At 49.6% G+C, this 142055-nt stretch overlaps 6 protein-coding genes across 7 annotated transcripts in view; 3 read left to right on the plus strand and 3 right to left on the minus strand.

Annotated features, from left to right (window-relative positions):
- Nucleotides 1-3961: 3961 nt before the first annotated feature.
- On the plus strand, nt 3962-17962 carry OLFML2B (olfactomedin like 2B). Its single transcript, XM_086617708.1, is given in 9 exon segments — nt 3962-4099; nt 5163-5426; nt 8893-9000; nt 12706-12882; nt 14708-14945; nt 15846-16394; nt 16850-17026; nt 17362-17598; nt 17601-17962. Coding segments are annotated over 9 exon segments (2250 nt in total).
- Nucleotides 17963-20748: 2786 nt separating this feature from the next.
- Nucleotides 20749-99874, minus strand: ATF6 (activating transcription factor 6). The gene is given in 19 exon segments (XM_086617374.1): nt 20749-21554; nt 38913-38997; nt 67641-67755; nt 71425-71461; nt 71464-71488; nt 72635-72737; nt 73607-73726; nt 75571-75714; nt 87625-87715; nt 87863; nt 88124-88309; nt 92865-93085; nt 95580-95774; nt 95777-95785; nt 96033-96162; nt 96658-96752; nt 97080-97167; nt 99623-99699; nt 99805-99874. Coding segments are annotated over 19 exon segments (2001 nt in total). The 3' UTR covers nt 20749-21345.
- A 482-nt stretch (nt 99875-100356) lies between these two features.
- On the minus strand, nt 100357-110406 carry LOC104378867 (P-selectin). Its single transcript, XM_086617378.1, is given in 25 exon segments — nt 100357-100413; nt 100643-100698; nt 100903-100933; nt 101347-101469; nt 101617-101802; nt 101965-102150; nt 102273-102304; nt 102306-102456; nt 102592-102720; nt 102723-102776; nt 102911-103096; nt 103230-103415; nt 103547-103556; nt 103559-103752; nt 103888-104071; nt 104192-104388; nt 106650-106709; nt 106712-106796; nt 106799-106836; nt 106939-107043; nt 107142-107192; nt 107195-107531; nt 109736-109777; nt 109779-109838; nt 110380-110406. Coding segments are annotated over 24 exon segments (2685 nt in total). The 5' UTR covers nt 110383-110406; the 3' UTR covers nt 100357-100413; nt 100643.
- A 7759-nt stretch (nt 110407-118165) lies between these two features.
- On the plus strand, nt 118166-120443 carry HTATIP2 (HIV-1 Tat interactive protein 2). Its single transcript, XM_086617062.1, is given in 7 exon segments — nt 118166-118223; nt 118226-118341; nt 118417-118455; nt 118457-118525; nt 118607-118744; nt 119488-119549; nt 120137-120443. Coding segments are annotated over 7 exon segments (708 nt in total). The 3' UTR covers nt 120363-120443.
- LOC104374527 (regulator of G protein signaling 5) lies at nt 119515-136305 on the plus strand. Of its 2 annotated transcripts, XM_086617061.1 has the most exons (5): nt 119515-119549; nt 132168-132277; nt 135036-135097; nt 135213-135379; nt 135885-136305. In XM_086617061.1, exons 4-5 carry the CDS (start codon nt 135320-135322, stop codon nt 136044-136046), a joined length of 222 nt encoding a protein of 73 aa, XP_086473187.1. In that variant the 5' UTR covers nt 119515-119549; nt 132168-132277; nt 135036-135097; nt 135213-135319; the 3' UTR covers nt 136047-136305. The 2 variants fall into 2 exon arrangements, with proteins under 2 accessions (XP_086473187.1, XP_086473186.1); XM_086617060.1 differs by lacking the exon at nt 119515-119549 and having other exon boundaries at nt 135213-135394.
- Nucleotides 136306-141997: 5692 nt separating this feature from the next.
- RGS4 (regulator of G protein signaling 4) overlaps nt 141998-142055 on the minus strand; it is a 5730-nt gene continuing 5672 nt past the window's right edge. Inside the window, 1 exon segment of the mRNA XM_086617238.1 lies at nt 141998-142055. This exon segment is cut by the window's right edge and continues 484 nt beyond it. The gene's annotated coding sequence lies outside the window, so the exon portion shown is untranslated.

The following is a 142055-nucleotide window of genomic DNA, read 5'->3' on the forward strand; positions in this document are numbered from 1 at the left end:
AGGCACTGAGCAGTAGAGCCCAGGGACACCGTGGCATACTCCACCAGCCTCTTTCTATGTGTGACCTCTGGAAGGCACAACTGGACTGGCTTATAGTGCCTTGCAAAATCCAGCATGGGAATGCTAACAAGGAGATCCGTCTCCTGCAACTTTGGTCTCTCTCAACTGGATGTGGTGCTGGCACCCAAGGCCATGGGACCAAAGCTGCAGGAGCTAAGGCCACTGGGGGATGCTGGGAAGAGCTGTAGCATTTACCAGGAGTGTGCAAGGATTAACCACAGCCTCTAGCTCACCCTGCTCACCCCCGGGCCAGACAACAAGGAAGATGACGTGTCCCACTGGGGATGCTGGGTATCTCTCAGCTTTTGGCCCTAAGTTAGCCAGGGTGAGTCCTGTGCAGGTGTGTTTCCTTCCCACCCCCACCACTGATACGAGACTGGCGGGAGTGGCTGACACGCCAGAGAGTTGTGGCTGCCATCAGAGACAGGCTGAAGAAATGGGCTTACAGAGACCTCGTGCAGTTCAAGACAGGGAGGTGCAAAGTCCCGCACCTGGGGAGGAAAGACCCCGTACACCAGTACACACTGGGGACCACCCAGCTGGGAAGCAGCTCAGCAGAAAAGGCCCCGAGGGTGCTGGTGGGCACCATGTTGAACGTGAGCCAGGAACATGCTGTTGCGGCAAAGCAGGTGAATGGTGTCCTAGGCTGTCAGGAGCATTGCTGCCAGCAAGTCAAGGGCTGTGATCCTTCCCCTCTGCTCAGCACCAGTGAAGCCACACCTGGAGTGCTGCATCCAGTTCTGGGCTCCCCAGTACAAGGGAGACACGGACGTACTGGAGAGAGCCCTGCTGAGGGCCGCTGGGGTGGTGGTGGGACCGGAGCATCCCGCCTGCCAGGGAAGAGGCTGAGGGCGCTGGGGCTGTTCAGCCCGGAGGAGGCTCGCGAAGCGGGCTGGCTGGCCTCCCGTTTTAATTGCAAAGCATTCTAATGAGCGACAGCCGCAGGCACCCGGTTCGCCCCAGCCGGTGCCGCGCGGTGGTGCTAAGCCCCCGCGGAGCGGCACGGCCGCCGCCGACGGGCACAGACCGGCCGCGGCGGCGCCGGGGGCGCGGGGGGTCTTGCCCGGGGCCACCCGCGCTCGGCACTGAGCGTGCCCCGGGGAACGGTGCCCGGGCGAGGGGAGCGGCCGGCCGCCCCGGTGCTGGGGGTGGCGGTGGTTTGTCCTCAAAGGGCACGATGTGTCGCTGCCTCCCTCGGTCCTGCCGAGCTCGGCATCCCCTGAAATCCAAACGGCTGACTCCCCACACCTCGCGTCGCGGCCAGCCCAGGGCTAAAGCCTCCCACCGTCATGGCTGTGGCCCGACTCGGCCCGTAACGTCACAGCGTCCCTGCTGCTGGTGCCTCTCACAGAGCGCTGCCCAGACCTCACAAGGGGCTCAGATCAGCACAGGGGGTGGCAGATGCACAAGTGCACACTTTCCAGGGGGTTTTGGGGACCAGGCTTTTTGGACCCACAGCCCCAGGGCACAGAGATGCTCTGTTGCCTGTCATGGGGCTGTTAGAGTCCCTTTTTCCCCGACCTCGTGATGTTTTCAGTCGTGGCACTTGAAGAGCCTTGTCTACCTGCTTCCTTGGTCAACCCCAGCTTTGCCCAAGTCCAGCCACACAGAATGGGGTCAGGCGTGGGGACACTGGGCCCTCAGGATCTAGGCCAGCCTTCTTCAGCAAAACTAGGGCCGTGCTTGCTTACTCTGGTGTCCTCTGTCTGTGGGTTCATCTTTTTCTTGAATGCTCAGACTTTAGAGATGACCACAGTGAACCCAAAACGCCTATTGCTGTCTCCTCTTGTCCCCAAAGGACAGGCTTAAACTTGTCTTTAACCCAAGCTAAATACCACCTGAAAGGCTATCTTCCCCTTGTAAAGAAAATAAATCAACACAGGATGCCAGTAATATGTGAAAATGCTTTTTGTTTTGAAATACTGTCATTGATTTTTCTTCCTTCTTTTTTCCAGTCTTTGAAAGTGACCATTTAGGAAAAGGCTTAGAAAGCTTTAGGTGTTGCTTGTCATGGGACCTCTCAGGGCTGCTCTCAGCTGCAAGCCCTGACAGTGACACATCTGCTTGGGGTCCAGCACTCTGAGCCAGCTGAGATCTCCTGGAGGGCCTGCAGGATGTGAGCTGGGGGCTCCAGAAGCCCAGGTCTTTCAGCCTCAGGGCAGTCTGTGCTGACAGATGGAGAAGCTGTCCCCCCTCGGGGAAGCTCAGCTGTTGTCAGCACTGAGCGATGGAAATGGAAGTGAAGGAGCTGGTGCCTGAGGGACATTTATCCTTGAGAGAGGCTGGTGGGGGGAGGCTTTCAGAAATGCCTTTCCCCTCCTAGTGTTCTCCCTTTGCCCAAAGGTTGGTTGTCCTTGTCCTCCATCCTCCCCGGCTGCTTTGCCTCCTGCTCTGTTCTGCTCACCCGTGCATCCCTGCCCCCTTCTCCACAAGCTTTGCTTCCCAAGGAGGACGGAGGAGAGGGGGGCACGGTGCCATGCCACATGGAGTCTGCGGTCCTGGCCCCAGAGTCAGCAGCTTCTGCTGTCCCCTGTGCCACAGCTGCTTCCTCTCTCACACAAGATGTTTTCTTTGTGTCTGGCAGCCCCATCCCTGCAGTCTGTCCCTGGGAGAGAGCAATGGGATGGGAGAGCCAGAGCTCCCCTAGAGAGGTGCCCATCCCAGGGCTACAGGGACCAGGTTTGGGGTGGTGTTGGGACGCGAGCATTAAGGACTGGGAGTACTTCTCTGGTGCATGGCCTTGCTTCAGAGAGAGCTTCACATGGCCTCTCGTGCCATCCACTGCGCATGTGGCTTCTCCCTCAGACCTGTGGGCAGGCTTTGAGGCAAATGTGAGCCTGTGCCATACCTGGGATGCGGTGCTGGTGTGTGTTTGATTGCCACCGGTACATTTACAAGGGAATCTCAGGTTTCATCACAAATTACGAGGCCAGACACCGCTACCGCAGTGCAGACACCTACGCAGCGGAGGATGCTGTGCCTGTGCTTTCTCCAGGAACAGCATGTCCAGGACGTTTCCGTTTGGCAGGAGGCACACAAGGATATAGGACTGCCAGAGTGTGGCCGCTTCCCGACGGCATTGGCCTAATATTTCAGGAAGCACATGGAGATTGGCAGTCGTGGCTAGGAGCCTGTCTTCGAAACACAGACTCCTTGCATGACCCCAGCAATGTGGTGTGCCATGGCAGTGCTACCAGGGCGACTTCCCTGTGACCCAAAGCACCTGGAGCAGAGCCAGGCTGTTATGGGAGATGGCAAAGGAGCCAGAGAGGCCCTAAGTATGGCTTTCTGTCCTGCACCCGCTCCCTGGCAAACCACAGGAGTGGGATGCGAAGGTTTGCTTGGTGCAGGCAAGCAGTGTGGGTGGGTGTTTTGGGAAGATGGGTTGCAGCCCTGCAGAGAAGCCTCAGGTGCGGGAGCTCACTGCAAACTGCTTCGGGATGCCCAAGTTCCCCCTTGGCCCCCGCCTTCCCCCGGGACAGGGCCCGCCCTATCCCACGGAGGCAGCCTGAGCACCGGGCCCACGTCCCGCCGCCACCCCGGGGGTGGGCTGCGGGGAGCCCCCGCCGCAGGTGGGAAGCGCCGCCCGGGGCGGCCCCGGTCCCGCCCCGCCGCCCGCTCAGCCCCCCGGGGGCCCGTCCCGCAGCAGAGGGAGGGGAGGCAGGACCGGGGGGGGGAGGCAGGACCGGGGCGGGGGGAGGCAGGACCGGGGCGGGAGGCAGGATCGAGGGGGAGGCAGGACCAGGGCGGGAGGCAGGATCGGGGGGGAGGCAGGACCGGGGCGGGAGCCCGGCCCGGCCCCGCCCGCCCGCGCCCGCCGCGCCGCACCTGAGCGAGCAGCGGCGGCTCCGCGCCGGCCCCGGCCCCGGCCCCCTCCGCCGCCCGCCTCCGCCGCCCGCCCATGGCTCTGCCGCTGCTGCTCTGCCTGGCCGCGCTGGGTGCCGGCTGCCGGGCGGGGTACCCCCCCGGCGGCACGGCCGGGCCCTCCGCCGAGCCGCTGCAGGACGAGGCGGACAACCAGGAGAACATCCTCTCCCAGGTACCTGCCGGGGAGCGCGGGGACGCGGGGCACCTCGGGGGTGCGGGGCACTTGGAGGGGTGCCGGGTACCCGCGCCGTAGAGCTGGGCTGTGCCCGGGGGATGCTGCGCACACTCAAGGTGGTGCTGGGCGCTGCTGAGGACCTCCTGGGTGATGCTGGAGGTGGGTGCTCGGCGGTGCTGGGCGATGCTGTGCACCCGCCTGGTGCTCGCCGGTGGTGCTGGGTGGGTGCAGCTGCAGGGGGTTTTGTTGCCCGGGGTACAGTGGAGCCCACCGGGGAGCAAGTCACAGCCTCCATCCTGTCGTTTCCCTGGGGGGACTCAGAAAACGGGGAGCTCCTTGGGAGGACCGTTGGTGGAGCCTCTTTGTGTGCAGAGGGGAGGGATCCGGGATCCAGGCTGTTTCCCTGCCAGTGGGATGCGGTGGAGGTTTCTGTTAGATTTGGCTGATCAGACTGTGTGCTATTATCTACCCTCGGAAATGGCTAACGTGGAGACTATTGGAAACATACCGTCGAAGTTATTTTTGTGCTTGGGCTCTCAGAAGCGCTGTCTGCAAATCTCCGTAAGGAAATTCCTGACATTGTATGGGGCTAATCAGAAATACTGCTTCACCACCAGGTTACGCTGCTCATAGGGTGGCTTTCAGTCGCCCTCCCAGTGCGCTCTTACCCTGTTTGCCCACGTAAAGAAATACTGCTCAGGGCAGCAGGTGACTTACTGGGTCTACTGGACACGGAGCGTTAAAAGACACTGGGGTGGAGTTCGTATCTAAAATTCTCATATTTAAAATTCAAAGCGGCTGGGTCTGTTTTACACAAATAGAATAAAAAAATACCCTGTTGGAAGAAGCCAGTTTTTATTCCCCATATAGGTAGGGATCAGAAAGCTGCACTCTCTAGAAAACTTCTTGGTCAGCAGATTTTGGAAGAGCCAGCCAGTTTCCTCGAGGTTCAGGGCATCCAAAGTGTCCTTGATTGGACCTCGAGGCCCGAGGTGTCCTTGTCCCTTGCTGGGCAAGCAGAGGACGAGATGTTTGCTGACTGCTGGTGACCTGTGCCCAGCTGTTAGGTGACTACGACAAGGTGAAGGCGGTGTCCGAAGGCTCCGACTGTCGGTGCAAATGCCTGGTTAGACCCCTGGGCCGTGGTGCCTGCCAAAGGATTAACGAAGGTGCGTTCAAAGCGGAGGACTTTTACACGGTGGAAACCATCACGTCAGGACCCAGCTGCAAGTGTGCGTGTGTGGCCCCCCCCTCGGCACTCAACCCTTGTGAGGGGGACTTCAGGCTGAAGAAGCTGCGGGAGGCAGAGAGCAGCGACCTGAAGGTAGGAGAGCAGCTTGAATTCGGGGCTCTTTTGGGAGGGGGAACATCTGCCGAAGCCTTTTCTTTTGGAGCTTTTTCTAAAAAACCTTTTTCCTAAACTGTTTCTCTAAAACACCTCCTAGCTACTCTTATATCTGTGTGTTTGATATAAAAACCAAGCTCAGCTGAAAGGATTGATTCAAGCAGCTGCAGGCGATGACTCAGGGAGCAGCATGCTGCCCGAGCTCTCCCGTGCTGCCTGGGCTCCGCCGTGGCTGCCTGCGCTGGAAGCCCAGGAGGGACGGGGCTGTTCTCTGCCCTTTGTCCAGTGCTTGGTGTCCCTGAGGGGCATGGGGATGGCTCCACTCCACAGCTGCCAAGTCTTGTTCCCGTCAGAGAGAGGGGCTTCTGAGGATCCATGCAAAAAGCTTGTTTGGCTTCCATGGGCCAAAAGCTGCTGATGCATCAGCATGAGGGTGTGTTGCACAGCTGGCTGATAGCAGAATGGGTTTTCTTGTTTTTAATGCCGACACTTCTATACCATTCAGTATTTTATCCCTTTAGTAGCACGAACTTCTTTTGCTACGTGAGAGTGTTTGTTCAAAGTACTCGTGACTTTTCTGGGATGCTTACTTTCACTGGGTTAGCAGCTGCTGTCAGACCCTACCGACTGCTCCAGCTTGTTACCTGCACAGGGCAACAGGAATTCTCCCCAAAGGGCCTCTGGCTTGGTCCAGCCCTGAGGAGTCCCCAGAGCAGAAGGTTGGTGCTGGTGGCACTTGTGGGGGTGATGATGGGACGTACTCTGTGGCAGTGCCGCTAGTCCCAGCTCAGGTGGGAAGGTGGGCAGTGTGCAAGGTGCTGCGAGGCAGCCTGCACCGTGGCCACCACGATGGGTTTGCTCTAATTAATTTGGAGCTTGAGGATGTGTTTGATCTTGTCCGGCTGCAGAGAGTTAGCAGCGTCTTGTCCAAGCTCCCCTGCGGCTAGGAAGGTAAACAGGCATGGACAGATAATCCACCGTTTCAGGGAAGGAGGAGTCCCAGTCTGGAGTCGTTTGGTGGTCCCTCACCTGCAGGAGAAGCCAAGATGTCCTACTTGGCCTTAGATGAGGAGCTGTGTGAGCTGTTAGAGGAGGGGACGGGCTCCGGGGTGGCAGAGCCACCCCTGCAGTCCCTTGCCCGGAGGCTGGCAGAGCTCCTCCACCAGCAGCTCGCACCTCTCTGCCCGTCCTCTCTGGAGCCAGTCAGCCTCCAGGAGCAGCGGAGCGGCGTGGCTGGCTGCGCCCCTGGCTCCAGCTGCCTCTTCCCACCAGGGAGCTGCTCACAGCCAGCTGTGGTGTGAAAGCTTGTCCTCTAGGAACTGGCCCAGGCTCCTCTGCTCATTTCGCAAGGATCTGTGGCCAAACCATTTCACAAGGTTTATCCAAATATACACACATGGGATTTTTTTTTGCTGCGAAAGTCAAACCCCAGGAGCTGTGAAAACAGGCTTGCTTTCTCGCCAAGCTCGGAGTCCCTCCTGGGGTCGGATGTGCTGGGAATGGCCACCTCTCATAGAAGCCGGTAGGCAGGGGAGGACACAGCTCCAGCTCTTATGTGACTCATGAGGAGCAGCTCCCACGCTCATCGGCGGGGGGGGCCGGGCCAGGCCATCCCATGACTCCTAACAGCCCTGGGGGTTCCACACTCCTTGCTGGTCTGAAGAGCATCATTCTTGCCTGGACCAGCAGTGAGACACATGTAGAGTCAGTGGTGCTCTATGTCTATTGAGTTTTACTGGGCTTTCTTATGCTCTGACTCAAAAGCCCTGAGTACTCCACGTGTGGGAGAGCCATGGAAGTTCCCCAAAACAAGAGCCCTCCCTTATGACGAGTGGGCTGGAAGATGTGTCCCCGAGGGAACGGCGAAGAAGGGAGTATATAAGTGTGGGCAGCAGGAACACACCGCTGAGGCACCCCACGCGGTGTCGAATGGCTGCCCTGGGTGTCCCAGCTGAAGGTTTCAGTCCCATCTGTGCCTTTAATAAGGTTCTGTGGGAACGTGTGGACCCTCAGAGAGCGGGAGCCAAAGCCCGCAGTGAGTGAAGGGAAGGAAGCGGAGTGAGTTGGTTTATGGTCCTTTGGGGAGGGTCAGCTCAGTGGTGGCAGGAGTAGCTGATGGTAAGATCTGTTTTTGCAGAATTTTTTCCTGCCTGTAGGCGCAGCGTGCGTCTGGGGCGCTCGGGTACCGAGTCTGTGTCCAGAAAGATTTGGAAGGTGGTTAAAAAAATCTGCAACCTTTGTGCATTGATGGAAATTATCCAGCCTGGAGGGAAAGCGCATGTCTCCAGTGGCTGTCTGGCAGGTTGTGTGCATTGTATTGGTCGTCTCCGTCCAGTTCTTGGTGGAAAGTGGATGCGTAGCCATAAAACAGTCCTTGTCTCTGAATGCTGCCATTTTATCTGGCCCAAAATATCTTTCCTTTGCTGTCGGCTCCGCAGGGAGACTGCAGAGGCTGGGGTGGAAACTCCGAGTGCTGCCAGCAGCACTGCCTGTGCTTCTCCCATGTTTATGGAGCTCTGTTGACCAGTTTGTAGCTGCTGGGAGAAAAATGTCACCACCTCCTAGTGATTCCCATGCACTGGAAACACTTCTCAGCTGTAGGGTCTGCAGTACTGCGCTGGACATGTGGGGACACATGGGACTGGAGGGAGCAGGCGCGTGTGGGAGCGGAGGCAGGGGATGGCCTGGGAGCTCTCCCCACAAGTCCGTGCCTGGCTCGGCACTGTCCTCTGCACAGTGAGCAGCAGGAACAGTATGAAATGCAGAACGAGGGTATTGCTGTGTGGACCCCCAGGATCGATGAGCAGGGGCTGGTGCTGGGTGGGAGGCGGGGACACAACCCTTCCTGCTGCAGGAAGGAGGTGAATTAAATACAGGGCATCTCTGAAACGGGTGACTGAAGGAGAAGGCAGCATCCCTCTGATAAAGTTGTTCTCCAGGGAAGCAAACTGTTAGAGGGCTGGCACTGAATGTCAGTTGCTTTGCTCTTGCAGTTGTGAACATCTTAAAATATTTTAACAAGTTTCTTCTTGTTCCAGGAAAAACAGCGCAGGATGGCACGAACTCAGAGTCTGATGTCAAACTCACTTTTATTTGAGCTGCCGTTTGCTTGTTGCCTATGTCGCTGCCAGTCACGTCACTGGTGGGGTCGCTAAGCCTTTGGCCTTGTGAGAGAGTTTGCCTAGAGCTGGCAAGGAGGGCAGCGCTCCTCCTTGCACTGCTTGCTAATCCCCAGCATCCAAAACATCTCCTGAACCCCTGAAGCTCTATGTGCTGTGATCCCGACTGCAGCACCAATGTGACAGGGCTGTGTAAGGAAGAACTCGAGTTTTAATGAACTTCTTGTGCTCAGATGCGTGCATCACCCTTGACTCTTCGGCGGTAGACACCATGCAGGGTACTTCATAGCAAGTGCCTCTGATGTTGTGCTCCCTTTGCCTTGCAGCTGTCCTCCATCGTTGAGATGCTGGAAAATGCCTTTTATGGCTTGGACCTTCTGAAGCTGCACTCGGTCACAACCAAGCTGGTGGGTCGAGTGGAAAAGCTCGAGGAGGTAAGATGAGTCTTGCTCTGCTTCAAGCTTGTTGCCTTCAGTGGGACTTGCCTCAAATCAAGTAATCGGTACCTTTGGTGCATTCAGGGCCTCGTTCCTTTTGGAAGAAATGTTAATTAACTATTTGACTGAAACTAAGCTAGACCAAACCAGACCAGATTAGACTCCTCAGACTAGATCTCCGCTGTTCCTCGCAGATGCCCAGGGTATCACTATCCCATCAGCCTCCCCTGACCCTCTCCACCCGCCCCTTGTGGCCCAAACTGGGTGAGGGATCCCAGCTGTGGCCTCACCAGAACCAGCATCTCCTTGGGGTCCAAAGGACCTGCTGTTCACTTTTTCCGCTTCTCAATTTTGTGTCCGTGCTGGCATGATAGTTGCTCTCAACCAGGTGCTCTTGTGCTGTTTGATGTGGGGGTGAGTGGTTGAGGGCTGGTGCGGGGACACGCTCACCGGGACAGCTGGTAGCCAAGGAGGTCAATTTCCTTAAGAACCAAGTTACATCTTGGCCTGTGTTTAAAAAGAGCTGAACCCTCAGCACGGCTAAAAGGACAGATAAAGTACCTTCCATTTTTTTAAAGCAGACTTCCAGTGAAATCATTTTCACTTCCATACGGTTTAATGTTTCTTTGGCTAGTACAATGTAGGGCTTGCAGTTTGTTGAGCTGCGCTCAGCTATGTAGCAACAGGTTGCCAGATTAAATACTGGAGTTTTCTCCCGTGGTCCATATCTAGGACAGTAATTCCACATTCTTGTCGGAGCAGAGCAGTCCCGTTCGTCTGCAGCCAGGAGCTGAGAGGCGATGATTTATAAAGCCAAAATTCCACTTGCAAAGTGTTTCGGGAAGGCACGGCGTGCTCCATCCTGGGGTCAGGAAGGAGACAGCCGAGAGGAGCGTGCTTGCCGGGCGGGGCTCTGGGTTTCTAAGCACGGTGATAGACCCAAAAGGGGGAAAAGGGGTTTTGAGGTCTAAAAATAACAAAGAATCTATGTTTTTGTTTGTAATCCCACCTTCTTCCTGTGGTTTAGTGTATTCTCCAGTTGTTACTTGGATTTGGTGTTGAGTCTTTGCTAATTAGGGAAGAGGAGTGAGGGAAGTGGGAGCTGTGCTGCCAGCCCTGTGCCATGCGTTCCCTTTGGGGACCTTCGCCACCACGGCGCCGGTAGCCACGTGTCTGGTGGAGGGGTGAGCCCTGTCCCATGGCACGGGGAGGTGGGCTTGCCTGGAGCAGGGAATGCTGCAGAGAACACAAAGGGCCCCATCGGGACAGATCGATGATCTATTGCTATTTGACATCCACAGTTAGCTGGATTAGGGATGATGGAGGGGACAACCCTTTTTTGTATCATTTACGGATCTATGTTCCATGAATTTCTCTCACTCTGAAACTACCTAACTGAAAACAGCGCTGTTAGACGTCGTCACCCTTAAACAGATCAGGCCAGAGTGACACAGCCCATCAGGTCAGTGGGGAGTGCACTCCTCACTTTGAATCCTCAAAGACCTTGCTGAAGGTTGAGTTGGAGGCTAAGGTAAGGTGAGCGTTAGGAGTTTGAGTATTGACAAATGACATAGGTGATTACTGCATGCTCCTCTTCGGTACAAAAGTGGCCCTGTCTACCAGGCTGTTCCTGCACAGGGGGTTCAGCACGAGCAGTGCTGGTGGCACTTGTCTGTCTGGGGTGATGGCAGCGTGGCTGCTCTGCTCAGAGCCCATCGCAGTGAGGCGGACAGGCAGAAGCAGTCTGGTCTGGCTGAAGTAGTCTGGTCAGAGATGGAGCAGTGAAAGTGTAGGAGGGGTGCATTGAGGTGTTTAATTTCCCAGAAGTGGGGCTGCAGGATCATGTAACAAGCGGCTAAAGCTGCCTGCAGGCACTCAGACGGGATGGAGAAGGACAGGAGAGGTCTGGGTTCGATGGAGATTCCTCAGCGCTGCTGGAGCAGGGCAGAGCTGGTGCAGGCAGCAGGTGTGAAACGCTTTCTGCTGCTGGCTTAGCACATAAATTCCTGTTGAGAGGAGGAGGAGGATCATCACACCCTACTTTGGCCACAGGATCTGATACAATGGACAGCTGAGATGCAGAACAAGAGCCTGGCATGGCTTCAAAGCATCGGCCTCCCAGGCGGGTGTGATTTGGCAGCTGCTCCCCGGCAAAGCAGCTGAGCGGCCTCGAGCAGCATCCCGGGCCGGGCTTTGGTGGTGCCTCCCCACGCAGGGGGAGCAGATTTTATCCCTAAGCAGGTCGTAAGCCAAGCATTACACAGAAGAAGTGATAAGGGCATAAGGCTGTCGGGATCAGCTGTCCTCCCAAAAGGAGGAGGGTGTCAAAGCTGCTTCTGCTCCTGCAGTGCTCCTAGGAGAGCATCACGAGACCCCCCGTTCCTTTTCTTACTACATCAAAATACTCATTGAACAGTCCCTGTGTTATTGGACTCAGCCTTAAAACTGCGTGATAAAGCTGTGACTCGCGATTCCTGGGTAAAGGCTGGGAGTTCGGATACCCATGGAGGGGGTTGGGGGTTAACTGAGCTCAGGGTGGTATTTTTGCGGAGAGGAGAAGGTGTCGTGAGTTGTTTCCAGCACAATAAGGTATTTTACACAAATGGTGGTGGTCAAGGGAACGAACTCCCAGATGCTTGATCCACAGAGCTAGTGCCTTGAGAAGACAGTTTCTCTGCTTTGTCTTTAGCTTGCAGCTGTCACATCAGCTGGTGATTTTGAGGTCACAGATGGAGGTCATGGTGGGTTTTAGGAGAAATTAATGTCAGGACAGATTGAAAACGAAGGATCGAGGGAACCGCCCCCAGCATCTGTGCGAAAATGCTTTGATTGATGCACCTTCTATTCAAAGCAGTTGCCATTGAAGATGTAAAAGACCAAGGAGTGATGAGCAACAACCCCTTGGAGACAAGGTGTGCCCATGACTGGAGGACTGAGAAGGACACAGGAGTTTGCCTGCTCTGGGCTGTCTGATGAGCCGCAGCCAGCCCCAGCTCCCACCAGGTCCCAGGACAGCTCTTGGAGGGTCACTGCCTCTCTTCCTCTCCCCAGATTCTCCCTCCCTTCTGCAGGAGTGGATGGTGTCGGGGAGGAACAGTCCCTGACTGTGGGTGCTGTGAGACAGGACCGGGAGCAGAGCCCAGTGCTGTGCCCCAAAACCCTGCCGGGTGTGGCTGTGTCTGGAGTTTGTGGGCAGCTGGGAAAGCTCATGCTTCACTTGCTCCAAACCAGACAAGTGGGATGCCAACCTCGAGGAGATGCCTTGGGGGTCAGGCAAGCAGCGGCCAGCCAGGGTGAGACCCTGCTAGGAAAGTGGGGTTAATAAATGGGAGATGAACTCACTAGAGCAGGCAAAGGATGTGAGGCTGTGACTTAAGATGTTTTAGCTTGTCTTCTCTTTGTTTATGAGCTGGTGAGCATGGCTGAAGACGGGTGTTGAAGAACCTCAAGGCTGCTCTCCCAGTCCATGGGGCCCCATGGCAAAGAGCGGATCTGGGATGTGCACACCAGGGATGGGGTTTCTGGATCCCACTGGAGTCAGGGGCACCTTCTTAGCAGCTGAAGTGCACAGCTCCACAGAGAAGCCCAACTGCAAGCCCAGGACGGGAGCACAGAGCTCGCTGGCTCCTGGGCTGTGGTTTGGGGGCCATGGAGCATCCCTTGTCTTTTCGTGGGGTAAAGTCTTCTCTCTTGCTTTCTTAGGGCATGTCCAGGAACTTCACGCAGGAAGGCCATCGGGCCAGAGCCAACGTGGAGGAGGGTCCACAGGATCCCCACCGCAGGGACAGGGAGAACTGCTCCAGCCTCATCACCAACAGCCTTGCCGACATCGAGAGCTCGCTGCAGCGGGATGCCGAGGCTGCCTACATGCACACCGAGGTACGGCCGCCCCGGCGGGCTGCACAGCCCGAGGTTGCTGCCGCCCAAGCTGGCCCAGAGGGTGTCTCCTGGACGGTGGCCCCTGGCAGGCCACCGGCCTGGGGTTGTTTTCTTCTCAACTTGACTGACCCCGTTTCCGTGCCTTGGATCCATCCTGCTTCCCTCGGTACAGCTCAGCTGCCGCCAGGCCGTAGGAGGGAGCGGGAGCAGGAGCAGGAGCGGGCTGTTCCTGGGGCCTCCCCCCTTCCTGCGGGGCCCTTGGTTTTCGAGGTCAGCGGCGGCTGTGCTGCTTGGAAAGAGTGATGTCATTGTGGGGCCGGCTGGGAAGCGCTGGGAAACTCGGAGCCTTTGATTAGCAGGGCTTGGGGGCTCGGTGCAGGGACAGCCTGTCGCCCTCCCTCCCAGGCAGTTACCCCTCCCCAGGCAGCTCCCGTGCCTGGCGGGCTCCCGGCCGAGATGCGGGCACCCCACTGGCTCCGGTGCCCAGCCCCAGCCTGCGAGGGTCCCTGCGGGGTCTGCCTGGCGTGGGGACGTCCTCTGCCTGGGGCAGCGCTTTCTGTGCAGCCCCAGGGAGGGATGAGAGGGGTGTTTTGGGAAAAGGCCCACCCAGGGTGTCCTAAGCCCCTTGCTGCTTTGGTGGTACAATCTGGGGTGGTCTCACGCTGCTCTGGTCCATACTGGGTGGCTCCTGGAGCGTCCTGCCTTTGCCCCAGGATCCCCTCTGCAGGGGCGAAGGAGGTGTCTGGGGAAAGGGGAGTGGCCGCTGCATCGTTTCCAGCTCTGAACAGGGGTGCTCAGCTCCAGGGGGTGAGGAGAGCCCCCACATTGGTCCCGAGCAGCTGAGGGCAGGCGTGTGGGTCCTAAACAGGACCAGGCTCCGGGCTTGCAGGTCCTACACAGGAGCGGGCTCCCTGAGCCCCGATGGGGAGAAGGGTGGGCTCCCACACATGTGCCAGAGGTCAGCAGATGGGAAAACGTCCCTGACCACGACGTGCCAGGGTGCTCTGCTTGAGGCGGGGGGCCGTGCCCCATGGCAGAGGGTGTCAAGCAGCACTCCCAGCCCCTCTTCCCCTGCTCCCTGGGCCGCAACCCGAGCAGGGCTCCGCTGCCCACTGGAGAGGATCCAGTCCCGGCCAGGCAGGAGAGCCAAGCGCAGGGCTTTTATTACCCCGAGTGACCTCATTTCCCAACGTTCCCCTTTTCTTGCTGTTAATTGCAGCAGGGCTGCGACGGAGCCCTGGTCCCGTCTTCTCAGCCAAATGGGCACCGCTTCAACCTTCAGGCTGTTTTTCCGATTTCCTTTAATGAGATGAAGTCCTTCAGGCATGAGACGCGGCAGCTGGTGGCTGCCGCTGCGCGGGGTTCCCGGTCCCAGTCCGTGTCCCAGGGGGGTTCCCAGTCCTGCTTGGGAAGGTGCTGCCAGGCTTTCTGTGCTACCCAAGCTTGGTGCCCATGGCACGCTCTCTGTGCATCCGGCACTGGTCACTGGCGTGTAAGGTGTCCGGCGGGTGGGCATGAGCGGTCGCAGTGAGGGGTGTACCTGGCTAATGCTGCCCCAGGGTATCCTAGCTCTACCCGTGTGTCCTGCATCCCACAGCCTGTGCCTTAGTCCCTGGCCCTGGCTTTGCAGAGTGGCACCAGGGTCGGGCCACCACTGCAGTCTCCTGGAGCATTTTTCCCACAGTGGAAGGGATAGAGAGTGACCCATGAAAGGAGAGAGTCAGAGCGTCCTCCCCAGTGCTCGGCTGGCCACCCTGACCTGCCTCGTCCCCCAAAACACAGCTGCCTTGACCCATCCCGTAACAACTTCCCACGTCTCTTATAGGGCAAATACGAAGAAAGATTCCTGAAAGATGAAACGATCTCCCAGCAGATCAACTCCGTCGAGTCCCTCCCGGAGTTGCACCTCTCTCTGGAGGACAAGAAGCCCGAACAGCTCTTGCAGAGGAAGCTGCGTGTGAGGAGCCGACCTCCTTCCAAGCCCACCATCGTGCGAGGGGTCACCTACTACAAAGCCCAGTCCACCGAGTCAGAGAACGACATCGAGGAGCAGCGTGAGTTGTGTTTGCAGCCGTGTCTGGTGGGATGGCTGGCTGCCTCCTGTAGCGAAGCCAACGTCTGCCCCCAAGTCCTGCCTTGCGCCCTGGGAATGTTTGGGCAAAGCACATGGGGTCAGCACGGAGAGGAGGGCTGGGAGGTGGGAGGGAGTAGGACGACTGGTACCTCCCTGCTGGAAGCAGCAAGGGGGCATCCAGCCTTTGAGCCCTGTGCCGGGGCAGCAGTGCTGTCTGGTTATTTAATGGAAAATCCCTGGTAGCTATGGGAATGGGCCACTGCTGTAGTTTAAAACACCCGGCGTCAACGCTTTTCCAGAACGTATGTGCGAATTTATTATGTGCATTAGTCCTGCCGGCTGGGAGAGGCCGGGGCCAAGCCTCCAGGCCTGGCAGCGCTGGCAAACGGGCACGTGCCCTTTCTCCGCAAAGGCGACCGAGGTGCGAGGTCGGCCAGTGCAGCCATGCGTGGGCTCGTGAGATCCCTGAGATGAGGAGGAGCAAAAGGCACCAGTGGTGGCCAGGGAGCCAGTAGTCCCTGTGCCCTGGGTGAAGGCACCTGCTTTGATACCTGGATTTGGCGGGTGCTGTGGCTGTGTCCCTATCCTGCCCCATCTCTGGGAGCTGGCAGGACGGAACTGCTCTGTCACCTTCTGCTCTACCAGGCCCAAGGTGGTGGACGTGGCTGTGTCAGGGTCTTGCTGACCTGTCTCCTAATGTGGGCACTGACAGCCCCTGTGGTTCACACGGCCCTTCTCCAGCTGGAAATTGAGAGGGAAGCCAGGGGCTTTAGTACCAGAAAGCCTGGAGAAGTGGGTGCAGGAGGCAGAGTGGTGGGGCAGGTGGAGGGGCCGGAGGGGCTCTGCTCGCGCTTGCGGTGGGGCTGATGCCTGTGCCGGTGTTTGGCAGCGGATGAGCTGTTCAGCGGAGACAACACAGTGGACCTCCTGATCGAGGACCAGCTCCTGAGGCCCAGCAGCAGGGCGGGCGAGGGTGTGAGGAAGCCCTCCCCGGTGGGATGGCCACCCGCCCCCAGCAGCGACCCCACCACCCCACCAGCTGCCGACACTGCCGCAACGGCCACAGAGCCCCTGTCCCCTGCCATGGCCACGGGGCCCACGCTGGACCCCACCACTGTGAGCCAGCTGACCCCCACCCCAGACACCACTACTGCCCAGGTGGGGCTGACGGAAGAGGGGACTCCACAGCTATCGGCAACCTTGGCCAGCACACTGGTGGCCACAGCCACTGAGAGCCTGCCCACAGCCACCACCCCTGTCCCCAGCCCTGCTGTGGTCGTCACCACCGAGACCTCGAGGGACATGGGGATGAGCCCTGCCCTGGAGAGCAGCCCGGGAGCTTGGGGACAGGTGAGCACCCCCACAACGCCAGTCAGCCCCACCATTCCCGCTACCCCGAAGCAGGCGCTGGAGGAGGAGGACATCAGGAACATCATTGGTGAGTGCCTGCAGGTCCTGCACCGATCCAGCTGTGCTCCTAGGGGCTGGCTTGTGCCCACAGTGTGTGTTTGGTCATGGGTGGGACGTGCCATGGAGATGGCATCCGGACGGTGCTTTGCTGGGGCGCCAGGTTTACTTGCTTGTTAACTCTGGAACCTACTGTAGTCTCCTCCCAGTTTGAGGGGCTGGACAGAGCAGAAAGAGGCCTCCCTGGAGATAGACCTGAGACAGGCAGCAGCCTCAGCCTGGGGCAGGGACATGACTGAGGCTGTGGGAAGCTGTTTGCAGGATCTGGCCAGCGCTGCTGAGCCTCGTGAGGCAGCGGGGGTACCTGCTGGGGGGGCAGGGAGGGAGCTGGTGGCAGGAGGGTGATGCCCACAGACCCCTGACAGGAGCAGGGGAGATCGTGGCCGCCCTACCTTGGGCTTCACGAGCCTCTCTCTGCCCGTGCAGGACGCTGCAAAGACACGCTGTCCACCATCTCGGGGCCCACCACCCAGAACACCTATGGGCGCAATGAGGGGGCCTGGATGAAGGACCCCCTGGCCCAGGAGGAGCGGATCTATGTCACCAACTACTACTACGGGAACACGCTGGTGGAGTTCAGGAACCTCGACAACTTCAAGCAAGGTGAGCTTGTGCCATCCTCGATGCTGCACTGGCTGTCGCTTGGCTGGTCCAAGTAGTGCCCTCGTTCCTTGGGATGCTGCACCATGGCGGGATGCTCTGCCTGGGGACCCTCCCCTCTTGGGCACCAGGACCTGGTGGGTGGGGTTCAGAGCACGGAGCAGGTCAGGTGGCCCATGGTGGCTTTGGACTTGCTTGTCACCATGCCTGGCTGCAGCTGGCGGCTGGGAGGGAGTGCAGGCAGGGTGGGGGGCAAAGGGTGCTGGGAGGTGCCACGGTGGGTCTACCAACCCCAAAGTAAAAGAGAGGGTCTCACCAGCAAGGTGTCTGCCCCGCAGGGCGCTGGAGCAACTCCTACAAGCTCCCGTACAGCTGGATCGGGACCGGGCACGTTGTCTACAATGGCTCCTTCTACTACAACCGGGCCTTCACGCGCAACATCATCAAGTACGACCTGAAGCAGCGGTATGTGGCTGCCTGGGCCATGCTGCATGATGTGGCCTACGAGGAGTCCACCCCGTGGCGGTGGCGGGGCCACTCGGACGTGGACTTCGCTGTGGATGAGAACGGCCTGTGGTCATCTACCCAGCCATCAGCTATGAAGGCTTCAACCAGGAGGTGATTGTGCTGAGCAAGCTGAACGCAGCTGACCTCAGCACCCAGAAGGAGACCACGTGGCGGACGGGACTGCGGAAGAACTTTTACGGGAACTGCTTTGTCATCTGCGGGGTCCTGTACGCGGTTGACAGCTACAACAAGAGGAACGCCAACATCTCCTACGCCTTCGACACGCACACCAACACGCAGATCATCCCCCGACTGCTCTTCGAGAACGAGTACGCCTACACCACGCAGATAGACTATAACCCCAAGGACCGCCTGCTCTACGCCTGGGACAATGGGCACCAAGTCACCTACCACGTCATCTTTGCCTACTGAGACCCCCCCCCCAGCGGGGCACTGCGAGCCAGGGGCCACCAGCACCTTTTATTTTTATTTTTATTGTTATTATTGTTATTTTGTACAAATCAAAGAGTAAATGATGGGTTTTGTTTCAAGCTGTTTTTTTATGGCGGATTGTAGATCGATCCCCAAGCCAGAACCGCCCCTTCGTCTTTGCTGTAATCCTGCTTCTGCTTTTTCTTCCCACGGGAGGAGGTCCTCCTTCAGGAGGGCAAACCTGGCTCTCCTGCCTGCAGAGGAGGAGGTGGCCCAGACGTGGTCCTCCTGATGAGGTTTTTAGCTAAAGATGAGTGCAAAGCTGGCCTTTCCGCTGCAGGCACCAGGTCCTAGTGGGACGCTGATGTCTGCCTGTCCTGGTGGAGGGGGCGGACGTTCCCTGGCAATGTCCCATCTTTCAGGACCATCTTCCTAGCCGACGGCCAGCAGGCCCTGCGGAGATCCTGCTGTACAATGGGGCTGTGAGCACAGCCTGGTGCTGGCACTTATGCCGAGGACTGTCCCCTCCGGCTGGGGCTCTGCCCTTTGCAACCCGCTCTGGGGGGGCCGGGCACACCCTGAGCCCTGACTCACGTCTGGAGCGAGCCCGCAACGGGAGGGGGACACTGTAAATATGTGTAGATGGCTTTTGTTCGTTCATTTTGTAACCCAAAATAGTTGCCTTTTGACATTTGCCAAGTGAAGGCTCTGTTCTGCCAGGCTGCCTGGGCGGGGGCTGGGGGAGCCCTTGCTCCCTGTCCCGCTGTCACTCCGTCTCCTGCAGGGTCTCAGCTCCTGTGCCCTCTCACTGCCACGCTTGCCCTGGTCCCGGCCGTTGGCCGTCAGGAGCCACTCGCGTTGGCACAGCCCCTGCCCTCCCAGCCCGGCAGCATCTTGTATTTACCTGCTGTTAATAATAAAAGACCGAGTACCTTTGCAGCTGTTCGGGGCCTTCTTGGGTGCATGGAAATGTTCAGAGGGGGTTTGCAGTGAGTTTTGGTTGGTTTGGGGCATGCCAGTTGTAGAAAGGCCTGGCTCAAGGGGCCTTCTGGGGGGGTGTTAGGCTGCCTGGTCCTGGCACTGGCACAGGACCGTGTGGCCCTGGCCAGCCCTGAGAAGAGCTGGGCTCTGTCATGCCTGCAGTTGTCCTCAGGTCACCAGGGGCTGTGGTGAGACCCCCTCAGGGCCTCCTCTTCCCCAGGCTCTAGGTGAGCAGCTCATGGAGGGGCTGGTACAGGGTGCCCTCTCCTCAGGAGCAGGGGGGGTGGGTGCATGTGCCTTGGGCAGGGCCAACGCTGGGCTGAGCAGAGCCATGCTGCAGCCCAAGAGACAGCAGAGACTGCACTGACCTTCTAGTCATTTGCTTAAGTAAAACAGTATTAACAAGCAAAATAATAACAATTAATAATAATAATAAATAAAAGAACCATTTATTGTCTTCAGTGCTAGGGACACAGAGAAGAGAACTACACAGGATGAGAAGTGCTCTCCACCACCAGAGCCCACGGGTGCTGGCTGAGGATGCGGTGCTGCAGCACTCCGGGCGCCAGCAGCAGCCCCTTCCAAGGTGCCCGGCTGTGCCAAGCTCAGCCATCACTGCCGGGTCCCATCCCCAGCAGCAAACACCCCCCAGAGCAGCTGGGGCTGCGGGGAGCTGCATGCCTCTGGCTGGGGCACTGCCGGGGTTTTTTATTTTTGACTATTGTGTGAGCTGGCCCTCAGTCAGGTGGGGCCGGGGCCAGGAAAACAGAACTGGTGCAAGGAGCAGAGCCAAACCCCTTGCCGAGCCCGGCTGCTTCCCAGCAGCGTGAGCGCCGAGGGGACGGGGGGCCTGTGCAGCTCGCGCTGACTACGTGGCAAAGGGCAAAGCTTTTCCATAGTGTTGCAAGGCACATACTTTACAGGGGTGTATTGCTCCTCGCTCTCCCCCTCGCCTCCCCCAAGCTGTTTGTCTTGCTGTAGGATCAACCTTTATTCCTAACAGCCACACGCACAAATAATAATAAAAAACCATCAGTCAGTTGGCGGTTCAGACAACGAAGGAAAGGCAGTTGTCTGGCAAACCGAAGCCCATCATCTTCTGTGCTAACTGCAAGGGGGAAAAAAAAAAAGTAACATGCTGAAGTCATTACGAAAGGCCAGCGCTCTGCTGGCGTCTCGTCCCAGCTGAGCCCCACAGTGCACGGCACTCTGGAGCCCCTCGGCCCCACTCCAGCCCAGGGATTGGCTGACAAACTCGGGACCAGCAAACACCCCTGCAGTGGGCTGTGTAACGGCAGCAGTGGCTGCGGCAAGAGCCATGTCCAGTAGGTTGGTGCTCGGAGACGACCGGCACGCTCCCTGGCTGCACCATGATGGGCGGCTGTCAGTGCTGGCAAGGCAGAGGGGGTGTGGGTGTGTACGTCTGTGTGTCCGGAGGAAGGTGCTGTGGCTGTGTGTCCTGCTGAACTGAAGCAGCAATTCTGCTCTGTAGGCTGTTAGCTGTGAAAAGCATTAAATATCACAAAAAAAAACCCCAAACAAACAAAAAAAACCCAACCACAAACCACCAAACTCACAAACAAAAAAAAAAAAAACGGGGTGGGGGAAAAAGTACAAATGGTGGTGGTGGGGGAAAGAACAGAGCTACAATCTTTAGAAATGTACGTGCTGCACCAAATCACCACTCCAGGCCAAGCCCCAGCCTTTCTCCATGTGGCTGCGTGGGCTGGGGCTGACAGCAGCAGTGTGCAGGTGAGTGCGTGCAGGTTGGGGGGGGTGCATGTACATGGGGGGGGGCCGGGGGGGGGGATGTGTAGCCCAGCCCCTGTACCACCCAGAGGCCCTGCTTGCAGTGGGGTGCATCTTTAGGACCCCCTCTCCCCAGCAGGGTGACCCCCTGGGAGCTGGGCCACACTCTGCGGCAGTGCAGGTCGCTCTGCTTGTAGTGCCCTGGCTGCAAGGGCGGGTTCCCACCACCTCGCTGTGTGGCTGAGGCTGGGCTGCACACAGGAGACGGTTTAGCAGGGACAAAACAAAAACCAAACCAATTTTGGACAGTGCATAAGTAGCAAGGATGGCCCATGTCCTCCCTTTGCCAGCTCTGGGCACCAGCTGCTGATGCCGACACCAGGACTGCGGCAGTGTGCATCACCTGGCACTGGGCATCGCACCCTGTGTGGGTCCCTCATGTCTGTCCCCAGCATGGTGCCATCTGAGCTGTATAATCCCTGCGCAGGATGTGGCCGTTGGGTAAGGTCAGGCGCAGGAATGGGCTAAGTGGGGTCTGCCCTTGCTATGCCGGTGTGCCAGGAGCCCCAGGGACCCGCCAGCAAGGGGGCTCAGTCTGGCAGCAGGACCTGCTGCATGCCGGGAGCACGGGCCGTGCCACTGCGCTGCAGGAGCTACTGCAGGGATTTGACAATAGCCCTCAGAGCATGGGGCATCTCTGGGACGGAGGGGGACGCGCTGTAGACGGTGTCAGTGTGATTTCTGAGCTGCTCTCGGAGGTACGGAGGGACAGATGAACTTTTGATGTGGAGGATCCTGGTGTCCATCACTTCGCAGTCGATCTGCATCATCACCTCGTAGTCCTGCCCGTTGATCACATTCTCTGCAAAAGCAAGAAATTAAAAAAAAAAAAAAAAGTCAGAGTTAGCCCTGCAAGCTAGCGATGCAATAGCAGCAAAAGAAGAGTTTTCTGGAGCAGAAGTTGGGGGGGGTGAGTGTGTGTGGGGGACACCCCCTCCCTTTTTGCAGCTCCACACATGGAGCTCCATCTCACACAGCACAGCCCCAGCCTGCTCATGACAACTCTAAGGGCTTGGGCCATGCTTACCATGTGCAGTCACACTGGAAATTAATGTAAAAGTCTTTTCTTTTCTCCTTCTTCATCTGCACATAATTACCACAGTTTGCATTCTATAGCATTTATTACCGAACTGTTGCTCGAGCCACATAAAGCGCAGAGGTGATTGGAGATGGGTTTGTTTAAGCAAGCTGAACGGTTCACTTTCTTTTATTGGTTTAAGAACACTGCAACCCTCTTGACACTGAGGATCTAGAAGAATTTCTTCACCAGATTATTAATTAAAAAAGTTAAAATGCAATCTCTCAATGAATTAACTGTGCCTCATTACTGTGCGGACCTGTTGTGTTTGCATTGTGTTGTGGTGACACTGGACAAGACCGTCACCCTGAGAGACCTCTGGACATGGGAGACCCAGGCCAGCACATGGGACCCCGGTGCAAGGGCATTGCTAGGCGGTGCGGCCCCAGGCTGGGCACGTCTGCTGCCACAGAAGCTCCTGGGCTCGCAGGCAGAGGCTGTGCACATGGCTACCATCTGTTGCCTGGATTTAAAGGTGGGAGACTATTCCCTGCATAGACGGTATGTCCAGGAATGCAAGAGCCAAGATCGGATTTCCAGGCACGACCAATCTTTGCCTTTCAGAGTCAGAAACGCTGACTGCCGTCGGCAGCGTTTTCTTTCTGTGCTAAGGAGGATGGAAGATCACCTAATGGAAAGCGTATGGATTGGAGGAATGCAATATACATTACTAATTTTTACTGTTTTCCTGGATTAACTCTGACTCTGGATGACAGCTGACAACCGTGGCTGGACCCTCTTGTACCCCATGCCACCTGTAGAAGCCATTAGATCAAGTATGTCTGGTATAGTAATGAAAAGCAGGAGCAAACCCTTGCTAAGAGGGCTGAGAGCCTGCAAGGGAATCAAAGCTCCCACCTGCAGAAATGAAATGGAAAAAGCTCCGTATGTGCCACCGAGTGACCGAGGCCAGGAGCAGCTGCGCATGTCTCTGTGCTGCTGACCCAAACACCCCCGACAGGCACCTCGTCCCTCCTGGTTGCAGTACTGCAGAAGCTGCCATAGCTTCGAGTGCTGTGTCCCCAGTTGGGGCCCTTTTAAGGCCATTCTCCCTGGTCTGTGTCACTCTTTCATCCTTTGGATGTACTCTTGGTTCCCACCTGACAGGCTCAGGACCAGATGGCGGAGGGGGCTGGGCTGGTGGTGTTGCTCAGGACAGGGTGCTGCACGGGGCAGCTAGAATCATAGAATATTGGCATGGTTTGGGCTGGAAGGGACCTTAAAGATCATCTAGTTTCAGCCCCCTCGCAATGGGCAGGGACACTTTCCACTAGACCAGGTTGCTCAAAGCCTCATCCAACCTGGCCTTGAACACTTTCAGGGATGGGCATCCACAGCTTCTCTAGGCAATCTGTTCCATGGCCTCACCACCCTCAGAGTGGCACAAGGAGAAGCTGAGTCTGGGGGGTGCAAAGAGCCTGGAGAGAGCAATCGGGAACAGATCGGCTCCCTGTGACACAGCAAGCTGAAAAACACAGCTCCTCAGCTCTCACGTTGCAGTCGACATCTTGATAGGACCACAGCTATGTGAGAAAATGTGCTCCAAAGCCACAAGTGGGTGAGGTGGGATGGGATAGTGGCCAGGGCCAGGAAAACCTTTTGGTAAGGCAGTGAGACTTTTCCGTGTCTGCCTGCATTCAGAAACCCCATATGATGTGGTTTCCTGGCACTGCACAACACGGAGGAGCCCAGCAATCCCAGTGCGCAGCCCATGTGAGGGAGGGAGCTGCGCTGCGTGGTGACAGTGGGGAGCATGGGGACCAGACCGGCTCTTCTCGGCCAGCCGGGATCCCGCTTCTTCCAGCCCTGGCACAGGCTCCCCTTGCGACTCAGTGGACGACAAGTAAGTTAGCCACAGCTCTGCTACACTGTGCGAGACATGTTGTGTCTTCTGAGGCCACCACAGCCGAGACAGTTGGGAGGAATCATGCTCACGACGAGCTTCTCCGGCCAGCGGGCATGGAGGAGACTCAAACACCAGCCTCAGACACTCGCAAAGTGCCCGAATCCCGCCCTGTGTGTGCGAATCAGCCCAGGAGCAACACTCAGGTTTAAAGACAGGTGTCTGATTCTTTCCCCTTCTGGGCTGAAGGCAATTGTCAATGAGAACTGCTGCAGGGAGCCTCTGCAAAGGGTCTCTTCTCACAAGGATAAGGACAGTAGCGGGAATGGCTCGATTCCCACTACAGACATTTCTAGCAGCCTTTCTTATTACCATCCACACCAAACTGACTCAGAAGAGGAGGTGGGATTTTCCGCAAAGACAGCAGTTACAGCTCAGTGATGCTGCTGGGCGCCTGGACCAGCTGCATTGAAAGGAGCGGTTCGAAAGCCGTGCCAGCCCTGGGACTCCGGGCCACCATCGGAGAGCCCTGCCCGGCCCACCCCAGCCCAGAGGGTGGAGGGGCTGATGCTCTGTGCAAGCCCACGTGATGTTCTCAGCAAAACAACAGGGAAACGTGACCTGAATGCAATCCGATGCTTGGAAAGACTAGCTCACTGTCAAAGGGGCAGGCATTGCAAAAATGATTCCACATGGCTCCATCCTGAGCTCGATGCCATTAAACTGTTTCATGATCTGGATGAGGAATAGAGAACATACTTATAAGGTTTCTGGAAGATGCTAAACCGGAGAGATTTCAGCCACCTTAGAATATTGGATTAGACAGCAGTTTCAATAAAAGAGAGAAGCTGTCCAAAAATCTTCAGGATGCATTTCAACCAAGGCCAGAGTGAAGTACATCGCTCAAGAGAACAGGAAAACATGAGTATACAAAATGGGGCTGGGCAGAAGCATTGCAAAATACGCTTGAGGACTGCAGAGGATCACTGTAGATAAGCCAAGAGCAAGACAGGACTAGAAATGATCAGCTCAATTTCAAGAGAAAGAGATTTATCTTTGACCAAGTTTCTAACGATAATGAAATACAAGCCCTGGATGAAGCTACCTCAGGAGATCAGAGGATCTCCATGACTGGCAGTCTTTAAGGAAAGGTTGGATGACCAACTGTCTCTCAGGCAAGACCCACACAGACACCCATGGCTCGTGGTCCCTCCAGCCCTGCCTTTCGGTGAGCTGCAGGTGCCTGTTCATGACTGGAGCCCCTTAGGGTAGAGTGCAACCCATCACTACAGAGCCCAGGTCCACAAAGAAGCCAACATACGTCAACCGAGCTGCGACGACTGTCTGTCTGCTCTTCACTCGTGACAAAGACAAGGCAGAGCAACTTGGGCAAAGCCCTGTAGTGAGATTTGAGCTGACGTTTGCCACAGGGTAGGGAGGCACACCATCCAGTGCCCATGATTCCGACGGCAGCGAGAACATTGCTGTGCCATGTTTCCTTCCTTGACGGTCAGATTAAATCCAATGGCTACGTAGGTGGACATGTTCAGTTGTGCTGTTCTTAATCCCTTGTCAGCAAGTGAGCAATATCTGGAGTAGAGCTGTAGGTTCTCCAGGGACCTTGTGGTCTGACCTCATCCACAGAACAGGCCAACAATTTTGCCTTGTTATTCCCACATCAGATCTTTTAAAAATCTTTCCTTCCCTTTCCATGGGGCCTTCCAGCAGTACCAACACCTGGGAGACACCAATGGAGTGCAAGGTGGGTTTTCTAGCGAGGCCCCAGCGAGCACTGAGCTCAAAGTTGCTGCCTGCTGCCGCTGCTTGTTTGTCGGCTGGAAGGTCAGTGCTGCCAACCTGTGTTACAGCAGGCTGCTTAATAGCCCAGAGCAACACCGACACTGACTTATTTCTAAAGTTATTGTGTTGAATTACCTACAACTGATGGTTTGTAGGATTACATAAGCGAAAATGCGGGAACGGATCTCCTGTAGGGGTGTCTGGATTTATAAATAGATTTATTGCTCCTCTTTGAAGTTCAGAACGTACAGCCACTCATACGGCCTCAGGCTTAAGAAGCTATCCTTCCCAGGCCAAAACACTGTGTTGCACTTAATTATTTGTTAACAGGTTTAAAAGTCGTGCTTCAGATGACAGACTATTTCAATTAACAGCAAAGGTAATCGTGTCAAGCATTGCTGTTCTCTGACTGCACCTTCTCAAAGAGGCTCTTGGGCTATCGCGGGCTGTACCAAACTCCCAGCACAAGCTTGGTCTAGGGAACAGAAATCTAATTCCCCAGTGCTAGTCTCTAGGATTTATGGCAGCTCCTCTTAAAAAAAATCATCTTGCAAGGTCCTGCTGATGAAAGCTGAAGTTAGCAAGTCCAAACCAAAAACGTTTAGCAAATAAGGCTGAGGGTAATAGCTACTGTTACGAATTACCGAAGATGAGAGAAGACTGTCTTCATATTTGAAGCACCAGATTTTCAAAACTGGCTTATTAGAAAGACCATAAACCCAAAGTCCTCCTTCTCCCCTTAGTAGTACTGACACATATCAGTCAGTTGAATGTTCAAATGTCCGTCTTTGACATCAGGCATCTCCTTGTACAAGAGATGCTGTCATAGAAGGAGGCAGAAGACAGGCAGAGGGCTTGAGAGTCAGGCAATGAAAATCTTATGTCTGTTCTGCAATGAGTCAGAACAAAAGTGATGTGAATTTTCTCTCTAGGCTCTAAACAGGTCAGTGGGCTGTTTGGCCTCATGGATGCAGTCACAGGCCAGGAACAAGTTATTCTGGTAATTTATCCTTTCCCACTTACATGAATCCTCCCCACAAAGCTTTGCTGCAGGAAAATGCTTGTCTTAAAAACAGCGCAACTCACAGAGAGGCTGAAACAGAGCTCTCCTGAAATGCCACCTGACTTTGCTGAAGTGTTTCAAGGCTGTAACCAACCACCACAGAAGAGCTTTGCAGCTTTCTGAAGATGCACTCATGCCTTAGGTATAATGATGGAGAATTGTTCTAGCAAATCAACTATGAATTTCACCTTACTCTTGGCAGTCCCACAGTGGACTATCCAAAAAATACTTTGTGAAACCAATACTGTACAATTCAGGGCCTGGGACACTCAGTTGGCATCCTCCTGGGCCACTCAGTTGGCATCCTCCTCAGAATCCTCAGACTCTTCTCTAAGCCTCCAATTGCCTTTGTAGTAGCTAACCCATGTACCTACTGGTTGTTTCCTTAGTAGGTGACTTGTAAAAGTGGTCAGAACCTGTCCAGCTCTACTCTCACTGTACAGACAGCTAAGTTAGTGTCGACCACATAGATCTAGAGCATATGTCCTCACTTCTGCTGGAAAGATACAGGGCGTGAAATCACTTACCCTCATTACTTTAATGACCTATCTTTGTCAGACATGTACAGTAAGGCTAGAGAACCATTCCCTCCTCATGGACAATAGCATAGAGTGAATTTGCTATCCACGGAACCAGTTTAGCTGATGTCAAATTAGGTGCCAGACAATTATCTCTGCATAAGGTAATATAAACTCACTAATTCTTTTAAAACCATCTTTGCTGAACAGCTACTCATGCCCTTTACACTTTCCACAGTTCTAACAAGGAACTTCGCTTTGCTACACCAGATTCCAAACAGCGTCTGTGCCAGGGTTAATTTACACTTACAGCCCCTTCTGCAGCTCCTTCTATCACACCAGCAGGAACCAAGGCAGCTTTCAAAGAGCCATCGCATGAGGTCCAGTACCTGGTTGCTTTGTGCTAGCTGCGCCAAGCTGACGATGCTAAAGTTTGGCTTAAAGAATGATTTAGAACCAAATTACCAACTAATTTATATTGCAACCTGCCCTGGCCCAAAACGGAGCTTATGCTCAGGGCAGCACAGAGCTCAGAGAGCGCAAGCTTCAGAAGATGAGGGCAGCAGCTGCACACAGCTCTGGGGCTGGCCTGTTGAAGGGCTGCAGCTGTCCCCAGGCATAACTCAGGGGGCCTTCTCCGCACCGTCACTTCTGCAATCTTCCATTTCATCTCTGCTGAGCAGCCCTGACTGTCCTACCCAGCACATCTGGACAACGTTTCCATCTGAAGGGTTGGTATACACTACCAAATAAGTATATAAACGAAGCAGTGTTACTGTAACAGCTACAAAGACTAAAAATACACTCACTGCAACAATGCAGCAGGGTTCCTAAAACATTTACAGATTTGCTTGTGAGACAGGATTATTTGAGGCAAGAGAGAAAGTTATATTGTGACCCAAATAACTTTTCTTTTTAACAGCAAATTCCTGCTTAGAACTACTTCCAAACAAACCAGTTGCAATGGTCTCATCTCTGTGGACTTGGCTGACATTAGTCTCTGACACAGGTTAAATGAGATCCTGGGCATTTCAGTTCTCCAGGTCTCCTAGCACCTCTCAAACAGTGAGCCCGGCTGCTGGGTCCATATGCATAAATAAACAGGGGCCACGGTCAGAAACAAGAAACACTGGATCCACATAACCCGCCACATTGACGAGCCACGAGCCGTCTCTCCCCTTGTCTAAGCTGTTGGAGCACTGGTGCCAGGGGCTATCCAAGCAGGATATACACAGGCATGGGGGGTAAGCAAGAAAACTGAGGAAACAACTCTCTGTGGCCTCTTAAGTAAATAATGGAGCTGCAGGAGAGATCAGCACTGGCTGTGGATGAGGAGAACAACATGCCCTCAGCTTACACCACAATGTGAGTTTTGGAAAAGGCCAGCACCTGCGGGCAGCGTGGTCAGCAGCAGATCTGTGCCAGATGTGCTCTGCAGTACCTGGTCAGACAGAGAGGTCTCAAGGAGAGGGAAAGAAAGTTGGCTCTTCCCAGGGATCGCTTTCCACCTGATCTCTCACCTCCCCTTCCAATCTTCTTTCATGCTGCACTGTCACTTGCCTTTAAGAGGAAGAGCATGAGCCAGAGGAGAGGGTCAGTGGAGAGGGCCCAGTGTGGATCTACTGTGATTGCTCTTGCTGCTTTGGACAGGGAGCTGATGGCCATTTCAAGAAGAGAAGATCAGAATCACCAATGCCGACCCTCCTAGGCACATCATTTAAAGCTCCCCTGGGTATTTCTTGGAACGACCAAGACATTTTTGACAGCATGTGCATGTTGTTGGCAGGGTATCATTGCTGCAGGATGGCCATATTTGAAACCTAACCAGCTGTGGCAATGCTAATGACAATGGAAAAAAAGAAGAGGAGAAAACAAAACAAGGGGCAAAGCAATTCTGCACAGAAACCTCTCTTTGGGAGTGAAGAAGAGGAAAAACACTGGAGAAAGAGCAACTGTTAGGCAGAACCATTCCATGCCTGCTTGGGAGGCACGAAAAGTATAAACAAAACTCCCCACACAGCTTGCAAACCCAGACGTACCCACTTAAAAGATAAATAACTGTACACAGGAGAGCGGCCTAGAAAGGCATTCCAGCAGAGGCTTCTTTCAAGAACAAGGGCTGGAGGGCTTGTCCCAAGTCAGCGCGTAGAGGACTGCTCCCTCTGGGTGCAGCAGGGTGGGACCACGAGGCATGGGCATGATCCCTTCAGTCCCCACCACGGGTCTAGCATCCTACAGATGCCGTGAGAGCTGGAAAACGTTTCTGGCCTAATGCCACTTTTGGTTTTAAATTCCAGCAAGCTCCATCTTTCCCCGCTGCACTGGCAGACTGACTGCTCTCCTCTTCTAGCTTTGGTACTGCCTAAGGATAGCAGTTCTGCACAGGCAGGGGAGCAAAGTCCTGGCAGCAAAGTTCCATCCAAGCTGTACTTCTGCCTCTGACAGCGACCAGTAGGAAAAGCAAAAGTCAGGGCAAGCATGTACTTTTGGTGATATATGAAATAGTAACTACATCGTTCATGGTTCTTCCGGTTCTGTTATAACCCTTCCTCAGCCTCTGCTGTCAAATTCAACAGTCACTGTGGCAGGAAAGCTGTTACACCTACTGTTCTTCTCTGTTGCTTTTTTCCCTGCGTCTTTCATTGTTTTGTAATATCTATAAACATCTATGACCAAAAATGCATAGTACTGGAAGACGAGGATTCAGTAAGGCTGTAAAGATGGTTCCTATTTTACTCCCTCTCTAACAAATTCTAGTGTTCTTTTTCCTCGGCTAAGCCAACACCTCAGGGAAGGATGCGCAGCGGCTCCCCTGAGCAGTAACAGCTTGGATAGAACCTGCTATTCTGTGCTTGGTCAGGAACATTTTTCCTACGCAAATTCTGTAGCGTTTTTTCACACTGAGTTTCACCTGCTGAACTGAGTTTCACTCCCTCCCAAGATCTTCCAGCCTGTGCCTGGAGATGCACAGCCATCTCCCCAGCACAGACCTGTGTGGGAGCCTACCTGTAACATCCCTTTCATTGCAAAATCTGACCATCTGTTTCCACCTTTCATTTCCACCTTTAGAGAGATATCAATCCACAAGTGACCCTTCTCTCTGTCTCACAAAAGCTTGCTTGCTTATAGCAGTCTCTGAAGAATTACCTTTTCCAAGATTTTTGAACACTTAAGTATGTTACTGTGCTGAGAGACCACTCTTATCCTTATACTCGCTACCCCTCTGAGGCCTCCGATGGAGGGCTGAGGTAGGACTTTCCTCTGCAGAAGCTGTGCTAGCTCTTCCAATCTATCATATGTACAGGGCATGCTCAACTCTTCCAGCTTGTGTAAAAGTGAGACTTGATTTTTTACAGTTCCTGAGGCCATTTTAAAAAAGTTTGCCTCATTTGTCACTTGCCATTCTCCTGATATTTATACAGCCTCAGTGGTTAACACCAGCACAAGAACTTTTTGCTCTTCCTTCAAACCGTGCTGACTCCGACTTTAAGTGCTCTTTTACACCTTGGTCCTCTACAGGCACTAGAGATTCCTTGGCAGGGTTCCTCTGAAAAATGTTTTTATTATTTTTTTATGCCTCAGGCACACTGTTCCTCAATATCTTTTTCTGGCTTGACTTCTTACGGTTTGACATTTAGTATGCCAGAAATCATGCTCTTTTTTCTATTCCCTCATTTAGCTACAATGTCTATTGTTTAAAAGAGATCTTCTTACTTCTATGAATCTACTTTAATGCGTTACTTAGCCTGCTGGGTTTTTTAGGGTCCTTTTAAAGACTTTTGCACTAAGCTTTTAATCTTTAATCAATCTTCATACCACTTGCCAGCATTTTACCCTATTGGGGTCTTTTTTAGTATGTTTTCCTATTCTTATTTAGCCCTCACCTTTGAAGTTGAACTGTACTTCATCAGTTGATTTGCAGGCACTTACTGAGAAAATTAATTTAACTATTTGGCTTAGGTTTTTTTTCAAGAGGCAGCATCACTTTTTCATTGACATGGGCCTCCTCTGTCACCCAGTATCATTTGTATCCTAGTGTTAAGGTGTCTCACTGATTTAAGTGCAAATGCTGGTGAGAGCCTGTATTCACTTACAGTTGAAATGTCTTTATAGGTTGGATGGTATCCAAAGAGTGAGCTGAATTTTCCACCTGTCTCACTTGGATACATAAAATTACCTCATTTATTTAGATACTGTGATCAGCTCTTGCTTGTAGAAGAGTATTTTTAATACCACCTCTGTGAAGCTTCTGTCTGCATGGGGTGAGCACTTTCCTCCACAGGAGCTTCTCTGATTCAATGTGTTTGCCAGTTAATTAAAAAAAATGGTACACGCATTCTGCAGAGTGCCTATCTGAACGTGGCATGCTAATAAAAGCGAGGCATCCATTTCAAAGATTTCTGTTTCCCAGCTACAGCAACTGGAGATTTACAGCTTTAACGTACGAGTCCTGCTCTGAAACAGAGGTGCCTCCTTTCTCATGGTGAGGGGCAGCTCGGGCTGGCCATCATTTCTTCATCCATGTTCACGCAGATGTATGTGTGCTGCACTGGGATATGCCATGGGTCTTTTCACCTGAGGCAACTACAGAACAAGACAGGGTGGAGGACATGATTTACAATGAAGTGGTGGATGTCTGAAAGTGAAAATGTTCTTCAGATGATCAGGACACGTTTTTCAAATGCTTTCCTACAGCAACCCTGCTACAAAGGATCATGCCTGGAGGATGCCCAGAAAGCACATCAGGAAGCACCGGAGGTCAGCTGGACTGTATGAAGAAGGTGAGGAAAGCTGCAGCGTGGAGGACTAGACCTGGGATATGAGAAGAAGGCAAAGGGCTCCTGGCCCTGCTGGCAGCAGTCTCCTTAGAGACTGCAACCCAAACACTGAAAGAGACTGTCTCAGACTGCTGTGTTTTTACTGATCTCTAGGTTTACTCCAGTGATGTTCTCAAGACAGAACTCATAAATGTGAACCTCCTCTACCAGCTCTGTTGCAGTTTTTCATGTTTTTACAGGGTGAGCTCATTATGGATAATTATGTTTCAGATCACTGTAGAAATAAAGAGCTACCAGTAATCAGAGTTGGCCTGTGTATCACAAACATAAAACTGAGTTTGCCACCTATAATTTAACACTAAGAGAATTAGCTAATCTTGAATTTACAACATTTGAAAATGTACTAAGGCAGATCAGCTGGGCTTGAGGCTAGAATTACGATGTGCTGCACAAACTCAGTTCAATGTAGCCGGGATGGTGACGGTAATCTCACAGATGGGGATAAAAATTTTCTCTTTGCTTTGCAGGGCAGCTCTCAGCACAGTGCTCTCCGTGAATTTTGGTGGGAGAGCATACCTACATGGCAGTATCAGCACCCAGGGTTAACAAACATCTAGAGACAGGGTCTCTGCTGCAAGACACATACTTGTTCAGTTTTAAATCAAATTTGGCTCCTTCTGCAACTCTATACTGGCACCCACACTGGCAGCTAATGTCATGGGCTTCTTTTTTCTTCTACTTCGTCGACTTTATATGTGTGGTGTGCCTTTTACATGGAAAAACAATCTGGTGTAATAACTCAGCACTGGCATTGGAAATACTAAGTACGAAGTCCATTAATTTATGACTCATTCTCTACCCCCTTCGTCAACAGTATATTCCCAAGAAAACGCCATTTGTAGCATTATCCTGTCTATACAGGGAAAACCAGTCACGCTGGGGACTTGGCCTGCTCTGTCACACAAACCCAAGAGATACTCTTTTCGTATTTACAAAGGGGCCAAGAGGCACAGAAGATCCTCTGAAATCATCTTCCTGTTCTTTTGAATACATAAAAATAGGTTACTCACTTAGCAATTTAGGTAAACAGCTCGTTATGAAAAGTCACTGGGGAATTAAGCCTTTATGATTTCATTTCTTGATCGTTTCCTGTCTAACTAAATAACTTGAACTCAAGTGACACAGGATTCCATTATTTTGTGCGCAGATTCTTGAATGATTTCTTTCATACTTTTCTGAATAATTTAATCTCCTCCTTCCCGTCAAAACCAACATATAGCAACAGACAACGGTTGGGAAGAGCAAAATCTCTCAAGGACAACTAGATCTGTTCAAAACTTCTATTTAATGTTGAATCTAGGCAATAATCAACTCTGATGTTCGAAGAAACGTAGGAAAGTTTGGGGAGGCGTTATTCTGTTCCGATAAATCGAGCTTTATATCACTTTGAAAACAGAACAAAAGTGAGAATAGCATATCTTACAATATGACTCAAATCTATGGTTAAGATTCCTTCATAAAATCTGTTCTGCCACAACTTCAATTTTGACCTCTATGGCACAGCTTTATGTGAGCACAGAGCTGGAGTACATCTGAGACATTAGCACACCATCCTAATTACAGCAGAACCACAGTAATGCAACATGCTGCTTGTCCACGACTGCGCACAGGAGAGAGCAGACTCTCCCTGTTTCTCAGTAATTGGCTGTTGCATCGAGATCTAACTGAGAGCTAACCATGGCTCTGATTTGCCCCTGGTCAGGCTTCACAAACTACTTGTGTTCCTCAAGTAACAGCTCAAGGATGGCATTTTCAAAACAGCCTGTAGACTTACAGCATGGAGACATTGCCAGATATATTTTCCTACATCCTGGTTTAGAGGTCTTGATGCTTTGAAGAATTCTCAGTGACCTTCATAAAAAACCTTAGCAGCTACCTTTCTTACATCTCACAAGTTGTAATCCTACATACACAACTTCTAGAGCCTTATGGTCATACTCTATAGCTTGGCTCGTAAGGCTGTGCTGAGTTCTCAGCAATTTCTGCTAAATCCAGAGATAAAGCAGAAATAATGCGAGAAGTATCTCTACAGATCATGCTTGTGTAGCTACAAGAGGAGTCCTCTGTACCTACTAAAGTGGCAAGGGATTCTCAGTGCGGGGCCAATGACAGCAGCTGTGAGAGGGAGCCACAGGGACTACGATTTGGCTTCTGACATGAAGAGAAGAATGAATCACAACTGCTACAGGTAGCAGGAGACATTAGTCTCCTGGAAACCCTTCTGAATCTATTCAAAGTGAGAGAGGCTACCCAAAATGTTAAGTGGCAACCTTCAGGGAAGTCAGCTGCTGTAAGTGGTATGTATTGTTTTAGACCTTCCTCATTCAATGACTGACTGGGAATTCTGCTTCTTGGTCCAAAAGACGGAAATGGCATCTTTTGTTTGCTTGACCCTGAAAGGCAGAGGAAGTTGGAGACTTTATTTATTCACCCCAAGACATGGGAACTTACAGAACATTGTCACTTCCCTAAGAGCTTTTGTTTTACTTTCCTTCTCAGCCTGTGTGGGTTCTGTTTGCCTTATGGATGTTTCACAGACAGTTTGCTACCAGCCTCGGACATCTGTGAGTGGCTTTTGCACGTGGCTGTCAGTTGAAAGAACATTCTTGTAGCTGCGTGCAGATAATCATGCTGCTTGATGGCAGAAATCCCTTCAGTTTTGATCAAAAGCCTACCACTAGATTTGTTATTGATCATTCTAATTGGAATGTGTATTTTGCAGAGAACTTTTGAAGTCTGTTACATCAGTATGATGATGGATGCCAGGAAGGAAGGCTGAGGGAAGTGGCAGCGATCAGAAGCTGGCCAACACAACAGAGCACATGGACTTGAAAAAAACTCACTATCCCATTCACAGTAAACTTCTGCCTCTATGAGACTATTTTGCTGTTGTGTTTTACGAAAAAAACCCAACCCTTAAGAGGTTCCTTAAGAACCAGGAACAGCAAGTTAAGTTGTTTCTGTGCCTGACTCTCTGTCTCAAAGGTAGACTAAAGACAAGTCCTATTGTGTGATGTTAGACTAAGGACCTATCCAGAATATTGGTATAAAATTTAAAACTCTCCCTGTCATGGTTGCCAACTCCCAGAAACTGAGCCTCGGATCTCACCAGTGGCTTTCCCATCAGGTCTCTCATTCGGTTTGGCTGAGAGTGCAGACACTAACCCTAATTTAGAGAGAGCAAATGACGGAAGAACTTTCACATATGGGGAACTGTTTTGCACAGGGATCTTAAGAAGAAAAAAGGCCTTTTGGTCTTTGTGTTTCTGCTAAGACCACCAGTGCTCACGGTGAGTACCACACCTGCACAGATGTTTACAGCTGTTCCTACCAGAGAAAGTGCAAGCTGTGAGGCTATCTACCTAATCCTAAGGAGAAATGCTTTCAGTGAAAGTGGCTTCTTGGGCTAAATGTTGAATGCTATCTCCTACCCTGTATGACTGTACATATGTTCTCACTTTTGCGTGCTGCAAGGAGAGGACTACTGGTGGTGTGTGCTGCACTGCAGAGCTGCAGCATCCTGCAGAGACAAAAGGCTTGTGCTTGGGGTAGGAAGAGCGGCTTAGCTATGCTGTACTCGATAGATTATTTTGATCCAAAGATCATGTTATACCCCTGCATTTTTTACAGCAGTTAAGTAAATACAAGGCTAATGGCAGATGTTTTCATTTAAACTTCAAGAAATGCACCGCCTATATATCAATTTGGAATTGCTGTAATGAGCCAACAAGACTCTGAATTACAATAAAAGCAAATTTAGGAATGAATCTACTGGAGACTTAACTGGTCTCAAGTGCATAGTTAGATTTCTAAAATAATAGCTTCAATCCAGCATAACAAACATGACTTGCTTAAAAAACAAAAGCCAGAGTTTAACTGTAAATTGCAGTTGGCTTTCATTCCCATGAGAAACTGCAAGATATTTCTTCTTGGAATAACCTCTAGATAAAGCCACACCAATGGTGTCCCCAAAACCACGTACAGAGGAGTAAGACTACAAGTTCTGCATTTTCCCTCCAGGCTTAGTAACCCTGAGGTCCTTAGGTCCCATCAGATTTTCTGAGAGTACTATTTGTGTCTGCAAATGGTGGGGGCTTCATCAGGCAGAGGCAGGTCAAAACATGGGCATGGCTGTACTGAGGGACGGCAGGGAAATGGAAAGGGCTGCGAGAGCCATCTGGGGAGGCAGAAACGGAGGAGCTGACAGCAAGTGCTGGTTGTGAATTGGAGGGGTGGCCCAGCAAGCTTGGAAAGGGGCTTAGAACAGGTGGAGAAGAAGGGAACTGTAAGAGGGAAGGATTAACACGTACGAACATGTAACAAGCTACTGTGCTTTAAAAAAATGCTTAAATATATTTAACATATGTTAACACATTAAACATACTTCAATAATTAAATGTATTTCTGTGCACGTGCACAGAAGCCCTCAGCAGGGACTTCACTGGGGTATGGACAATTCAGCCTGACCAAGAGAAAAAGGCACATAAGAGAAAGTTACAAGGCAATGGCCGTTCATACTCTTTTCCAACGCTTCAAAATGAGTAACGTACTGTTATTGCTTGTTCAATGTTGTTCTCCTCAACTCCCTCTGTACTGAATGCACGCACGTGCACACAGACACGCACCTGCCCACTACAAAATGTTCCATTGAGATCTGCCATCAGCTCATTAGCGCTGCCACCAGCCGGATTTACCCAAGTCTTCCCTCCAACTGGGAAAAAACTCTCCAAACTGTAAACTTGATTCTGTTTTGTACACTGTTGAAAACTGCCAGACCGAAGTTGCAGAATCGTGTCATTAACCTCCAGGCAGAGTCACGTAGGACAGTGACTGAACTCATTTTACTTTCTAATCTTTGTCTGTACCTGTTCTCTGTCCCTGCCATGGTGGTGGGAATGGCTCAAGCCAGCTAAAGGCAGAGTCTCTAGCAGAGCTCAGAAGGCACTCAAGCAATCAAAATGTGTTCAGAATCAGATGACAGTCCTGCTGGGAAAGACTGTCCAAGCAGTTCAAAGGGTTCTCAACTGAACTGCAAGCTGTTTCGTGTTTGGGAACAGTGTCATGGTAAACTTCAGTACTCAGACAAATGAAGATCCTGCAGAAGAACGCAAGTGAAGAAGTTCTGAAAAACTTTCAGAGCAAAGGCCACTTAGCCTGCATTCCCTTCATCTCCTCTGCTAGGGTTTTGGCAGCAAAAATGAAGGGCAAGTAAGTGGCAGTGGAAAAGGTTCCCATCTTCCACAAGAAAACGCAGGAGGGGACAAGTTCTTTCACTGAAACTTTTGCCAATTCCTCCCAGGGAGACCCAGCCTCTTCTAGGAGCCAATTCTCTGCAGGTGGACAAAGAATTAAGGTGGGCTTAAAATCACAGCAGACAGCTGGGAGGAAAGTTTGTTGTCAGCTAAACTTCCAGATGCTTGTTCAGGACATGCTCGGTCCCCGCAGAGGCAGAATAGGGTGGAGAAGCAATGCTCTCAAAGGAGAGAAATGCATTCTTCTCCAGGCAGAAGTTTTTAGGGAAATCCTCTCCTCCAGGTAATCTACTATAGTCAAATTAAAAATCAAGCCAGTTACCTACTGGCTCTTGAGTATCTTATCATTTCTTTCCTAACACCTGGCTCAGTGTCACAGAGGAAGTAGCATTTGATGCCGTTGTTTACTTAATGCTATCCCTGTGTCTCATCTGTTTCAACATCTCTGCCCAAATCCCTGGACATTTTTTTATTTCCTGGATATGCTGATGTTTTGAAGAAAAATCCCAAAGAACTCAAGTAAACTATAATTCACAATGTTTCATTATATCGCAGGATAAGATTTGTCACTAAAATTCTGATGAGTATTTTCCAAATCATATTTACTCCAACACTGAAAAGTTATTCAAGTAAAACAAGACTCAATAACATATTGCACGTGATAATTCAGCTCAGCCAGAAAGGGATTTTGTAATGGACGTGAAAAGAGGAGTTTCAGACAGATAAATGCCAAAAATAATTCTGATACATCTAATAAAAAATTCCCCTAAGATAACTGTTTATAGATTATCACACTCAACTTACTGTACTGCATGGGAAAATGTAATTATCAAAATGTTGAAAGCCTAAAGTGAACTGATTACCTTTTTTTCTTAGTTTAGGGAATTTGCATCATCAATATGTTTCGGTATGCTTGAATTAACAAAAACATTTGGGTTTATGATTCATTTGCACTGTAAAACACATATGTTTTAAAAAAGGCATTACACTACACAGATATTCAGAAAGTAAGTTATACTGTTATGGAGTTCATGATGCATTGATGACTGTGATAGTGACCCTGTGCCTGAAAACATGTCCCAGCTTGGCAGTTCCTCACCACATGAATTAATGATATATTATACAGTTCATGGCCTGTCTCTTATGTGGGACTAAAATGGAGATCAAAAACATTTCTGTTCACTAATAAGCCTGTGCCCTTAGTACAAGCTGTTTCTCTGCTTTTCCTGCAGCACAGTAACATGATTATTATTAATCCTGACCATGCAGGGCTGGGAGGTCCCGCTCACACTGAGTGTTGTATAACATAGCAGTAAACAGCTGAGGAAGCCGATGGAAGGCAGTCAGTATCCTAACAAACGAGTAAGGCCAAGGAATTTGCCCTGCTAAGCAGGTGTAGGAGGAACCCAGATGAGAGGAACGAGGACAGTCTCCACACTTGATAGGATCTTAGTAGCCACCAAGTTAGAGAAACTAGATCACATTCAAGTAACCCTTATCAACTGTGTATAAATCACTGGGACGGGATGGCAACACCCAGAGTCCTTGAAGGAGCTAGAACGAGATACTGCAGAACTGTGGCCAAGTCATACAGTCTCTCGTTAGTCTCGGTGACCAGGCACTGGTGATTTGCCAGCACACCAGCTCCAGCGGGGACCCTGGCAACTACGGCCCAGTAATATATTTAGTCTAAGTTTGGTTTTCATGTACAAATCAGGCACATCCCTTTGAAATTATTCTATCACTCTCTTTCACGTTTTGGACTTACCATTGATGTTTACAGCCGGCAACACTATAGACATCTTTGGTCTTCTGGTCTTGTTATGTGTGGTGGCTGGCAATAACAGGTGGTCCTGGAAAACAGGCGAAAAGATTGTTAAATCTACCCTGGAAGTACAGAGCTGGGAAAATTCCTTTCCATTCTGTCTTACAGGCATTCCACATAAAACTATTTACAACAGCTTAGCAAATTCAAATTGTTGAGGGAGTCTTCCAAAAGTCACAGCAATTGCTCATGCTGCGTAACTGAGAAGAAATCTCTATCGCACGCAGCAGAATATGAGAAAGCCTTGATCATGAGGAAAGAGATGGAAACTACTATTAGGCCCTTGTTCAACAGAGTACTTATGTATATGATTAAAGTAATTTAACTTGACTTCAATGATATTTAAACATGTGGTTAAGGGCTTTGCTAAACTGGAGCCTTTGCTCGCAGTGCTGTCTGCTTTATATATAATGTCATCTTGCTATATCTACGTCAAGCTCTACACCACATGCCTCGTGCTGCAGGACAGTATCAGTCAGGGTTGTGACGGGGTGTGAAATATGAGCTCTGTGACAAAACCTACCGGGGAAGTTTGATGGCAAAGCTGTGCTTTTAGTAGCTTATCTCAACTGTGAGGTGGCTGGGTGCTGCTGTAAGACAGCAGTGTTCAAACTAACTGCCCCAGGTTTTAGCAGCAGAAGCTGCATCGGCACGAGACGCCCTGGATACAGACCTCACCTGCAAGGAAAAATGCAGCCTTTCTTCAGGTGTTTTGCTGTTGCTGAACTCAAATCGCTCAACTTGCAGTCTGGGAAAATATGATTTCTCCCTTATCAACAGAAGTACAGGACATAAAGCGTCAGTCCAGACATCTCCCATACCGTTTGTACTACGCTGATCTTGACGGACTACAGAAAAGATCACTAAGGCTGAGGGAACTTCCCATGCCTTCGGAGCTCAGCTTCCCTGACAGAAGGTTGCTTCGCTGCCCCATCTCAGTACTCAGCGTGTGTTGCCACGGAAGTATATTTGGTCTCTCTTAGCAATTAGGAGCAAAAGACTGTATTTATACAACTGACAAATTGAATTTAAATTTCCAACTCAGGCTCTAAATGAAACAAAAACCTGTCAATCACTACGTATCTTTACAGGCCCCGAAGAATTAATGGAACGGTTCATTTTCCCAGCCCTGTGTTTGCCCCTCTCTCGATGCCCCCAGCAATGCCAAATTCCCTCCCAGTGTCTCTGAGAAGAACAAAAGCCAGCAGGTGCCACCATGTCACACAAGTGGAGACCAACTCATAAGAAGTTTTTGCAACTGTCCTAAAACCAGATCCAAACATCTGCCTTTCACTTTTCAAGATCCAGCCATCTATCTCACACAGTTAAAACGCAGAAACAAGTTTGATGCTCTCATCTCCCTTCATGCTTTTCCATTTGTAAAATTCCCATGATATTTTACAAACCCGACACTCGGAAACTTTCCAAGCAGTATTTCAGCTCCCTGGTCAAGGGTAAGAACAGCCACACAGATACCCTATGCTTTTGGTCAAGGTTATTTTTTTGGCAGACTGAATGAGACTTCCTTCAGGACACAGTTGTTAACCTCTTAATGTCAGGGTAACTGTATTTTCTCCATTTTAATATCTAGTCATGACTTTGTTATGTCTAAAATTCAGGGAACTGAGTTACACACAAAATTAGGCGTTAAATATATTAAGATATTCTGTAGATACACTGCAGAAATATCACTCTCTTTTTTTTTTTCCCCACCAAAATTTCCCCAAAAACCCAAATGACTGACCATGAGAAGAAAACATTACTTTGATGAATGACTGTAATTAAAAACATCTTGGTACCAAAACTATAAAACCACTCTGGTATAATTCTCAGACTACATATGTATTCCCATTTCATTTTTGAACCACTGAGATTAAGACAACACTCAGAAAGACAATGAACTTCACAGAAAAACTGTTCTTGAAATTCAATGTTCCCAAGGGAACAGGCCAAAGATAAGATGTCCATTAAAACCACATTTTGTAACAATGTCCTTGTCGTGATTTGATGACTATTTTAACACCACTTAAAAATGCTTATCCTGTCTTTTTTTTTTTTTTTTCAGTGCTTCTGGGAGCAAAACACAAGTACTGCATAGATGATCACCTATGAATCATTACAAGTAACTACTATTTTTTGCTAACGTATCTGAAGATTGGTACATTAATTGATGCTGGCTTAGTTCTGCTTGTAATGGCACCTTTATTTACTGTATGTATAAAATGTATTAAGAACTATCACAAAGACTTTACAATCAGAGTACCTCTATAGAAATAAACAGCAGTGTCATGACAGAAACGCCAAGTTTCTGGATAGCAAAAAAATAAGGAGAATCCTCAGATACCTCCTGTATCATTACTTCTTGGCTGCACCACAGGAGGTTCAGGTTGGACCATGCTGAATGGTTTTGTACCCAGAGCATGCGGCAATCCTGGAACAGGCCAGCACAGCACTAGGGGACCTCTGTCCTTGCAGGTTTCCAAGACCCAGCTATACAAAGCCGTGGCTGCCCATATCTACTGTCGGCAACAGTTCCACTTCAAGGAGGAGGTTGGGCTAGGTATCACCAGAGGTTTTCTCTACCCATTTTGATGATCCATGATTCTCTTTTTGCAGTCCACAGGACAGACATGGCAGTATCAACTTCTCCTAGAGTCCTGTGGTAACTACAGAGGCAGTGCAAACACCTCAGACTTGGCCTTTACAAGCTCTGCATCTCCTCCATCATGGTTAAATTCAAAGACTTGGCTCAGCCTGCCTCTGCAGTTAAATTTCATTTCCATGACTACAACACAGCCAAACTATGCACTAATACTGTTGGGCAGGTTCAGATTCCACCAAACCGATCTGCTGGAAAACAGTACTTTATTCTAAACCTTGCATTGGAAATGAGATGTAAAATTCACCTTTCTTAGTTCTGCCTCACCTAGAAGCCTTTTCTTTTTTAAATACCCAAGAGTTAGAATTTAATCACAACTAATTTTAGACTCCTATGAATGATGTTTCAAGAGCTGCAATGAAGAAATGAGCAGTTCACCACTATCTGCTCTCCTTCCTCATAATTCTAGCTTAAAACAAACCCACCAAGTCATTTTGTGGTAGATCGGCCAATTGAAGTGGGCAACTCCAGCAGGTATTTCGCTCTACGCTAAGATAGGACTGAAGATGACAGGAGCTCCAGAGGAGCTTGACACTCTCCAGTGACTATCACGAGAATGAGGTCTAGTTCAGACTGGTCAACCACCATCCAAACACCTGAAGCTGTATTAAATGAATCCCACCCAGTCTTTCCCTGACTCAGAAAAATAAAAGGAGCATTGCCTTTTAGATCACAATTACAGTCACTCAAAATCAAAGGAATATAAGAAGGAAGACAGATATATAAAATGCCAATATTATAATTCAGTTTAACCTAATGAAGTGAACTTATTTTACACAAATCATGGCAGTCCCAACACATCCTGCTCAGCCACACAAAATCCTGTTAGAGACAGAAACTGATATGACAAAAAACTTTGATGTCTGTTATACATGCACTGTTACTAGCAATCCTTCCAAACACAACCCGACAAGATCAACTCACTGGATCTCAACAAGCTGCATAGAGAACCATTTTCGATGAAGCTGTTCTGCTACCCAAGACATTAAAATCAACTTCCCTAGTTTCCAGACTGAAACGTCTCCTAAAACCACACAGCGAAGTAGTATGTTCATGTGTCAATTCACCTGCTACTCCTCTGTTTTACTGGAGCAGTCTGAACAGCGTGAGAGGGAAGACCCAGAGCCTTCTGCTCCCACAGCAGATAGTGAGACAATGAAGCAATTCCGTTCTCATTTGTGTATCCAAACATGCTTTGGAGTTGCTGCACAACTCTTCAGTGTTTCAACACCAACTTTGGAGAAGACAGACATATAAAAAGCCAGTCAGTTGTATGTTCAAACTGCTACTACTTCCAAGGAGCTAATGTGCAAGATGCACAGATGGTCTGGAAGCTGGATACTGCCCATCTCTACTACAAAGAACCATTTTCTAAAATCTGGAATCAGGGAAATTTATCCATCTCCTGAAGGATCTTTGTCTTTCATAGGCAGGAGCGTCTCTCTGACAATCAGTCTTAACTTGCAAAGTTTCATAATTAGCCTCATTCTACACTGAAGGCAGGTAGCAGCGGGTATGCTGCAGAGTATCATAAATATTTGCCTACAGTTTAGCCACCTACAATATTTTCGAGCCCAAAAGGCTTCAGATAGTCCACAACTTTTCTTTGAAATCAATACCTAATTATTTCTATGCAACACAATGAGTGTAGGGATTAGCAATTAGGAAGAAATTAGACATTTAGAAACATTGTTTGAATACATTTCTAATATGTGAAATATTTTCTCCTGTCCTATCCTGTTTGAAGTGTGCTGAATTGCATCCCAGAGGAGTGTGTGATGCTATTACTCATCCCTAATTTTAAACGTTTGACAAAAAAATCTAAAATTAAAATGCTATTTGTGATATTAATACATGGTATAAAACTGAAAATTAATAAAAGCAAATCTTGCAAGTCAGCATCTGGCCCATGAGCATGAGTGTCAACCAGAGGCAGAATAAATCACAACTATTACCCAACAACAGATGGCCTTGGCTTGGGCCAAGAGTTGCAGTAGATGAGATGACAATTCAAATAGACGATGCAGACCTGAGACTGCTGGCAGAATGACTGGAAAAATATCAGCCTGGAAAGACAATATTTCAAACGAGACCCTAGCTTCAGCATTCTCATTTTGCTTTTGATCATCTCCACAGTTCAGTGATATTGAAGCCAGATGAGATGGACAGATTGATAAATATAGATACTAAAAATCCAGCCACAAATGCATTACCTTAATTTAATAAGTTGGGATACAGAAACACATTTTTTCCTGGGATAAAGTCTGAGCTGTTACTTGTTAAATTCCTGATTAATAATCACATTTATTAAGTCTTTTATTAAGCCACTACAAAACATTCAGGACACTATATTATTAGAATATAATCAACCAGAGTTGTAAACACTTAGAAATTAGATGCCCCTATAGAATGAATTTCCTCACTGAATTTTTTTTACTCTGCTGCCTAATTCAGTGCCTGCTGATCTGCTTCTGGACTCAACAACACAGGGAACTGCAATAAAGATTTTAAGGCTTCTCACGTAAGATCAGTGTTGTCAGGGCTGTAACAGGGATTAAGCTTTGGAGCCTCATGTATCTCTACCCTCCCAGTCACTGGCAATGGAAATCCTGTTCCACTGTGCTAGAATACTCCAAAACTGGCTGCTCCTGCAGCTTCAGCCTGAATCTCATGACATGGTGTTTGGTTATCAAAGTCCCTGCTACTTAAATGCATGAAAACTTCTGGGCACCTTAACTTTCATTTTAAAAAGAAAAAAATTGTTTCTAACTCTCACAGTTAAAGGACATAAAGAAGCATCACCACTGCATACTATGAAGTTTCATTAAACAGATAGAAAGCACACTAGTCAAGGGTCTTTTTGATTTTCTTTTTTTTTTTTTTTAAAAAAAAAAACCTATCATCATTTCATAAGCTGGACTCTTGCCTTTTAAATTATGAGAATTGGCTACGTTGCTTGTTTTGGCCTTTGCAATGCACGTCCCACCAGCAACCCTGCACCCAGCAACAGACGCCCCTCGGGCGCAGTATGCCACCTCGCTGCAGGCACCCGCGGAGCTCCTCCTCCACTTCTGTGAGTTTGAAAGAAACACTAAGAAATTAATCCTTGCAGCATGCCTGTGATGAAAGAAAATATTACCAGTGCTATGGGGAATGTTGAGAGGAGACGTGTACGCATTTGAGGGATACCCGAGTGGCACGGGACACAAAGGAACAGACTCCCAAACCCGCCAAGGCTCTGCACTCTCAGCATGAGCTGTCTTTCCTCCTATCCCTGAGGTTATGTATCTGTCAAGTCAATTCCCCTTAGATTTTTCTTACCTTCTCAGCTGCTGTGCCTAGGTATGGATCAGTATTTCTCAAATCCTTTCCTAGTATCTTGCACGAAAGCATTACCTACTAGAAAATAATTAACGTAACTTGATTTACACGTGCTTTGTTGCAGTGTGTTTGGCGTATCTGCCTATGTACACCCTGTTCGTCACGCTACTGAAGGGTCAGCCATGCCTCTGACCCTTCCCGGTGGTGTTGAGCATGTACCCTGCAACGTACAGATGTGATCCATGTGGAAAGCCATGACCCCACTCCTGCAAGACAGGTCCCATCTCACTTCTCCCAAAGACTTCGTCGAGATGTCCAAATGAGCCTCACTCTTCATTAGAGACCCATCTCTGACAGACCAAGGATAATCTTTTTGGAAAACAAGTGACATTTGTTACCGTACAGGAATAAAAGCTCCGAGGAGACTGGATTAAAATACCAAGGGAAACCTTAACGTGCTGTTCTCATAATTTGCCTTGATGAGGAGATTTGATGTTCACCATTGCCTTGGAGACCAGCTGTGTGCTAGAATACTGCAACTAACAAAGACAGTTGCCAGAGCAGAGCGGGCAAATATAGCCAGGCGCCTTGGCATGCCAAAGGGTGCTCTGTCCAGGCAGCTTCAGAAGGCTTCTTACAGAAAACAAACACTGTAGCTGGGCATTTTTCATCTCTGTTTATGACTAAGAGGTCTCCCAGGGAATCATGCCTCAATCTCTTCCAGCCTGAATATTCACGCTGTGATTCTAGGACCACATTACAACCACGGCCAATACAGGCTGAGGAGCTTCCCACATCCCACTGAAGTGCTGGCAGCTTCCCAAAGCTGCTGGGGGTACCATTTTTCTTTAACGGCACTACTTTTTGGTAGTGTTCAACGCATCCTACAACCTAAAAGCTCATCTGTAATCTAGCTGACCACATCTTGTATCTCAAGATGCAGCAGATAGAAAGCATGTGGGTTTTTTGACCATAAAGCCTGTGCATCAATCCATGCATTTTCTTTAAAAACCTATTTTTTCTGAATATCTTCAGGGATGTCAGGTCAATGAGATGACACTGGACCTTCTTTAGATGTATGCTTTTGGCCGTACAAAGAGTAGGAAACAAAAAATGTGCCTTCACAGGCCCAAAAAGCTGCATGCAACTTCAGAGACTGTCCTGTACAGGTCCTCTGAGGAGCTGGACTTTTTAAAACCCTGGGCCAACAGAGCCAATGAGCCAACTTTTCTTTCACAAACCACAGATCTTGCACTTTCTGAAAATTTCAAAATAATTGTTTCAGGCTGTCTAGCTGTTGCCAGAGATGTGATGTTTCTGTCCTGATCTCCTACACAGGTCGCTGAGTCTGCACTGAGCAGCATCACAGCCTTTGGCAAGCAACTCCTAACTGGGAAATGGTACCTGCGAAGCTGGAACTTCATTCTCAGGACAGCCAGGGCTGAACTTCAGCAGCTCACTGCACACAAAAGGCGGCTGTTCTCCAGGGAACAGAACTTACTCCAACGTACTGGTCATGGGGCTACTCCAATTCATGGTCTAGGGGCTGATTCTCATTTACCCCAGCAGTTCCCGACACGGCCACAGCACAGATCATGGTGTAATGAGAATAGGGACTTGGCATATCTGTTTCTGGTTTCCTCTGTCTGTTCGAAGAGGACGTGTATGAAAGCTTACAAATTTGTAGAGGAAATGGCTGCGTAATTTCACTATTGATTCGGGTCGGGTGATGGCAACCATATGGTGTCTTGAGGCTACGCCACACTGGATACAGCACTGGTCCATCTGAAAACGCCAGAAGTTCCCGCGACATTGATTTCATTATCAGCGGATGTTAAACAGGCAGTAAACGTAGAGGGGGAGGTTGCTTCCGAAACTACCGCTGTCCTACCATTTCAGCCTGACCCTCATATCTGAAAAGCCTGGGGACAGTTTTAAGACCAGAAAAAAGAGAGGAAAACTAGTTAAAAACCTCTACGTAAACTGTGACTCAAAGCCACAATACTTGCTCATTATACCACGAACTGTAAGTTGCCTTATTTTTAAAGTTGATGTGTCTTTTTCTCTGGTTTTTGTTTTTTTTTTTTTTCCCCCTCTTTTAAGGTAGACCTTATAAATTCAAGCAGATTTACTTACCCCATCACGGATCCTTACAGGGAATCCATGACATGCAAAGATGAGTATGGGAGCAAGTGAAAGATGAATAATGACTGCAAGTAATCCATAGAAAACCCACAATAAAATTCACAGGGTCTCAGCCTCTCTGCACCAGCTCTTGACAGCCCACCCTCGAAGGCCCCAGCAGCTTATTACTTTGGGTTTAACAATAACCATTAACTTAATTTGAAAGAGTAACCAGTTCTGCATATATTAAACTTGAGGTTACCTAGCATATATTAACACCATTTTCAGTTTGCAGCATACTTAAAGAAGGGAGTTTGTAATCAAGAATTCAACTTCCAATCCCTAATCATAGAATTTAATTACTTTTCTAAGTTTGAAGCCTATTTGGGGGTAGGGGGGGAGAGACTCTCCCATAACAGGAAAGCTCCCAGAAATGGTGAGAATTGAGTTTCTTCTTCTGCTTTTATTTTTGCCAAAAGTACTCCTATTCACATCAATGATATTCCAATCCCAGTGTTTCTGTGCACAGGTGGTTTTTACAGCCTATACTTTGCACACAGCAATGAAGTGATGAGATACACTTTTTATTTAAGTGTTTTACCAGAAACAGCTCAATCCCACAGTCAATAAATGTCCCGTAGTGTAAGATTACACCCTTCTGACATTCCCAGACAAATTTTATAAATAACACCTAACTGCACTCTGGAACACTTTCTGGTCACTGTCCCTGCAGAAGTGGGAGTTGCTATCCAGTTTAGTTCCCACATGAGAGACCTTTTAATGAAGAAGCCTTTAGTGCCTTTTATTGTCAACTGTGCTACTGCCAGATGTGATATGGTCTGAGCTCCAAAACTAAACTAACTGGAAAGCACCTCGCTGTGACTCAGAGAGCCTCGTGAAAATCCCAGAGACCTCAGAGGAACGGAAAATTCACTGTCACAAGCCTCCTTTGTACGAGTTTCCTTCGTTCCCTTCAACTGCTGCTTGTCTATGAGCAGGGCTCAGCTTCGGAGGTCAGCACTAAGTGTTTTCTCAGCGTAAAGGAGAATCAGCAGCAAAGGACCTCTCCTGGATTAAGAGCTAAAAAGGTTATGGAGACTACCAAGAACACGGAGACCTGCTGTGAACTGTGTCCTTCTTTGCAGTTCATAAATAGAGACAAATAGAGAAACATCAATAAAGTAAGAACTACTTTTTGACCCTTCGCCTTTTAGATTGAATTTATGCTACATTGCCTTAAAGATTAAAAGAAACCTAAAAAGCAGAGGTCAAATTAAAGTGACCTAGTTTAGATTTTTAGATGGATTGCAAGTCTCTCAGGCTTAGACATTTTTTCAGATCATCTCTCCGGTAGCTCCTGACTCCCAAAAGATCAAGACATAACAGCAGTCACCACACCATTCTATTTTAGAATAAAAAAATCTCTCCAGGCGTGAAAGCAGAGGACTCAGTTTCACAATGACTTGAGGCAAATTAAGTTTGCCTGCTGCTGAAGCTGTTCCTGACTTCCTCTTCCTGTCTGTCCTGGGATGGGCATTTCTGCTGCTGCCTGAGAGCTGATGATGTCCTCCTCTGACTCCATGTATCTTGCTAAGATGGAAGCAAGCAGTGTGTACAGATACGACACCCTCCCCTACCAGTCTTCCAGCCATCAACCATTTTCAATTACTGTTCTAGCGATTTCCTAACAAAGATGTGACTTCTATATATTTAGTAGTTATTAATAGATTTATCTTCCATGAATTTTCTCAGTCCTCCCTTGAATACATGTAAACTTATAGCATCTATAATGCATTTTGGGAAGGAGTTCCACAAGCCTACTTCTATTGTACGAATAGCTTCCTTTCCTTGGTTTGAACCTGCATCCTCCCAGCTTAATTTGCTGCCCTTTGCTTCCTTTGGAATCCTACTCAGTTCCCTCTAGGTAGAAGATCAAGGTTACAATTGAGAAAGCAAGAATACAAATGGAAGAGAACCTCATTACTCCATCAAGGTTTGAGAAGACCAACACAACAACTTTCTAATACACAACAGACTATAGCATGAAGTATTACTTAGATGCACCAAAGGCAGCTGTAAAGCAGATGTCATATAAAGGTGGAAAACACTGATACACTTCTCAGTTTTTCTATTTTCATGGTTTACAATCCCTTAATTCAATTTCCAAGGCCAAAGAGGAGGAATTATGCCTTTAGATAACACTGAAATATGCTGGTAATTAGGTATCTATTAGTCAAACAGTAGAATCTAGCCAGTGGTCTCTGAGAAGGGATCCTATCTCCCTCAGGAATCAGAATAAAGCACACTTCCAGAAGACAGGCCAGCTAACCTTCCATCCTACTGAACCCCCTGTCTCTATCCCGTTAACAAAGTGACACCAGCTGCAAAATGACGGGCTATTCTCAAGCTCCCCATTCCTCTGCAAATCCCTCATTCTGTAATTACCCGATGAACCTGCCTCACTTCCATCCAAGCTTTTTGAATCTCACTTTTAACTTGCAACACATCCTAAATAAAAGGCACTAAATACCATCAGTCTTCCCCTGTGAATAGAGAATACTCCAGGAAATCAGCTAGCAGAGCCTGCATGTACATATGTTAATCAGGCACACCATGAAGCAGAGCAAAGCCAGTCAGATTGCAATGGAGAGTGAGGTGAAGGAGTCCCATCTCAACTTTATTTCTATCATAAACATATTCCTCCTTGTAGTTTTGTCTTTTTTTCCTTTGTGTAGGAAAGAAAAAGAAAGGCCATGTGAACAAGGAGGGCACGGGACAGAGACTGGACAGAAATCCAGCCAATTAAACTTGTCTGCAGAACTGCTTTGCAAGGCCCGAAAGTAAAGAACAAGCATGCATTTGCTATGATGTAATTTTGGTTTGGCAGCAGATTAAAAAAAAATTCCTAAACACAAAGTAAGAGGATGTGAAGAACAGAATTCTATGTTTAAGTAAACAGTTTTGGTTAAAATTGTATAGGAAGGTTTTTAAGGACTTGAAAATACTTTGAGAATTTGTGTGTTATTCGTGGAAATTAGCTGAACTTCAAGATAAACTGAAAAAGATACGTCAGTATTAACAGTTGACTCAGTTTTGAGTTTCTGTGAAGACAAAAAAAAATCCCAGCATGAACTGGTGGAAAAATTCCTCCTATTATGTTCGATAACGATGAGATTTTCTTCTAAAGGCTCTCTCAAACAATCTAGCATCATAAAAATAAAAAATGTTTGCTCCAATTTATTTTAAATTATGTTTCTCTGCCATTTTCTGTCCTTCCAATGGGCTATATAAGCATAGAAATGCAGTTCATCTGTAACTCTCAGTTGAGACCGTCGATTATCTTTGTAGATTTTACAAAGTTGTAAGACCCAAAAGGAATTAATTGTTTTATTATTACTACCCATAAAAAGAAATTCTCTTCCTTCTCTAAGTCACTGCATCAGAGCTCTGCTTTTGCATAGCATCTGCAGGCTATTAGTCTTGCAACTGCAATCTGTAATTGCAAAAACATGTAATTTAGGTAGGGCATGTGAATAAGGTCCAGTAAAACCAAAAAGGATAATCCAGATTCTTTGCTTCTCTGACAAAATGTTAACCCAAAGTTTCTATATTTGCTTGTAAGACCTCAGGTCGTCTACATAAGACAAACTTTGGATTCCCAGAATTACTGCCCAGCTGGAGACTGCCCCAAAAGACACACAACACAAGCTGCAGTGGGGAATGTTATTACCAACAAACACCTTTTTTCCGCTCTTCTGCCTTTGCAGCCCTGCCACATCAGGAGAGCCAAGCAATGCACAAAAATGATGTGGTTTCATGGGCACCTCCTTGGATCCAATATCATGAGACAGACTAGACTGTAAATCCTGATTTCTCTCCAGATCAGATTCGCCACGAAACAGAAGCTGGATGGGTAAAAAGACATTTATGTCAGGCTTTCTCCAAATGCTGGATCAACGTAACATTGCAGTTCAAAATCCGTTTGCTAATACAGCTTCCTCTGCATTCTCTTCTGACTGAGTTCAAAGGACAGTGCAATACTAGAACACTTTGATCTCACTTTGGGTGACATCTCCATCCTTAGAGGTCTTCAGAGCCCACTTGACAATGCCACGGCCAACCCCACATATTGTCAACAGCCTTCCTTCACATGGGAGGCTGGACCAGAAGGCTTTTCTAACCAGCGTTTCTAAGATCCACGAGGACCTTGTCTCAAATTTGGAACAGTCCATCAAGATTATACTTGTGTCTTACCCTTTCCCTGTCTTACTAACTTGCAACCACTCATGAAAAGACCATATGAGAAAGATGATAGCAATCAGGGCTACATACACACGAGAAATGTTTAGGAATAACTACAGAAGTCCATGAAAGGCCGCACAGTCTGTCAAACACTCTTCTGACAAAACAATTTCCTTTCAAAGCAAAAGAAAGCATCTTTTTTTATGGAACAAAAAGCTAACACATGCAGGCAGTCGGCAAGGCAAGAGAACTTTAAAATCCTAATCAGATACAACTGTCAAGTAGAGTCCAGATTCCAACCTTTTTAAAATCAAACAATTAATTTGATCACAATGTGTTCAATCCTACAACACGTAAGGCCCAAGATCCAGCCCTGGTTTGAAATTACTGTCGTCTTGCCTTCTGCAGCAACAGAAATAATTTATTTAAATCTCCCATTGAATCTCCACACTAAGTAAGATAGCTGCAAGGCAAGTAGTAGATCACCTGCACTTGTCAGTGCAGCAGGCTCATCATCTTGATGCTCAGACAAAGAGCCAAACGTCCAGAATTTGAACACAGGTACAGGATTCAGTCTGAAGCGCAACTTTCATAAAATGGATCCAAAAGATTTTCTCATGAAAAGAACAATTATATTTATTACTGGTGCACAGGTGAGTATATTAAAAGTTTTGGATAAAAATATTGCCAAACTGCGCAACTCCATTTTGCAGAAGCTGCTAATTATTCTAAAAAGGATGCACCTGGTCTGTCATACTCTACAAAAGGACCAAACTGTTCATTAGCCCAAATACTGAACATGACGAGCAGATGCATTCTTCAGCTGAACATCAAGCACGGGATTTATCTTAAAACATGCTTTAGTGTCTGCAAAAAGAACATACATGTCCTTTGCAGCTAGGATATCAGGTACTGGATTCAAATCTGGTTTGAGGGAATAAAATTACATTTGGCCAACAGACACTTACATCTCACAGTCACTGTGACTTTATCCCTTTGCTGATCCATCCTCTGATCTGTGATGTTGCTGACTTGCTGGTAATATACACTGGGCAGGGTAATGCAATAATGCATATAAGAAACAAAAAATTTGAAAGGAATGAGTGGCAAAACCCAGGAATAGCTTTCGAGGCTAATGACAGGAGAGAATAAAGTAATAGTCTGAATTAAATTCTAGGCAAAAATCAATGAAAACCAAAGCTCAGTAGCAGAGGACGCTCCTCTCGATCTCCCTGCTGGGACAGCCGCAGCTTGCCACTGGTTGCCCAGGACTGCCCAAGAGCAGACAGCAGCAGCCTGACTCTAATCTGCAGCAGAGATGTGGCTTCTGAGAGCACAGTAGACATTCAGGAAATTCGCAATAAATCTTCCCTAACTGTGGAAGTTAAAGCAGCTACAAAGACATGTATCCGAAGGACTGGAAAGTCTCTGTTAGAAATATTTGTTATCCCTCAACTTTCTGGAAAAAGCAACTGACCATGAGTTAAGTCTCTGGGGATCTCCTCCTGCCCCTCATTCTTCAGCCTTATACACTCAAGGTACTCGAACATGCTTCTTAACCTCTCCGAGAGTAATTCCTTTTCACTGAGATGGAGGCATCACCTCTCAGCAGTGGCAAGAAATTATGTTTTAGGCGACAGGCAGAAAGGTCTTTCATAAATACATGCAGTACTTTCAGTAAACTGCCTTTGACCTGGTTTTAAAAATTTAGGTCTTGTTTGCATTCTTAGTACCTGTTGGGTAAAGTGGCTTTAGTAGGATCTTGCTAAGGAACCTAAAGAAATGAATGCTTTTCCTTCTCTACTGATCTATCATTTTCCCTCCTCTGATTTCACTACAGAAAGTGGCTTCTGCCAAAGTTGAATAAAAGCATGCCTTTTTATAAACACAATTTGCCACAAGGCAAATGCCACTGTCAAACCCACAAGAATAAAGCAACGTGACAGATACAGAAAGAAACACAACCAGATAACACGGGAACAAACGCTGTTCTCAGTCAGCAGCGAGACCGCATTTTTGCCCGAATCCCCTGGAATTACCCAGAGCTCTGCAATGACTTCAGCTCAGACTTGGGCGGGTCTCTGTACGTTTTGGCAGCAGGGACGGGCAAAGTTCCTAGGCCGCCGATGGCTGGACGGTGGTCTGGCACACTCAGGCCAAGGTTGGTGCTCCAAATCCAAGTTGCTTTTTGTTTTTCCCAAAATGTCGTTTCAGAGACAACGAGGTTTTAATATCAAGATGCAGTGGGCTGAATCCAAATTTGAGGGCAGTGTTCTAATCTGTGCAATGTGCATTGCATTACAGATACTTGTTGGAAAGATGTTTCTCATTCTGCAGATCCCAGGACATCTGCATGGCTAAAGATTCATCAACTATTCATAGTTTCTTCTAATTAAAGAGATATTGAATATAATAACGTTAAAGTTGTCACCTCTGTTACTAATAATCTCAGTTAAAACAAGGGAGTATGGAGATGAAGTTTCCTTTCATTTTTTTTGCCTGTTGGTTTGCATAACTCACATTTATCCCAGCCTGATGAGCTTCCTTTCTCTTCACATTTGTAGCTAAGTTTCACTTCTAAATCTCAATTCTGAGTCTAGTTTTATTGCCAAATGCCTGCTCTGTTTGAATTTCTAGTGTTGCTGAGGAAGACGAAATCAGTTCTAGAAAGACTTCATTTTATAAGGGGAAAAACGTCTATAAACATTAACATTTTTCCCAAAAAGGAAAACCTCAAACCAAAACAAGAAAACACCTGATGGATGGTCTTAAAAGGCATAAATAAGTTACTGCGACACTGGGTGGCAAAAGGATCTGGGTGCCTGATGTTGACGATTCTTCCTTAAATCGCCTCCAGCCTACCCCATAAAAGTGCACTTCAGAATGGCCGGGCATATCCTACCGTGACTGAGGCAATCTGACCCCCATGGCCACCAGAAACAGGAGGGTTCCTTCTCCCTCCTCAGCCCTCGCACCTTCCCTGTCAACCCCTGGCAACTGTCAGACTCTCCTGTGAGCCCTCTGAACTCTTCAGGCTGTTTTTCTGCCAACACGATAAAACGGCTCAGGACAGATCTGACAAGAGCACGCACAACCAAGGAAACACTGACAACAGGAACTCTCCTTTCTGGTAGTGGTAAGCTGTTCAATTGGCTCACTGGTCTTTACCCTAAAAAAATTCTGGAATCTGCTCATGTAGCTAGGGAAGAGAAGAAATTATCCAATTTTGAACAGTGTGAGAGCACAGCATTTTATATTTTTTTACTACAGTGCTGTGGGAACTCACACAAGCCATCGAAACTTACAGCACTGTGATGGAGGCAAAGCACTATGCACTTTTCACACCAAAACAGCAGTTTCCTTAAAAAAAGCTTTCTCTTGTGACAACAATAGTTTACCTGGATCCTGGTCTGAAGCCTGACTGATAAAGGACAAACATGGGTGTAAACCGGTGCAGAACATCACCCTCCTTGTCTATCTCGTGACTGTGCATGGGAGTGACTGCCTGTCTGCCACAGCAATTGAATTAGCAAGATCACAGACACCAGATTAGATTAAAGAGAGTGAAAGGTCAGCTTCGGGAGATAAAAACGTAGAGATGCTTGCTTGCACGCTACTCAAAAGACACATCAGGCTATAGCTTCGAGGCTGGGCCTGTCTCTCTTCCTGGAGAGCAATATGTTTTCTTCTATCAGTACTTGCCAACTCTCAACCACATTAAAACATAATGGCTCGAGCAAATAGAACCCTTTCATCTCCCCACTTAGGGTGAGATTAATTTTTTCCAGCTTAGCCATCTGACAGAGTTGTCTAGGCTTCCTTTAAATTCTACAGAAGGAATGAGGCACCTCCGGAAGGAAATTCAGTCCATGCAATGGTAGGTGTTTGGGATAGGTGGGAAAAATTGAGTGGATCTTTTCTGCCTCCATTAAGTAGAGAAGGAGCCTTGCAGTGTGCCTGGTAGGCTGTAAAGCAGCAACAGCAGTCTGTGAAATGATTTCAGAACAAAAACCCAGATGGAAAAAAGTTAAGGAAGAAAAACAGAAGTATTAGTGGAACACTGCAAATCAAGCAAACCTAAGGCAAATTTGGGAGTGTGGCCAGGGCATTGAGGAAAGTTTTGTCATCTTCTGTTCAGCATTGGTGAGAGCACAGCTGGAATACCACGTAAAGTTTTGGGTCCCCTTCTCTTCTCCCAGGCAAAGATGGGTATGGGGAAACTGGAGAGGGGCCAGCAGAGGCTATCAAGATGGTCAGGGCGCAGGGCACATGGTCTGTGAAGGTAGATGAAGGGAGCTGGGCTGGTTCAGCCTGCTGAAGAGGAGACAAGGGGGCCAATCTAGGAGCAACCTACAACTAGGTGAAGGGAGTTCCAGAGCCAACGCAGCCAAACTCCGTAGTGTGGAATGACACGCCAAGGCGCCACGGCCACAGGCGGTGGTTTGGGACACTCAGATTCTTCCCTTGCCAGGCAGTGCAGACCTGCAACGGGTCCCACAGAGGTGGGGAGGGTCTCTCTATCCTTGGAAGGTCCCAAGCCTCGGCTAGACCAAGCCACAGCTGATTTGATCTAGTGCTGACAACAGTCCCCCTTTGGACTAGAGAGCTGCAGAGGTCCCTCCGCAAACACTCCTATGATTTTGTGAACATTCATAGTTTGAGCGTGACTGTCAGCAAATGAAAAACAAAACGGCAATACTGTGCAAGACTGGTGAGTGGATTTTTACAAACCCCTTTTCATTAGGATTATTTAGAAACTGGTGTACAGGGAGATGGTGCCAGTGACACCAATGAATGGGTGCAGTTCGCTGTCTTTATCCGTGCACATCTTAATTGGCAGGTGCCACTAACTTAAACATCTAGAACTACAATAAATGCTTTTGCCTTCAAGCATCTAATTATGTGCACATTGCTTGTGAAACAAGAAGTCTCAAGCTAATTTCAACATTTTCGCCTATATCCTGCAAGTATGATGCAACCATATCAGAGAACCGCAGAAGCCGTGTTTCATAAATGTGGGTTTTAAAATGAAATGGCCCAGTGACAACATGTCACCAAGCCACTGGAGTTTCCAGCTTTTCTAACTATTTCAAAATACATGGGACGTTCAGGTCAAAGAAAGGCTCTAGTGGAATTCTAATCATAGAATAAAGATGTGAAGAATGACGCATGAAGGTTTTTAGACAAGTAAGTCCATCAGTGTACTCTTAGCACTGAGGCTACGAATACTACGGTGAAATAACTGATCTCACTACGTGGATAGCATCAATTGCATGGGCACTTTTATAACCATCTGAACCTGCTTCCGTATGAACTCTCCTCTCTTCTTCTTACTACTGCAGTAGTTTTAATTCTACACAAAAAGATCAAACATCTTGAACTCCACAATTTCTGCAAAATGTCAGAGTGGTACTGAGCACCAACTCCTAATCCTCTCCTCCAACACAGCTGAAAGGCCACTCAGCTCATCACTAACCAATTTAACGTGTAGTCTCTACTCTCTCTATTATCCCAGCTGATCAATGAGAACACCTAATCAGGCTGTCAACGTGAGGGTATACAGAAGAGCAAGAGCCTGAGGCTACTTCATCCTGGTGGATGCACTCCCTTTCATTTCCATTCCCATTCCTCCTTGCCCTCTGAACCTCTCCTGGCTCTGCAGAGCTACCCCTGACCTGCACAAAGGCAACGTGAACTCCAGGCAGTCCCTGAGCTGCAGATCATTTCCCTCTCTCCCTCTGATCACACAGGAATCTGTTTATAAGCATACCAAAAGCGCACACAGTCCGATAACTGCACATGCCGTTACTGGGAGGGAAATGCAGAGAAGGAGCACAAGCAACACACCATTTGATGGGTCGGATTCAATACTGTAACTTCATACAAGCCAAAGCGGCTGCATCAAGGCTTTGTCAGGATGTTTTCAAACAGAAAAAGCACTGCAAGCAGATAAAGGTGATCTGTAACAGAACTGGACAAAAGGTGCCATAGCCGAACTAGATTTATTTTTCCTCTTTTAATCCAGACCAGTCTTGTTCTTAGGCATCTGTTTCCTATGAGAATTAAGTTACTGGAAGTGACTTTTAAAGCAAACAGGTAAATTCTTAAATCAACTATAGAGATTTGGAGAGACTTTACAAGTCATAAGGGCTGTCAGTTTTGATCCACGTGAAGAGGTCCAAATCCACATGAGGATAACGGTCGGTGATAGTTATAACTGCTGAGAGGGCAGAGGGAGACAGAAGTGCTGTAGGGAATTAAATGCTAATTATTCGAGAACATAGGGGACATCAGGCTGTTCTCCCTGACAAGGTCTGCAGCCATACTCTCCTGTTTACAGACACATGTGTGCAAGATAATGAGCCTGAAGTGCATACACACATTTTACACACACTTGTTACATCCTTTTGACAAGCCACGCGCTGTGGGTAACACTGTCGTCCTGGACTGCCATACCAAACCGACCCTAACCACTCTACACAGAAACACAAATATCCTGTCACGACATCGCAACAGTTTACCCAGCTGGCTTACTACAAATGCTAGAAAAGGAGTGTTATCACCTCTGTGTTTAGCCTGAACCTAAAGAGTTCCTTTCTGCTTGTGTAAATGTAGTTCTTTACACTTTTCTTATTCTCCTAGAGTCACGATTAACTGCTTTTGTCAAAGTTTTACACCGAGAAAACTGCTGCATCTGTCCTTTTTCTCCAAACGACAGCATGTTTATGTCACATTTCATTTTTGTACACATTTCTCTATGTTGGCGCTTCAGAAACTGAGCTTGAGAAGTTGGGAAGCTTATTGCCTAGATCGTATGTGGCACCTTCAGTTGCCTGTTGCAGAGTTACAGCTTGCAGCTGGTAAGCAAATACCAAACAGATGGTTTTGCAAAGGCAAAGAGGAATCCACAGTGTATTTCCCTGATGCCAAAGAGATACCAGCCTGGAGATACTGGCCCCCAACTACCTGGACAGTGAAACGGTACCTTTTCAACCTTGTTTTCCAGTAAACATCTGCCCAGGGGTTACCTACGAAGTTCCTGATCCTGATGAAAAACTCCAGGTCCAAGTGCTCAGGACTGTTCCTAGAAAGGAGGAGAGCTCCACAATGGTTTCCTGGAAAGGAGACTGAACAAGGGCCTCCCAGATGCTAACAAGTGACTCAACCCAGGAACCTCCACACTGGCCAAGGCTTCAGGGAAGGAACCAGCAATGAGGAACAGCTTGGGAATGTTCACTTCTAGGGTCTCAGAGGAGAGTACTGTTTAATACACAGGAGTTTGGCTGGACTTAGATCAAGAGAAGGCGGCCTGTGTACCTTCCTTGCACAGAGTGAGCTCTCTAAGCTGTGCTTAGACTGTCTTCCTCATATTGGATATCACTTCTCTCTGAGATAGATGACACTTCAAACCTTATTTTGGATAGTCACAAAACCAAGGATCAATAACGATCACTTTGCAATGCAATGCTTAGTGGAGCTTTGCTAACCAAACTTCATGGGCAGTGGCCCATGGGATTTCACAGACAGGCCGTTTCTACCAAGGACTCTCGTGGCGCACATGCTGTTCGAGTTGTTCACATGTCCCTGCTGCACAGCTTTACCTGCACTTGATGAGACATATTTTATACTGCCAGAATTATTTCTTCACAGGGACATTTTAGTGTTTGCAATCGGAACATAAAGATGATTGGATGAGGCTTTGGGCAACCTGGTGTAGTGAAGGGTTTCCCTGCCCATGGCAGGGGGTTGGAACTAGATGATCTTTGAGGTCCCTTCCAACTCTAACCATTCTATGATTCTATGATTTCCTGAACAGTGGTTTCCAGCACGAAAAAAATCTCTCAGCTTAGCCCAAGATATTCCAAATTCTGAATCACTGACCCAAGGCTGGACAGTTTCCATCAACTATGTTGGCAAAAACGGAGTTTATACAACCACATGGTCAGGGGCAAGCCATACCAGGTATAAAGCAAAACAATCTCCTTCTCAGACCCATCTCTCTGCTTTAACTATGAGAAACAAAAGTCCACCCTACTGGGAGCTGGTATGGAAGCATATTTTAAAAGAATTAAGCACTAGACACAGGTAGAACACATCTATACAAGTCTCTCTAAAAGAGCATTTAGCCATAGAGCATACACTTGTGCCATGGACCCATCCTGATGCTATGATAAAACACAGTGAAGAAAAAAGACTGCGTTTTGGGGAAAAGGCCCAGCTGCTTTCTAGGATTCATAGAGAGGAAATCTAGGTATAAAAGAGTCTCCTAACATTTCTTAGCCTTTTATGAGAAGCAAGTGAATTTCTTCAGTTACTACTCTTGTCTTTCCATCAGCCATACCAGTAGATAGGCCACAAGCAACCATGAGTCCCAGAAGTAGAAAACAAGTTTTATGTTCCACCCTCAAAGACTTTTAAAGACAGTTAAAAGTTTCAAAGCCAGTTTAAAGATAAAATGTACAGTTAATTTTATTACACTTCTTGTCCTAGGAGTGTAAGTGATTTAAAAATAAAACCTGGAAGCCATAAGTGCTCTGTTTGGTCCAGTGGAGGTGATGATAATCTGTACACACTCACAACAGCACCTGGGCTCTTACTTCATAAAATAAGCTTTGTATGCTGTCCAGCTAAAAATCTGGCAAAAAGATTAACTCAAATTGGAAGCAAATAACTTCATCTGACCAGAGTTAACTCTAGAAGTGTGCCTAAGATTTTAATAATGCTCTCAAATCAAATACTATATTGATTAACATTTGCTAAAAGGTAGGATTTGTATTGTGCACACAAACACGACTTAATGAAATGAAGAACACCTCAGTTGTGCATATTTTACTTTTATAAAGACTCTGTCTAGAGCTATCAGATACAAAAACGGAAAACGAACAGAAAATAATCAGTAGTCTGAAGCTGTGAAAGTGTGAAGTCCAACTAAGAAAACAAGCCTGGGTATTTCGAAGTGCTCTCTGCATACACTGTCATTCGAGGCAAATGAAATAGAATGAAGGTCATTTTTCTGTGCAGAAGTTCATTCCTACCAAACACAAGTCAATGCCTTACTGCTGCTGCAGCTCCAGGGTTGAAGGTATCATTTATGTCTTTATACATAAAGGGCTTGGTCAGCATCAATTCCATAATTAAACACTGCTACAGCTCATAAGCAAGAGCCCATCATTCCCTTCGGGGAACTGTTCAGAAAAATCTGAGCCAAATTTTATTCAATGAATACCATGCTATCACTAAAGAAAAAGCATTATTATCTGGCATTATTAAAGTATTATTAATGCATTATTAAACTTGGGTTATTTCCTGAAGGAAAGGAACTGCTTCAGAGCTGCATTTCCACTGCCTGCCCTACTTGAACGCACATTACCTGTTTGTGGATAAACTTGTGTTCCTGCTCACTTTGTTGTCAGTGATTGTCTGTTCTCTCTTCTTAATAAGTGAGATACTGCTGTCACTTCCTTTACTGAGATAACTCCTACTTTACAATCACATCTTCTCCCCACACTTCTCAATTATACTTCTTTAGCCTATGTCCACACCAATTTCAGAAGCAGTGGGTCTTTTACAGAGGCTTTCCAAACCCAACAATCTTCCTCTATTTCTTGCCCACAACTCTGTCTGTCAAGCATGCAGCATGTTTTAAATATACGTATACTATTACTGGTCACGTCTGTCTGCAACCAGTTTGGGTTTTGGCGAAATTTTTTGCAGTATGTTTTATTTTCACTATAATTATCTACAGCGTGTGTTGTCCTTCCAAATACGAGTTTAAAAATAACAAAGTATTAGTTAGGCCTGGGACATATAAGGCTGAAAGAAATTCAGTGACGGCATTAATATGATTCATGAAGTTCCAGCAACCATACCGAAGACAAACGAATCACGACTATACACACAAAACTCAAGAGTATCTTTTGCTCCATGCCAGACATGAATTCAAGTGACTTTTCTGTCTCTGCTTATATATCTGTCCTCAACACCACATTCATTCTCAATTTTATTCAAAGGACAGCGGGGTTCAAAGGGATCCAAGGACATAAACATCAGAGTGATTAAGACTTTGCTTCCAAAATGTCTTGGAGAGCTAGGAACGGAACAGACACTTCCAAAGGAAACAAAACCCAATTTGATGCAACAGGCACTACCTCCCTGCTGAGAAACGCGTTTTGCATTCTTGTCCTGGTCCCTCCTAACCACTGTTTGCATCTGGCTGAGCCAAACAGCTGCTGCCCGGAAGAGGCTACGCTGCAGCTGGTACTTGCTGGCTGCTCCTCTTTGGCTTCCACTCATACACATCCAAGGTGCCTCATTGCCTGGCTCTTTCTCTTCTTCGCTCAGCCTGCTTGCCTGGACGCTGCCCCTCTGGAGCACACACAGAGCCCTCTGCTTGTTTACTCTTGAAAGTATGTTCGCACACAGGAACAAAACTTCTAGGCGTTGCAGAGTAAGTGAGAAACAATGAAGCAATCGGAGGCTTTGCTGGAAAATACTATGAGGTGTTGACAGAAATGCTTTTTAAAGAACTACTGGCCTTCAGCGGCAAACCTAAAAAAACCTTCTTTGAGCTTCCTACTACTTAAATTTGGAGCTGTGTTGTTCTCATACGCATGTATTTTTAAGGTAAGGCCATTTGTGCTCTATAAACCAACATATGTTTTTAGACTTCACTTTAGATTATGAAATTTCTCTCTGGAGGTTTTTAGACTAAGCAAGAACAGCTCTAAGATGCTATCAAAAGCAACATCTTCCCCAGTTGAGTATCCAGAAGACCAGAGAGAACCCATCTTCCCACCTCCTCCCAGGCCTTTTGATAGTCATCTCTCCCTGATTCCCATCTACCAGAAATATTCCACACCAAGAAAGATGACAGCTCCAGAAAGACCAAAAAGAAAGCTTGCCTCACTGTTTTCATAGGGACACCAGGGCTTTGGGAGGAGAAAATTGTCTCTGACACAGAGAGAATCCACAGTTTAGCCAGAAAAGATGGAATTTGAAACAAAGAATGCAGTAGGCCAGACTTCATTTTCACTAGCGACACTTAGATGGAAACAGGAGGTTTTCATAATGGATTTTCAAATTTGAAAGTCAAATGCAGCCATAATTTGACAGAGGCTGGTTGGCTGAGCTTCAGGGCATGCCAAAGCACAATCACACATACTGTTTGCTTTCTCAAATTTTCCCAGGGAGGCAAAGGTTGGCCGCACAGAGAAGACGGGCTAAAGGTGACCTCTGCTTTGAAAAGGACAAGCAATTTTATCATGGATACTATGCCTTGAGCCTCAGTTCTTTCAGCACATATTATTCTCAGCATCTGTATATAATATAGGACAAGATCTTAAAATCCTGGGATAAAGTCATTTTTTCCCCCTCTATAGCTAAGGTCAGGTTCCCTGAGGTGAAAGGAGAGTTTGTAAAATCTTTCAAAAAATCTGCATGTTAACTTGCAGTAGTTGCAAACCCACAGGACTCAAACTTTAAATTAGCTACTGTGTCTTTAGGAGCAGCAGGATTATGTGAGTCTAATCATCGCATTTTATCTGAATGGAAGACCAAATTATACATCCCAGCCCACGGAAATCCACAAACAAAGTCAACAGCAGTAAACTTCATGTTCAGTAAAAACCACTTGCTGTCAAGTGTAACAAAATAGGAGAAAAATATACGTTAGGACTGAATTTCTGGCTATGGAACATCATCTGAAGCTGACTTCTTTTAATGCAGTTTTGACTGCAGGATGCAGATGGCATCAAGAGTGCAGTGACTTGGAACCTGCCTCACTCACGCTCTCTGAATAAATTCAAACTATTGCCAGAACTGTGTGTGCAGCACAGCTAACTAGTGCTACACAAGAATGTCAATGTCAGGCACTATCATCTTCTGCTGCCTGAAAGTAATATATCGCCCAAATACAATCAACACAGCGCAGGCTTATTATCAACAAAGGCGAATGCAACACAGACACTTGTACTCCTAGCACATTGAGTGTTCACACCAAGAGAGAACAAATGTTTAAATTTGGTGTAATCACTTTGGTGAAAATTTGTTTGCAGAACTTGGGAAATCCTTAAACGCTCATTGCGGATGTTGGCTCGTAGGACGAGAAATTCACAGCCATACTAGTAAGTTTCCCTGAAGCTCTATGGTTTAAGTGCCATGGCACTGACGCAGAAATTTACAATGTGAAATTCTGGTCCTGTTGAAGTTGGTAAAGGCTTTGCCATTGATTTCCATAGGGTCAGCATCACTCTTGCTCTAACAAGTAACAACCAGAATCACCTTTTAACATCTATTTTTTACTGCAATATACTGTAAAACATTGTATTCGCACTGCATTAAATGTAATGGGTAAATTTGGATATCAGGAAACGTTTGTGCTTTGAAACAAATAGAGAAAGTAGCGAGGAAATGCTAGTGGCCTTCTAAATTTCCCGAGCAAATCAAACTTTAAACCATGCTTTCCTTCAGAACAGTAATTACAGTATTATCCTAAAAAACAAATGGCACTGTCCTTAACAAGCCTACAGAGATGTCATCAAAGGGTCACTGACAGAATCTTCCAGGATGAGGAAATCTATTGCTTAATCACTGCAAGTTGCGGCGACTCTGATCTTAACCACACAAGAGTGGCATGATCTGGAGTGGCATTTACAGGCCAAAGTAAATTGGAATGGATTTGTTTTCTCCAACAATTTACTTAATTACCTTTCAAATTAAGCTAGCTATTCAAGTAATTCTAGAAACACTCTCAAGGTCTGAATATTCCATGTCAAATCAGATGTGAGCTCTGAGGAAGAACTGTTTCAGCGCCAGGCTTACAGGAGAACTGCCGCGGCCGTCGGTGTCTATCTCCCTGCCAACAGGGCACGTTATAGCAACTAACTTGAATTTTGCAGCTGTGCTCCACTGGGGTTTTAGAACAGACCAAGCAGACTTGGTATCACAGATGTTAAAGGGCAGAAATCAAAGATGTTGGCAGAGCAACAGACTCTCAGCTCTGCCTCTCAGACCTGGGAAAAGCAGAAGGAAGATTCAACGCCAACTGGAGACTCCAACGTGCTTCAGCAGAGCTCAGGCTGCTGTACCCTTTTCGCAGAAGCATGGCAACTTGTTCTCGGGACCTGTCGCACAGACCTCTCAGCTCTGAATGTGCTCGCAAAACCAACCCAAACCAGCCCAACTTAGAGGCAGGCTGCAAAGACACAGCTTCTGAGTGCTGGAGCACTTGGGGTCAGCAGAGCGCCCAGGTGTGAATGTATACTATGGGGAATGCCTACATTGCCAGATGTTAGCTTCTGCAAGGCTAAATGAATGCTGAAAAAAATGGCACCCTAAAAGTTAAGCAGCAAAAAATAAAATTAACAAGTTAACGTCTCAAGAAATAAACGGTGATGAGTCCTGCCTACGAGAGATGTTGGCTGCCGAAGCCTGGCAGAGCTGGGAGACAACACTGCCTTAGTTCAAGAATTCTTTACTCACTGTCAGTTACATTTCTTGTTGTTTAAAAATGACACTACAGATTCCCCTGGCAATAGCAGAAAATTAATTTCTCTAGACTCCCAGAGTGAAAGCCCAGCTTCTTGTATGGACTCAGTTGATCCAAATGCTACTTTATTTTCCTCTCTCCTCCTTAAAAAAGAAAAAAAATAATCAAACTCCAACTGTAGATATGCAGATATGCAAGCCTTCCATGGCAAGGAAAGAAGATAAAGTTGAAGAGATCATGAGAAATTCAGTATTACAGGTACCAAGCCTCACCAGAAGACAATACAGCACATTTGAGCTTTGCTCCCCTACCTTGCACCTTCAGAAGCCCTGGCTAAGTCCTACTATGAGAGGCATGGGCAGCCCTAGCAAATGCCATCTCCTAGAAAATCCAAGGAACTCGGGGCACAACTCCTGTAGTGTGAGAACATGCAGAAAACACACAAAACAGAAAGCATGTGGAAAGACGATCCCAGAGACATTAGGTGGGAGGGATCTTTGGAGATCCATAATTCTACCCCCCACTCAAGCAGGACCATCACCAATACCAGAACCATCCACTCCCTGGGACTCTTAACTGGATGATTCCTGTTCTTTTGTATATGGCTGTTAACAGTTTATTAAGTGCTTGGGAGTGCCTGCACGGCAAAGAGCCAGAGAGAAGAACAAAACCTATCATCTCCAGGCCCTGCCTTCTAACTTGGACAAGAGAGCGAGCAACACCAGTGAACTGTCCCGTAGCACTGCAGAGGAAATCAGTCCTCTCTCTCAGCTCCTAATCATCAGTGAAAAGGGAATTGTGGCCCAAAGAAAATGAAGTCAGCAGTCCCCAGGAAAAGGTGAAAGGGCACCTCCCTGGCTGGGGCCCTGCTGATGGCACCCCTCCGGCTGTGCAGGAGTCCTTTCTTCTGCACTCATAAAAGAATCCAAGCAAGTCATTTAAAAGTGCCTCAGGGCAGAGCTTGTCACTGGATCAGGTTTGCCCTGCTGAAATAATAAACGAGGTAATGCATAAAACTGCCTTCGATTTGGGATGTTTCATTCATAAAACAGAAATACCAACCGCTTTCCTACCAAATAAACTTCATAGATGGTTTTAAAAAGTCCCCACACCTCTCCTTGCAACAGAGCAGAGCCAAGCAGTAGGGATTCCATGGCACAAGACACAGTCTGTTTCCAAGGACAGCTCTGCAAGTTGAAATGAGAGCTGACAACTTCCAAGTCATTAACTCCATGGGGCATACATTGTAAACAGAACCTACGTACCAGTATATGAATTCAGGTGAACTAGAGCAACGGCCACAAGTGAAGAACTAAACACTATTTTGCTTTTGTTCAGAGTTTCCAGAAAAAAACTTTTATAATCAATTCTCTGCTCCCTTCCACTCATCCTCAGGATACATGGAGCCTGGTGCCGACTATATTTGTGTTGTTAGCTGAAAGAATAGCAGAACATTCCAAGCGTTTAATAACAAAATTCCAGCCTTGTGACACAACCCAGTAATCTCAAGACTGGAAACTAACCTCATATTTCTACTCAGCATAAAACTCTAATCCTAACAAGAGCACTGCTCTTTTTATTTTGCCTGAACCTTTTCTAAAGACATGTATCTCACAAATTAAGAAAGTTACCATATATCAGGTTGAACAGGGATGTGTTACCTATGTACATATGGTGTCTACAAATTGGTAGATTATGATAACACAGAAACTGCTAAAACTAGTTATGGTTATCTGTATGCTCTTACACAGAACAGGTTGTAGCTGGATGAGCTGATGTAGTAGCAACTACTGGTCCCCCACCACCTTGGGACCCCTCTCAGGACACTCCTATGATGAGGAAACAAATGGAGTTGCACAGTCCTAGGAAAACCATGGCTGGGCGCAAGCATGCACGTAACAATTCTAATCTAGTATCACAACTACAAAATGGCAAGACAAGAGGCTTAGCAAGCCAAGACCCTGGGTTCAGGCCAGGGCAAAATATGCATTATAGATGTGTCTAAGGACTCATCAAGACCTCTGCAAAAAACAGGGAACAAACTCTCCCAAATTCCAGTTGGTGTTTCAACCACTGTTGCCTTGATCATTTCCATCACCAGAACCCAAGCAGCTTCTCACTACTGCAGCTGTCCTGGCTTCAACACCACTCTGGCTTGCAGTACAGAAAATGCTATCAAACACCTGGAATTCCATTTTAAAACAGCTTTTACTGTCACTAACTGCACTGCAGATGTGAGGATGTGCCTGACAAAGCTGTAGCACAAGCCTATGCTGTATCCCAGCATAGAGAGCAGAATTGCTAATCTGTCTTGACTTATGAGTCACAAACCAGCAGAAAAATCACGTCACTGCACGCAGTCCTGTACAGCTGCATTATGCGATGCATAAAACTGCAAATGACAGTGTTCCAGGGGAAGAGAGAAGCAACAGTATGTTACACTAGCAGAAGTGATTTGTGCACAGGGTACATTTATTCCTATACCCAGATGCACAGAAGTTTTACACCTATTAAATAAATACTCAGTTAACTATTCTGATTATTGGACTGCTACCATGTGTAAGTGTTTAACCAGAGGGTTCAAGCAATTTTGTGCTGTCTTGCCCTGGCACTACAATGTTTTCTGCAAAGTTCTCTCTGCTTTCCTGTAATGGGCGTATTTCGCAAAGGCCATGATCTGGCAATTTTAATGTACAGAATATACAGAAGCATCACTTAGGAAGAAACAGATTTAGCTTCAACCTTGACTAGGTCATCTTTTGTATTGCAAGGAAAGACACTCAGTGTTATAAACGGTCTTACACATAAAAGGCCAGTACTGAACAACCACTACACTTACTCTGCGAAATGACACCACATAGAATGTATCTTCCCTTCTTCGAATGGCTTCAAAGAAGTCTTGATAGCTCCTTGGAGAGGCATAATACACTTGCAGCTCATTCCCCGAGTTCCTGCTGAAATAAAAAAAGGGGAAGGTAATTATTTTAGACAAGAAAGTTAACTTCGGTGAGACAATGACTTTAAAGACCTGCTTTGCAAAAAGACCTGCTCTTCATCCATTGAGGGGAGCACAAGGAACATTAAACACAGGTGACAACAGTGAAACTACTGGGTCTTTTCTGAAAGTTCAAGGTGCTTTAAAGGTCTTGCTGCAGGAAACTTTTCCAGGCTTGATTTGATTCATGCTTTTGAGGCTGGCAAAAACCTGCTTGCTAGCTCAACAGAGAAAAAAATATGTTTCAAATCAACCTACAGTGTCTGAAAAAATGTGATGACTTCTGAAAATAGATTTTAGCAAATTTAAGATTGAAATGTCATTCTGAAATAAAAAAAATCTTTTTTTTTTTTTTTTTTTTTTTTACTGCTAAGGATCCAAACCACTCAAATTGAAAGAAGTGTAAAGTTAAGCATAAACAGAGCTTTTCATTTACTGTCAAGTGACAACCTCATCTTCTCTCTCACTCACTTTTTTCCTTTTTTTTGGTGTCTCTTTGGTCAAGTCAGATTTCCTTTCGATTTTCAATTTAGACAGTAGAGCAAAAATAAAAGATATTAATATAATTCTGGGTTATCTTTTTCACAATTCTCGTCTTACACATATCAGACATGAGGAAAAGACACTCTGTCTAAACTAAGTAAAGACACTGGCAAGTCATACAACCATGGTACTTATCCATTGTTTATCTTGGAAAAGCGAGAAATTCCCAGCACGTATTGCTATCGTACACTTCCCCAATCCCATTCAAAAATAACACATTTAATCAAATTGGAAGGCTGTACTTACACAAACCATTAGCTGGCCCTTCAACCAGTGATTTCAATTCTTTCCCCCTTTAATAGCATACTGTCTGTTTGCAGGATTTGTGGCAAAAACACTGATCAGACTATCCCTCCCAAGCTGTCTTCTGCTGACCCAGATTTTAAACTATGGTGCATGACTTGGATTTTTTGGTATGTTTCTAAAAGATACGTAACTATGCACCCAAAACAAGGCACAAATCTATCACCAAGTGATTTTCTTCAGCAGCAGCAATAGTAGACCATCATTATCTCCTCTCTTACTGCTAGTACAGTCCTGTTGCAATCGAATGACTGCAGCTGCCAAGCCAGTCGCCCTTTAACAGAACTGGGGGTGTAAATCCTGGGGGATCAAGAGTAGGCAGCTCTGCCCTATATGCCTCTTTAGCAGAACTATGCAAGTGAGGAATCAGATCACATCTTTCGCACACAGGAAATAAAGACTGGAGCTAATTTGAGCTTGATTACTCATTCATAAAAACACGTAGGCCCACCAAACCACCCCTGAGATTCAGCATCGAAGTTTTACTGTGATAAAAGGCATCAGGCCCACGCATTGCTCAGTAAACACATCCTGAAAACTGAAACAGGTCCCAGAGATCCGTTTGCTCGCCCACACTCCAGAAGATACAGCTAGACCTAAAAACCAGCCTTTTCTAATTCTAAATCCAGCCATGGGAGAAAATTGTTCCAAAGCACTTGGAAACCACTGGGCCTTTACAAAACTCTCTTGAGCCCACGGAATGAGTCTAATACTAGTCCTAAATTCCAAGTAAAGACAGTGGACCACCGGTATTACATCATACCTACCTTTGGGCATTTAAGGGTACCCACTATGGACTGCTCCACGAAAGGAAGGGAGGCACTTAAGATCTAAACAGGTGGAAAGCCACCAGTTGTTTTAGTAATACCTTACCATATTAGAAGAAAAAGCACCATATTAAATTGTGTATCCAAAACAGTGGTGCAAAGCCTAGCCATTAAAAATTAATCACTGGTATTAAAAATTAAAAGCCTTGACTGTACACTCCAAAAAAGGCACTTGTATCATTAATAAAAGCTTCAGGGCCACCTACAACCATTTATGGTAGGTATCAGGAAACCTACAAGTGGTTTAGTTTTTGGTTTTACACATTTGCAGAGACACTGCTAGTGCATTAACAGTTCTCCAAAGGCAATGCCTCAGGGGTAGCACCACTGACAGAACTGAATGAAGAGCACCTTTCCTGTCTTTCCAATAGATGATGAGGCACAAGCACTGCAGAGAAGCACATGGGTGGCTGGCAGGCAAGCTGAATGTGAGTCTGCAGGGTGTCTGGGAGGCAACTGTATACTGGGCTGGCACTACAGTCAGGGCCTGGAGTGTAGGTTGTACAAGGGGAGACAGAGGAAACTGGGCTTGTTTAATCTGGAGAAGAGGAGGCTGAGGGGGCTGTAATTGCAACCCTCAGCTTCTTAACGGGGGTTACAGTGGAGATGGTGACAGTCTCTTATGACAGAGACACACAGTAAACCTGAAGTTAAACCAACTTTGAGTAGGAGGTTGGATCTCTAGAGGTCCTTTACAACCTAAACTATCTTGTGATTCTATGATTTCATGGAGCATCTAATAGCTGATGGCTCTGGGAGGAACTGGAAGTCTGTTCTATGTTCTTAGCAGTTCCAGGACAGTCACAGCATGCAGCTGCCATGACTCACTGGTCCTGTTCATTTAAACACCATTCATTTGAAAAAAAACTCACTTCCTTCTGAGCACACCAGATTATTCCACATAGAGCTGTGTGACGTTGCAGACTGCTTCTAATAATCCAGATTTATTTTTTTTTAAGAGTAACACAAGCATATATATTAAACTGCCTTATCCTATGAGGCTTGTTCATCCAGTCTTCAGTTAAAACAGACATCCTTCATCTGCCTGTAGAACTTAAAAAAGCTTTTCTTTTTTTCTTATTAGTCAAGACATCAAAATTTGGCAGTCTGGTTTCCGTAACATTTGCCTGCAGTTTGCTATTTTCTCCCAGCCTGATCCTGCTTTTAAAGCTGCAATGCAAACTGAAGGGCCACAGCTGTCCTACTTTCAACGGCAACATTTCAGGTGTTCTTCTCAACAAAAAGTCCCGTTTTTATTCCATTCTGTTCTCTGTCCTCTTTGGCACTTCAAAACAAATATCCTTTTGAACACTGTCACAGAGAATTCAGGAGAGAATTTTCATTTCCCTAAGCTTTTCTCTCCAGTTCTTCCTGTGCTCAGGAAAAGACAGCATAGGTATGCAGGAGGGAGGACAGGGGCAATCAGGAAACTTCATGTTATTGTGTTCTACCAATCAGAAGGGAAAATGAGCAGACAAAGACAAACCACACAAATAACATGTAATGATACTCTAACTTTGTCAAAATAATTTGGTATTAGCTATAATGGCTACTCTTGAAGATAGTGACAGCAAACCTTTCTCTTACGGGACTCCCGGCTCTTCGAACCTTCTTATAAACTAATGACGTACCTCCACATAATCCCAAGACAACTGCCCCTTTTTTTTCCCTTAAGATTCAAATCTGCTTAGGAAGGGACCCTGCAGATATCTTAAGACTCACTGGTAGAAAGACACCAGAAGTGTGGTGCTGTGATACAGGGTTTCTTTAAGTGTAGTTTGAGTCATTAGAAGCAGTTATTTGCTAAGGGACAGAAATTAGATAAATAAATGTAGCTAGCATCCAGCTTAAGAATCATGACAACAAGGTGAAAAACTGGCATTTTTTACCAGCTGCTGGTGAAAAAACTAGGTTATTAAGTAGAAAGCAATAACAAAGCAGTTTTTCTGCCTTACCTGAGGCTGGTGTCTGTGTAAGGCATGGCCATTAGCGGGAATCTGCCTTCTCACTGAGGGAGCTCTGGAAAAGGGGGAAATCAAAAAGATGACACAAACTGAAAAAAATAAGCATTTTCTTGGTTGGCACTACATAAAACATGAATCACATCTGTAGCAGAGTGAATATATAATGGGATGCTGAGGTTAATCAAGTGTCCTGAACAAGAAATGTATGTTTTTTCATCGGTGAAATGTGAATAAATGAAATAGTAGCCAGTAATCAGGCTGGAGCCAAAGAAAAAGCAAGTGTTTTAACACAGCCAAATTTAAAGTCACACGTTTTAGAGACAAAGAAGTGAAGGTGTCACCAAACACAAACAGTTGCACATATTGTGTCTTCCATGTGCAAAATTTTGTATTACTGATGTCATATTTGCAGAGTTCTTCTGAGGTCACACCTACTTGCACCTGTGCCAAAATATACTACCCACAACACACTTGTGGTGTTTGAAACACTAGAAGCACCCAAATTCTCCCTACTTAAATGTTCTACCATTCTCCTTTGGACAACAGGGAGAAGACTCTGAAGTTTAATATTCAATAATTTTTATCTAGAAAAGTGTGGTATTTCCCATATTGTTACGGTCAATTCCTTTTAAGGCTGTTACTAGCTCTTAATCAAGCGAAATACTGAAAATTCATCCTCACTATCAATATGCCACGTAGATGAAAGGGATTTAAAAAATGGGAAACATGAGCACAAATCTCGTAATTCTGTAGTCTTACCAAAAATGTATATCTATAGGAAAAATGTGAAAAATTGAAATAGAAATATTTCAACAAAATCAATCAGCTGTGCTCCTAACCAGGAGCCAGATGAATGTGCTGAGGTTATATTTCTCTGCATTAACCACCTGTTTATCCTGATCCTTACACAGCCTTACAGAACAAGTCATAAAAGCCATTTTAGAAAACACTGAACATATTTTCATGACTGCTGAAAAAAATCAAAAACTTCTAGCCCGAGAGCAAGAAAGGAAGAACTTTGACAACATAATAACAACCAAGCCCAGCAATTTAAAATTGGAAGTGTTAGGTACCCCTAATTACAGGCACCATTGCTACTTTGTCTATAATGACAAGTGCAGACAAGGAAGAGAGAATATTATGTTGTGCTGTCTGAAATTACCTTGTCATGCTACTTACTCACCAGTATAAACCTGCCTACCTGCACAACCCGGTGCTTTCTGCTGTTGGCTATTGACAACCTTCTAGATCTCGTTCGTTCCACTTCATGTCTATGAACCCATCCTCGAAGTTCGTGATTCAGCCTAGAAAAAGCCACAGTGTTAACAGATGTTTCAAAGAATTTTTTAATTTTAGAAAAACAGTTTACTAGTCACTACAAAAACACTGTAGATTACTACTCTTCTACCTTATGATAACTTATTTTTAGTACCAGAATAAGAAAATATAATTGCAAGATTAAATTTATGAGGGGATTTGTAAGGAAGTATCGACAAAGTATTGAGATCATGGATGTTTCAATGTAAGCAGATACAGTACTTTCTTTTGCCCAGTGAAAGTAATTTTGAAGTTACTGGAAGGACTACTGAAATTTAAAATCAAAAGTTGAGCAGTTCAGGACAAAATATTGGTTAAGAAGGCTAAAATACAGCAAATAAGTTTGAGAGAAAGAATGGACAAAGCAGAATGGAGATAAGGTTAGAGACACACTCATATCTTTGTTAAAAGTGGAGCTAGATGTTTTCTAACACTGAATAAAGCACATCTGCAATGTCAGGCTGAGTCTACTTGTATTGGAACCCAAAAAGTAGGAGACCACCTTTTATGTATTCAAATGGAACAGGCTTTTAGCTGGACTTGATTTCTCTTTCAAGTCATGAAAAACTTCTAGGCAATCAGAAAATTGTTATTCAGTTATTGCTAAATGACCAGTGTGAAAACTGAGTGAAAATCATTACTGAAAACATTAAAATATGTCAAAGATCCAAGTCGACCTCCTGTCTCCATGGTAGTAGACATTGTACAGCACAGACACTTACAGAGGCAGTGGTCCCATACTGGATGAATACTATGAATGAACAATAACATCATTCACAGCTGTCTGTCCCCAACACACGATTTATATCTAAACTCCTAATGAGAGCTTAAATGCTCAGAAAAGATTGTTGCTCACCTCAGTGACTCTGTGCGGTTAATCAGGGGTTGACAGGGGGGAGGTGGTGGTGAAATATATAACAGTGGTTCTTCTGAGACTATCATCAGTGCTTTGTTATCAGATACAGAATGATCATATCTGGGGGAAAAAAAAAAGAAAAAAACACCAAGAAATCCATTAAAATATTTTTCACGAACCTCTGACCAAATCCAGAGAATAAGCACTACCATCAGCAAACCCACAAAGGTTACAGCTGCTCCTACGGGACTTTTGAAACAGGTGAATGACAATTTCTACCAAACATCCAATGGTCTCAGTCAAGTTCCCAAAGGGGTCTGATAGCACTCAACACAGGGAAGACAGATGAGCATCAGCAGATGTTGGATCTCTTCCCAAACAGGCCAAATATTGAAAGAAAATGAAGCCTGTAAAATATTCTTCATAACATGTAATCTATGAGAACTCTGCAGAGGCAACTTTCTTTTTCATTCCAGAGCCATGCAAGACTTGCTACAGAAATACTAAATTTATTAGCCACTAAAACCATGCAGATGTAAAGACCATGAGCCATATGACAATGACGCAGCCTTAAACTATATTAAAACTGAATGGAGAGGATTTACATCTCCCCAACAGTCTCCAGCAGCTAGCCTGGCTTTGATAAAAAGTGAAAAGAGCATCTATTTCAATACAAAATCCACAGCACTCTCAGCAAAGCAAAGACTAATATTCCTTTCTCCTGATTACCTGTACCTCCTGAGGAGTTGCCTACTTATCACCAAATACCTATTATCGTTTCCTCTCTTGATAGGGTATCAATATAACAGCCTTAGTCCTCTTGGTTTTGACAAAGACTTGCAGCTCCTAAACCTCAACTTCTTTCTGAAAAATCAGGTGTAAAAATTTATGAAAGGCTTATTCACATTCCCTTCCCATTCCCGGCTTTCTCTCCATCTTCATATCTGCTTATCCTGTTTACTGCATCTAGAACTGATAAAGAGAATATGCAGCAAAGAGCTCACAGCTTGCCAAAAAACAAGGTGAAAGAAGAGGAGGTACAGGCATAACATCCTAAGACAACCACTCTACCACTACATCACGTAAGTCATGATCTGAAACGTGCCACACAGGACACAAAGCCCTCACCGTGGCTACAGCCTTAAAATGCTCTTGATTTATTGCCTTCTTTCTGCATGGCAAAACACATCAGGGCTTTTTGCACATCTGTGCCTGGCTTTGTTCAACCAGCCAAAACACTCTACTGGAAAGGGACAATCTGATAGGATAAATCTTGTAAGGGGAAAACATGAGCTGGATTAGCCAGACTTCAATCTGGAGACAATTATATGTTCACTTACGCACTGAATGCTAGAGATCTAGGAAGCTTGAAAGCAACTATATAATTAAATAATGGGTAAGCATAAGGATGGACTCAGAGATTTCTAAAAAAGTACAGTGCTAAGTTCAGAGTACATTCCTAATTGTTAACTTCCCCAGTCTTCCCTTGAGCAACTAAGAAAATAAATACTGCCACCTGAAAAGTAAGAAGAGATAGATAATATGACAAATACCATAACTATGCAAGCTAAAATAAAGATCAGGAAAAAAAAGCAGACAGATGAAAAACTGAAAAAGGTCATGAAAATCTTCACGACATACACCTGTTTATATGCTCTCTTCCACCACACTCTCCCTAAAACTGTACAGCAATACAGTACGGCCACGTGTACGCTTCTGAAGCACTACGTACTGGGTAATCTTGGAGATGAAACATCGGAATAATTTGAAAAGCAACATGATAAACTTTATTAAATAATAACAAAATAAAAGAAACCAGCTTTCAAAACACTGTGTGTGTAAACTCAGTTGCTCTATAAGAGCAGCAATAACACTGGCCAAAAAGGTTAGCAAATGGAAGGGCAGTGAGGTCTAAAAGCACCATTGCTTTCTGCCACTCAAACACGTTCAAGGTTCCATCTCACCTATCACTCTTCTCAGGAATGATGTTGCCAGGTATTTTCTGAGCTGTGCTGGACTCCTGGCTAGCTGAGAACTCCAGAAGATTTCTAGTCCGGTGGCTGGAACTCGCAGTGGAATCAACTCCATTGGGATCCTTTTCGAACACACTGGAAAAAATAAGAACCATAGCAAAACATACCACACAATATAAAGGGTCTGCAAGACACTTTACTGTAAGGTGTTAAATACTCAGGTGGCTAAGTTTCCAGCTGCTGCTATGTTACATGGATAAGGTTCATGTCATATCTAATGTAAAAATACAATGTCTTATGTCATTTTATTACTGTCATTCAAAGCACTAGTAGACAGAAAAGCAATTCTGTTCTCTTCTTCAGTTTTAATTGTTCGAAGGACTTTGATGCTCTGGTTTTCACGTTCCCCCATAAGCTTCACCTGATGAAACTGAGATCCATCTGTTTGTAACCCAGATCTACAGGTATAAGAAAATCACCCATACTCAAAGAACTCCTGAAATTTAACCTTCATCAGCCTCAAAGCACAATTGACATAGTTTATATGAATACAATATGTAAGGAAAATATAGCTACCAAATTCCGTGCAGCTGCAAGCCTGGAATATTATGCCAGACATCTAAAAAGCTATACACAATCTTACACATGTTCAATTCTACTTGGATTTAGAAACATTGGCAGGGCTGACAACCCCATCTAAGTAGCAGCAGCAGCTGATGGTCGCAGACACCCTGTCGTTTTGGTCTGTGCTCCACTGATTGAAGGACCTTGCCCTGGGGGCTGCTCAGCCAGCCAGCCATGCAGCACAGGAACGCCGCGCTGCTCTCCACGCAAAGCAAGGCAGCAGCATTTCCCACCTGAGCTGGATAAACGACCAGACAACGGCTATACAAGATAGACTGCATCCTATTCCAGAAAGGGGATTCACAAGTGAGAAATCCTGAATGCATAAAAGCAATACTTCAAGATATCCTCTCCAGAGGTTAGCTTTACTCTTTCATAAACATGGTTGCTTCCTGAAATATGTATAAATATGATATATGTACAAAATCAAGTCCTAACCTTCTTAGCCAACAACAGCAGAGCAGCAGTAACACAGCACAAATACAAAATACAAGACCCCAGCATGCTGATGAGATCTTTGCCATGCGTGTTGACCACTGACTACAGAGGACATTTTAATTCATGACCCACATCTCCAGTGCTGCAGAGTGTATACTCTGCAGGGGGAAATATCATTTTCTTATGTGTTACATGGCATCACTTTGCAACAGGCAATGAACACAAATGGAAATAACAGAGAAAGGCAAGAACTAGCAAGGAGGGCAGATCAAATACTCCAGAACTAAGCAGAAGGCACACAGACATAGTTGCCTAGCGATCCCCTCTCTTTTGCCAACACATTTGCGCTCCTGTTAACAGTAACCCAGGTCTCCCCGTGAGTAATTGTGTCACTTTCTGTGGAACCACTGGAGCCAGGGCGATCCCAGATCCAGGCTGACATAGCTTGGACTGCCTCCTCTCCTTCAGGTTTCCAGGCAGCAGCACAGAATCAAGACAGCAGAAATGCTACGGCCTCTGTTTTCACTAGTGACAATGGGCAGAAAAGTACTTACAGCTTCCTTACTGTATATGTACACTAGCATCCCAATGTTTCATTGCTTCTGCTGCATAGTATGGAAAGCTGGATGGTTTATTTACAGCCTCAGACACCAGGCCATACCAGGCTATCCAATCTTACAGAAATAATCTCCACTATCTACTATATTTTATGAGATCATGTTTCTTCTATTTCCATGAAAGCATCAGCATAGCTGGCAGCATCTCAAGCCCAGAACCGGAGCTCAAAACTAAGGCTGATGCTTAAAGGGATGCCACATGTTCCTGCTGGAAGTCACTCATCTGTGAAATGTCTTGTCTCTACCTAATTTGGAGCCATGTCAGCTAAAAGTATATGGAAGTTTATTCATGAAAGCAAGAATATCCATTAGAAGATCCGAAAGTTTTAACTCTCCCGCAAACCACTTCTTCACAGCCTGAAGTATATCAGCCATCCAGCGTGCTGATGGACCTATCGGGTCTGGTGTTTTACCCTATCCTACTTCTCTCCTTTCCTGTTCAAAATGACACCTTGACCAGAGAAACTTTCCATGTAATTACTTAGTTAAAGCAGACAAAAACCTAATCAGAATTGTAATAAGTTTGCATTTTTCTGTGATGGTTCTTCCTTCCTATTTGCCTCCTTCTGCAAAGGCGATTCTTGTTATTTCACATTCCACCTTGGCAAGGTGACTAGTCTGAGGTGAAGCACCGCATGCAACAAGTTGCTACTCCAGTTCACCCTGAACTCTGAACAAAAGTAGAGAAATCCAAATCAAGTCCATCAAGGACAAAGATAAGCACTGCTCTGCAATCACAGCCAATCTTCAGATTTTGTAACTTAATTGTTTTAGCTGTACACCCACTCAAAACCATACACACTTCATTTCAGAGAGGAAATGTTTATTTTTACTCTTCTCATGCTTAGAACACCTTAATCTTTTCATCAAAATTAAATTTCACTTTTGGCTGCAGCTAAGTATGGGATGCTTCAACCTGAAAGAAGATATCTTCAGCAGCAAAAGACAATGAAGGAAGCAAACAGAGTATGTTTTGCCATCCTTACAGACACGAACTATGGCTCCCACTTGAGAACATGGCATCAACTAGAGGACAAAATATGGTATTATTTATGGTATTTATTCCAATGCCCTTTCCTTTATCAGGATTGTTATTTTTCCACCAAATGCTTCTTTTGACGCAGGGCTAGCAGCAACTTTTGCCTTAAGCTACATGGGCTACATTCGCCTTCCCTTTTCCATTCTTTTTTTTTGGACCTTGAAAATGATCAAAAGTTTCCTTCTCAAAATTCAAATATGTCTGACAAAAAAATACTTCCCTTCCTTGCATCTTTGGTTTGTGGCAATGACCCAAAATCAAAAGAACTTTCATTTTGGGTAAGGAAAAAACCTGCAACTCAAAACACTGGCCTGCTTCCACCTTCTAGTCACTTGAGGAGTTTTGTTAGTTTTTTCCCCATCCGAATAGAAGACATCAGTTTTCTGTTGTATCATATCTTCCCTTTCCTTTCTCCCATCAGAGGTCACTTGTGGAGTTTGTAAATAGGGCTCCATCTTCAGGTAATAGACAGGAGAGGACATGTAGGTAACGGTCTATTACGCTCTGACTTCTCACTCTGAAACACCTTTCCCTGCCAAGAGGGTACATGAGGTTATGACACAGGCTATCAGAAATATTCCTCCTTTGACATCTCAAATTGCCACGGAGGGAAAAGCATTATTTAGGACCAAGGAATCCCTTTAGCAGCTGGGATGAATAACGGGCGTCTCCTGCAGAGCTACATCTGGAAACACCTGCCCACCTGAGGCACAGTGAGCCAGGTAGAACAGCAACAATATGGGAACGGGAAGGGTCTACAGAACAGATCCCAACACCATGACACTGAAGATGAAGTCAATACTGAGCACTTAAAAACATCAGGGCTAAAAACATTGAAAAAAAAAAAGGTAAATGATCCCATTCAGAAGGAAAAAAGCTTCTGAAAAACAGTATTTTCAGCTAAGATATCAATAGTTGCTTAAAAAAAATAGTTTTAATATGACAGATGGTAAAAGCATGGATAATTATTTCATTCTGTTGGGCTACAAGATGAGAATTTGGAAAAGAAAGAGCACTTGGGTACATATGCTCTGAACAAGTCCTACTATTTGCAGGAATTGAGTTACTGCCCCACATTAAAAGTCAAGAAACACTGGAGCTGAGAAATAGTTTTACTGGACAAGACGACCAGTTAGAAGTTGGAAGCTGAAGCCTTTTCTGTTTGGTCACACTTACACATCTGGGGTGCGTACCAAGGCTTTGCAGCCTGCATATGGACATCCCAGATATCGTGAGCATTAAAGGATTTTCGCACAGCTACAAACACCCAGTCCAAGCTGGCTGAGCTATCGGCTCGTTTAAGATGCAAAACCAGATCCAAGGGAAAAAAGAACGAACCACGAAATACTTCATGCAGATGTTTGTTCAGAAGTGTAGATAAATTTGATTATAGGAGGGAAAGAAAAGCAACACTCCTGTCAGTTTCTCCAGGCATTCAATGGCACCTGATATTTTAGCTGTATTTTTACTTCTTTGGTTTGAATGTCAGTTTGATAAATGTGAAAGCAAGTCTTGCCAGGAGCCCAAACTAAATTTCGTTTGTAACTCTGGCTGAACAAATCCTGTGCACTTCAAGTTTTGAATACTGACATTTCAGTTGTACAGTAATTTGTAGACGAAAGCCAATAGTGATATCATAACAAAGAGTTTTCTGAGGATAGAACCACCTCTTAATATAAGCTGGGATGTTTCCAATGGGCTAAAGTTGACATTGCAAGGAGACACCAACCGAGGACCTTGTCCTCTTCCTAACTGATTCCAGACAAGGCTGCCACAGTGCCAAACGCTCTGTGGAAAGTACTTCTCGTTTCTCATTCCCGAGGAGGGCACCATTTGCTGACAGCGAGGCATTACCTTGTCCTGCCAGGCTGCTCCAGAGCTATCCTCTGCAAGCCCTGGGCTGGTGAGAGGAGCCAGGCCTCTTTCCTGTGCTGGGGAGGATAAGGCAAGCAACTCAAACTGGAGGGATGATCTCTTTAAAAAGTGATTTGTTTTAATAAAGCTGTTAGAAAAGAAAGGAAGAAAGCAAGTATTGACACCCAGAGCATTTATTTTTGCTTATAAAACTATACACATTTACTTGGAAGTGGGCTGGCCTTTATTGCCAAAGCTTGGGCAGGGCTGATGCAAGCAGTCTCAACTGCAACACTCGTTCAGGGCAAAAACTCTCTGTATTTCACTCCCAGCCCCAGCAGATGAACGCACGGAGAAAAGGGTAAGTGATCAGCGAGTGCACCTGGCATTCTGTGCAGGCCTTGCAACTGCACCAGCAGCGGCAGGACAAGGCAAGAGAGCACAGTCAGGCCAAGGCACAACTCTGCCAGGATGAACATGTGGCTGTGATCAGTAAAGGAAGCAGGAAAAAGATATATGGAAAGCTATTGAGATTTGCAAAAAAGCAGAGAAACGATCCTTTTCTATCCTTCACTGAGTGCAAAAAAGGCCAGGATTGGATGAATTCAGAGTAAGAAACTCACCCTGTCGTACAGCCCACCGTTTGTGGTTCTCTGTTCTCAGAACATCTTTTAGAGATGCTTCAGCAGTCGGCTCAAGGTTAGACAACGCTATCCAGCCTGCAGCTGAAGGAAATCACGGGCCACGGGTACAATGTTTAATGCTGACAGTTCAGCACCACTCCCAGCTCGGGCACCAGCTCAGCTGGAAGGTGGCAATGGCCAAGCAAGGAGCCTGGCTGGGGAGCTGCTCCTGCATTACACTACAAGCCACCCGTGGTTTCAACTAACCTGCCCGACCTCGCACTGGAATGGAGCGAGGAAGGAGCACACACACAGTCAGGAAGAACTGATAGGGCAACAGGAAAAAAAATACTGAGTTTCGGTTGCTAGTCATTGCCCTTCATTTTAGGCAGATGCCAGACACGTGGCTTTAGCTTGGAAAGCACATATTACTCTGGGGTGTTTTCAAACACGCCACAATACTGCTCAATCTCACAACTGAGCTCACCTCCCAGAACAGCACAGTGGTGAGATCCAGACCATGCTGAGACCGTGGCCCAGGGCTGGCTGCTGTGGGTGGGATCGGCACTGACAAACCTGAGCACACAACATACAGCTCAAACACCTCTGCAGCAACACAACACTTATGTGTTATGGTAACAAGATTAGCTCCTTTGCCTGCACAGCTAATGCTGCCTTTAAGGGAACTACAAAATTATTTCTCCAACTTTCCAACATTCCACCACCAAAGTATCCCTAGGCTCCTGCTTGCTCTAAGACGAGTCTGTTTCTTTAATCAAGGAGTCCAGCATTAAGGCTCAAACAATAGCAAACTTGCACAAAAACACTGCTGAATGCACCAAACCTCAGAACAATCCTGCTCTCCCACACACCAACTCGAGATCGCTCAGCTCGAGTAAGGGATCTAAACCATACTGACGCCAACACAGGGGTGCTCAACGGATGGTGCTTTCAGCAGCCCAAACCACACGTGCTCCAAAAGCTCAGCAGGCTACATTAGTACTGACTAGCAGCCTGCAGACTAGGTGAGATGCTCATCTGGGCGCTGGTGAGAGATGTGTGTTTTGCTTACTTCATGCTTACAAACTGTAGATCGTGGCAGCATGCAGCTGAACAACCCTTGGGCAATTTCCTCATTTTTAGTAAAAGATGATTAATCTTACCACTTCTAGACTTTTTTATCCTAATGCTTGTGCTACTAATCTAAGAAATGAGACACACCCTTAAGTCTTTCAAGAGTCAAAAATCACCACTTCTCCATTTGTTGCAGTCTACAACAATAGCAGAAAAATCATGCTTCTCAGCTATCCAGGCTGGTGTCTTTATTTGTAGATTGCTCAGTGGATCTAAATTTTTAATAGATTATTCAGCTTCCAGGACAGCCCTGGAAAGTAGAGGAAAACCCATCAGGACACTCCAGAGAGGAGCTGCAATGAAGTCTCTACAAAAGGCCAATAATTCTATTGCAGCTGCTGTAGGTCAACAGGACACAAGAGATTTTGAAACACCAGCTTCATGTAGCTCCATCAATCATCACATCACTCCACCACAAATACAGCTTAAGAATTCTTGGTTACATCACCAAGTCTGTTTTGCAGTTTGAGAGAGGTTCCAGCCATACAGAGATGGCCAACTTGTAAGAAAAAACAAAAGTAATAAAAAAAATCACACCACCTTCTAAAACTCCCTGTTCCAACCTCTTTGCAGATCTGCCTTTCCTCTCTCCATCTTTTTCTTTGTTTTGTGTCCACTAAACATCTGAAATGGTAGTTAGGACACATTCTGGCTTGATGATATCTTTATGAATGCTCTAAGACTGTTGTTAGATGATGACCACCCTGTAAGCTTGAGCAGACTGATGAGGGGGAAAAAAAAACTAGTTGAACATTTTTCATAGCCAAGAAAATAATGCTAGGGCTGCTAGCAAGTATCTGCTACTACTGTCCCAAGAAGCAGAGATGCAGAAAATTTACCTTTGGCATCTTCTGTGATTCTTCTCCCTTCTCTACTTTTTATACATTAGTTGGGTTAGTTTCCTGCAAATATTTTACTATCACATGCAGGACTTGCATTTAAAAAAAACTAACACACAAGACAATTTATATTCAAATGGGAACCGGTAAGAGAAACATAATAAAGATTCCCCAAATAAATACACTGATTGTTTAGACTAGAACATGTGCTTGGTTTCTTTTTGTTTCAACATTGTGCTTGTTTAATGCATTTTCAGATCTGGTTAGTACCCAGGCACAGTAACACGAATATGGAAATTAAGAAAAGAAAAAGGCATTTAGGAATTTTAACAGTCTGAAAATTTTCAGATTTCATCTTGTAGGTGGTAAAAAAATGCAAACCAAATTAGATGTTTCTCAATGCCAGAAGTCAGCAATCTTTCAAGGGTGCCATGCCAGCTGAGAAGAGAGAGAGCCGTGCTGACCAACACTGGCTCTCACAGAAGGCAAGTGCAAAGACAGGAGACGCTGCATCCCACAGATACCTGCCTCCAGATGTCCCGGTTCCACCTCCCAACCCTGCTGCATGCCAAGGTTTGCGTGCTTGCTGCCTTTTGTGCAAACACAGTGGGTTGCCAATTCCTGTCTTGCACCTCATGGTATGCAAGGCTGGGGCAAGGGGACGACCTCTTCAAGGAATTAAATCAAAATGTACCCTTTTCCCTTCATACACCTCATCAATCATTCTTAAATAATAATAAAAGGAAATTTTTATGGATGTTAAATTCAAATCCAAATAATTCACACAGATTAGAGAATAGTTCATTGACACACAGACGGGAAATTCCTGGATGCCTTTCTTCTAATATAAAGCAAATAGATGAAATAGAAACTTCCATTAATAGGATTCCTGCTAAATCACTCCTGCTGTTAATATTGCAAGTTTCAGTTTTCTATACAAACATCAAACAACCCCAAAAGTTTAGTAACACAGTACAACATATTGCAGAGTTACCACTGACTCTATACAAGCCACTTTCACAACCAGAAAGTATTCAATTCACATTTATGTCCAGTTTATATTTAATTTGACTTACATTTTTTTATCAGAGATAACACGGTGCCATTTCGCAGACTGAAGGATGTTCTGACAAGCTTTTTGGCAATAAACAGACTGGACTAGACTCTCCCCGCAATATTTTCAAACAGATTTTTTTGGTCAATACACCAGTTTCCCTAACAGACTGTCAGCCTTACTCCATATTCCCATGTCCAATGTTACAGATTACTCATCCACATAGTCTATTTGTCAGCATGAAAAAAAAATCTGTCAGCAGAATTTTATCTGCTAAACATGTTTGCCAAGGGCTGCCACATCCTGGACTGCTTCTCATGATCTTAAAAGAGCAGAAGAGCACAGCCTCAGAGTCCACCACAAACATCTCACCGCTTACATACGCAGTCGACAACACTCAAGACCAACAAACAAAATTACACATGAACCGGTGCTAGTACAACACACATCCACTAATGCAAAAGGAAACAGAACTAACGACACAGCCTACCATCCAGATGGGGTCTTTTGGGATGACATGCGTCCAAACACTGCACTGCACCTCTACTGTCCTGCTACAGGCCATGGAGGGTTTGCAGGACTGCCTTTCCTTCAGCTTCACACCTCCTGCCCCAAAAAACCTGACTGCTTCCCTGCCTTCTCTCATTTGATGGAAATAGGCAGCTAAAGAGAAAATCCATACATCTGTTGTTCTATTTTACGTCTAGGCTTCAAAGAATCCTATCACTTCCGATTAAGAAACCGAGAAGCATCTTACAATAAAGCCAGCTAAGGGAATTTCAGTCTGCTACAGAATTTAGGGGGTGAAATTCCCACATCTTTGCCTTTTTTCGATATCATTCCTCTCTTCGCAATGGTTCACTGGTCTTAAATAAAATATTCACTGCTAATACATTTGAATCAAAACTTCCTGTGCCTGAATGCTGTCACACCTCCATACAGGTGTGCAAGTGAGATTATTTCCTACAAAGAAGAAATAGTAACCCTGTCACAAAGTTTCAAATCAAATTTATCTCCACTTGATCACTGAATAGAAATTAGGTATTCCACAGATAGCTAAGTTGGGGGGGCGGGGGGGAAGTACTTTTGCTGAACTATAAGGTGGCATGGATATTTTTACAAAAAAATAAAAATCCTTATTCTGTAAGAAGTTGCAGGAACTGAAAAACATCACATGTATTGGAAGCTTCTGTTGCTAAGGACTAAGCAGACGAGCAGTCATGCATATCATGTTTGTGGAGCCACCATTCAGTGACACCTCTATAAAAGGAAGAAAATGCATATGGGAGGAGTGAAATCTTAAGTAATGGTTTGTATATGCCACATTCTGGGCCTTCCAAAGGGCATTGCACACCCAACATTCACATCACCTTGATACAGTCTAGTATTTTAATTGCAGTGCAAGCATTTATTCTGCTGGGGCAAAAAAAAAAGGCAGAAAGATGAGAGTAATTCCTTGCAAATTTGCAATTACATTTCTCCTCACTGCCTAAATCCACTACTGATGCAGACCACCTAGTTTAGGCACAAAGATTACACTGGCATGCTCAGCCAGATATCCAAGAATTTCTTTTTGCTTTATCTTACTTTATTAAACATCAAACGGGCCAAGAAATCAGCCCTGTCACATGTCTATAGTTACTGACTGTTGCAAAGATATGAACACCAGCTGACCTTTCAGCCTACTCTGACAGCAGTTTCTTGCCATCAAGCTCAACACCTTACTCATTCCTGAAGGCAGAGAAGCTGACACAGGAACTTTAAAGCACTGTGGTAAAAGACTTCCCACTCACCTTTTGCATGTTTCCAAGCCTCTCAAAACTAACAAGAGCTTCATGCATTCCAACTCCTCACTGTTAATGTGAAGGCAACTAAATTTCTTCCAGCTTCAGAAAGATTACTGGTTGTCTACGTTTAGCCTGTACTGGGGGCTAAACAACAGCCAGCTGTTCTATTACCCAATGACCCTTCCTCACTTGAGGAGCGGAATCAGGAAAAGGAAGGAAGACCCGTGGGTTGAGATAAGAACTATATAATAATTGAAATAAAATAAAATACAATGGAAAATAGTAATGATAAGAATAATAATACATACAGACAAGTGATACACAGTGCAACTGCTCACCACCCCTTGACCCAATGTCCAGCCCGTTCTCAGCTAGCTATCCCAGAGCAGGAAAGTCCCAAAAGCGCAATCCCAGAAGAGAAAGAGAGTAGGCCTCAGGTGAAGAATGATGAGTGAGATCATCCAGGGACTGTGACCATTGAGGAAGAGAGAGGAGAGAGACTGTCCCCAACAAACTTTCCAATTTATAGCGAGCATGACGTTACGTGGTATGGAATACCCTTTGCCAATTTAGGTGTCAATAGCCTGGCCATACTTCCTCCAGGTTCTTGGACATCTGGGTCACTAGCAAAAACAAGCTGAAAAGCCCTTGAGCACTCTAGAAACCTGCATTCCACGGCTGGCTACTTTGTTCTCACCAAATCGTGTGGTGCAGTCTTAAAACTGCAGCTTACTTTAGAAACATAGCTTCTCTGAACAGAAAATTGATTCTATGATTCTATCCCAGTGAAACCAGGACACTGGTCCTATTAGTTCTCACCAAGTAAGAACAGTGTCTCTCAAGTCAGTGGTAATGTTTGCAAAAGCAGATGAGATGTACAAATCAATCGCTTAGTATCTGGAAGTTGATTTTTCTGTCTGATAGTCAAAAATCCCAATACAAACCCTAACGCATTAAGAAAGGGTCTACCTTTAAAATCATCCACATCAAAGTAAAATTATTAGCTGTATTTCACTGCTGGAGATAAACAGTATTTGCAATAAGTGTAAATATGTCAAATTTTTGTAGAAAATAAGCGTTATTTATTGCAAATACTTCAAAAGTAATTTCAGCTTTAGCAAACTTTCTAATATTATTAAAATACAACACCAACATTGTAAGAGTTCATCATAGTCAAAGTCCTTCCTATAGATTTATCTCATCCCATTCCTTCGTTTGACTGGGGTTTTGAGGACAAATGGAGACACTGCTGTCTGGGAATCTACTGAAATATCTTCTCCTTTTGAAAAAGTGAACAGCTTCATATGAAAGGGCCCTATGTTCCAAAGCCAGGTTAATAGACAGATATGTGCAAACTTTTTTAAGTCTCCTCTCTTCCACAGCTCTCTCTATAAAATGCCTGGGAAGTAATGCAGTATTTCCTTCCTGCTCTTTGGTTCCTATGCACCACCAACACAGTTCAAACGAGAGATTTTTTCATACCACTTCAACTAATTAAGGAGAGGGAACAACCTCTTCACCAGATCTGAACGCAAGTAACACAGGGCTTACACTGTAATGAGGCAGATTGTGACTAGACACATTTAATGGTCAGGACTGTAAAGCACTGGAACAAACAGTGGGATTTCCTGCACTGGGTATTAGAAGCAGCTTAAACTCATCGCTGTCGAGATTAGCGCAGGTATAAACAAGCAGATGAGCTCTCAAAGGCTGTGACTTTTTTCTGAAAGGATTCTAAACACAGCTCTTTAACCTCCTCAGGTATAAATGGAGCAGACAAACTCCTGTATGCTGCATCGATTAACAAAATTCCAAACCAAGAGAAATTAAAAGTACAAGATTCATCTCTGGTTGCCAGAAGGATTTCAAAACAGGAACCATATACAGATAAGTCTTGCCCTGCGCAGGAGGAGAGTAAAGGACAGAAGTCAGGTTTCAAGCTCAAGGCTTTAAAACAACACAGTCTGTATTAAGATTTAAACAAAATCGCAGGACAGCAAACTTGCTATGCAAAGAGGACTTCCTATGCAGCTTACCTCAGTGGACTATAATTCAGCATTATGAAAGCCAGTATCACCATCACGCACAGGGTCCTTCTCTTTGGAGATGATACTTTGAGTTTCTGGTCTAGACAGGACAAGCACAGAAGACATGCAATAAAAAAGAGGCATAGAAATGCAAAGGTATGTCAAGACCTACATAAATGCTTCCTTTTTAGAGGTATACTTGCCTAATTATGTATGAACACAACCCAGGACTACTTAAAACTAAAACTCTTTTGTTTGTACATTATATTCAGTTTCTAACCAGTCTATCTTCTCAGAGAAATCTTCAGAAGCACCATAAACAATTACATAATGCAACAGCTGTCCTGACCTAGAGTTGGTAAAATCCTGTTTGGAGAGAGAGATTGGGCTACAAACTCCCCAAGGTCTTCCAGACAATATTTTTCCATATTTCCATGATTCTGTTCAAGTGCCTTCCACCTGAGCAACTGTCTTCATATAAAGTCAAATCTTCACCACAATCTCTTACCTCTAATACCACTTCATCCAGCTGCCTCTTCAGTGTGCTGTTTTCTTTCTTGAGTTTCTCGTTCTCCAATAAGGCTGCCTCCAGCCTTGCCTCCAGTCCCAACATGTATTCTTTCTTTTTCTTCCGTGACTGAAAGGCTGACTCCCGGTTTTTGATCATGCGCTGCTGCCTTCTCAAGACATTGACCTGGACAGACAATACGGAGGCCTGTTAATGATCTGCAAGTTAGAAGTCCCTCTATTTCATACATAATTTCTGCTCCTACTTTTGTCAAAAGTCTGCATACATAGCTTCCTACACTCTCCTTTGAATGAGCTGAAACGTTCAGCACAGAGGCCACTGGGAATGACAGAACACCTCCAAGAGTTATAGCTTATGGACAATGAAAAAAACAAGTCCTGCGCTGTCTCTGTTTTCTCCTGCATTCTCAACCTTCTATGTGAAGGTTCAATCAAATCACAAGGACAGAAAATACATATCTACAGGTCTGCGAGACAGCAAGAGTGTCTTTCACCTTCACTTTACTACACACCATTTTATAGGCTACAATCAGTCACCTGTTTTCTCAGCTGGAAAGTCCTAAGTTATTTTTAGTCTGTCTTGTATGGAAGCCATTTCCACACTGATTATACCTGGTTTTGTACCTTTTCCAGCTCTGCTATATAGTTTTTGAGATTTTGAATACTGTTGCTGACCTCAGACCGTGCATTCTATGTGTATCAAGCACTTACATGGCTGTTTAAATGCAGTCGCTGGGTGCACCTATACTAGCATTTTAATTCAGATCAGGAGTGTGGCTTTGATGCACATTTCCTGACTGTCCCACTTAATATGCTTTGGTTCACATCACAGCACAGTCTCTGATGGAGCACACAAACTGGATTCCTTCTGGATGAAGCTAAACTAGCAAATATACTCCAGGAGGGCACATAATTCACTCCAACCACTTGCAGGCATTCAGTCTGCAAAACCAGACTGGGACAGTTCCAAGTAACCCTTCCCCACTCTCCAACAATCTTGATGACTTTTGATTTTTTTACCAAGCAGGAATAGTCTATCATCTTTTACCACTTACTCATTTCGTGGTTTGCACTGGGTTGGACCATCTAGACTGAAAGCATCTTGCTGCTGAGAAGGATAATGACAATCGGTACTGTAGAGCTATACACTACTAGCTACGTTTCAGATGCTATTTATCTGGACTGCTCTCCTTTACTCAGTGCTCTCCAAACGGTGTCAGGAACAGCAGCTCTCCCCAGTCTGATTCAAGTTCCTCTGTGCAATAACTGCATTTCAGTCTACGCCACACCAGTTTCACTTAGACTCATTTCTTAAGCTTGCTTAAATGAAACCCAACTATTCCTGTCCTTGAGTTTTTAGTTTTAACTGACAACTCCTAAAACAGTTTAAGGACCTTGGTCAACCCTCTAGCGCTTGCCTGGCTTTTCTTGGGGAATAAGCCACAACTGCACACCTGATCCTACCTAAATCCGATGCAGGAAACAAAGAGTTGTGTGTGTGAAATAGTGCAACAATGCTTAAACCTGGAAGCAGTATGGCACTAAGCATTACACAGCTGGCTTGGCATCAAGATAAACACGGCCCTTGCTTGTGTATTTTGATAGAAGAGAGAGAGGAAATAATTTATAATGTTATACTGCTTGAGCAACATTGCTTTGCACAAGTGCTGAACAATGATTAAATGTAGCAAACGCCTCTGCTAACTTCTTTTGCAGCCTCCCTCTTCGTAGGTTGTATTGTATTAATTTACCACTCAAGATAGTAACTTCTGGTTCTCAGGAAACACAGACCATAAAGGAAAACCATTGGCATTAAACCAAAACATTAATCAGTGATGCAAGTTTTGCTTCCTGGCTTTAAAAACTACACCACCACTAACACATGCACAAAAAAGATGTTGTAAGTATGGAGAAGTGAAATGTTCATTGCGAAACCTTGCTTCAAACAGTACTAACTAGATTCAGATTGTCCTCCCTCTTCAGAGTCTTTACAAAGAGTCGTGCACTTCACAAATAAACACTGCTACCTCAATTTAGTCTTCCAAAGAAAACTCAGTTCTGAGCAAACTCTAACATCCATTCCAACGCGAGCTGTATTTCTAGCACACGGTGGTAAGAACGTCTCTCTCACTCCACAGAGTTTTTGGTGCACACACTGGGAAAGTTAACAAAGAGCTGGAAGCACAAACCATTTTGACTTTACATCGGCTGGTTTCTTACTTCAGCTTATGAAAGCTGCTGCCTTGAAAATGGATCTTAAATGCAGAACACAAAATCTCTGCATTTTCTCTGTTCTTATGAAAAAACCTGGGTTTTCTTGTCTCTGGCTCAAAAGAACACAACTTGACTAACGAGTTTATTTCATATGAAAGCTACCCAATGTACAGCACAGAAAACAGGATTCTTTAACAGAAATCCACACTTACATTGAAGTAATTTGCGTAACCTAATTTTTTCCAAATTTTCAATACTTTTTTATCAACAGAACTGGGAGGCAGAATTAAATTCTTTCTCACTACAGAGTGGAAACATGAGAGAAAGGTCCTATAAGGACACTACTAAACCGGATTCCCTCACACACCTACCATTTATGTCCTCGTAGCATTTAATTGCAACAGCAAGGGCAATCTGCCTTTTTAGTTAAGAGCCTCTTTCCTTCGACCAGAAGAGTGGCTTGCTTAGGCAGCATTTCTCTTGTCCAGTTTCCTAGCAGAAAGTTCTTCACTGGTTTCCTAGTGAAAAGCCTGGCACTTCCCAGCGCTGGCAAGCTGCCTAAACGTGTGCCATCAGGACAAGCACAACGTAGGGCCTCCCGCATGCAGCTTGCTATCAGCCCATCTCAGTCCAATCCATTGGAAGGGCTGAGTGTTAAGCTAACAGTTTATCCCTCCTATGCCCAAAAGAAAGTCCTGCAGTGTTTCTTTTTATCCTGCAACATCTGCTTAGATTAGCAAACAAAAACACATGTTACAGAGCTCAAATGACAGCTACATCTGTGCAGCTCTGAGAGTCACATATGGCATCTACGGCAGTCGTAAGATGTTTTAACCCTGCTGGCGCCTGCTGCATCCTGAAACATTTGTTCTTTTTCAAAGTGTGATTTCACAGTACGTGCCAAAGAGCAGTTGCAACTGTTTTTTCATGTTTTAATAAACACAGGTAAGATAAAGATAAGTAGCATTTAGGCTGACACCAAGTCTTAAAATGCCTCTCTAAAACAGCTTCAGGTGAACATACCCACACAGCCATTGTTCAAAACAAACAGCTATTCATTACCCCAGCTATACGTTTGACTACCGACCGTCACAGGTCTGTATATGAAGTGTGACGACAATAAGGGTGTTTTGTCAATTAAATCTCATATTCACACAACGGCAAGGTGCTACGCTAGTCCTGATTACAGGGAGTCACAAATCTAATGACTGCTGACAGGTCTCTTCAGTTTGGCCCCGCATGGCAGGCAGTTATCATTTAAAAATGCAGCGCTCTTAACTGGTCGTCTACTGACAGATCTCTGTTAGCTCCTTGCAAATTCAACATTAGGTTTCCATTGCGGTCTGACTGCTGAATTATTTGTGGCAAATAATTTTTCATGTAAAAATGCAGCCCGCAAACAAACGTGAATAGTGAGGAAAATTTAACATCGAGCATGAGTGGCAATTCTCAGACACTAGGAAACTGTACCACAACATCCCTCCAAAAAAGCCAGCAGGCACATGCCTTTGAGAAACAGTGTCCTGCATTGCTAATAAGCAGGTGACTATACCACAAAATTTCATGTGAATGGACACCAGTGTTTTCTCCCTCACACTGAGAGATGCGATAGGACCCTCAGCTCACAACAACTGCAGTTGGAATACCACACTGGAGAAAGACACTCTGGGAGTTTAAACGCCACAAACAAGAAGCTTCGGTACTTTCCACTACCATGCCTTCCTTTGGACAACAAAACGCAACCAAAGCAGCTCCAAACTACTAGGAACTAAATCAAGTTAACGCCCAGCTTGCTAGCTAGTTAAGATGTCAAAGCCAAAGGCGAAAAACACCCCACACATCTCTAAAGCTATTTCTGTTTACACTTACTGCTTACTGTGAGCTTACTGTGGAAAAACTTTATCATTTGTGCAGCGACTGTTGAGGGCTTACCCCTTTCCTACTCATTCAGTATATGATCAAAGGGAGCCTGAAGAGATTAGGATCATGTGAAACTCAATACCTGAAGTTTCTAAAAATCATGAGTAAAATCTGGGAAGATAAAGGGGATGGAAAAAGATCAGGCCTACTGCTGACATTTCCAATTTATCTACTTCCAAAGAAGTGTTTTTGCTATATGGATTAGAAAAATGGTTTAGCACTAATCAAAAATCAGATATATCAAATCTTCCTGTCTGTAGAGAGCTCCAGCCATTTAGCTGAGCTTGCAGTTGAGAAGACAAGTGAAGGAAAAAAATATATCAGCACCATCTTCCGCCACAATGCTTGCATACCTGGCCTGCAACTCCAGGCAGACCAGCAGATATGAGGCTGTTCCTCCCCATTCTTTGCCAAGCTGCCACATTTCCCATTTACTGTTAGAAATCCTCTTAGACCAGCCCAACTACAGCTCTGTCCTCCTGAGACGCTAAAAGTGACCTGGTTCTTCCATTATATCCCACATGCGGGTAACTGAAGACTGCTTCCAAGCTTTGGTTATTAGCTATCATCACACAGTCAGAACTTACATCCAGGCCCATTGCCGGTGTGGTGCTTTGAAGCAAGGGCTTAGTCACTGTTATTTTGCCGTTTGTTGAGCCATTTCCAGCAGCTGAAGGCAATGCATTCACTGTATGACTGTGAAGCTGCGTGGTCCCTCCAGTGACAGCAATGACTGGCTGGGAGGCAGGAAGCACTCCAGAAGCCTGGAGCTGTACCACAGTGGGCTGGGGGAGCACCACTGATTGACCTAGAACACAAGAACAAACAGGAGTGCTCAGTGTATGACATGAAATGCCCGGTTTGTAGGGAAATACCGATATAGGAGGTGGAAAGCCTTGCTTCCTCTCCTGCCGTGCATGATTTATCTTAAGCCTGATTCCACAGCATGAGCATATACCACAGGACAGGAATGAAAAAAAAAGCTTAAAAGTTTGTAGGGCTCTTAATCCAGCGTGCAAACCCAAACTACACATATGAAAGAGATCCAATAAATCGAGCTCTCTCTCAAAAGCTCTTCGAAGCTAGTTAACGCTTGTTAGAAACATTATTCATTTCAGTATTGCTACCACTTAATGCACTTCGAGCAACTTTTTCAAAGAACTCAGTCAGCTTACCTTAATCCTCCTTCCCACTTTTGTCCATCCCTACTTTATTACTGTATTCAGTGGAAAACTTACTACACAGAAGTAACTCATGCTATACAAACTGATTCAGAAACAGAATAGAGAAGATGAATGAGAAAACAATGTCAGTTACTCTTGCAAAACATAAGTTAAAGCCTCAATTCACACTAAGAAAAGACTCATTTTATTTAAAATGTCTTATGTAAGTTTTATGCACAAGCTGAACAGAGCTTAAAGAGAAGCAAGCAGAAAAAAAAATGAGGTAATTTTGACAGTTTGAAATGGAATTAAAAACAGTCACTTCTAGGAAATTTCAGTGCAACAACTACACTTAACTCGAGCAGGTGCTTGAGTAATATTTTGATGTCTGAAAACACATGAACGTCTCTCTAATCCTTTGTAACAGGATGAACTTGCCAGCTTTCAGAAACAGCATGTTTCAGCTGAGCATTCCAACAAAACTGCACGACAATGCATTACAGCATTTACCCAACCTTCTGGAAGGTGAAAAATGAAGTAATTTACCTACCACCAACATCTTTTATGTATAAGGTGTAGGATTAGATCTCCTTTTTTGCAGAGATAATCTTGAAGACATCATAAGTTAGTGCTACTCTTTTTAAGAACCTCAAATGATGAAATTGAGATTATTTCAACATTTTTTTTACGCATAAAGTACATGATGCTCTAAGATCATGCGTTCTTTTTTAAGCTTTTATGAAAGGGACTATAAAAAAAAAAAATCATTTCTCATGCCCCTTTGAAGATAATGGCATATTTCAAACTGGTAGCTCCAACTTATCATGTGCAGAGGATTTTGATTAATGAAAAAGATTCCTTAAGTTTTTTGTTATGGAAACAGCACAATAGAATTTTAAACACACCATCAGTTAAAGTAATACATGGCATGGAAACACTTTCACAAAAGTATTTCCTCTATGGTGCCTCACAGAAACTACTTTCCTGTCTTTTCTTCAGGGAAAAGAAGCAGCTGATCTAAACAGTCCTATACTTCTATGTGAAAAATCCATATCCCCAACATTCCTTATTCCAGATGGTATTTTATCAGCTGGAACATCAGAAGGAATAAGAATTAGGTCACACTGACTGTGCTGACTTGTGTTTCAAGCGGTCTAACAATCTTAGGCATGTTGTAACAATGACAGCGTCTTCAGCTTTGGCTTAACTTCTGATAGAAGAGCAATTAGTAACGAAGACAAATTTTTCACTATTGCAGTAATTTCAACATACGTGCCCTTAAGTACTGTCTCTTCCTTCCACGCCTCAGTGCCTGTACAGTCAACCGCAAGAGACTGCAGCCATCAGCTGGTGAAAACGAGCAACTGCATCTGACAATTCCAGCAATGCACGTCCTTACTGCCTTAGCTGAAGAGTAAAATAATGCTTGGGATTCAGAAACGAAGGCTTAAGCTACTTCAAAAATCTGTTACAGGGCAACAGGAGGAATGAAGCATTACCAGTGGATAGGAAATCACTTGCCTCTTGTTAACATCAGCTTGCAGCTGTAAGCAACTATTCTAATCTCTGACGTGGCTCTCAGCAGATTTCACAACCACCTATTTAATGCTGTTGAGTGAGATAAAAAGCCATAAACTCATGTTCCTACTGTCCAGTGGCAGTGTTTCATAGGGGTAAAAAAAAAAAAACAGAAATAATTTGTCACTCCTCTCAAGCTTTCAAGCTTCATTCAAGCCATCCTAACTGATTCTGCTGGATCTTCCTTCGGTTACGACAGAGTAGCACTGTAGTCGCCTTATACACCACTTAACCATCACGAGTAGAGCAAAGGGTCCCTAGAGATCCTTCCAAATCAGCAGTTTTATCTCCACAACTGCCAGTGCTCAGCACAGTCTCTTTTGCTATACTGTCTTCCATCCCACATGATGCCCAGGTGAGTGCTGTTCCTCATAGTACTATAAGAGAGAGGAGTAAGACCATCTTCTCAGTGTAAAGCTTTTTCAGCAAAGCGTGTAGGACTCTTCTTTTTTTCCTACCTCTCCCATTTCACCCACCAAAGCTAACTTCGTTCTAGCGACTATCCCAAACAGACATAGCGTTCATTCCCAAGACCTGGCTCAGTCAAGACAATTCCCCTACCTTTAGGGGGTGCTGGCTGGATGTTAACAACTGGCTGATGCTTTGGCAGTGGCACAAGCGTGGGAAGAGTCTGGATAATGATGGTTTTAGCTGGGATGCCAATGTTAGCCTGAGCCTCAGGTACAGCAGGCAAAAGGGGTTTGGGTTGTATCGAAGGCCTGGACGCTGTCTGACTACACCTCTTCAGCGTCCTCCCGAATTATTTGCTAGGAAAGCAAAAAGAGTCAGAGTTAGACCAGAAGATACAAAATAAAGAACTCAAGCAGTAATAACATGGCTTTTGGTATGTTTGGGTTTTTTTTACCCATCTATAATGTTTGTTAAAAACAGACATATCTGATCACAAAGTCAAGTCAGAAATGACAGGATATACTAGTGTCAGTTAGCTAAACATCTGTAGGCAAGACAATAAGCGTACTATCTGTAGAATCAAAGTAACTCAGTCTTTCATACCAGACCGAGAAGTGATGCTGACAGCAGGCTTCTTCGCTCCGTCTCCTTCAGGAGATGCAGGGCTTCTGCAGCTCTTGCTGTAGAGAGAGATGGGAGACATCTGGGAGCTACAGCTAAAGTCCACATCATCCTGCAGACAGAAAGAACATGAGATGAATGCTTCAGAACCACATAAAAGTGCCTACTAGCAGTTCAGAGCATATCTGCCTTTCATCGTATCTGTGTTGTTGCTTCAGCAAACAGGAGAAAGGTTTTGTTCCTGTAGTTTTATTCTGGTCAATGCTAAGTACCTCTGAAAACTAAAGAAATGCCTCTCCTTATCAGCAGAGTGAAGGAGGACAGAGGTCAGCAACTGCTAGACTTTAGAAGGCATTCTGTTTGACAAGCAGGCCAATACACACAACTGAGGAAACAGAACTGAACATGCTCTTTTTAGAATGAGTCACAGCAGGAGAGGAAGGAAAACTTCACTGAAGTGAAGTTGTTTTTGCAAGGGCTAGAAAAACAAGCTGTTTCCTCTCATGCCATGAAGTTGGTCAGATAAGTAAATGATTGGGCTTTTTGTTTGTCATAGCTGGTTCTGGATGACTGCTGCTATTTGTGTTACACAGAGGTTTCTGCATACAGGCACATTCTGCACCGGAGAGTCCGCGGACGATGGAGAAGGGACTGAACAACTTGAAGTGGCTGGTGATAAGGGTTCTGTCTTCACGCTTGCATCTGCAAGAAGCAGATAGAGAAATTTCACTGTACTGGGGGATCAGTAAAGAACACAGTGCCCTACACTAGCTATTTAATTTCTGAAGCAAGGCACAGCAGAAAACACAGTGAGATTAAAGATACTGAACAGTTTAGCTCACAGAGCAGTCCTCGCCAGCTGCACCCATCCTACAGAAAACAGCGACTTCTGACTTCTCATCAGAGGGCTAAATGTTGCAGGACATCAAACAGTTTCACATAAGCCACCACTATCCTAAAGTTATAACAGCTCACCCTTGGCAGGGGAGAGGGAACAGTCACACCTGCAAAATACAAAAGGTAAATTACCTGCATAAGCATGACCTGTAATATTCCAGAGATCCGAGTCCCAAGACATCAAATCCAAATCAAAATGAAAGTTATAGAGATCATTTTCCTGAAATGACAGTTCAGAAAAAGAAAAAAATACAGAAAGACAATACACATTGAAACCATCAGCCATTATGTTCACATTCCTACAGCTCTAGAAAACAAACAAGACCATCACTTCAGTTGCCTTACAGCATGCAGAGATAAAAGTCCTTCAAGGTGCAATTCTCAAACGGGAATACACAAGATAAGGCTTCTTTTAAAGCTTAGAGCTGTAGGAAGGGAGTATTAGCAGTTTAAGACAATCACTAATTATGGTACTGTTATCAGTAATTTGTAAAGCGAAAGTTCTAAGTCCAGTCATTGAATCACCTCATATAAAGCACAAGTTTTAGCAACTTGTTGCCATCCTCCCCCTCATCTGCATCGAAAGATTTACTCAATGCCCTTCCACCATTGCATCTCAAAGCACTTTAAAAACAAAAGCAGCATCAGCAGCAGTATACCAGCAGGAAGAGAGACACGATCATAGAACGGTTTGGGTTGGAAAGGACTTTCAAGATCATCTAGTTCCAAACCCCATGCCATGGGCAGGGACACCCTCCACTAGACCAAGTAGCTCCAAGCCTCATCCCACCTGGCCTTGAACACTTCCAGGGATGGGGCAGCCACAACTCCTCTGGGCTGCCTCTCACTGCCCTCACAGTGAAGAATTTCTTCCTTAGATCTAATCTAAATCTCCCCTCCTTCAGTTTAAAGCCATTGCCCCTTGTCCTGTCACTACACACCCTTGTCAAAAGCCCCTCTCCAGCTTTCTACTGGAAGGCTCCTACAAGATTTCCACAGAGCCTTCTCTTCTCAAGGTTGAACAGCCCCAACTCTCAGCCTGTCTGCACAGGAGAGATGCTCCAGCCCTCAGATCACCTTCACAGCCCTCCTCTGGACCCCCTCCAAGAGGTCCACGTCCTTCTCATGTTGGGGGACCCAGAACTGGATGCAGTACTGCAGGTGGGGTCTCACAAGAGCAGAGTAGAGGGGCAGAATCCCCTCCCTCAACCTGCTGGCCACACTTCTTCACAAGGACTGATTTGCTCAGGATCTGATGAACAGTACTTAATAGGTCTCCCTATACTTGAACAAACTGACCTCATCATCTTCTAAAGCCAGGGACACCAGTTTCCTTTTCCAACAGAAAAAAAAAGAAAGACTAAAATCACTTCATATATATTATTTATTTTGTGACCTTTGAAACAATGATCAGGTTTTTTACTCCATTTTTTCTGCTGATGCAGCTGTAACTCTCAGTTGCCTATTCAAATGTGACGTTTTTATGAGCGTTTGCTTGCGTGAAATATATAAATACCACAAACTCAATTTACATAATTACATAGCAAAGATTTTCTTGATAAAAACTATCCTGCAAACGTGCCTTTCTTTACATTCTCAACTTGCCTTGTAACGGGACACTCAGAAAGTGTGCAGACTGCATAGATATTAGTACTTGCAGCCTAGGATGAAGAGAAAGCTCATCGAAGCACGTTTATAGCAAGAAGGACCAAAAACCACAGCCTGAGGTGTGCAATAAGAGCCGCCACACAGGTAACTAACACTGACCTGCTGATGGACAATACTCTTCCCTTGTACAATCAAGCAGTACCCACATTTTCTCCAGCATCTGGCTCTATGACGCCTCCAGGAACGCTCTCAGTACCTGAGGTTTATGTTGGATAACCCAGGGGCTGTGCTGGAGGTGGGTTAGGACACGGCGAGCAGAGAAGGCAGGGGGAAGAACAGAGAGGGGAGAATTTGTGACGCAAATGCCCCAGGACAGAAAAAGCAGCATGTATGATCGGACAGTGAAAAGCATGGGGATAAATGCATGAAGTTACAAGCAAAGGGTTTAGGAGAAAATCTTAAAATAGAAAACAAGAAGCCATCTTACAGGCAAGGTAATAAAGCACAGCATTGGTGGGCCCAGATGCAGCGCACCCACGCTCCTCCACACTTCTCCTTTTGATACCTCAAAGCCCCCCACAGGGGACTTCTCGTCCTAGCATGCACCCAGCGCTGCAACAAAGAATACCTGCTTTCTAAACTCCGAAACGAGTCTTGGAAAGTTCAGTTTCCTTTTCAGGTATCACTTTCACGTAACCCAGAACCGTACTCTCCCACCTGCACCGCCCTGCAGGGGAAGTTTACTTTCACCAGTGAGTGACAACATTGCTTTTCCTGGACACAGCACCTCAGGCCTTCACCCGAACTCTCCCCTTCAACCTCGGCTTCTAAATCTCTAGCTTTGACGCCAATGGTTACACTGGCTGACTGACAACAGCTAACGCAGGAGCGAGCGGGTGAAGGTCTACAAGTCACCAGCGACCGCACGGCCGCCATGAAGCCCACAGCGCTGCTCCCCACGGGACCCCCCGCCGGCGCCTCCAGCCCCCGAGCTGGGCCGCGGGGACGCGCCGCCGCCGGCGGTGGGGGAGCAGCCCGGCCTCCCGCCGCCCCCGCCCGGTACTCACGTCGGGCTCGTCCCTCGGGGCCTGCCGCGGCTCCGCGGCGCCCAGCAACTCGCTCAGCTCCTCGCCCAGCACCGCCTCTGCGGGAGAGACAGAGGCCTCAGCGCCGGCCCGGCCCCAGCGGGGAGCTCCCCCCGGCCCGGCCATGGTCCCCGGCACGCACCCCCCCGAGCCCCCGCGCTCACCCCAGTCGAGGCCGCCCCCCGGGGCCGGCAGCAGCCCCGCCGGCTCCCACTCGGCCTCCGCCGCCGCCATCGCTTCCGCCTTCTTCCTGAAACCCACGTCTTCTTCCGGGCACAGCCCCGCCCCACCTACGGCGGCCGCCGGCGGACACGCGCCGCGCCGGGACTTCGCTTCCCGTCCGGCGGGGCCGGGGCGGGGCCGCTCCCACCCGCGCCCAGGCACACGGAGGCGGCGCGTTGGACACAGGCGTTTATTCGGGCCCCGCTGGCACAAGCCCGTTGTCAGAAGCACGAGGGGGGAGCCGCGGGAAAAGCCCGAAGGGAGGGAAGGCAGCTCCGCCAGGGGAAGGGGCTGGCAGCGGGCGATGGAGGGAGGCAGCTCCGCCAGGGGAAGGGGCTGGCAGCGGGCGATGGAGGCCGCCCCGGCTGCCCCTCGCAGGTGGTCGTGCGTGGGTGGTGCCGGACGGCTGCTCCGCCCCGGGGCGGGCTGTCCGCGCAGCGTGGGCGCAGTGTCCGCGGGCAGCCCGGGTCCGGACTGCGGCCCGAGGCGTGAAGTCCCGCCGGGCCTCGGCACGGCTCCTGGGTCCGCGGTGGGTTTCGGTCACGGCCAGGCTGGAAGCACAGGACAGCCGGAGCTGGTGTTACTCCCTTCGGTGCAGCACAGAAAGCAGCCGGTCTCCCCCTTCCCTTCCCAAGGGGTGTCCCCAGCCTGGAGCACCCCATCCAGGAGGATAGCTGCCCAGGGGGATTTTCCACACGTGGCTCCCAGCAGACGCAGGGGGGAACGTTTCCAGCATGCTGCAAGAGTGCAGGGTGCTGCGAGTGTCTCCCCAGCACCCACCTTAGAGGTTTGCATCGTACGCTGCGTTGGTGAAGATGCCTGGCGATCCAAGGTCACTGGAAAACAGATACAAGGATGTCACCTTGGGGGAGAGGTCCGGAGTGTGAAGGGCAGGGGTTAGCACAGCCCTGTCCGCCCCAAAGATGCTGCCGCTGTGTGTAAAGGCAGCCTCACGCAGGCAGATCTGGGTGACATGAGGTGACCGCAGGGCTGTGACGGGCACGGGCCAGAGCCACCCTCCTGCAGAGCACAGCTCTCACCTGGTGGGGTTCAGGAGCTTCTTCTTCTCCTCTGGTAACAGTGTCAAAATGTCCACGTGGGTAGTACAGATAGAAAAGAAAGAACCAGGTTTGTTTAGTGAAGGACTGGAGAAGCTGCAGCAGCAGCGTCTGAAATTGAACCAAGTTCAACAAGCACGGGATGGAGCAGGGAGGGGGAGCTGGAACCATTGCCTTCTTCCCCTTTGCAAATAGGGAATTTTTCTGGCTCTGCTCTCCAAACCTGTCTGCTGACACTTCCAGCTGGCCAAACTGTCAAGGAGGTGCTGCCAGACCAAAGCAACTCACAGCAATTGAAACACATGGATTGAGGCAGCCACAGTGTTAAACTCTTGTGGTCATCCCACCCTACCCTGGACTCTGTAACCCCCTGGTCTGAGAGCCCCTGGCCAAAGCGACAGGGAGCTGCGGGAGGTGTTTCTGTACCTCTGTCACTGAGCCGCTTGGCGAGGAGGGCAATGAGCGTCCCCAAGAGCACGATGCCGGCTACCGCCAGAGCCGTGCCACTGCTGTAAGCCAGAACTTGCTTTAAGAAGGGGGCACTGTCCTCTGAAACAGATCCGCAGACCCACAGGTTAGAAAGTTGTCAGAAGGACTTCACAGCACCCCAGCTGTTGGGATGCCCCTCACCACGATCAAGATGTGCTGCAGGAGGCCGAACCCCCCAGCGCTGGGGGTGCGGGGGTCCCTCCGTACCTGCGCAGACAGGGGGATGCCTGGTCCAGTTCCCTGTGGCCGTGCAATGGAGCACCTCTGCTCCCATCCGAACAAAGCCTTCCTCGCAGGAAAACGTGCATGTGGAGTTGTATGTGAAGTTCCCGTGCACATGAGAGCAGTTCAGTTGGCCTCTGCTGGGGGGGTCCAGCACTGGGCAGCTGATGGCTGGACATAAAGCACAGCAGTAGCATCAACAGGACAGGACTGATGGTGGTGGGTTGGGGACATGTGGGCTGGGGAGCCAGGGATGACCTGCCATGGACTAGGGGTGCTAAGGAAATCTGCGACAACAGAGCACTGTGACACATGTGTGATCACGAGATCTACCTTTGCACTGTGGGGCATCCCCAGTCCAGGTCCCTGCGGCTGTGCACTCGCGGCTCTCTGGCCCCATCAGCACAAACCCTGTCTGGCAGGAGAAGGCACATGTGGAGCCAAACGCAAAGTCTCCATGGAGGTGGGAGCAGGCAGCATGGCCCATCTCGGGGGTGGCCAGTGCTGAGCATTTGATGGCTGCAAGGTTAAAGAGATACACTTCAGAAGGGAGCCTGGGAGATTACACTGTGGGGACCCAGAGGCTGAGGAACATCCTAGTGTCACCCCAAGGCCAATGACACTCTGAGCAGCAGCTCTACCTTCACAGTGTGGGGCATCCCCAGTCCAGGTCCCTGGCCGTGCACTCACGTCTCTCCGACCCTATCGATGCAAACCCCATCTGGCAGGAGAAGGCACATGTGGAGCCAAAGGCAAAGTCCCCGTGGAGGTGGGAGCAGTTCAGGTCTCCTCTGAGTGGAGCACTGAGCACTGGGCAGGTGATGGCTGCAGGGATAAAAAATACACTTCAAACGAAAGCCTGGGGATTATGAAACTAAACTGTTGGGCCACAAGGACCAGACACTTGAGAATATCCTAGGGTCAACCCAAGGCCTGTGACACCTTGAGCAACAACTCTACCTTTACATTGTGGAGAGTCCCCAGTCCAGGTCCCTGTGGCCGTGCACTCGCGGCGCTCTGGCCCCACTAATGCAAATCCCATTTGGCACGAGAACGCACATGTGGAACTGAAGGCGAAGTCCCCATGGGGTGGGAGCAGTTCAGCTCTCCCCAGTCTGGCACGCTGAGCGCTGGGCAGGTGATGGCTGCAGGGTAAAGAGGCACACTTCAAGCAGGAGCCTGGGGACTGGGAGACTAAACTGTTAGGATGAGAGGACCAAACACTCGAGAACATCCTAGGGTCAACCCAAGTTTGTAACACCTTCAGCAGCAACTCTACCTTCGCATCGTGAGGCATCCCCTGTCCAAATCCCTGTGGCTGTGCACTCGTGGCTCTCTGGCCCCATCAGTGCAAACCCCGTCTGGCAGGAGAACGCACATGTAGAGCCAAAGGTGAAGTTCCCGTGGAGATGGGAGCAGTTCAGCTCTCCCCAGTCTGGAGCACTGAGCACTGGACAGGTGATGGCTGCAGAGGTAGAGACACACTCCAAGCAGGAGCCTGGGGACTGGGAGACTAAACTGCTGGGACTGAGAAGCTGGGGTGACACTAGGATGTTCCCCAAGATCAGTGACACCAGTAGCTCTAGCAGCATCTCTACCTTCACATCGTGGGGCATCCCCAGTCCAGGTCCCTGTGGCTGTGCAGTTGCGGCTCTCTGGCCCTGTCAGTGCAAACCCCGTCTGGCAGGAGAAGACACACATGGAGCCAAAGGCAAAGTCCCCGTGGAGGTGGGAGCAGTTCAGCTCTCCCCGCTCTGGAGCACTGAGCACCGGGCACATGATGGCTGCGGGGATAGAGATACACTTCAAGCAGGAGCCTGGCAACTACAAGGCTGAACTGTGGGACCCAGAGGCTGGGAACATCCTAGTGTCACCTCAAGATCAGTGACACCTTGAGCTCTAGCAGCAGCTCTACCTTCACAGTGTGTGGGCATCCCCAGTTCCAGGTCCCTGTGGCCATGCACTTGCGGCTCTCTGACCCTATCAGTGCAAACCCCGTCTGGCAGAAGAAGGCACATGTGGAGCCAAAGGCAAAGTCCCCGTGGAGGTGGGAGCAGTTCAGCTCTCCCCAGTCTGGCGTGCTGAGCACTGGGCAGTGATGGCTGCAGGGATAAAAATAAACTTCAGGCAGGAGCCTGAGGATTTGAGACTAATAATAGTTGTCCCAACTAACTGTTGGGACAAAGAAGAACCAAGACACTCAAGAACATTCTAGGGTCAATCCAAGGCCTGTGACACCTTGAGCAACAACTCTACCTTTACATTGTGGAGAGTCCCCAGTCCAGGTCCCTGTGGCCATGCACTCACGGCTCTCTGGCCCCACTAGTACAAATCCCGTTTGGCACGAGAAGACACACATGGAGCTGAAGGCAAAGTCCCCATGGGGGTGGGAGCAGTTCAGCTCTCCCCAGTCTGGAGCGCTGAGCTCTGGGCAGGATGGCTGCAAAGCAAAGAGGCACACTTCAAGCAGGAGCCTGGGGACTGGGAGACTAAACTGCTGGGAAAGAGGCTGAGAAACGTCCTAGTGTCACCCCAAGGCCAATACACCCTGAGCTCCAACAGCAGCTCTACCTTCACATTGTGGGGCATCCCCTGTCCAAGTCCCTGTGGCCGTGCACTCGCGGCTCTCTGATCCCATCAGTGCAAACCCCGTCTGGCAGGAGAAGGCACACGTGGAGCCAAAGGTGAAGTTCCCATGGAGGTGGGAGCAGTTCAGGTCTCCTCGGACTGGAGCACTGAGCACGGGGCAGGTGGTGGCTGCAATGGGAAAGAAGGTCTCAGAGACAGTATAGATAAGGTTAAATCTGGGGATTAGTGCTGAATGCCGATCAAACAAACCAAATCTATGGTGATATGTCTTTGATTTGCTTTTCTCACTAAGACAAGTCTCACCTCTTCAAAAAGTAGTAACAGCTGGTACAGTGGTTTTTCTGCCATACCAGTGATTTCCTGGGGCGGAGGAGGGCAGCTGCTGCTCTGCCAGAGCCCTGATTATCTCCTGCACTACACCAGGTTGCAGCCCCTGGGACAAGGACCCCAGCTGCTGCAGTCCTACTCGCCTTCCTCCCTGGAGGGGAACAGAGACCTGCCTCCATCCTGGGCACAGTGGCAGGGGGACACGCAGATGGCCTCGGGGCTATAGAAGACCAGGATGGGATGCAATAGCTATAGGGGTTGTGTGCCAGCCTCCCCAGGCTGTGCTGGGCGTGCTTCGCTGCATGCCGTGACAGCGCTCAATGTTTGCTGGAGCGAGCATTGCTGCCTGCGGGACCACAGCAGTTAGTGCCGGCTGGACATGGAACACCACTAGCACCCAGCCCGGGTGAGACAGACCCCATTCCCTGCGCCTTCTGCTTTCAGACTGACACCGAACACTGTCTTTGGTAGACTTTTCCTTTCATAGCCACCTTACAGGCAAGCCCGATTCCCCATAGGATTCTGGAGGTGCCTACCAGGTGTCTGAAACCCAGCGCTGAGGCACCCCGCCAGCAGGCAGCCTGCGCTCTACCTCTGCAGCATGGGGGATCCCCATCCAGCCCTGCACCGCAGCCTCCATGCTCCTGTCAGCTCCGGCTCAAACCCCTCCTGGCAGGAGAAGGCACACGTGGAGGTGAGGGCGAACGTGCCATGCAGGTGGGAGCAATCAACCCGGCTCCTTTCAGGGGGATGGGACTCAGATCTGGTGGCACAGGGAGCAAATCCCCTCCCCTGCCACCAGAACACCCCCCCACACATCAAACTATCAACACATCGGCACCATCAGCTTCGCTGCAGCAGGAGCCTCTGCTCGTTTTGGAGCCCACCCAACCGGCAGCACTTGCTAGCGCCGCTTCGTTGTCAGGAAGGGCGACTGACTGACTCATCTGATTCTTCGCAGAAAATTAAAAAAAATAAATAAAAATCAATCCTACGTACAGCCAGCAGGAAAAAACAATGAGCTGGGAAGGCGAGCCTCCGGGAACTTGAAAAGACTGGAGTGGGCAGGCTCAGCCCAGCTTGTCTGAGGGGACTTCCACAAAATTGGGAGCCAGCTCCTGGCCTGGCACTGCCGGGAATGCTGGCCACAGGGCAGTGACACCACAGCTCCGTGCCCATTGCCGTTAACTGCAGAAAGCTTTGCTGGTCTCAGCTGCCTAAATCAACCCCGGGTTGGACCCCAGGCCCACCCAGCACAGGCATCATCGGCAGCACTAACTTGAGGGCAGGTTCCTTGGGTTGTTTGAAATATACACACAGGGAGCCTGCCCACCCCCTGACCCTCCTCCTGGGTCTCCCGATACCGAGGGCGCTCAGTCATGTCCCACGTTAGCTCCAGTCCTCGACTCATCCCATCCTTGTGTGAGGCTGCGGATGCACCATGCAGCGGCACAGGGATGGTGGAGCAGGGCTCTCGCATTCCCCAAAAAAGCCGAGGACCTCTCTGGGGCACCCGGCACTTGGCTGCAAACCCTCAAGCCGCCGTCGGGAAGACTTCCCCTGCAGCATAACACACCACAGCTTTCTCTTCTTTGTGGCTTCCTGCCCTTTCCCTCCCAGCTTATATCTAACCTCATCTCACCGGTCCTCGCCCCACCCTTGTTGGCCCAGCCCTGCCAGAATACACCCTTCCCCCAGCCGCAGGATAGCAGCCCCCTTCGCTCTTCTCCGAGGACCCCCGAGATGCCAAGCACCCTCCCAAGGTGGATCGGGTGGGCTTAGGGAGGAGCAGACAGTGCCAGCGGGGTATTGGAGGTGCCAGGGCACCATCCTGCACTGCGCTGGGTGCAGGGTCCGGGTGTGATTCAGGACAAGGAGCAAGAGCACAGGGACAGCTGGGCAGAGCAGAGGCCTTATCCAGCGTCACAGCCACTCTGCTTCACAGCCCTGTTGGGTAACAGCTCTGCGTGCAGCACCGGGAGCTGCGTCCGCGAAGGGCAGGGGCACGGCAAGCCCAGCCCATTGCTTGCTGGAGCAACGTTGGGTGCACAGGCTGGACCCCCGAGCATCAATGCTGCATTGCTGAGACCCCCAGGCCCTACCTGTGCACGTGGGGGTGTCTGCTGACCACCGCTGGGATGCCAGGCACCGCAGCGTGCCCGCCCTCGCCGCTCGAACCCCTCCTGGCACTCGAACTCGCAGGTGGAGTTGTAGCGGAAGTCTCCGAAGGGATGGCTGCAGTTCATGTGCCACAGCCCGTGGGTTCCAGCTCAGTACAACGGCACAGCTGTGAGAGATGCAGCACCGGCAGCCCGTCAGGAGCACGGTGAGCTCGCCCACTGTGCTGGCCGGGGCTCAGGGGAGGAGGGACAGGGATGGATAGCTCACCATCCTCGCACTCGGGGCCACGGAAGCCTGGGTAGCACTCGCAGCGGTAGCTTCCGATGGTCTCCACGCACTCACCGTGCTGGCTGCACGGGAAAGGCTGGCAGGAGGCTGCACACACAAGAGGACGGTCGTCAGGAGCCAACTGGCCACCCTGCCGAGGTCCCCAGCCCTCCCGATCCAGGTCCATGCCGTGGTGCCCTGCTCACCTTGGTAGCACAGTGCCTTTTTCTTCCGGTTGCAGGGCTCGTCATTCCATTGCCTGACTCCTGCGGCCGCTTGATGTAGATCTCCACGCAGTCCTGATTGGAGCGGCGGTTGTTGGGCTCCTTGGCTGCCCAGTTCTCCGCCTCTTTTGTCAGCACCTTCTTGGTGCCCACCCAGGTCCAGGTGCCACCCAGCTTGCGGATGCCAATCCAGTAGTAACGCTTGTGAAACGGCAGGCTATTGTTGAGGTACTCGATCTCCTGCTTGTTCTGGATCGCCACCAGGTCGGTGAAGAAGGTCTGGCAGTAGTTCCTGGCCTGCTCCCACGTGTAGTCCTCTTGGGTGCTGTAGTGGTACATCCAGGCACCCACCTCCACCCACGTCACCCATGCCTGTGAGAGATGATGCAGTCTGGGATCGCCACAGAAAAGATGGGAGCTGGGCTGGGGATGGGGTCTTTTGGGACATGAGGGCGAGCTAGGGCTGCCATTGGGGCCAAGAGATGATTGGCAACCAGCTGGCCAAGGGGATAGAATGAAGGGACAAGTGTGGGTGAGAATGGGGCTCTAAGGGGGGTTCATGGAGACCTGGGTGGATGGGCATGGCAGAAGGAGCTGAGGTTGGACAGAGGGGGATGGCACAGGGATGAGGGAGGTGGGAAGGATGGGGTGAAGGCTGAGACAGAGCAGCGCAGGACAGGATGGGCCAGAGCCAGGTGGCAGAAGAGCCCCAAGCAGTGATGCCAGCCCCTCCTCCAGCAAAAGGGGTGCAAGCTCCCCTGCCCACAAAGGTTTCACAAAGGGCAAATCCCACATAAGATGGTTCCTTAAAACACAGTTCCTTGCAAGGGTGCAGAAGTGTACCACTTCAGTTTTCTTGCTTTACACTTCTACATGAGCATCAGCTTGGAAAGAGGCAGAGCAATGAGCACACCCACGCCCCAAAAGCATTAGGATCCTGGATGAGCTGCTCATCCCAGCCAGAGGTAGTCTGAAGAGTCTTGTAATATTCAGTGTTACAAAACAACGTCTTGCAAAAAGTCAAGTTCACATCCTGGTCCTGTCCGCTAGGCAGGACAAAGCCAGAGATTAACTGCAACCCACACCCAAAAGCAAAGGGCACTTTGCTGAAACCCTGCTCTTATTTACAGTATGTCGCACCACAACTTGATGCAATCAAAGGGTTTTAGCCACAGGAAAAAAAAAAAACTTCCTCCTTCCTCGCCAGAAGCAGGTATCTCCACAACTGCAGAAAGTGATACAGGGATCATATCTCCATGTGTGAAGAAAGTGAGATGGGCATCAAAATCTGCTCCAAACAACCGACCTGGGGTACCCTGTGTCGCAGGAGAGCGTATCACACTGTGGTCCTGCAGGCAAAGGTCTGGGCATCACAGATCAGATCTAGGGCTTCCCAAGCCTAACAAAGGCTCTAGTTTGGTCAGTAATTATGCATTTTTCTACAAAAAATTCCCATAATTCATCTGGTTTTCCTTGTAAAGAGCAAACTATCCACTTTGTTCAACAAAACTGTAGCTGAGGAAAACATGACCTTCAACGCAGCCCTCCTCTTCACCCTTTGGGAGTTTGGGGCTGCAGGATAGAAGCCCAGGGCACCTCTGAGAGCCTGCCCCATCCTCAGCCCCCACCTCCTGGCCCTCACTACCTCCCCAGCACAGCTCAGCCACCCCACTATCCTTGCACACTCCATCCCCAAACCAAGAAGGAGCAAGGAAGCCCATCCACAACATGCCCACACTCTCCAGCCTTACCAGTAAAACACTCATCCTCCCTCCTTCCCCTCAGCCTTATGCTACCCCTCCCTGCTGCAGCTGGAGCTGAACCCCAGGTGGGTGCTGTTTGCCTTCGTTCTGAGCCCTTGCTCCCCTGGCAGCCCCAGTGCCTCCCCCGAGGGCTGTGCTCAGCACTCGCCACACTCGGGGTAACCTTTGCATTTTTGTTTTCCTCTCAGAGCTAAATCTCAGCCTCCTCCTGACATTTCTGGATTTGCCTCTGTTCATTAGCTCATCATGAAAGATTCTTAGAAAGTAACCCAGCTCGGAGAGGAGCTCTAGGGACAGAGCAGGCACCGGCAAGTTTTGCTCTCTGCAATTCCGATGTCTGAAGGAAATATCCTACAGGCAGTGAAAACAAATTAGTTTCTACTCTCGTTTCTTCTCCTGATGTCCATTAGCAGCTTTAACTCTGTGTGGTGCTGCCCCAGCTGTGCTCCCGACCTGTGGGTCCTGTGGCTGTGTCTGTGCCCAGCTCAGCAACATGGGCAAGGGCGTAGGCACTGGGTAGAGCTGCTGCTGCTTTTCTCCATTCACGGTACAATGCACCAGCTGCCACGCTCCTTTTGGGGAACCAGACACCCTGCGGGGACCCCGTGCGTGGGCCTGGGCCTCCCCAGGGAGCACTGTTGGGGGAGCTGCCCAGGCAGACGCAGCCCCTCCCAGCCCAGAAGGATTCAGCCCTGGGGCTAGCAGCCACAGGGGGTGTGACTGGTGAGCCCCCGAAATAACATTGCTGCCCTCCTCCAGTTTCCCGGACCTGCAGACCCCTCAGAAGCAGTGTCCACGCTGGGCTTACCGAGCTGGCAGCTTACCCCATGCGATGGCAGCGATGCCCAGGTAGCAGATGCCCGCGAGAGCCCAGAGCCCACGTCCTGCCAACAGACTGCAGTCCCGCAGCAGTGTCCTGTGTGCCAAGGAGGGAAGCGTGAGCGTGCACATCCCACGGACTCACATACCTCACCGTGCACCCACACCATTGCCAGGTGGTCCTGGTAGCCACAAGGGCACATTGCTTGTGCCAGCTTGCATGCCGGCATGTGCAGTGCTGCCAGCCAGGTACGGCTCTGCTGCAGAAAGAGCCCCTCCAGGGAGGCGCTTTTGGGGAGACTGTGCCCGCAGCACAGCTGGCAGTGGGGAGGCTGTGCCAGCAGTGCAGTTCAGTCCTGGCGAGCCCCTAAGTCCAGGACATGCCCTGTGCCCCCCACCCCTCTCCCCCCACCCATGCTGGCAGCTGCCTCTGCAGCAGCAGTGCCCTATGTGCCTGGCAGTGCCCTGTGCGCCCAGCACAGCCTCTGCATGCAGGGTCTCTCTGGGCAGCCTGGCTCCATCCTGTAGGTCCCCCGCAGCAGCACTGGTTCCTTTGTGCCTACCCGCAGCTCTGCCCTCCCCTAGTCCCTTTTCCGGGCAGACCCTGACCTATCTCCAAGGAAGGGAGTGGGACCTACCATGTCGGTGCTGCAGATGCACCTTGTCCAGCCGCCGGCAGCACCAGCGCGTCTGGCCCTCGGCGGGCAGCAGTGCTCACACTCCTCCGAGCGCGCAGAGCATCGCTCCCTGCCCTTGGCCTCTTCCCCTCCCGCCCCCCGCCCGCTGCCAGCCCGCATCCTGCCCCCACCCCTGCCCGCCCCGCCACGAGGCTCTCCCACTCCCAGACCCCGTTCCCAGCCTGGGACTGGAGCGGAACAGCGGGCCAGCCCTGGCCGTGGCCTGGCGAGACTCAGCTCAGCAACAGCCCCATGGCATGGGAGCTAGGTGCATCCCCACACTGCCATGGGAGCCAACCTGCCACGAGCTGGGCTCACCCAAACCCCCTAGGGGGTGCAGAAGGGCCCCCTAGGAGGGGTCCAGCCCCAGCCCATGGTGCCCGGGGCACCAAGACCTCTCCAACCTACCATGGCCATATTGCAGTGCCCACGCTGGTAGTCGAGGACGGAGGAGGGACGAAGTGTGATGAGCTCCCAGGGCTGAGCGTGAGTGTGGCTCGCAGCCTCTCGGCTCCTGCACAGGATGCTCTCCTCACTCACAGCTTTTACTCTGGCTGTGAATCTTCTTATGCCACTTATAACAGTTACTTACACAATGTATTTTCACGTCTCTTTATGAGAAAGGTCCAAGAACATGCCAAGGGAACTTCCCCTGAGTTGTTAATAACCTTTATGAACTTCCACCGGTGCTTCAGGAACATGCCTCATTGTGTCTACCTTCCCTTGGATCGTTGTTGAATCATCATAAATCTTTCCTTACCCCATTCTGCTTCTAAGTAAATTGCATTGGCAGGGTTTTCTGCAGAAATTACTCTGCTCACTTCCAACTAAAGCCAGTGAGAGCCATGCAGGTCATGTATGCATTTTCCAGTTCCAGAAATTAATGCTATTCCAGTGGGACTCATGCTAGACAAAGGAGGAACTCATCCCACAAAAGCCATAACTCACTACAATGACTTTATACTTAGTCAATGCAAATGAAACTTGGTTCCCATCTCCATCTTCCTTGCAAAATGTTTTACAGCAATTGTCTGCTGTTACGGAATTGCTGAGGATGAGCCTCTTTGTCCAGTCATTCAGGAGCACCCGCCTTCTAGCAGCTCCTGTGCAGAGGGTGCGGATTACGGCAAGGGAAGAGGCAGGCGGGCGGGCAGAGAGGCTGAGGGGCAGCTGCTGGGGCAGGAGAGCATCTCCAAATGCTGAGGGTCACCTGGGCAGGGTGGGAGCTGCCTCTCCCAGGTGGGAGTCAGAGGGGTGCTCATGGGTGTACGGCCCAGGGAGGGAGCAGGCTGTGCCTCTGCCAGTTTCACTTCTGCTGAAACCCAACAGGGTAGGGCAAAGCAGTAGAAAAAAAACATTCTCACCTTTATTTTTGTAACTAAAATAGTTTTGGGTATTATTTTAAAAACAGAAGCAAGGTGGCTCAGACCCAGAGGCTGCTGCTGAAAAGAGCAGAATGTGGCCAAGTTCAAAGCTGTTTGTGGGGGCAGGTACCCCCTGCTGATGGGTACCTGGGCTCAGAGAGGGGTCCTGCATGGCAGGACTGGTACTGAGGGTTGCTTTGCAGGTAGTGGAAAAAGGTACATGTGGTGAGAGGAGAGAAGACCCAAATCAGCTCTGCTGGGAGCTGGCTAATTGCCAGGAGCCCTTTCACATATCCAGCGGTTTCCAAGTCTGGCTCCCTGGGAAGGATGCAGGCTCCTGCTGCCCCGCTTGCCGACGAAGGGCCTGTCCCTGCCTTTCGGGCTGAGCAGCGCAGGGGTTTCCCAGGCAGCGGGATGGTGCATCCTGTCCCCCTGGCCACCCCTCTGAGGCACAGCACGAGCTGCAAGCCAGGGGCTCAAAGGAGCAGGTACAAAGGCACTTTCCTGTGTCACCCCCTCACCATCCCCCTGGGCCCTGCAGGGATCTGGGATGGAAATGTGCCTCCTTTTCTGTGCCCCGATCCTGAGCCACAGACGAGGTGATGCCCAGTCCAAAGAGCCCTGCCGTGGGCTGTATCTGTGGGGAAGGGGCACAGATGCCCCACTCCCACCTTCAAACCACTGCGGAGGGTGCTGTGCCCAAGCCACGGGATGGGTGACCCGTCTGCAGGCTGCGACCACAGGGCTCACCACGGGGAAGTGGCTCGGTCACCACAGCCCACCCAGGTTGATGCTCTTGCTCCTTCTCGGCGTGCTCGGCTGTGCCGTGGGGAGGGTGTTGTGTGCAGGGTGCGACGCCTGTACGAGTATCCCAATGGCTCTGGGAGCGCCCAGGTGTGGATGGGACCCATGGCACCATGGGATGTATGTGCTGCATGGGGAGGTGGGCACTGGCAGAGTTGGGCAGATGCCCTGGGGCTGAGCCTCTGCGGAGAGTTACCATTGCCCCGGGGCCAAGACCAGCTGCATCCTGCACTGTGTCCCCAGGGAGTGCTCAGGACTGGTAGAGTGAGATCCTGGGGCAGGGGGTGCAAGGGGCACGCCATCACCACCACACTGCACCGCAGCCCGTGCAGAGGCACACTCATGTTGTTTTCGGCAGAGGCTCCCGCCTCCACGGCAGCACCCTGTTCCCCGCCTTGTGCAATGTCCCCCAGAAAACCGCAGAGGAACCAAGTCACCCTGACACAGCCCGCCTGGCTGCGCTGCCACCGGCGATACAGCGGGCGCCTTCCTGGGAGCCTCCTCACCCCCACCACCGGGAAGAGCTCCACAACCCACCGGAGCGAGAAGGCACCCAGCAGCATCCCTGCAGGAGTGCAGTGTGGTGCCAGCGAGGACCCAGATCCCGCTGGGTGCAGCCCTGCTCCCACAGTCCCCCTGGCTCCGCCCTGGGGACCAGGCAGCTCACTGGTGAGCGGAGGCTTCGGAGCACCTCCTGAGCATGAGCAGGGGACAGCTGTCCCCACCCAGATCCCCAGTGGGTGTTTGAGCCAAAGGGCGTCTCTGAACTGCAGGGTGTCTTTGGGCACATCTCCCAGCGTGACGCCTGGCCCTCTTTTTCCAAGAAGCAGCACCCGATAAAATCTTTCTCACCATTTGAAAGTGTTTGGCCACAGGAAGACACGTTATCTGAGTGCCGCCCTGGCTTGGAGAGGGTGAGATGGTTGCAAGGATTAGCCAAGGCCAGAAGGACAAGGATGCTTCCAAGACAGCCCACAGGCCATGGCACCCCGAGTTGCCCACCACAGGGACTCCCCGACTGCAGGATGCTGGGGTAGTTCTGGGCAAATCACTTTTGCCCACTCCTCTTGGTCCCTCTCAGAGACGTTTCTTTCAACTCGGCTGCGGAACAGCTTTCTGCCTCATGCCTTTCCCCTGCCACGCTGGTGATGGAGAGCCTTTTTGCTGGGCACCACTGCCAGCGGGACACCCCTGCCTGCGCTGTCTGCCGGCTGCCTGGCGCCTGGCAGCAGCAACACGTGTGCGGCACAGATAAAGGTTCGCCAAACAGGATGCCGGGGGCGTAGATAATGCCGAAGTTATCTCACCGCTTGTGTGGGAGAGAGTAAACAAGCGGCTCTGCCCACCCAGGGAATCCAGGAAGCACCTCTGCCCTGCCGGAGAGCTGGGGCACAGGGCGGGTATGGGGTGCCAGGGTGCAGCTCTGGAGGTGTGCTACATCCAGGGGCAGCCCCGCAGCCATGCTGGCAGCCCTTGCCCTAAGCAAGAGCAAGCCAGCCAGCACGCAGAGCTGCTCTGGGAAATGCAATTGCTCTGCCCACGCCCTGCCCGGCTCCCCACAGCACTGTCCGTCCCTGGAGGGCTGGGGCACCAATCTGCCTGGCCACCCCTCTGTGGCACCCATCCGCCACAGTGCCAGGGCAATACCTAGAGCCATCGGGCGGCTCGGTGCAGGGGCAACAGCCCCAGGCAGCGGAGGCGTTGGCGGCCGTTGGCCGGGGCATATGGGGCGTATGGGGAGCAGGCCATAAGCACCCCGACATCACCAGTGCTTTTGTCCGTGTCTGGTTAATGTGTCTTCTCCCGTCTCACAAAACAAGCCCAGGGACGGACTCCCTGGCCCACCACCTCTGTCACCTCCCGTGCACTATGCCTGCTCCCTCCCCTCCCATCTGGCTCTCTGCAGCGCAAGCTCAGTCCTCCCCTGCTCCCTGGGCAGAGCCATCGCAGCCCGCCCGGGGCCACCAGATGAACGTACTCAGCACCGAGAGCCGTGTCTCCAGCCAGGACCAGCCTCTGCAGAGCAAACTATGTCCTCTCCTCCTGCCAGAAAATCCTGCGGCATCGCCTCCGGCGGGCACTGAGCCCAGCTGTGTTTTCCCGTGGGACGACGCATTCTTGAGGACGTTCTTCACCTTTTGGCAGGCCGAGGCTGAGGGTTCCCCTTCTCTTTCTCACCTCCCTGCTTCAGCTCTGCCAGCAGTTTGATGCTTTCTCTCTGTATCTGTCTGCTCCAAGGCGATACTATGTTCTGCAACTTGCCAGTCTATTTAAATTGCTGATTTATTTTCTGCAGGTAGGCAGGTGCCAGCACAACATGCGTTTAAGGTCTTTTTTACATCTCAACCACTTTGCTTTAGTGCATCTACAAAGTGCCCAGTCCGTGCTGTTTCACCCTGTGCAGCATCCCCCAGGTGTGCAGCCCCGGGACGGGGTAGCCCCATCTGAAACGCCGCTGCTGTCCAGCTGTCCAGCTCTCCATGCACGGGGTCGGTGATGCCTGCTGAAGCTGCCTCTCTCTAACAGTCCTGACTTTTGGGGCAAGCCCCTGCAAGAGAAAAACAAAAGCTAAAATAACGAGGAGAAGGACATTCCTCATAATTCATTGTCACCTTTGAAATTAATTCCTCCTTTGACCTCTTGCAGCTCTGCTTTAAGAGCGAGCATGTTACCAATGTAACCGTGCTTTGGCAACGGGCAGAGCGGGACAGGCTCTGCCACAGCTCAGCAGCAAAAGCAAGAGTTGGTTTTCTGCTAGGGAACAGCAAGGCAACGCAGTGCATCCCTGGCCTCTTCTATTTTCACTTACCTCTGAAAGAAAAAGGACTGTTTTGCAGAGAGGTGTTTCGGGTGGTCTCACCGGCCCGAGAGGAGGCAAGGCAGGACCTTCTCCCTCCACCCCATCCCTGCTGCTCCGCTGGGGACTTGGCTGGGCCCAGCCCCACGCCGGCACCATACCTGGCTCCTCAGGGGGAGCAGCGTGCAGGGGCAGCATCCTGGGCTGCCTGCTCTGGCTGCAGCCACCAACTCTCCTCTGCGGCCTCTGGTGCTGTCACACTGTCATCACATGAGGCTTGCCAGTGCCCCACGAGAGCTAGAAGCTCGCTTTTGCTCTGCGGACGCTGACATCCTTCGGCAGAGGCATGGGGCCGGGAGCAGCGTCTGTCCCGATGGACACCGGTGCAGGCAGTGAGCGGAGCTGTGCCGGCTGGAGCGCCCGTCCCTCTGCTGCGGGGGTGCCACGAGGGTACCGTGGGGGTGCCGGGGGCTGCTGTGGTGTGTCCGCCAGCCCACACGGCATTGCTCTCCACGATGAGCCGGAGGAGCCCTGCCCCGGGGAATCCATGATGACCCACCCCCCAGCGCACAGGCTGCCCCCTCCGGCGCCGCAGGTGCTGGTAGCAGCGGGGGTTCACGAAGCGGGCCACCTCCTCGGGGCAGGTGAAGAGCCCGTTGCCGGAGCAGAAGGTGAGGTGCATGATGGCAGGGTCTCCACCGGCTGCCCTCTCCAGGTGCCGCCGTGCACGGGCCCACTTGCGCTCCAGCGAGAGCACGTTCCAGGCATCACTGATGCTCAGCTGCTCGTAGGGGATACCCAGCACCTCCTGCGCCAGTGCCTCCAGCACCACGATCTTCCCCCGTGCCTGGCCCAGTGTTGGCACCTCCTCTCGGCACCACACGCGGTCCCGTCCCTCCTCCAGCAAGCAGCGGTGCAGCTGGGTGGCAAAGCCAGGTCGGGAGAAGATGGGCAGCTCTTCCTTGATGCGCATGAGCACGGCCTCACTGGGGTGGGCATGGAGAAAGCGCAAGGTGCGGCGCAGGACCCCTCGCAGGCTGGCCCGCTGGAACGTGCAGAGGTGGTACACAAGGAGCTCGCCCCGCGCCACCTTGCAGCGCACGTCCAGGAAGCGGACGCCAGCAGCCAGCTGGGCCTCCAGGCCCCAGCTCTGGCACCGCAGGCGCTGGCCGCCAAACAGGCTGAGGGAGTCGTGGGTGCCAGGGATGGAGAGGTGGGAGAGGGGCAGGGCATCAGGGAGCCCTGCCATCCAGTCAGGACAGCAGGCTGCCGGCTGGGGCGTGCAGTCAAACGCTGCGCTGCGCCGGCACCGCACCTCCGTGCTGCTGGAGAGCGGGTGCCCCGGTGCCTGGCCGTCCCTGCCAAGCCCTGCCGAGGAGGAGAATGCAGCACCATGAGTGTCGGGAGTGCTAAATGGCCCCTGCACATCCCCATCCCACCCTCCCCAGAAGTATCCCAACCATCCCTTAGCACGTCTTGTGCCTCGCACCTCATATATATTGCTGCCAATACCCCGTACAGTACAGTACAGTTCCCCTCCTGCTCTCGAGCAGTCCCCTGTGCTCCTTGCCCAGCCCAGGGCTGTGCGACCCCGCTGCCCCCAAACTCTGGTATATCCCAGCCTCCCCCTCCTGCACCCACCTGGGTTTGCCTGTGGGTTGAATCTCGCCGGATGGGATGTGCAGCCATGGGTGCCGGCGGCACACTGGCAGCCAGAGTGGGATGCCAGCCATTAATCTGGTGATGGTCGTGACGCGTATCCTGCCTCGCACATGGCACGTGCGTGAGGGATTCATTCTCAGCCCTCATCTGAGCACTTGGTGGACACGCCGGGCTGGAAAAATCACCTGGCTGATCCCGAAAGCAGCCATTCAGGCCTCTGCACCTCCCTCTCCAGGAATCAGGACAAACGGGATCACGGTGCCCGGGGCCCCTTGACGCTGCCCTTGGGAGTGGCTGCACACAGCCCCCGGGGTGCCCACGCGCCCGCTTCAGAGCTATGCCCCGTGTTGGCTCCTGGTGGGACCTGGCCCCTGGGTGATGAGAGCCGTTTTCCCTGTCAGAGGGACAACGTCCAGCCAGGGATCTGAGCAGGAAGCCTGTTCTTGCCAGCACATCCCAGAACCTGCCTGGCGAGCGTCCCGCAGGAAGCAGGCTCTGTCCCCTTGCTCCTCTGGCACCAGCAGCTGCTTCACACCGGAGTCACCGCAAGGCTACTCCTGGCAACCTGGGCTGGCATCACCACTGGGGTGCGAGCCCCGTGGCCACGGCCGGGTCCGGAGCTAGTGTTCGGGGGGGGTGACTCACCGCCTGTCTGGGGGGCACTGCTGCAGGGCACCCCGCTCGGCAGTGCACACCCAGCCCAGGGGTTTTTGGGGAGGAGCAGCCCAGCAGGTCCCAGACCCCTCTGAGCATCCCTCCCAGGACACATCCCCTCGGCCTGAGCAGGGAGGGGCGCAGAGAACTCCCCTGAGGACAGCTTCTGCCGCGGGCTGTGCCACGCGAGGACGCCAGGCAGAGGGAAGGGACAGGAGGGGGGACATCCGCCGGCGTCCTTCTCGGTGCGCCGGGAGCAGCGGCGAGGCTGAAGGGCGTCCCCGAGGCAGCCCCTGCTCGGGGAGACAGAGACCCTGCAGCCTCCCCCAGCCCCGAAACAGGTCTCGCCTCGTGTTTCACAGCAGCGGGCTGCACTGCAGCTCCTGCCCCTCGCCGTGCAGGCGGAAGACCGGCCGGCGGCAGCGCGGCCGCTCCCCGCCCCGGCCCGCCCCACCCCAGCACCGGCATGGCGGCGGCGGGCGGCGGTGCCGGCACCGGCGGCAGGACCTGCTTCGTGCTGGGCGCCTCGGGGAGACGGGCCGGGTGCTGCTGCGGGAGCTGCTGGCCCGGCGGCTCTTCTCCAGGGTGACACTGATCGGGCGGCGCCGGCTGAGCCTGGGCGCGGAGACGGAGGCGGCCGTGGTGCGCGGGGCCGGGGGTCCCGGGGGCGGCGGGGGGCTGCCGGGGCGGGCGCGCTGACCCTCGGCTTCCCCGCAGGAGCAGGCGGTGGTGGACTTCGAGCGGCTGAGCGAGCACCGCCGCCGCCTTCCAGGGACACGACGTCGGCTTCTGCTGCCTGGGCACCACCAGGGCCAAGGCTGGCGCGGTGAGTGGGACCCCCGGGGGGGCGGGGGTCCTGCCTGCCCTCTCCCTGCCGTGCTGACCCTCCTCTCCCCGTTACCTGCAGGCCGGCTTCGTTCGCGTGGACCGGGACTACGTCGCGCAGGCAGCGGAGCTGGCGCGGGCGGGGGGGTGCAAACACTTTGTCCTGCAGTCCTCCCGGGGGGCAAACCAGCACAGCACCTTCCTCTACCTCCGCGTGAAGGTGAGCGGGCAGCTGGGGTGGGCTCCTGGTGCTCGTGCGGGAGTCACAAAATGCTGGGATGCTCGGGAGGTCTCAAGAGATGCAAATGGCTCTAGGGGTCCTCCTGGTGCTGGGGGACAAGGGAAGGGGGCTGGCTGGGCAGCTGCGTGACTAGCTTCGTCCGAAGCATGACAACACCTGCATGTGGTGGCCGTCTCCCGTTTCAGACTGCAGAAAGACCCGCTGGGGTCTTCAGCCCAGCCCTGGCTCCCTGACCCCAAGCTGGGGTGGGGAGGCTCAGGCCTGTGTCCTGGTGAACGGTCCAGGGGTAGAGAGCCCACAGGCTCCCTGGGTGACACCATACCTGTTGCAAAAGTTTTCTTCCCCGTATGTCATGTGCTGCAGCACCCCAATACCTGCGGGACTCACTGCTGTCCGCCAGGGTCTTGTGCTGGGACCCCCAGGCTGGACATGCTGTCCAGATGCTGTCTCAGGAGCGTCCGGTTGCAGTTAGCGTGATGGTTGCAAGGGTGCGCTGCTGACTAACGGTCAACGTGTCCACCGTGGACGCACACCCCCACATCACCTTCTCCTGGAGAGCTGCTCGCTGCCCAGGCGGTGCCTGGCTTGTACCAGCTTTGCGTTGGCATCAGTGCTGTCCTGCCCCGCGGCTCAGCAGCTCTCTCCTGCGAGTTCACGGGGCGGCAGGGATGGTGCTTGCAGTCATCCTTGTTTCCTTTCATCCTGCCCGACTGCTCTGACAGGGAGAAGTGGAGAACCTGGTGAAGGCTGTTGGTTTTGATCGCTGCACCATTCTCCGGCCAGCGTGAGTAGTGGTGGAGGGAGGGCGGGCACAGAACTCGGGTGGAAAGTTGCCAGTGCAGCGGGCAGGGAGATGGAGAAAGGATGCATAGGGAAGGGCTGGGAAGGAAGTGGAGGAAGCCAGCAGGTGAAAACGCAGGTCCAGTCCAAGCACACCGCTTCCCAGTGCTGCAGGGAGCAAGCACAGCGGTTTCCCACAGCCCGTCCCAATGCCAGTGTCACGTGCCATGCAAGGAGAAAAGGCTTGGGTTGAGAGCTGAGGTTGGGGGACATAGGTCAGCGCTTATCTCCGGAGACCTTGACTGTTTGTGGGGGTGGGGGTGCTCACCTGTGTCCTTTCAGCTGAGCCATAGTGTGCTCTTGCTGCCGGGGAGAACCGCCATCCTGTCTTTGGCAGCACTCTGCGGAAAGGAGTTTAGTGTCACAGGGTTCAGCTCAGTCACTTTTTGGGACCCTGCCCAAGGCCCACGACCCCCATGTTGGGGGGTTAACAAGCTGGACTGAACCCCTGGCACGTCTGGAGAAGCCAGTCTCTAGCTTTTCTCCAGAGAATGGTTTCCACCTGACCCACCTTACCTCCCCATTCTGCAGGGTGCTGCTGTGCAAACGCCAGGAGTCACGGCCCGCGGAGTGGGTGGGCCAGCAGTTTCTGGGCATGGTGGCTCGGGTCTTCCCCACCGCTTACTCGGTGCCTGTGGAGACAGTGGCCAGGGCTATGGTGGCCAGCGTGCTGCAGCCAGGCGAGGGGAAGGTGGAGGTGCTGGAGAACGGGACCATCCATGAGCTGGGAAAGGCAGCGCCTCAGAAGGGCACGTAGAGCAACAGGGATGGGCAGAAAAGACCTCAATTCATGGTTCAGAGGCTCTTCTGGGCTGATGATGAACACACACAGTGGGAGAGGAGCGGGGTGCTCGCACGGCTGACATGGAGGTAGAGGCGTGGTTCTTTGCGTGGCAGCTAATTCTGTCAAGTGATCAAAACTGTGGGTGCTGGCTGGTGGGCGAGAAGAAACAATGTGCTCTGCTGCCTGGATCCAGCATGCAAATCCAGATAAAAAATGGTGTCATCCAGGCAATTTCTTGAATTCAAGCCTTAAATAAAACCCTGTAACTGCTCTGTTTGTGCCAGCTTTGTGTTGCAGTTGTGCCTGCCGCTTGCACATCACCACCCCAACCACATCTGTTCACAGATCATGTCTTTGGTGATACTTCAAACAATGCACATGGGCAAGTGGCCATGCTACAGATGGACATAGGAGCACCAAGACAGTGAGCAGCTGCCCATGCAGCATGCGGTGGCACCAGCGCTGCTGGGATGGCAGAGCTCCTGGATGCTCGGCAGGGATGGTGGAGCTCCTGGATGCTCAGCAGCAGTGGCTGATATGCCTGGGGCACTGGCTCTGCCCACAGCAGGTCTCTGCAAATGCACAACGTATGCCTGTCCTCCTCACCCATCTGCTCTGGGTGCGGAGGCGGCTGCTACAGGGGTGCTGCTGCTCAGACCCAGGCTGTGACTTCAGTACCTGTAGTAGCATAAATGCCACATAAATACTTGCGTTGACTTGAAAACGCCTGTCACCGCTGGCTCCTCGGGGCTTTCCTGATGGACGCAGGCGAACCGGAGCTCAGCCCCGTGTTCCCAAGGGTGCTCTGTATGTGCAAGAGGTGAGGCCACCCCCGTGCACATCTTGGGGTGGGCATGCCCCTGTCCCGCACTGCCTAGGTGCCAGCAGCGGAGCAGTTCCCTGCTGCAGGCATGGAGCAGGCACGAGGAGCAGTGCTCTGTCCCAGCCACCGTCCTGGCTGTTCTCAGGCCTTGTGCTCAGGGTCGAGGAACTCAGCGGCTCCACAGCTGGGACACGGGACTTACGTGACTCCTGAATTCCCAGCTGGCCAGGGTCCCAGTGCTCCGGGTAATGCTGCTTTCCAGGGTTTTCTTCTCTTTGACCTCATCCATGGCTCCTATGTCAGTGACTTGGATGTGGCGAGCAGAGGGAGCCTGGATCCCTCATCTCCTTCCTGCATGCAAGCACTTTAATCATTGGGCTGGACCTCAGAAGCTTGGTGGAGGCAGTGGGATGGTGTAACCCAACACTGTGCATTAATGGGGAGCCAAGGAAGGGCTGTACCTGAGCAACATCTCAGCTGTCCCTGGGGCTTAGTTAAAAGGTAACAAATGAGGGGTCATAGAGCCATAATTCCCAATTAGACTATCCAGGTGAGAGCAAAAGTCATACCTTTAGAATAATATTTAATGTCAGAAGGGAGAGAAGAGGTAGGCTGGTCAGGAGCATCACACAAGTATCTGAGAAGTGCTGGGTTCATGCAGCACAAAAGCTGTTTTAAGCGTGCAGCGTGGGATTACATAGGTGTAAATGCACATCAATGCTCAAAGCGATTTTTAAAAAAAGGTGATGTGCTTATACAGGGGAATGGAAACGAAGTGGTAAGACCTTAAAACAAGTGAAAATTGCATACAGCTGAGAGAATAAAAAAAGGATGCAAACTTCGGAAAGTCAGAGGTGAAAGGCAAGCAACAGAAGATTTGAAGAAAGCATCCTAAAGATATAAAAATTAATTATGACTCCGCAAGAAGCAGAAAGTTCTCCAGAGCCCCAGGGACAGGATGGGGTCAGGCTCCGTAAGAAGGAAGGAGCCATCACAGAAAGGCTTGGTGAGTTACTTGCGTTGGCCCTTGCTGTGAAGGAGCTCGCTAAGCTCATTGCTTATGGGACTCGTGTTTGCATGATTGTCCCAAAGCACTGAGGGGAAAAAAAAAATATTTTAAACTCCATTTTTAGAACACATGGTTAAAAATCTGCCAGGAGGAGCACTCAGAGGGACTGCCAGATACTTGCCTGGGTGAGAATTAGAGTGATCCCTCTACCAGAAAGTCAATGTTGTTAAATATGATGCTAATTTTTAAAAAGTTCCAGTGGGAACCAGGAAACTGCAAAGCAGCGAGGCTGCCTTCTATAAAAGGCAACTTGTTAGAAAGGATAATAAAGTCTTGAAATAACAGGGCCCAGGATAAATCTGGTGCAATTGGAGATGCCACGTGGCTGTTGAGGGGGCAGTTGGAAGGCACAAATCTGGAGCACTCTCGGAGGAAGCCAGCCATTGCATGCAGGAGACAGTCTGGTCCTCAGAGTGCACTCGGGGCTCCAAAAAGCTCTCCCAGAAGAGCTCTTAAAGAAATTAAGCTGTCGTGGGAAGAAAAGGAAGGTCTGGGTAGTTTCTTATTGGAAATATTTTCTTAGCACTCTAAAGCCTTGACACGCACAAACCGGACATTTCTTACTGGACAAAGGTCTGCGGAACATACAAGCTATTTCTGTGTAATCCTCGTTTCTGCTCAATGGTGTAGGGTTTCTTTTTTCAGTGTTTTGGATAAGTCTCTGCTAAAACACACACCTGCAATGCTGGCACATGGCATAGCTTCCTTACCATCCTCTGACACGGAGTCTCATCACTCATTTTGGACCTCAATTTTCCCCACTTGCTTTCTGCATTAAATCCTCTCCCAGGGCTGTGGAAGGGACAGTAGAGCATCAGTCACTGAACCACGGCAGAGCCGCAGGAGCGGGCATTTGCCCACCCAGGGCTGAAAGAGGTAAAGTAGGTAAATGTCTTTTAGGGGACTGATCTAGTTCCTCCGTGGGCAAAGCTCCAGGCTCCTCTGAGCAGCAGGAGACATACAGAGCTGGAGCCATGCCCCAGCGTGCCCGGAGCAGCTGTCTGCTTTCCAGGGGCGCGCGGGCTCTAGCTGCAGCTGGGAGGAGAGTGCGCAGGGTTGCTGGGTGTCCTGGATGGCATTCACACACACTGCCTGATCCCACAGATCCGAGCTCCCCCGGAGATTTCAACACTGACTTTATTACTGAAGATTAATAAGAAAAGAATAGCCATGTTCCCACTGGCTTGGCAGCGAGTGCGATGCGGCAGGGGTTTCCCCTGCGGTTCCATGGCCCCACTGCTCTTCCCAGCCCCAGAGCCGTGAGAACCACTGGCACCTCTCGCCCACCCCTAGCCGCCACCCGCACCCCTCCATGCCGGGGGTGCTCAGACAGCGGGTGACGCACCCTGCAAACAGCACCTCGGCCTCAAATGGGCTTTTCAAAGCAGCCATGGGGCTGGCAGGCACTGACTCGGGATACCCCAGTGACATCCTGCTAGTGAAGGAATGGCCCTGGCACACTCTCTGGCCCTGAGGGCAACTGGCATAGCCCAGCAAGGCTGCAGTCCCCTCGGAGATCTGAAGGCTGCACCCCCGCTGCTGGGAGATGGGGCAGTTGGACTCTGGGCTATCCCCAAACTGAGGTGAGGTACCTCTATGCTAATAACAGAGCCTCCTCCCTGAGTCCTCTGTGAAAAAAGCAAAATTCTGGCAGCCTATGAAGGCATAAAGTACCCTCATCCTCTGCGACCACTGTTGTTTCCTCCCCCACCCCCTGCAAGGCAGAGGTGGGTCAGTGGACACATCAATGCCAGGCAGTGGGAAGGGGCAGCGCTCCACCCCTCAGGCATGGCACCCCTGCATGGGTGCATCTGAGGGGGCTCTAATCAGCCCAAGGCCATGCAGGTGTCATTCGAGGAGATCATACTCTGAAATTTTAAGGTGTACTTTTTCCATTCAATTTCCGTTACAAACCGGGTAAACAGCCAAGCCCAGCTCTCCCAGGAGGCACGGTTTCTAGCAGACTGTCTTTCGGTCACTGCACTCACGCGCTGAAACGCAGCCGCGGGCTTGCTGCGTGATCCCAGAACAGCAGGAGACAGGAGCGCAGTGCAGGGCCAAAGTCCATGCAGGAGCTGGAGCCGGAGCCAGGCACGCCTCTGACACTGCCCAGGGGAAAGGGGGCCTGGGGCTGAGCTTAAATGTAGCCCTGGGCTGAGGGGCAGGTGGGGCTGGTCAGGGCAATTAAGGCCATTAGTGCCCTTGTAGTCTGGACAGCCAGGTTGGGGGCAAGGTGTCCTATGCCCAGCTCCGAGCTGTGGGTGTTAAAGCACTTGGATGCACATTTCCAAAGTCACCCAGGCAGCTGAGTTTGGAGACAAACATGTGGCAGATGGGTGATGCCTGAGCCCACACCCCGAGTGGGATGCCCAGTCAGGGTGTTGGCTACAGGATCTCTTGGAGCCAGGCTGGCCCCCATCTTTGCCATGATTTACCTCTCAGCCTCTCTGGGGTTGTACCTACACTCTGCCTGGCTGAGGCCAGGAGGAACTCATACCACAGATGTCACAACTACAGGGAGTCATTGGCTCCGTGATTGTGAGTTCTATGATGTTGATGAGAAGCTCAACATGAGCCGGCAATGTGCGCTGGCAGCCCAGAAAGCCAACTGTATCTTGGGTTTCATCCAAAGAAGTGCGGCCAGCAGGTGAAGGGAGGGGATTCTGCCCCTCTACTCTGCTCTTGTGAGACCCCACCTGCAGTACTGAATTCAGCTCTGGGTCTCCCAACGTAAGGAGGACATGGAGCTGTTGGAGCAAGTCCAGAGGAGGGCCACAAAGATGATGCGAGGACTGGAACACCTCTCCTATGAAGACAGGCTGAGAGAGTTGGGGTTGTTCAGCCTGGAGAGAGAAGGCTCCAGGGAGACCTTCTAGCAGCCTTCCAGTACTTAAAGGGGCTACAAGAAAGCTGGAGAGGGACTTCTTACAAGGGCATGTAGTGATAGGACAAGGGGTAATGGCTTTAAGCTGAAAGAGGGGAGATTTAGATTAGATCTAAGGAAGAAATTCTTCACTGTGAGGGTGGTGAGGCACTGGAACAGGTTGCCCAGAGCAGTTGTGGCTGCCCTATCCCTGGAGGTGTTCAAGGCCAGGTGGGATGAGGCTTTGAGCTACTTGGTCTAGTAGAAGGTGTCCCTGCCCATGGCATGGGGGTTGGAACTAGGTGATCTTTAAGGTCCCTCTAATGCAAACCGTTCTATGATTTAGTGGAGCAATCAAAGAGATCTTACCTGAGCAAGAGAAACACCGCAGTGCTGTGCAGCAGCCAAGCTTCAGGCAAGCGAGGGGCTGTGTCCAGTGGGGCAGAGCTGTGCAGAGGGAGGCTGCGACTCGTCGCTGCTCAGGCCCCGCATCCCACGTCACAGGCAGCTCCGGGCTCTGGTGTGTGTTTTCCTGTGCTGAAGGGGAATGGAAAAAGGGTCCAAATTTTCCACTTAAATTCTGGGTGGGAATCCTTTTTACCTCATCAAAGAGTCACTGTCAGATAAAACCAGAACATTTGCTATCACCAAGAGAGTTACTTTTTTTAGCTTACATTAAGATGAATTTGTTCTGGAACAAAAGTCACTGTCACCCACTAGCCGATAAGCACTGCTGAAGCTGTGGATATTTTGACGTTAGCCATAGCCTTTAAATCAACAGCAAGACTTCTCCTAAGCACTTTTATTTTTATAAGTGGCATTTTTCATTGAAAAAAAAATCTCACTTGAATGAAGCGTTTCTACCTGGCTCTTCTAAATACTGACCTAGAGCCTGATACATCATTAAGAGGAAACCCTGTGGGGCTCCTGAAGCCCCCTAAACAGCAGCTTGGCCCTTCCAGTTTGATTACCTGATCTCACCCCAGAAAAAAACACATTTTTCCCCCACTGTGTGAGCTTAGCGAGGAGAAAAACTCCAGAAGCCGCTGGGGCCGGGGCCAGCTGCGGCGGGTGGGACGGCGTTGGTTACAGGGCTGGCGAGGGTCCAGCTCCCAGCGCTATATAAGAGGGAGAGGGGGGAGCTGGGCTGCAGACGGAGCTGCTGGTCTCTGCTTTAGCCATCACCCCAACTCTTCTCACGGCTGAGGAAAACTCCAACCTGCCAAGATGTGCAAAGGATTAGCAGCACTGCCCCACACGTGCCTAGAGAGGTGAGGGCAGCCAGCCCGCGGGGTGCCGGGGGGGCTTGGGGCAGGGGGCTCTTCCTCAGCATGGCCTCACAATGGACATCTGTTATGGGGACTGGGATTGCCCAGCTCTGGGCTGGGAGGGGTCTCAGCAGGATGCAGTGTGTGGCTGGGACCCTTGGGGGGAAGGGGGGGGGGGGGGGGGGGGGGGGCGCTGGTCCAGTCCCCAGTGGTTGTCTTTGAGGTGAAAACAGCCCTGGATCCAAAGTGCCTGAAAATCCTCTTTCACCACCTCACACGCGGATTAGCCAGCCCTGGCCCCTCTCACGAGGCTCAGCTCTGCACACAATGCCCACTCTGCCTCGCTCATGGCACCCATCCTCATCCTCACCTTCATCCCCCTCTGCCCCGGTGCTCACCTGGATGCCTGCCCAGGTGCTGGGGGTGCTGCCCAGGCTGCTCCCACCCCAGGAACGCAGGCGGGTTCAGTCCCCAGCTGTTTCCATCCTGATGGACACCTGCCCCCTCCACTCCTGCGGTGCTGGTGGGGCTTCGGAGGGGTCCAGCAAGAAGTGCAAGGGGGGCCATGGCACAGTGCCGGGGTCTCCTCGCAGCAGCAGGGGCCTCGATCCTTCACCTAAGGAGGAAACTTGGAAAAAGACTTTATACATGAATCACCCAGTGAGGATTTCCTCGCACCTGCAAATGCCGTAGTACTGGTGTTTAGATGAAAGGGAGGGGGTGGTCACTGTCCTGGGGGAGCTTGGGAGAGGTCCCCTTTCCTCAGCTGCAGGTGATGCCGCTTGCCCGAAAGCAAGTTCCCGCCACAGGCACCAACAGGAGCATGGGCCTGTGACAGCTTCTTTGCTCAAAATGTGCCCTTCAGCCATCCTCCTGCTCCCCGTGCCCAGTCTCCTACGCTGTGGGCAGCACTTTTCCAGGTGCAGGTGAACCACACATTTCTGCTCTGCTGTCATCCTTCGCTGTCACTCTCCTGCCACCTCCTAATATGCTGCATTATTTTTTCCCTGCTGCTATGCTGAAGCTTTTGCTGACCTCTGGGACGCCTTTGAATCCTCACTATTGAAAGGATTCGCTCACAGCCCACTGTTTTACACACGGAGGCAGCACTGGCTTTGTCCCGCGTGCATTGCTTTGTGTTGCTCAATGAGGAATCCCACCAGCTGCTCCGTCGCCCGTCTCACAAGACTCTCCTGATGTTCCTCACGACTGGTCCCCAAGTGCTGTACCTGGATAGCACTGCATCTGTGCTCGGCCCTTCTCCCCATGCATGATGTGTTCAACAGCATGGTCCCAGCCCCCGCTTCCCTAGGGCCATCCCCTCCGAGGGAAACACACCATGTTCCCTGCATGTTGCGAGCTACCTTTCCCACGCTGCTCCCCACGCCGTCAGCCATGAGGTGACCTTCCCCCCTGCAGCTGCCTGGGGTCTGGCAAGCCCATCCGAGGTCTCCTGCAGACCCAAGGGGCTGGTACCCTCCGACTCTCCCCAAGGCATGTGCTCGCTGGCCTCTTCCGATAAGGTCGATAGGTTTGAAAGGAATCTCTTCCTACTGCCAGAGCTGCTTTGACTCCTCTCCAATAGACCATATTTGTCCATGTGTCCACCATGGCCTCTGATACCGCTGCTGCTGACATGTCCGTACAGTATCACACTTGCAGCTTTATGGCTCTTGAACCCCCCCTGGAGCCTTTTTCCCCTCAAAGGGCATTCCCTCCGGCACCTCCCTGCCCTCAGGCACAGCAGCAGCTTTAGCTTTCAGCTACAGCTTCCAACGTCTTCGAGCTGCTTTTTTTTTGTTTTGTGTTTAAAGTCAGAGTCTCTCCTGGCCCTCCCCAGCAGCCTTCTTGCTCTTGATGTGTTTGACAGAGCCCATATTTTCTTTTAATGCTTCTTGGAAGCTCTTCTCAGACTTTTCTTGGCTGCTCCCATATGTTCTCACACTCAGCCTTCCACAGTTTATGGTCCTCTTGCTTTTTCTCACTTGGATGTAGCCGACAAGTTTTCAAAGAGTGCCTTTTTGTTTGCAGCTGCCTTTTTTACCTGCTGTTTAGCCTTTGCTGAAGTCTTGCTTGAAAGCTTGTAATACATCTGCTGGAGGACGTCAGGATGATGGCTTTAAATAGTCCTTTCCTCCCGCCAGCCTGCAAGCGCTCATCCTTCTGGCTGGCCTTTCTTGCTTTCTTTCAACAAGCTTCCTCATCTCTGCCTCTCCCCATATTTCACGAAGGCCCCACAACTGAGGACTTGCTCGGGGTGGGAGTCTCTTGCTGCTGTCCCCACACTGGCACCTGCAGGGCTGCAGCGGGGTGGGCAGCTGCTGATGGTCCATCAAGAGCCCCATGGGATGGAGAGAGGCTGGAGACATCCAGGGAGCCCTGTTGGGAGCAGCAGGCAATGGGGCTGCGATATAGTCGGACATCAAGCCAAGGGACCAGCTGGGGAGAAGCCCACCTATAGCACAGCCAAAGGGAAAGCAGTCCCAGGGGCTGAGCTTAAATGGAGCCCTGGCTGCGGGCAGGGTGTGGGGCTCAGCTGGGGCTGCTCAGAGCCATTAAGGCCCATTAGTGCCCTTGAGCCCCACAGATGTGTCTGTAAGCCACTGTAAGGGGCTGGGAATTGGAGAGCAAGATTTTGAACCAGGCTGCTGTGGGAAGCCGCCATCGATTGCATCCAAATCTTCTGTGTGTGTTGGCCCCACCTCTACCAGGGTCATGAGGTCCCCAGGTCCTGCTCAGACAGTGACAGAGTCCTGGTCCTATCTTCCCACCTCCTTAGGCCATAGTGTGTTAGATTTGTCTCTTGGTGCCTCTGCTTCCAGCACAGCCTGTGTTTTCCCCCTGCCTGTTTGGGACTCCCTGGCATCCACCGTCCTTGCTTCAGAGGTGGGCAAGTCCCTTCTCCCTTGCTCTTTGCCCCTGCTCCTACCAGATGAGACCCCCATGATTGGGTGCATGGTCTGATCACCTGGAGGGGACCCTCCCTGCTGCACAGGACCCAGCACTGGCAGCGGGTTGGACACAGCAGCGTCCCTGGCTCTGCCCTTCCGAGTGTGGGGTGGTGGCAGAGAGAGGGACCAGGTGGCTGCTGGCATTTCTGCTCAGCCCTCTTTGAGAGGTGCTCCCTGAGCCCATGTGTCCATGAGAATGGACATCTGGGGAAGCAGAGCCAGGGGGAGGCTATCATGCCTCATCGGCCTTCCTGGGGCACCCTCTGCACCCATCCGTCATTTCGGTGCTAATGGGGTTGCAGCTCCTGCTGCCTTCACCTGCTCCTCCAGCTGTACCATCCGTATGGGTTGGGGTCATGCTGTGGGGGTCCTGGCATGGCAGTGCCAGCCTGTGGGGTGCCAAGAGGCACTTGAGGCTCACAGGAGAGCCAGCCTTGGGCTCTGGGCATCCGGAGCCATCTCCGGCTCCGAGCACTTATCCGCATTTTATTTATTTATTAGAGGGAATTGGATGAACTGTGCACAACAGCATGCCTGTCCCAGAGACACCTCGGTGCAGGGAGCATGGGGACCTTCTCACCCTTCACCTAAGGTCTTTCCAGGCACAATCCAAGTTTTCTCAGAAGCACAAGCAATGGAAGCTCTCCCTGTAGCTGCTAACATTTTCCAAGAAAACAGTTGGATCTCTGGGTCTGCTGTGCCTGTGCTGTACACCAGCTGCAGGCGATCCAGACCCAGGCTGGGCTGCTCACTCCAGCTGGCCCTGCTGCTCCGGCTCCTGTGCCGGTTGGCACTGGCCTTGCTGGCCCCTGCCCGCTTCTGTGCAAGGATGGCTGTTGGAGGCAGGTTTCTGCAGCAGAATCGGGGGGCAGCTGGTAGGGGAGCAGAGCCCACAATGGGTCTCAAAAAGTCACCCGCAGGGGCTGATGGGAAAACCAAAACACAGAGGGAGATTTACAGGGAGGGGAAAAAACTGAAGGAATGGAAATGAAATAGCAGACATAGCAAGGGAGCAATCGTCCACAGAGGGCTTGTGAAAATAAACAGCAGAGAGAAGCACAAGGAGCCCTGAAGCCGGGGAGCTGCAGCCCGGCTGCGATGGCCACATCATGGCAAAGGCACCGAGCCCAGCCGGCCTGTGGGCAAGCAGCTTGTCCCCGGGCTCTCATCCACCCCCATGCCAGTGAGCCTGAAAGTCACCAAACATTGCTGTGCCAGTGAAGAGTCCTGCCCCTGCAAAAATGGGGTTGAGGGGGTCCATTTTCACCCCTTCATTTGTTCAGCTTTGCTCAGCACACCTGAGTTTTCTCTGCAAAAGCTTGGCTTGCTCTTGCTGCCAACACTGAGCTGCAGCAGAGGGAAGCCTCCTCGGTGGCTTTGGATGCTCAGGACCATGTTGCAAGTCATATTTCACAAAAGGGCACATTCTGGGAGACAGCTGGACCTGCTGTCAAGTCCCACGAACCCTCTTGTCTATGTATCCTCCAAATGAATGAAGGATGGAAGATGGAGGATGAAACTCCTTTGCTAGCCAGGCTGCTTCACCTCCTGAAACCCTCCTTCCCCCTGCCCAGGGAAAGCAGCACCTAGGAGTTGCCTGTTTGCAGGACCCTTACCATTGCAGACATAGAATCATGGAATGGTTAGGGTTGGAAGGGACCTCAAAGATCACCTAGTTCCAACCCCCTGCATGGGCAGGGAAACCCTCCACTACACCAGGTTGCCCAAAGCCTCATCCAATCTGGCCTTGAACACTTCCAGGGATGGGGCATCCACAACTTCTCTGGGCAACCTGTTCCAGTGCCTCACCACCCTCACAGTGAAAAATTTCTTCCTTATATCTAATCTAAATCTGCCCTCTTTCAATTTAAAGCCATTTCCCATGTTTAAAGCCATACATAAGGCTTATATATTACTTAGGAGTGAGCAAAGAAACCGTAAGCACTAGCAGGAGGCGTGGTGGGCTGCTGACAGCAGGCATTGCTGGTGGTCCCCAAGAGAGCAATAGAAAAAGAACATAATCCTAACAAAATGCTGAGGAAGTAGTAAGTCCCTAGCCATGAGAGCTTGGAGGGTCAGGGGTGGGCAGAGAGCGCACCAAGGAGCATTTCACCCTGATTTTAGGAAGTACAGAGGTGCGTGCTAACCTGTGTGTCAGCAATAGCATCCCCTGGGACAGGGAGGACTTTGGCTGCGTGGTGCGAGGGTGCTGGGCAGCACAGTGTGGGGGCTGCACCCTGCATCACTGCAATCAGAGGCAGCGACCTCAAAAAGCTCAGGGGACACAGTGAGGACTCACCAGGACCTGGGGAGTGCACCCTGCTCCGGAGGCTGTGGGTGTTGGGTGGCACCGTGGGATGGGACGGGGCTCAGCGTGGGGCTGGCACCGCTGCACAGCCCAGCACCCTGCACAGCCGCCTCTGCCAAGGGAGCTCCCTCAGCTCCTCGCCAGCGCTTCCTCGGGCCACATCGCTATAGAAACTGAGTGCTGCACACACGTCCCCTAATTCATCCCCAGAGCAGCCCGCCAGCTCCACTGATGCAATTATCCCGGCCACAGATGAGGAGAAAGCAGAGAGATTGAGATCAAGAGCTGCTGGTAATTCTGAGTGCCTGGCTTGAAACGCCTCAGCCAGGCGCCTTTACAGCATTAGGGTCCATTTGTCCGTGCGTAATTAATTACACAGCTCTGTGCCGCACCAGCAGCCACACCGGGGTGCGTGTGAGAGAGGGCAGGGACTGGCCCCGCTGCCCCATCAGGGACCGTGCCTGCCTGACCTGCCTCTACTCATCCCCTCCCGCAGGGCCAAGGAGATCAAGACCAAGCTGGGCACACTGCTCCAGCAAGCCACTCGGCCATTGACTTCATCATCCCCTACCCAGAGAAGCCGGAGAAGCCGCCCAAGGCCCAGAAGTAAGTACTGTGTCGGAGAGGGCTGCGCTGGTGCCCGTGCCCGTGGAGGTGTGGATGTGAGCCCTTTCGGGATGCAGAGGAGCTGAAGCCCCTGCCGGAGGGTCTGGGGTGGGCACTGTGGGCTTTACGTGGCAGGCGGCTTGTGGCACACTGCTTGTGACCCACCAGCTTGGTGCGGGCTCCGAGAGTTACGTCAGGGCAGCATAAGACGTGTCAGGCAATACAGCTTTATGGAAACCAGATTTCTCACGGAAACTCAATTTGCTTTTGATGAGATTTCACGTTCATTCGATAAAGGTTTTGCCAGAGGCATACTGCCCTTGGACTGCTCTGAGTCACCTGCCTCAGCCCAGAGGTGCCAGCCTTGCACAGCCTTATGGCTCCAGGGCAGGAGCATGTCCCTGGGCTGGGTACCCGGCCCCACGGCACAATGCCTGGCTCTGGGCAGCTCCGCAATGATGGCACTGTCTCACCTTATTGCCTTTGTCCTGAGCCTGTGTGCTCCAGCACGGAGCTGGTTTAATGGCAAAGCAAAGCAGAAGAGAAGCCAGAGAGGCTGATGAGCTGTGCCACAGGGGTAACAGCTCAAAGGACACAAAATAAGCCTTGAAAAGAAACGTTAGCTTAAATCTAAAAGCAGGATGGCTTCCTGGACACAGGGTGATGGCCTCACAGGGTACCTCCAGCCCAGCCTTGGGCACCTGAGCCGAGTACCTGAGCTGCTGCCCAGCCGCTCCTCTGCCACCCCTCAGCCCGGCTGCCGTCAGCGACCCCTGCCCCTGTCCCAGGGAGCTGCTCCTGCTGTCTGAGCTGCACCCAGGCACACACGGCGCTGGAGGACCCATGTCTGACAGCACCCAGACTGCCTGACTCGCTGGAGGTCAGGGAGGCTGATTGGCCCAGCCAGCCCTGCTCATGGCACCGGGAACAAGGGCTCATCTCGAAGGGCTCGGACGGCCGTGTCATGGCTAAGCCCAGGAGAGGCGCGTGCCCACTCTTCACAAGGACTTCTGTTTCCACTTTAAAATCATGACTTTTTGTTTTACACTGGTCCTCTCCCCGCATTCGCCACCAGCCCAGGCAGTGTTACTCTAAACCCGTAACCCTCCACCGAGGGACTGCTAAAAACCCAACCCAACACAACCCACCCGACCCAACCCTAACGTGAAGACGAACCCCTGCTCTCCCCACCGTGAGCCTGCAGAGAGCTGCAGTCACTCCGTGCCGACGTTTCGCGCTCAGTCGCTGCCGTGCCCCGGACGCCCCTGCGAAGGAGACACATTTGTCGCCATTAGCCGTCCCCGCTGAAAGCCGGAGAACATTTTCACTTCCCGCAGGCTGGAGGAGTTGTTTTCTCCTGCGCCACACCATTGTACAGCCTCAGTATCACTCACCTGTCAGCATCTCACTCACAGCTTACATCATCCTTGGGACATTCAGCTAATGGAAAAGTGAATTTGGTAGTTTCCAGGAAATCTGGATTGTGTTGGGTCGTCACAACGATGCTCAGTGGAGTGGGGGAGACACCTGGTGAGGAACACAGGGGCAGGGAGAGCCTTTGATCCTTGAGAGCAAGTGCAAATGCAATTTGAGGTCCAGAAAGCAAATGATCAGAGCCCCCATCACGGTCTTTACTTTGGGGTGCTAGTGGTTTGGTGACGAACGAGGGCTGGGTACCCAACGTGAGCGAACCTTTGTGTTTCTGCCCTTCTCCTCTCACCCCGGAGCCCCCCAAGCAGAGCGGCTGGGTAGGATCACCTGTGCTTTCCCCAGACCCACCGCCAAAGCGCCAAGGTCCCCAGGACCGGCAGGTTGTTGTACCTGCTGCTCCCTCCCCATCCCCAGGATGCTCTGCGCACCCAGAGGTTTCAGCCCTGGCACGGGCCCCTGCGGCAGCGAAAGAAGCCCGAGCTGCTGTTGTGCCTGCGGGGAGCGGGGTCAGTCCGCAGCCAGCCCAGCACACCGTGGCGTGGGGGGCTTCCTTCCCCCTCCAGCACCGGGCATCGGCCCGTGGTGGGCAGCAGGGCGGGCAGGAGCCCTGTGCCCCAGGGCAGCTCGGTCAAACTCCTCGAGGCTTAAAAAAAAAAATCCAAAACCACAAACAAAAACCCCACAACCCTCTTTAGTCACGTTAGGAGCTTTGCATTTGGGGAAAAAAAAAAAAAAAAAGAAAAGGAAGAGAAAAGCCACGCACATGAAAAAACACGGAAGGTTTTCACTGGGGAGGGAAGGAGGGAGGGAGGCTGGCGTCCTGCCCCGCCGCAGGCCGTGGGAATGGGGCCGGCGGGCTGTGGGAGTGGAGGGGCGCTGACCCCAGCCCCAGCAGCACAGGGCTGGCAGGATCCGGCCCCTGCGCCCCCCCAGCGGGGAGCATCCTTCCCCATCCCAGCGGAAAACAGAGAGATGCTTCCCAGCTGCCTGCAGAGCCTCCGCTCTGCCCTCCTGTACGCGGGCCCAGGGAAAGAGGGGACCCGCGGGCTGCGGAGCGGAGTCGTGCTGTGGTTCTGCCACGTCTCTGCTCACAACATGGGGAACAAGCCGGTCCTCATCCCCCCGGCACTCGGCTCTCCCTGGGAGGTTACTCGTGCTGCAACGCAGCAGCATCTCTGTTGCTTGTCCATTGCCTCCGCTCTGCAACAGTTCCCACAGCTCTTTACTCCATTCCTCCCCATTTTTAAAGCAATTAGTTAAAAACCTGGAGCCTGGACCGGGGCTGTGGGTGAGCATGGACTACCTGGGTTTTCTTTACTCCCTTCAGACCATCACCGGAGGAGGCTCTGCAGTGGCGTGATTCCCTGGAGAAACTCCTGCAAAACCCCTGTAAGTTCACGTCCCCCTGCGGTCACATCCCCCATCCCATGTTCGCCCAGTGCCCAGCGAGAGCTCGGCCCGCCCAGGACCCCCAGCGCTCAGCGATGGCCCCTTCCCCCCACAGATGGGCTCGCCAGCTTCCGCAGCTTCCTGCGCTCCGAGTTCAGCGAGGAGAACGCCGAGTTTTGGGTGGCCTGTGAGGACTACAAGAAAACCAAGTCCCCTGTGAAGATGGTGGAGAAAGCCAAGAAGATCTATGAGGAGTTCATCCAGACCGAGGCACCCAAAGAGGTCAGTGGCCACAGGGCAGAAGACAGTGCCAGGAGGGGTGAGGCTGCTGCCTAGATGGCCTCCATCCTAAAGGAGAGCCATGGCTGCAGGGCACCCCACACCATGGCTGGGGGGCTGTACCCTCGGCGAGGGGCAGCCCCATCCCCATGGGCTACGCTCCTGTCCTTGGCAGCCCCAGTTCACATGCTCAGCCTCTGCTGGGCTGCCTCCTGCTGCAGTCACCTCCAGCACATGCCTGTCCCCCTCTCCCCACAGAGGGTTTATGTTAATCGTAAGGGATGATGATCTGTGGTAGCCCTTGCCCCAGAGTTACCTTTGCTCCAGGGTAGACCTCATCCTTCATCACAGATTTGCCACCAATAATTCCCTCAGATACGAGAACCTGCTTCGGTCCCTCCCCATAACCTCTGCATGGTTGTTGGTGGGACAGAGCAGGTGAGGGGATATGCCATCACCCACTCCTTGCAAAGGCAGGGTCCCCATCCCTCTTACACTCCCATCACAGGTGAACATCGACCACTTCACCAAGGCTGTGACCATGAAGAACCTGGTGGAGCCATCGCCAAGCAGCTTTGACATGGCCCAGAAGAGGATCTTTGCCCTGATGGAGAAAGACTCCCTGCCCAGATTTGTGCGGTCGGAGTTCTATCAGGAGCTGATCAAGTAGCAATGCGGCAGAAGGCCTTCCCCACGGGTGGTCCCACTGCTTCTCTCTAATCACCTGCCCCTTCTCCTGTAGCTGCTTCACTTTCTTGATACCACCCTTAAAGAGCACCCAGGGGCGTTGCTAAATATCTTCCCCCGTGCTTTGAACTGTCAGATGGCCCAATGTCCCTCTCTTACAGTCTCTTCCCCACCAAAGACCAATTAGCAGAAACCCTTGGTGATCCTCCCTGGGTTTGGGACCCAGAAGGGTGGTGGAGCAGCCCCAGCCTCGCAGCGACTGGGAGCCCCTCGGGCAGCCGGCACATGGCTGGCACCGCGGCACCCAGCTTTACTCATGGGCTCTGAGCCGCCGGCTCTGCCTTCTTAGGACATTACAGTATTTCTCCCAGTTTTGCCCTTATCGCTGGTTTGCCCCAGGCTCCCTCCCTCCTCCCAGCTCCCCAGGGCTCTGCCGAGGCTGCACAGGCTGCCTGATGGACGCTCCTCTCCCCGGCCAAGCCCAGGGTGCCTGCAGCCCCGGGGTGCACGGTGAGGCACATCCACCACGGGGTCAGCATCACCTTGTCTTCAGAAAGCTGCCGTTCCGGGGCCACAGGGTCAGCTGTACAGCAGGGACGGTGGTATGGCCATGTGCCACAGGCTGCACCTGGCTGGCACGAGCCCACAGCACGGCTTCACCAGTGACTCCATGCGGAGTCAGCTGGGAGCCAGCCCGTTCGCTTCACACTACAGACGTAAAGAGGATAAACCAAGCTCTGTTGTTCAAAACACCGGGACTGTTTAGCAACCCAGACCTCCCGCTCCAACCACTTGCATGACATGCTGAGCTCGCAGTCTGCAGCCTGTGTCCCTGTGCCCAGTGCCCGCGCGCAGCCTGCAGCGGTGCTGGTGGCTGGCGCTGGGCTTGGATCGCAGCTTCGGGGGTGTTGCTGCAGCCGCTTCTCGCTCCAGTCGCTTCCCTCTGCAGTAGGCAGGCCACAGCGATACTTCTGCACAAGCTCAATCGAGAGGCATCGATTAGAGGAGGGAGAAAATGATGCTGGGGAAAAAAATACTGCTAATTACAACTGTTCAGATCCAATTAAAAAAAACAACCAACCAAACAACCGAAAACCAGAACCCGAACCCAAAGACAAAACCATCATTGAAAATACGAAAAATAAACCCGTATTCTTGAACAGACAGCAAACTCTGCTGAGTTTGTGTAGCCTGCATCTCTCTCTCCTGTCTCCTCCCATCTGCCCAGGACGTGTTTCCATAAGGCTGTACCTTAAACAGAGCAGCTCTTTTCAAATGACTCAAAGCCAGCCTGCTGGTTGCTACCAGAAGAAATCACATCTGAGGATGGGGCAGGGACATGTGTGGAAGGTGGCTGGGGTCTCACTTTGGCCTCAAGGCAAACGGGATGAACCCCTGCTCCGTGGGGCCCGGACATTTCTTCCCTGCGATGGTTTCCTGGTGCAGCACCTGCAGTGCCATGGCTTGTGATGAGCACATGCTGCAGGGATCCACCTGCCCAGCCAGCAACCCGACAGACACCGCAAAATCCGAAGCAACCATGTTCCCAGCAGGCAGCTCGGCCCCGCAGCTCCTGGCTGCTCACCCTCAGCTGCAAATCATGAGACTCCATCCGAAATGCAATAACATAAACAACGGGTTTGCCAGCGTCTTCAAGACTTTCAAGATCTGATCAAAACCTCACCAGCCTCAAATATTTACACGTTTCACTATGGTGACGAAGAAAAATACGTCCCGAGCTGCAGGAAGTGGGCTGCGTTCTCCAGGCAGGGATGGGGAGACAGGGGAAGGATGGAAGCCAGCAGAAATGGAACCTTTTTTTTTTAACTCTGGAGCAATGGCCTGGGAAGGTCGGTGCTGGAGCTGCAGAGGGTGCTGGTGGTGGGGCGATCCCCTGGGGTGAGCGTGGGGGTGGCTTGGGCAGCCCCAAAGAGCCCAGGGGAGTCCACGAGTGGCAGGAAGGTCCCGTCAAAAGGGTAGAGGATCCCTCCGGCAGCGCCCGCTGCCAGAGCTGGTGGCAACAAGGAGGAGGCAGGAGCAGGGCTGGATGCGGTGGGGGGGGCTTGGCCAGCCCTTCTGCTGCAGGGTTCTCCACCACCTCCATCCCTGCACGCTCCCTGCACCCTCCTAATGTCTTCATGAACTGATGACAGACAAATGGGTTCAGCATGTTCAAGCTCCCTATTTCCAGCGTGACTCATAGACATGCAAAACCAAACAGGCTGCCCTGCAGAAAGACCCGAATCTTTCATTTTCACTTAATCCTTCATCAGCTATTTCCAGATACCCTCACACGTTTCACAGTTAAATGCCACTGCTGGAATGTAGCTGGAGGCTGGCTTTCTGTGTGCCTTCCAACCCTGAGCTGTCACTAGCTGCAACAGCGATGTGTGGGGCAGGGAGAAGGTGTCTGGGTATGTACGTGCCAAAATGAAGGCAGAGGCTGGATTCAGGAGAGGTGAAACAGCTCTATTGGAAATCCCTCCCTAGCTGATTTCTGCTAAAACATTGGCAGCCTGCTTTAGGGGGTGATTGAACAGGTGCCCGGTGAGCTACTGGGTGGCCATAAAATGTGGCCTCTGAAACATTTTGGAGCTCTTGGGAAGTTGTGTTTGTGTAGAAGAGTTGTTTGGCTAATTACCTGGGCAGGCTCGCCCCAGAAAGGCGGCAATGCCTGAACCTCACCCCACGGCTGGCTGAGCTTTCCACAGGCCCAGAGGTATTACTGTCGGGCTGATATCAACTGTTATATTTCTGGTAGAAAACACTTCATGTATTTTATCACTCTCACTGTTATGAAATTTGGCATAAGCATGAGCACTACACACACGACATCATACATCTATATCCCTATAGACATATACAAGCGTACACACACACACATACATACATATTCCCAACGTGGGTATCTGGATGTGTAGTGAGTCAGAGCACCAAAAGCAGAGTTTCTGGATAGCGTGCCTGGGGTCTGTCACACAGACAAGCGGGTGCAGTTTAGCATGATCCCAGACCCCATGAGGGAAACCTTGGCCATCCACCTGAGTGAATGTGAAGGTGCATCTTCCAAAACACCCTCTGAAATACCCTGTGCCCGTGGCTGCTGGGTGCCCACGGCCCTGGTGCACCCTGGCACCTGAACCGAGGCAGCAGGTGGGCCTCGTGCTCTGCAAGGGACCCCCATTCCCTGCCGTGGGGCCAAGGCAACCCCACGCTGCAGCCGAGGTCCTTGAGCACCAGGCATCGCCTCCGTGCCTCCCACTGCCCGCTCCCCACCACAGGGACACGTGGAGGAGGGCTCCCTGCAGCTGCATCCCTCGGATTAATGCCAGGGGAGCATTTGCTGTGTGTTTCCTGATTACTTCAGTGACCCGGACCCTCGCCCCTCACCAGCCATGGTGCGAATCGCCCTGCTCACCCGCTTGCGTGCCAGCACAGGGCTCTGCCAGTGCTGCCCAGTCCCAGCCCGGGAGCCACCAAAGCCTGCGAGGGCAGCAGCGGGAGCTGCCCGTGGGGGGGCTGAGGGTGTCCCAGGGCTCGCCCCGGCTCCCCCCCGTCCTTGGTCACTCCCTGGAGAGTGCTGAGTGCTGTGGCCAAGGGCACGGGGCAAGGTCAGGAGGGGGGATCGGCTCCTCGCACCCATGAGCAGCAGGTTTTCAGTCTGACGTTCTCTGTGTGATTCCCACTAGAGATCTTCACGCGGGACGCTGGCGTGCGCTGAGGAACTGGTTGTGTTAACCCATGTTCTTATACCACTCAGTAATCTACACATAAACATGTAATTCTGCTACCGTCTCGATGGACTGTTCATTCTGTCTCTGCACTGAAGGTGTGCCAATTTCTCAGTCTCCACAGGGCACTCTCAGAACTCCCTGGTGAGACCAAAGGCCTCTGAGAGCATCTGCTGCAGCAGTTGGGATGGTTTCTCAGGAAACTGGAAAGGGAATAAAAATATCACCATATCTGGTCCAGAGGAAACTCCCCATCACCAGTGAGGCACAGACACTCCCAGATCCACTTCCCAGGTGCTGTCTCGGGCTTCGGCTGACAGCCACCTCCCACCCCGGCAGCAGCTGTGGTGCTGGCAGGGGCAGGGGCTGGGCAAGCAGAGCCAGCCCTGTGCACCCCCTGCCACGCTGCCCTCGGGCAGCAGCTCTGGACTCACGGGGTTTGGGCCTGGGGACGGGTCAAGCTCTGAGCTAAAACACGTTCCCCTCTGGAGCTCTTCGTGGGAAAAGGTTTGCAGCGAGGAGGTGCTCCTCCACCTTCCCCACTCCCAGGCTGTCAAGGGGGCCTCATGCCCACCCCAGCCCCTCGGCAGGGACAGGTGGTCCCTGTGCTGAGCTCGCTGTCAGGAGATTCCAAAAAAGCATGGATCCCAAAAAGCCCAGCATCCCCCAGGCCCACAGTGCCCAGGAGATCTGAAGGATATAACGGCTGTTTCGTCTTTCTGTAATTTAAAACGACCTCTGAGTAAAGCCATTTGTAACACGACTTTTTAGAGTAGCCTTGGCCAAGGAATTGCATCTCCATGCATTTTCTTTCATTCACACAACGGCATTTTAGAAGGGACTAATGCAAACATTTTTATTTAGAATGTATTAATTATTATTTAAATATCAATACAGTTTTTGCAATAGTTATTCAAGAGTTCCCAGTACCAGGGGAAAATAAAACGTAGCCTCATGCGTGGCTATGTTCAGAGCTTTAGCAAGCCTCTCCATCTCTTAGCTGAACATGCAGGGGTGGTATGTGTCAGTACAATCTAATAAATACAAAATAAAGCAAACGTCAAAAGAGATGTGTCTCTGTGGGTCTGGACATGCCTACTGGAGAACCACGACCCCTTCCCGCCATGTCAGAACATCAGTGTGAGTGGGAACTGTTGTCTGGACTGGGATGCAGAGTGAGGAACACACGGTTGTCAGAGCAGTGACATCCAGCTAAGGAGAGACCAAGGGTTGGGGGACAGTGTCACCAAGAGCCACTGGACCACTCAGAGTAGGCCGCCCCATCTGCTGGCTGGAGATACCCAGCAAGCCCTGCATCTACTCCTTGTGCCTCCAACTGCAGGTCAGCGTCAGTCCCCAAGCCCCCAGTAAAGGTCATGTCTAACCACCATGATTAAAAAGTAAGCTGCCTTCTGGCAAAGCCCAGGAGCAGTAAATGAGACTGACACATTCCTCCTACCATCTTCAGGAAAAAAGTGAGTCATGCTACTACTGAATTATAACTCATAAATAATATCAAAAAACAAAAAAGACATTTTCAAGTACTCCCAGGCTGGGTCTTTCCTCCCTAGCTGTTGTACTCGTTATCCTATTCCATCACAAACTGCTCCATATAAGCAGGCAAACCTGAATTCAGAGGGCACTCCCAGAGTTAGTAATATACACCTGCCAGTCCGGGAGAGAAGGAACACATTTCTGTTCTGCTCAGCTATGGTATTTAACCTGGGAACATGAAGGACATAATTAATAACATATAAAATAATGAAACTCCCCCAAAATAACAGCTCTGTACAGCCCTAGGAAAGATCCTTGACCAGCATAAATTAGATGCTACGGAGGGAGAAGCGGCCAGAGGGGAGAGCTTCCCTGCAGTTGTGGCTGTGGTGATCGAGGGAGGCTGTTTGTCTGGACAGTTTTGGTCTCCCTTCAGGAAAGAGTAGGAGCTCTTCCTATGTCTGATGACCATAATGCAGCACAGCCTGAGTTCTGGGCAAATACTACTGAAAGCCTAGACATTTGGGAGCTCTATGAACAGCTAAGGACCAGGGCAAGCCCTTCACATCTGAGCTTTTGCCAATTAGAAAGGGGAGATCACAGTCCCCAGTGCTTCCCTTGGCTTCCTCTTTCCCCTGCTCCTTGCCGGGCATCACACCGCAAGCCCGGTCCCTTGGTGGGTAGTGCTGGGTCCGAGCGTGTGCTCCCCCACTGCCCTCCTGGGCTTGCAGGGCTCGCCAGGAACACAGCGGACATGCAGTGACTGCACC

Source organism: Tauraco erythrolophus, chromosome 10 (assembly GCF_009769465.1).
Source record: "Tauraco erythrolophus isolate bTauEry1 chromosome 10, bTauEry1.pri, whole genome shotgun sequence".
Taxonomy (NCBI): domain Eukaryota; kingdom Metazoa; phylum Chordata; class Aves; order Musophagiformes; family Musophagidae; genus Tauraco; species Tauraco erythrolophus.

What these genes read in the sequence shown, in the direction of transcription:
- LOC104374527 (XM_086617060.1), top strand. Translation starts at nt 135,320, where the DNA reads ATGGTGGAGAAAGCCAAGAAGATCTATGAGGAGTTCATCCAGACCGAG. An exon ending in AAGAGGTCAGTGGCCACAGG is followed by an intron (nt 135,395 to 135,884) that starts GCAGAAGACAGT and finishes CTCCCATCACAG; the next exon opens with GTGAACATCGACCACTTCAC.